The following is a 144,179-nucleotide window of genomic DNA, read 5'->3' as shown; positions in this document are numbered from 1 at the left end:
AGCTCCAGACATGCTGCCATCCTACTTCCCCAGGGTAGAGTCAGGCACAAACCAGCAAATCTACATTCACACTAAGCTCTACCAAGAACTACTTCAATGCGTGTTCAGGGAACAACACTGCAATGCCTTTGAGTTTGTAATTCAGAAAACTTTCATCATTCTAGTAAGAAGCCTGTGTCTCCTCTTCTGAAAAACTTTCCTTCAATCTCTAAGAGTTATTTTGCTGCTCTTCTCCCTGCCTAGGGGATGAAGAGTTTATTAATCTTCTGCTTCACAGAGAAAGGAGGGAAATTCCATAGTGCTTTTTACTCCTATGAATTCACTTCAAAGAAATTTCATCTTCAATGAATTTCCAGCCTTTCTCCTGGGCTGTTAAGGTAAAAATTACCAGCCCAATATAGCCATGTCTTAATAAATCCTAAAAAGATGTGTGTTTTACTTCTCTTTAGAATATGTGGGCACTTTTTACCTCCTTGTTTCAGAGTTGAGATCTCAAATCAAATCCCTAGAAAACTGCAATCGTCTTATATCACATGCTGTCACTGCTGTTTAATATTTTCCTGAATTTCACAATGTCTTGTAATGATGTAATTCTTCCTTATAAAGTCAATGTGGCTTGGTACTTTAGGCATTGCAGCAATACATTGGGCTTAACATTTATGAGGATGGTTTTACTCACAGGACAAGTAAGCCTGGAAATGCCTAGAAACCAGGATTTTTCTAGGGGTGGGGGGGTGGGGACAGACAGATATCAGAAAGGGAGTACCTCAGGCTAAGTTCTCAAAAGCAGATAGTGAAACAAATGATACATTAATAAGATAGCAGGGGACATTATGGCAATGAAATAGATGCCAAGCAAGGTAAGCAATGCTCCTAAGAAGGCAGCTCCAGCCTGATCCCATGGCGACCAGTGGGGTACTAGAATGCAAGTTATCTCCATGGTATCCCATCCAAGCATTATATTACCTGACTCATCAGCTGCTGGTCAGTCTAAGCAGGGATGGATAAAACTCCTAAGCATTTCTAGCTTTCTGTGCCCTAAGGATTTTAGGGGATCTGGTCAAGGCACTAGTTGTGTCCTACTGCTTGGAATACTGCACTGAATGGAAAAATACAAGAAAATTCTTTTTCTGTTCTACTTATTAATTTGTGTTGAATATGGATACGGAAGGAATAAAATAGAAAAGAAACTGGATATAATTTAAGAATGAAAGTATGATAAGCTAATATATTATAATATTGGCAACTGTAAGCACTTTTCATGGAAGTTTCTCTCTGTGAGTTAGTGCCAAACAGGGACAATTACCTACCCACCATGATGAAAGAACATTCTCACATGTCCCCATTGATTCTGATACCCCAAATCTATGTTACTCAAAACCCTAATCAGCTGTAGCTAATAGAAAGAGAATCTCACTACTAACATCACACTAAATAAACTGTAGATGATTTACAATTTGTGGTTTTGAAGGGGCAAAGAGCTAGGAGAGATCACAGAAGGTTGATCAAACAAGAAAATTTTTCATAGTTAAGCCATGAAAAAGATGCAGAGAAAAAGTTGAGGAGAATAAGCCAAATGGAGAAACCAATTTGAATAAAGCCAGGAAAATAAGAAGAGCAAGTAATTATTGGTAAGGTGATGGGAAAGAGGAGAAAAAAACTGGAAACATAGGCCAGAATATTTTATTAATTTTAGAAGTATAAATTCATTTCAGAGGCCAATTAGAGGTTGCTGACCAGGCAAAGAATAAGAGATCAATGCATGTATTTGATTTAGGAGGTAGACTCAAATTTCAATAAAATATCTAGCCATGACTATTTTCTAATCAAACTTATAATATTAATACTATACATGTAAGTAATATCCATTTTACATCTAATTTTATCATATAAAGTAGTAACTTAGCCATCCAGTGCTTAGTATCTGATGACTAAAACTGAGATGGTAATGTCTTTGATGGGAAGAAGAGAGAATATCACATATTAAAAATATATTAAAGTAGGTCAATTTGGTAAAAATAAATTATAAAATTAAGAAAGACATTAACAGAGTTATGAAATCAAATTTACATGCTGTAATAGTAAATATTCAAGTTCAGAATACCCCTCAAAGAAAAATGAGCAAAAGAATATGGTAAAGTGTAAGGATCACTAAGTTAAGATTTAGTAATTTGGGCTCTGCAATTAACTAGCTATGTGACCACTTCTTGGTCCTTCAGTTTCCTTTTGAGCAAAATGAGCATGTAGAATGAACTAATCCTGTAGGTCCTTTCTGGCTCTATCATTCTATATGAAGAAAAGACTTTCACATTATGGAAAGATCAATGGTAAGGAGTATATTTCTTGTAACATCCAGACTAGTTAGAGGTGATTCAACAGCACAAAAGACATATGGCTTATTAGTGATCATAAGTCTGGAAACCACGCAGTCTTTTTTTTTCTTTTTCATCTTTTTGAAAAGTGTTTAATTCTCTTCTTGGGTACTCATATGGGAATAATTTATATTAAGACATTGGCATCATAGTTAATAAACCTAATGCAGTATAACCAGCCTCCAGATTTCTGTTTTGATGTGGATAATTGATTTTATGAAATGTTTAAGCATATGAATGACAAATGTTTAGAAGTCACTCCTTGATCCCATTTTGTATGTCTGTAATGCCTGCAATTTGAAAGCACTTGATGGTGATTTTGCCTATTTATTTTTAATGCAGATGCCTAATAACTTTCCCATCTTTTACTCTAAATACAACATCACTGACTTTCCCAAAGCAACAGGCAAAAATGATTGATAGCATTTCATATTTCTAGAAGAAGCACAGAGGGTGCTTCACAGTTTCTCTCATAATTAATTGAGATTCCAACAAGAACATATGTTTGTGTGGCATTACAATGGGGAAGTGTGAAGGAAAATGGATTTATTCCCACATGTACCCAATGGTGAATGAATGAAACCAGAATCTGCCCTACAATGTCAAGCAAAAGAAGATTAAAAAGTGAATCTATTTCAAATTCAGTCTGTTTGGCAACCCTTAATTCATGATTAACTGGTGCTTCAGGGTAGATTAATTACATAGTACTAACCATGCAATTACAGGTAAATTTATTTATTTTTTATTCCTTAGCATTCTAAGCCAGTGGAGCTCACCATACGTGTTAATTACTTTTGGATCCACTAAATGTAATTTCCATATAAAAGATAGGAACCTGTAATTACTACGTACTTAGTATTTAACAAGTATGTATTTTTCAGACTGAAGAAGCAAGGTACAGCACAGATAGCAGTATTTTAAAGTCAAACCTGTGTTTAAATCTTTGAATCCTATTTTACCACATTATTATGGACTTTTTTCTCATCAGTAAGAGTAGAGTTGTTGTATTGATTAAATATGGCAATCTATTAATTTATCCTCCAGCCTATATAACATGGGAGTAGATGCTAAATGGTTTTTCACCATTCTCAGAACACATCACACTGCTTTGTACTTTCACTATTCTGTTCCTTCTGCCTGATATAATATTTGACCAAAAAAACCACATGGCCCACAAAGCCTAAAGTATTTTTACTCTCTGGTCCTTTTCAGAAAAGCTTTGCCAACCTTTGATATAACTTTAGATAAAGTTATATCCTCTATGATGATCCTCTTTCCTGATCAACAACATGCTTGTTTCTATATTCCTTGTGTTGTAGGTTAACTGTATGTTAACATGAGCACCTAGAAGTGGAGATTGTATTATAGTCTTCCTTTTTTCCCTCCGTCTGCTTAACATAATATTTGACACTCAAATATTTTCGTTTGAATTTAAAAATAAATTATTGAACGTAGAATCTCCTAAAATAAATACAGTCATCTCTCCCTATTGGTGGGTTCCTCACCCATGGATTCAACCAGCAACAAATTAAAAATGTATTATAGTCAGGCCTAGGATGGTAACTTCTATACTGATCACATACAGACTTTTTTCTTGTCATTATTCCCTAAACACTACAGTATAGCAATTATTTACATAACATTTGCATTGTATTGGGTATTATAAGTAATCTAAAGGTGAATTAATGTGTACTGGAGGATGTGTGTAGGTTATATGTAAATATTATATACCATTTTACATAAGGGACTTCGGCATCCTTGGATTTTGGTATCCCTGGGTAGAACCAATTTTTCATGGATACCAAGGGTTGGTAGGCAAATTGGATACCATTATAGGTAGAATAAAAATTAATTTTTATGGGAAAATAGGCACATATGTAGACATGATCCAATTTTGAAAAAGCTCGGAAAGCTATTGTATGCACCTGTTTTTCAGAATAAGGGGGCAGACCTCTGATCATGGGAGAAAGGATCCAACAAGTTTCAATATTGATTCCTTCAGTGGGCTTCATGTCCTCTGTGACCTATTCCAGGTTTGTTACACAGTTGTGCGTATGTGTGTGGTTGTGTATGGCATCTACAGTACAGGATAGTATTTATTTAGTTGGACTAAAATCTGATTCAGAGACAATATTTTCCGGACTAGAATCCTTCCTATTTCATGCTTTCTAGTCTCTTAGCTTAATCTCTCCTGCATAAAAAATGACAGTCTTCACAATATGACTGATGATTAACTCTCTGTTATTATTCTGAATATATATCATATGTATTTAAATTTTTCCTAATCTACAATATTTTTGTTTCTGAGCAGAAAATATGTAAAATTAAATCTAGGGTTATAAAGCTCAAATTACTTAATTTTTTCTCATGTGAAACAACTTCTATTTACCCCATTATAGAAAAGAGTATCTTACCTATTGTTAATTACAAATGCTAAATTATCATGTCGGGTGGAAGACAGATTTCTGACTTGGGGGGATAGGCGGTACATGGGCAACGTATGTGACCTGAACTTTTGTACCCCCATAATAAGCTGAAATTAAAAAAAAAAAATCGCCTTGCTTAAGTACTGGCTGCGTGGTTGTTAGTGTATTTCTGTCCAATAACCAGCATGGTCTGTATAAGGGATGTTCCCAAACCAATTTAACAGTCAGCTTTTGATTCTGTCAGCTTTTACTTTCTTGACTGGGTAATACCAGAGTCAGAAAAATTTTGGAGACATTGAGAGTTTCTTTTAGCTTTAATTTTACTTTTATCTCTAAAATCTGTAAGGGTATTGTGGCTTTGCTCTTTATCTAGGCCTTAAAAATAGTAGCCACCACTGTGTTTTATCTTTTAAGGATTTACAAACTTATTTCAAGTCTGCCCTTCTACATATGTGGACAAATTAGGCCACTATAATTATCATGTTTTTTTTTTTCCATTCCTGAATATCTGCTATAAAAAGTTTATATCTATGAGAGGTTAACATCACAGTTATCCGGGCTTTGGTTCACCTGCTATGGTTTTTGTGCTTTCCCCATATAAAATGTTGCTCTCCCAAGATTCCTGGAACATCATCCTAAGGCCATATTGTATTAATGCCTTAGGACACAGATTACAGCAGAAGTGAATCATGGATGTCCAAATTTAATTGCTATAAAATGGAGATTATGATAGAGAGCATCTATTACATATGCATAGAGGTATAACAATCAGAACAGGGAATTTGTGCAGTTATTAAGGTCCTGAACAGCCACGATCCTTATGTTCACTGCTTAATTACTGGCACCTATTTATAATGCAATGCCATTTCTTAGGTGCTACCCGGCCTATTCCCAAGAGATATGAACTGGTATTAATAAAATATGGATATATAGTTATGTAATTAAAGACTTTTAAGAAAGAGGAAAGGTTGTTAAATCACTTATAATGATTTCACACACATGTGTGTGTATTCATATATTTCTTTACTGACTTATTTTGGCTGTCGAGTATTCACTCTCATTTTAAAAGCACTTTCCAGTCCTGTTTGAAGAACTACCTCTCCATCACTATTCTACTAAACTGTGTGGTTTTTGTCTATCTATCAAAGCATCCCATTTTCTGCTAGTCAAGGGGAGAGCAGATGGTCCAAGCCAGTTTGATTATGCTTTTTCTCTTGAGTTTGGAAACTTGAATGTGAAGTTTACCCATAGATGTTTTTGTTTTAAATACCCCAGAGCTGACTTATCTTCTGAAGAGATACACATTTAGCTCATGCACCTGGATCACCTGGTCTACCCAAAGGTAGCATTTTACTATTTTATTTTAACTCTGTGAGTCACACCATATCCTTCCAATGAATTTTCTTTTAGACATACTCATCCAGAGTAAATTTCTTTCTCTTCAAAACAATGCACTAAATTACATTACAATTGCAAGCTGGTTCTGCAACCTAGAGAACCAGGAAAGTCAGTGATGTTATTCAGTCTGAGCATACAAAGGCCTGAGAAAGGGGGATAGGGGATGGGAGAGGAATGGGAGGGGACAATGGTGCTATAATCCCCAGTCTGGTAGATCTCTGACATCGAAGGTCAGGAGAAGATGAATGTCCCAGTTTGAACAAAGAGAAAATTTGCCCTTCCTCCACCTTTTTCTTCTATTTGGGCCTTCCATTTTATGCTACTATAACAAAATCCTATAAAGGGTGGCTTATAAACAATAGAAATTTATTCCACAGATATGGAGGCCATGATGTTCAAGATGAAGGTACCAGCAAATTTGGTATATGGTGAGGATCCTCTTTCTGATTCACAGGAGATCATCTCTTCATTGTAACCTCACACGGTATAAAGCACTAGGGGCTTCCTCTTGATCTCTTTCATAAGGGCGCTATTCTTGTTTATGATGGCTCTGCCTTCATGACCTGTCAACTACCAAAGGCCCCACCTAATACCATCATTTTGGAAGACAGGCTTTCAACATATGAATTTTAGGGGGACACAAACATTCAGACCATAACAATACTGTTATAAGAACTTTATAGTATAAACCTATTCAGTACCTTTAAACATATCTTATATACTTAAATCCTTAATGGGATATAACATTCCAAAGACAATTGAAAAGAATAAGAAACCAAGAAGGTAAATAGAAAAGCAATCCTTATTAATTCCTGAGCTACAGCCCTGTAGTGGAAGCTAGCTTTTAAATGTTCTATAATGCTTGGTGTGTAAAAAAGAATGCAACAGATTCAAATCATGTCATCATTTTCAAGTAGCCCAGGCATTAATGTTGAAAGGGCTTGAATATTGCTTACTACTTGTACTAGTTTCCTATTGCTACATTAACAAACTGCTACAAACAGTGAATTAAAACAACACAATTTTATTCTCTCATGGTTTTGGAAGTCAGAAGACTAAAAATATTTTCACTGGGCTAAAATCACAATGTTGGCAGGTCTGGTTTCTTCTGGAGGCTTTGCACAGAGAACCCATTTTCTTGCCTATTTCTAGTGGCCACCTATGTTTTTGGTTTCTGGCCTTTCATCTTCAAATTTCATCACTCCAATCATGACTTCCATGATTGCATCACCTTCTCCTCTGACTTTTTTCATATTCCTCTATAAGGATGATTGTGATGACATTGGGCCCACCCAGATAATCCATGAGCATCTCTTTTTTGTCAGAACTTTAATTCAATCACATCTGCAAACTCCCTTATGCAATAAGAGGTTACATTCACAGGTTCCAGAGATTAGGATATGAACATATTTGGAGAACATTTATTCAGCCTACCATACTATTTTAAATTATCTAAACTTGATTCTAAATGTTATCTTGGCCCCCAAAATATTTATCAGTGCCAATATGTTTAAAAAAAATAAAACAGTGTTCCAGTTGCTATGGTCCTGTTTTTCCAAAAGCATTTACTGGAGAAGTCCAATAAACAGCCAACTGTAAATAGATTCAGGTAAAACCTGAGCATATTTTGTCTTTTTATTATTTAATACACAATCAGAAGTATATGTTTTGATACTGTGAACATTTTCACTTTTTAATTGATGAAACAAACCAGTATTTGCAGCAGTAACTTTATAGTAAGTCTATGTCACTTCTTTATGTATAATATCCCAACATGCCACTCTGTGAAATATCTGGATAATAATTAGAGGTTAGTTCTTAATCAATTTAACACATGTCAATTATAGAAAGTGTTACAACTCCATTAAGTTATTCTTTGGTGATATATTTTGGCAATTTTGTTCAGAGCAGACTCTAAAATTTTCTAAAAACTGAAGTACTAAAGTAGGTGAAAACCCTTATGTTACTTTGTTGGTGGGAATGAAAATTAGCACAGCCATTATGGAAAACAGTAGAAAATTTCCTTAAAACATTAAAAAATAAAACTACCATATGATCCAGCAATCCTGCTTCTTGTTATATATCCAAAGGAAATAAAATCACTATCTTGAAGAGATACCATACAGTCTTTTTCCTAAGAATAATATAAAATAGGAAGATTTTTGCAACTGATTTGAAAACTGCTCCACTTCCCTCAAAGGTGGCAATCATTCATGTTCTGTTTTCAGATGCTCTAAAATATTTCTAGGATAGGAAAGAATTGAATAGAGGACCTCTTGTGCTATATAAGATTTTATATGTCCTTTGTGTTATGCTGAATTTCAATTTTGTTTTAGTGATTTGATACTTCTTAATTTAATCTAGGAAAAAAGGACAATAATAATCATGCTAGGATAAACTTCAAAACAAACATAAATGAGGTTAGCTTGCATCACACTTTTAACAAGATAACAATGAATATATTGTTTTTATTTGCTAGAAAACTGATCTACAATATGAGAACATGGCTGTGCGCTCAACTAATTCCAACATGTAGATTCTATTAATCATTATTCAGTGATCTCCATCAAAGCTCAACTTATTAAACCTTCACAATGAAAAGCCCCACCCTAACACTTAATGTCTTCCACTAAAAACTCATACCAAAATCATCACAGCAAGTTTCTTATGAAAAAGAAATGAATTTGAGAAAGAATCCAGACACAAAAGGCCACATATTGGATGGTTTCATTTATGGGGAATATCTGTAAAAGGTAAATCCATAAGGAGAAATAGATTAGCAGTTGTCTTGAGCTGGCAGAGAGAGGGCATTGGGATTAATTGTAAATGGATATGAGTGATCTTATTGGGGTGATGAAAATATTCCCAAACTGGATTATCATGATGATTGTATAGTTAGTAAATTTAGTAAAAAACACTGAATTGTACACATATAGCCAGTGAGTTGTGTGGTATATAAAGTATTCCTCAAAAATGTATAAAAATTTTTAAATATGTTTGAATAGTTAAACTAACAAGCTTTTTCCTAAATTAGAGTCTAGTTTTTTACACATCCAGATGTTGTCACAATGAAAAAAAAAACAGTATTATAAAAGGGTATGTAGTATTTCTGGTAGTTAAGTGATTGACACATTTTGACAATTAAGTTAAAATAAATACTTATGGAAAATACATAAAACCCTCAACTTCTCTTGCTAAAATCAAGAGAGTAGAAATTTTTAAAGAGCACTCTAAACTTAATTTAGGATACTCTTCAAGATATATACAGATATATGAGATGTTCATCAATAATGTTTTCATATACATTGTTTTTTCCCCACAAATTAGAGGTACTGGTTTTCTTTACTTGAGAGAAGCAAGCTGGTATGGAGTGCCTGCTTTTTGCCCCTAGGAATACATACTTAGAATTTCAATTAAATTAATAATGTTAAATTAAAATGCTTACTTTGGTTAACCTGGGTTTGTCAACATCAGCAATATTTTGGCATATTTTGACCTTAATAATTATTTGCTGTGGGGTCTGTCCTATGGAGTACAGGGTGTTTAGTGGTATCTCTAGACTCTACTGGTTAGCTAATTAGAAGGATATATCCAGAAAGATAATCTTAATTTAAAAAAAATTAAAAAGCTAGTGTATATACTGTTTGCAGGTGTGAGTAATTCATAGCGCTTTTAGTATGGGGTTTATATTTCAGAGATAAGGAGAAGAATGAGATATATAAGGACTAAAAGGGAAGCTTTAGCTGTATCAGTAAGATTAGAGCAGAGAATAAAAAAGACATCTAAAACAAATAATAACATAGAATACCAGTGTTTGTAACCCAGGTGGTGCAGAGATTTATTCTGGTAAAATTATTCTCAGTAATTTTCCATGCATTTAAAATAAACTACATATTTGTTAGAGAGAGAGAGGCAGATAGAGAGGGAGAGAGAAAGAGAAATTAATAAACTGAGCTTCATAGTCATAAGACCCTGGGAGGTTTGGGGAGTATTTCTATTCTCCCTCTTTGTTTACAGAATCAGTAAGAGAAACAGACACAAAATAAAAAGACATTCCTAGGAACTGTAAGACTGTATGACAATGCTGCTATTTCACTCCTTTCATCAGCATGGCTTAGATTCTAAATAACAGTAATCATTTACAACAAAATTACAATGCGGGAAAGCTTACAAATACATGCTTAAACCACGACCCATTTTGAAACTCTGGGCACTACCTCTAATTGTTCTTACTGTTGACACAGAATTATATGATAGTCAAGGTTCAAGTAAAGAAATACACAAAATAATTTATAATTATTATCATTGTATAAATATTATTATAAATTATGATACATTAACATTATAAATACATACTATTATAACATACAAATATATTATTAAGTATAATATTCTTAGAATAATTTATAATTATAATAATTATTTGTGTAATAATTATATTTGAGTATATTACACAATATATTCAAATATTATAATTGTTAATAAATGATGACAAATTTTTCAGTTTCTTGGAAAATACAGAAAACTCTTAGCAGATATTATAATGATCCATTCTGGTCCTTATTAGGTAGGTTGAGGTTATAGAAGTTGAGAAAAATATATGTCAAGTCATGTTCCCTCAAACAAAAATAACTCCATATGGTAAAATACTGATAAAAGTAGTTCTATTGAAAGTTAGTCCTGTTCCCAGAAATTAGCACAATAAAGAGTTTATATTAGAATTGAGATAATAGAATCCCAAAACATTCTCCTTTTAATTTTACAGTTGAAAGACCCCTAAGAGGTTGTTTAGCTCTTATGTTGTAGACGTGGAAAACGAGATTCAGAAAGTTCAGATGATTTCCTTCCCCAAGGTCATCTGGTAAATTAGTAGGAGAACTGGGTCTGGAACTCATATCTTCACCTTTCTACACTCTTTCACACTGCCAAAGTGAATCCTTGCCATAATATGTTTCATTTTACCATTCAATACAATGGCTTACTTGATAACTACATGTGTAATGCACGTTTCAGAACACAATAAGAATATTAATGTAATTATTAGGAGAGAAGGCTTTTATTGAAGCTTAAGCTTTATTTTTTCCCCATTTATTGTATAATCTCAGTTCTTTAAGAGAAACAAATAAGCCTCAGTCAGTAAGTTGTAACCAGTGCAAACTCTACAACTATTTCTACGACAGCCTGAAGGCCAAAAGACTAGATCATCTCTACATTAGTTAATTCTCTGCAACTCAATGATGTCAAGCATTGGAAAGGATCAGCTAACCTATCTCCTCACAACACAAGCACTCTGATTTAATGTTCACAACATCTGTGGTCAACAAAGGAAAATAGAGGGAGAAGGTACTCAATTTGTATACTTCCATTCTAAGGCACTCAAGGCACAGACTAGAATAAATAGGCTGTTTGTTCTCTGAATTGATGGCATTTCCTTGTTTGCTTTTTTTTTTTTTCAGCTCATTATGGGGGTACAAAAGTTCAGGTTATATATATTGCCCATGCCTCCCCATCCCCCTGAGTCTGAGTTTCAATTGTGTCCATTCCCTAGACAGTGCACATTGCACTCATCATGTAGGTGTGCACCCATCCCCTCCCCCCACCCCATCCCCACCAGTCAGAACTTCAAGCGTGTCCATTCCCCAGGCAGTGAGCATCGCACTCATCAAGTAGGTATACACCCATCCCTTCCACCCAGCCCCGACCTCTGTCCCATACCCAATTGGTGTTATTCCCAAATGTGCACTCAGGGAAATCAGTTTGCTGGTGAGTACATGTGGTGCTTATTTTTCTATTCTTGGGATACTTCACTTAATAGAATGGGTTCCAGCTCTCTCCAGGAGAACCAAAGAGATGCCATATCGCCATTATTTCTAATAGCTGAGTAATATTCCATGGTATACATATACCACATTTTGCTAATCCATTCATGAATTGATGAGCATTTGGGTTGTTTCCACATCTTTGCAATTGTGAATTGTGCTGTTATAAACATTCGGGTGCAGGTGTCTTTTTTATAGAATGACTTTTGTTCTTCTGGGTAGATGCCCAATAATGGGATTGCTGGATCGAATGGTAGGTCTACTTGAATCTGTTTAAGGTATCTCCACATTGCTTTCCACAGGGGTTGCACTAGTTTACAGTCCCACCAGCAGTGTATGAGTGTAGATCTGGTGTTTCATTTAGCTCAACAATCTAACTTTCTTTTTTATCTCTTTCTTTGAGTTAGCAGAATGAAGTTTGCTAAGGACAGGAAGTTTGCTAGTACTGTCTTTATACATGACATAAATTGTTTTAGCACACGGTGATTTGACTAAACAATTTGCTTACATTCTACCCTCAAGATCCATGCATATATTCCCATTGTTACTACAGAAGGTTGTGATTTGTTTTCATCTATGTCTTGACTTAATGAATTAGGAGGAAAAGCATTAAATTTTGAGCAAGACTGTCTTGGATGTATATCCTAAATCAAGATCACTTACTTCTCTGGGCCTAAATTTGTCATTAAAATAAAGATTATAAAACCAATTATATCAGTTAGAATTATATTTAGCTGCTAGTGACAGAAACCTAAAAAGCAACAGATGCTTAAACAAGATTGAAGTTTATACTTTCTCTCAAATAAAACTCTGAGCAAGCAGATGAGGATTAATGTGGTGGTTAATGCATCAACAAAACAGAGCCCTTCTATGTTTCTGTTCCACAGATTGTGACTTCTACCTCATAATTAAAGAAAGCAGAATTTTGATGTAGAGGTAAGAAAAAAGGAAGGAACAAGCATAGAGTGGTAATGGGGGCACAGATGCTGACTCAAAAAAAAATGGATATATGACACAAAAACTTATGTCTCATTGGCCAGAATTAGTTATGTGGCTATACCTAGCTGCACAGGAGGCTAGAAAACATGGCGTCCATTCTGGATGGACTTATGCCCAACCAAAGGGTCAGGATTCTATCATCATAGAAAAAAGAAGAATATATTGGGAGACAACTAGCATCTCTACCCCATCCACCTTAGAAAATATTGCTAGTTTTCCACAAATATCTGGATTACATGCTCAGGCCCTCCTGCATTTAGATGTTACCATTTGATTATCTTCTCCCCTAGGTCTTCAAGATTATGTGTATTCTCTCTCTAGGTGCACACTGCACTCTCTCTCCAAAGGTGCAGTGTGCACCTTTCCTTTGAGTTTGCTAAAACCTTCAGGCATCTGCCTTTCTGTGCAACTGAGGGCAATAATTTAGGGAATTTCAAAGCCAGACCTGGGACTTATTTTTTTTTTTAAAAGAAAAAAATAATAACTTAGGTATTAGAGTGAGGGGAATAGAAGGAATTGAGTCCCTGCAAGACAATGTGAAGTGAAAATACCTGCTGATCTGATTCACTTATCTAGGCCTAGTATGTTAGAGAGAGAGATAATTCTGTATTTTTTCCAGGTATTATAGCAGTTAAACCTTACTTTGAGCGATATATTTACCTCACAGGAATTTTTCTAGGATCAAATGTAATGTCTATAAAGTACTGACAGTGCCTGCCCATGGCAAGCAAACAAATAAACGTATATACACATATATAACCATTATATAGATATACTAGCTATCTATGTGCATATAACTATTTTATGTATATTTATATAATTGTGTGAATAACTATATAAATATAACCAACTATCTCTTTGAATTGTCATCAGGGTCCTCCAAAGTGAATTTTACATCATCTATCACATGTAAAGCACAGATAATAACGTACAAATATACTTTCCAAATTTGGTGAAAACCTATGTATTATTGTTTCCCTGATCAAATAACCCAAAGTCTTACTTTTTTATATAAACAAAGATGGTGTATGGACCACAACTACCTTAGTTGTGCACGTACAGATCCCTTCCCTTATGAGGACTCCAATAAGGACATAAGATAAGACTAACACAATAATGAAAATGTATTACTGTCATCATGTGGAGTTTAACTTCATTATAAAACTGATGTGCCACTTCTCTCTAACCACAAAATTAATTTTAATATATTTCCAGCCTGCTGCAAAAGTTTATCCAAACCATATTCATCAAATGTCAGAGGCAAAGAAGTGAAATAGACAAAGAGAAAGATATGTGTCCTGATAACAGAGTACACCTGACTCAGGACAACATTCACAGGTCTTACAATCTGCTCCAATGCCGAGAGTTATAACAATAGATGTGTGTTGGTTCTTGTGAGGCATGTTGCCTTGAACTCCAATTTTCTTCCCTTTCGCCCCAGAAAACTGTCACTGCTTCTTGCTCTACGTTCAATACCACAGATCAGCAATTGCTCAGAGGGATACAACAGGTAAAGGTAGGTCTCAGTACAAGTGTTTCCATTCTTTCTGGTATTCTGGCCCCACAACCTGATTTCCTTGGTTGCTTTCTAATTTTATACATGCTAATTTCAAACATGCTTTCTGTATTTTATAAATATTTTTGATGAGTGGAGCAGCCCAATGTTACATACTATGTCATAACAGAAAGAAATATAAGTGAGTCTGGGGTGGTATAGTAGACAGTCTCCAAGATGAATCTCAACAATCTCCATTGACTGATACTCTCATCCCTGTATAGTCCCTTCCCATTATATATTAGGGTTGGTGTGTTAGAATAATAGAATAAAACAGAAATGATGACATATCACTTCCAAGGCTATCTTATAAAGACATGGTAGCTTCTGTCTCATGCTTGAATCTCTTGTTCTAAAGAGAACCAGTGCCGTGCCATGAAGATGGGCAGCCCTGTGAAAAAGCCAAGTAGTGAAAAACTGAGTCCCTCTACCAAGAATCAGTGAGAAACTGAGGCCCCTGGTCCACTGTCACATGAGCAAGTCATTGGGAAAATGGATTCTCTTTTGAAAAGTTTCCTAAGAATAAATAATATTGTAAAGTGGTGGTTCTCACACTTTAGTGAGCACTGGAATTACGTGAAAGGTTTGTTTAGTACATGTGAGGTGGGACCTAAGAATCTGCATTTTGAACAAGCTCCCAGGTGGTGGTGCTGCTTGTATTCCAGGCACAACACTTTGACAACTCATTGGTGCAGGTACCTGCTGTAATTGCAAAGTTAAAAACATCTGTTGTAAGCAATGTAAAATTGGATGAATTCATAAAAATAAGATAATTTTCTTGGAATTGCCAGCCTACTTCTTAGTTTTGACACCCAATCTGTGTAGCATTCTCTCTCATGTTTTCTGTGTGTTTAAAAGCTGCATGTCTGAAGTTCTCTTTCTTTGTTATTACTAAAAACTGACATGAAGGATCCACCCTCTCCTGCAAATCTGGCATGCCAGTTTTCAGGGAGGGTTTGAGTAGTAAACACTTGGCACAATTTATTTCTTTTCAAATTGTGAGACTCAGCATCTCCCCCGAGCCCAGGTTTGAATATTTGCACACTACTTTTATGTCTTTCAAAATCTTGACAGGCATTGGGATTCAGAACATGCCAGCGATGTGTCAAACTGCATCACTCCCTCTGTCTCCAAAAGTGATTGAGACTATCTTTTAGGATGAGTTCCCCAAAAATGATTCACTCAGCTCACTCAAACAAGAATTCTTTTCCTCAGAGTTTAAAATTTGGTGGTAATTGGAACTAGAAATGACTTAGGTCAGCCAATCATTTCTCTTCCTTCCACCTTTCACCTTATAGCTAATATTCTCTATAAAATTGGTCACACTCATAAGTTTTCTCCTAATTAAATACAATGGGAATATAACACAGTAGTTGATAAATAAATTTCTATCAAAAATGTATTCTATATATTCTAATTTCATTTGACTTTATAAATGTTTTATCAACTTGATTATCTAGAATAAATCTTGTCAGAATTTCTAGACTCTGAAGAAAGATTGACTTATTTCAAGTCCTGGCTTTGTCACTTATTAGCTGTGCAATTTTGGTCAAGTTACTTAACTTCTCTGTGCTTTTTGTCCTCATCAGTGAAATAGAGATCATAATGATGCCCATATCATAGGATCATTTAAGAATTAAATGATTTTTTAAAAGTACCTGAGACATAGTAAATACTCGATATGCATTAATTATCATCACTACCGTCAACATCTTTATCATCATCATCATTAACATCAGCTCCCAAGAGTTTAAATTATCTTACTCTTTCTTGTAAACTTGTAATGGTTATCAGTGAATTGGTTTCTTTTCTTTGGTCTTTAAGGTTTTAACCTCCTTCAAGCTGTGCTAAACCAATAACAATTGCTTTTTAATGATAAATGCACAATGGCTGTAAAGTTAGATGAACCCCAAACTCAAAGCAACCACTCAATGAGTTGTAGGTGAGTTCATTACCTTTCATTTGGATTCACTGCATACTAGTTACCATTTATTATTAATAATATAATTCCCATCTAATTAATAATAACCTGCTTTAGATGCCACAAGCAGGGCTCATCAAATACTTATGAAATGAATGAAAATGATTGTATAAGAATATATATGACATATCATAATTTCCATTTAATATTGAGGCACTAGAATTTACAGAACAAATTACGCACCTTAAGTCCAACATTATATATTAGAAAGAGGTATATATATTTTTTTCTATGAATGGTTTGCTAAGCATGGCCCTGTGGTTTATATGTTCTATTCTTTAGAAAGTAATCTTTGCTAGGAGAAGGAGCTCCAGTCTAGTGGCAAAAGGAAATGACATTCAGATGCCTACATCTAGCTCATGCTACCAATTCTTTCAAAGTGGTGGAACTAACCAATCTCCACCTAAGCCATACTCTTCTACTTTTTGTAACGTCTTTTCCATTTGATGTTCATTTTAAACTGACTCCATTCAAAATGAAGGCAAGCACCTGGAACATGAGACATTGTGATTCTTTCTGGTCCATACAATCCCCTTCCAAGGGTAATGCAGGGACTTCAATGAAGAGAGAACATTACCATGGGGAAACCTGAGGGACACGTAGTACAAGCTAAGACAGGACTATGGTTGGAGAGTTTAAGGAATAGCAAGAACTCAGTGTAGCCAAAGAGGAGGAAACAATGGTCCCAAAAGAGGTCAGAAAAGCATCCAGAGACCAAATTACAGAGGGCCATGGAAGTTACGTCAGACAGCTGGATTTTACTCTGAGGTGGGAGGCCACTGGAAGTATCCCAGTAGGGTGAGACATTATCTTTTTGGTATTTTAAGGTCTTTCTGGTCATTGTGTACAGAAGAGACCTGAAGTAACTTGACAGTAGGAGAAGGAAGATTGGAATTTGTGGAGGTTCTATACTCTTCTTTTTGCTTGTTTTATGGTTATTAATACCCATCTCACTACCTATTCTATTTTAAAATAGGGTTGAAGTCAGGGACCATTTCAGAGTCATTTTTGCATCTATTGCAATGCTTACCATGTTCTCTTTCAATTCTCAAAAAATATTTTTTCTTTCCTTTTTTTAAAATACATTCCAGTATTTGGAAGTCTAGTAAAGAGAAGCATCCAGCAAAATACATGCTGAAAGAGCCATAACAAGAAACAAAAGGAAAACCAGAGTGACTGATACCATGGCAACTGAGAGAAGAACCAGGAGGCCCACGGTATCAAATGCTACTGAGGGGTTTGCATTGAATTCAACAACCTCAGGATCACTGGAGCCCTGGAAAAGAGCAGTGGGGTAAGGGAGCCAGAATATGTAGCACAATCAATGTGTTTAGGAGTAGCCACAGCCAGAGAATCAGACCACTCTGATCTCTATCACTACTGAGATTTTTCTTATGAAGAATGCATCGCAGTACTCTGTTTCAAAATTACTAGTTTGGTGCCACGTCCTTAAACATATTTCTTGGAAGAATAGTAATTATGAAAACAATTGAATTCCCATGGTTTTTACTGTACTTTAATAAGGCAAATAGTAATTATCATTTCATTTTTAATTATAATTTTTTGAGTTGTTGAAATGAATAAAGTCTCCCAAATTAGAGATATGACATACCCAAAAGAGTTGGCAAGGCAATGTAGACAATCACCAGTGTACTGCAGTAACATAAAGAGGAATATTTATTAAATGGTCAATTGAACACATGGTTCTATAGAATACTCTTTCACTATCCATGTTTTATCAGCAATATATTTACATCAGACTAAGAGGATTTTGTAAAGCTTCCAATGAACTAAATTTGCATATATGACATGCATATGTTGTTTAAAATCAGCACTGTATTTAAATCGTTACATAATCTTGCTCAATAGGGATAAGTGACAAGAAACACATGCAACCTCTCAACTTTCTTTCCTCTGATCAAAAGTGTGTTTCGTTTCTTTGTAAAAAGGAAGGTGCCCAGCCTCATCTATTATTTCTGAATTGATATGCATAACTTTGACTGATCTTATCTTCTGCTTGTAAATCTCCATCCAAGGAGAGAGGGATACAACACAAGCCTCATGACTGTAAACAGTATTAAGTAACTGGAAGCTACAGACTTCACAGTGCCCTGTAAGGGTAGCACATTGAATACTGGATAAAGTATAAAGAACTTTTTCCATGGGGAAAATTAAACAATTTGGCTTGTTAAAATCATCATATGACCATCTGCTTTTCCTTCTTTTGATTAAGCCTTAACACAACACACACGTAAGTTTTCTCTAAAATTCAGAAATTAAAAAAGAGAAATGAGAAATTAACTAATTGTGTTTTATAATGAAAAGTTCAGTGATTTTCTCAGATTCTAGAATTTATTTTTTTCTGTATCTTTTACAGCACTACAAAATAAAGTATGCATTGATATTCTAGTGTTTGATGATTTTTTTTCTCTTTTTGATGCAAAGTGCTAGAAAACAAATGAAAAAAAAAGCCTGAAAATTAATGATAGCCTTATAAAGAAATTCTAGGAAGTAGGGATATTTACGTGTTCCTTTAAAAGGGCTAAATTCAAATAAATTTAAATAGTTTTAATAACATCTATTTCTCCTCTATTCCTAAACTCATCTTAACTCAATTACATAAATAATAGGAAAACAAATGGGCTTGACATTTTTGTCTGTTGTACTTTTTACATTAAATCCTTGTTGTTATAAGATGAAGTTGCTTATTTAAAAATTATGGGTGCATATTAACTCTCCTCTGTGACCACAATATTTGGAAATCACATTAACTGTTACAGTTACTATTGCAAACCACCCCAAAATAATGGCTTAAAAAACTTAAACAAAAAAAAATTAAGTTTATGCATTTTCTGGGGCTGTAATGCATAGACAGTATAGCAAGGACAACTTGGATCTGCCCCATCATGTCTGAAGCTTCATCTGGAAAGGTATAAAGGCTGGGGTAACTTGAACAAAGGGAGCTAGAATTATATAAAGGTGTTTAGTGATCAATGCTGGCTGGTGACTGGGACTGCAGCTAAGAACTGTCTCACAGCCTCTCTCTGATGCCTGTATTTCCTCAAACTATGGTACCTTCAAGATAGTTTTTACATCATGGCTCAGGACTCCAAAGGTAATTTTTCAGTCTTACAAGCCAGTCATCATATTGCTTTTTATGAGCAGATCTTGGAAGTCATGTTGCATCAGTTATGCCAAACTCAGTTGGTTACAAATTAATCACAAGCCAGCCCAAATTCAAGAAGAAGGTAATTACGTACTCTATCTGAATGGAAGAGTGGTAATGTTCACAAGAGTACATGGGATGTGAGATATTGTATGGCCATATTTGGAAAATGCAATCTACTTCATTTACTTTTACCTTTCATATATCAAGTCAGATGTGTTTAAATGAAGGTCTTAAGCAAGCAACAGTAGTAACCAGAGTGGACAACATGTGTTTGAAATGACATATTATAGTGAGAGTTCTCCTACTTCACGTATGGCTGAACACTCAAATATGGAAACTAAGAATACTTTACACCTATATATTCTGAAGAGATTTGGGAAGCTACCTACAGAAGACTTGCTAAAGAATAAACAAAACCACTTTTACCAGCTTTAGCTCAAAACACACCTCCAAACTATAAAATGAAGAAACAGTGTTCAAAACAAACTGGCTGTTAAAATCATTTTTGTGATCCATTGAACTGAATGGACACCCAGAGTCTATGAGCTTATAGTAGGAGGAATTCAGGGAGAAGATTTACATGCTCTTAAAATGTAAAATGAGGATTCCAGACATTTATAAGTTTCTCAGGCAACTGGATCAATATGTGCTACTAATACCTCCATCCCACAGACTCCTACTTAGTCTAAACCAGTCACAATCCCTCACTTAGTCCACTTTAGGTTCCCTAACTGGTCTCCTCACATCTCTACATGTCTCACTCCAATCCCACCATCACAGCATGCAGAGTAGTTTTGCACAAATATAATCAGCTCATTCTTCTGCTTAAATTCCTTCAATGGCTATCCAATGGAAGGATCCTCAAGTGGGTCCTGCCTCTACCTGGACCCTGGCTTCCTTTCATGCTTTCACCTCCTTCAGTACCACCTATCATATTCCCACCTTTGGAAATCCACTTTCCAGTCAGCCTAAACTCCCATCACTCTTTGAAACTCTATAATTTTTCTCAGGTCTTACAACTTTGGGTGTGTTTTTCCATTTACCTGATACGCCCCCTGACTTTACCACCTCAGTAGAACGGTTGGTACACTCCAACATTGCTTTGAGTTCCCTTCACACTCCCTGTGTCTCTTGCCCTAACATTTACCATACCTTATGAAAATTATTTTTTTAATGTCTGTTTCTTTCTTCAGAAGGTAAGCACCATGAAAATAATGGCAATGTCTATGTTGACTACCATACAGTATCTAAAATAGTATCCATCACAAAATAAGAACTTAACAAATATTTATTGAAATAATAAATTTTTTAAAAAGTGTTTGCCTTATTTTTCAATTTCTTCATAGTGCATTGGCAGAATTTCCAACATGCATATTTATATCATTACATGCTTTTAGAATGTTTTCCTCCTCTTTTTAAAAGCCTTTTATAAGGATAAAAATAAAAATAAAGCACTAGAGCAAACCCTGTTGTACTGAGAGAGTAATTCCACATATATTTGCCCATACCAAGATAAATGTTATCACCTTCCCATGTGTAGTTTTCTTATCTATTCCTGTCCTACAGTCTTATCAGCCTTTTGCTTTAGAAATGTTTCATCTCCATTTTAACTTTCCTTGTTTAGAGCTCTTATGGTTTTAATCTTTAATGTCCTTTTGTAAAGTCATATACAATTATATATTTAGGTTATAGTGCACTCTCATCCTTGCACACTCTCTCTTGCTCTCTGGCTTTTTCTCTTTACTTGCAACCATTAGAACTCTGAGTGTGAGCCTTTTTTTTTTTTAACAGGATTACAAGTGAAATAAGTTAATATTTTAAAATGAAGAGAATTTTATGATGTTTGTCAAGGGCATTAAAAGCTATAGTTTGAAAATTTCTTAGGGCAAAAAGGCAAATGATGGGCACATAAAAAGGACTTAAACATCAAAATATGTAACTTTAAATGCATTGGTGAATGGAATAGTTTCTGGAGTTCAGTAGAAAGTGTGCTTCATTTAGTCTAGTTAACAGCACAATCCTTCCAAAGTTATGATTATGCCACAAGCTCGGCCATTACTTTCATGGAAAGGAATGGCAGGAAGAATATGCACACCAGGACACTTCAGCAGGTGTCTTACAGTGGAAAATCTAGTAGATTTTCCTTTTACTTGAGCGAAACCATTTATAATTTAGAGGATACGAGTACCTCCAAATTCAGAATGCATGAAGAAGAAATTTGACTTTCTCAACTTTTAAGAAAGAAGTTTAATAACAAAAGAATGTCATATGGATTAAGAAGATAGAATCCATCAGTCAAATGTTCTTCTACACACAGAAGAAAATGAAAACAAAAACAAAAACAGCTGTAATCAAGGCATTTAAGATTACCATTTGAAGTAATCAAAACAGTCTCCATTTATTAAGAGATTTCTATTTCTTAATAACATCGCCTTGTGTTGTTGAGTGATTAGTTCTTTTGGGGAGCTAGTTGTTAATAAGCAAGCTTCCATGTTAAGATATTTGTTCATAAATTATGTGAGAAACTCTGGTTAATTCCATTTATTTGTTGTGGAGACCATAGTTAATTTATATTTGGCAAAACAGAATGATGAAATGCTTATATAAACAAGTAATTACTTCTTTATGGCACAAGTTATAAGATTAATTAATTGGGTAGATACAAAAGCACTCCTAATTAAACTTTCCTGTGATTCTTACAATGTACACAGACATAAAGCACAGAAATAGTTTTGGATTTTGTGTGTGTGTGTAGGAGGAGGAAAATGGTTCCTGTTTTCCAACTTGTGAGTATTTTTCTAGGACATTGCTTCAATTAAAAAAATATTTCTACATGTATACACAGAGAATTTTTTACCTGATTAAATTCCTGATATACATCACTCTCCCCAAGATTCTGATTCAAGAAATCTAGTATGCTAGATACATCCCATGATCTATATTTTTAAAATACCTGCTGAGTGATTCTGGAAATCTTTAGGATTGATAATCACTGCTCTATACAATGTAATCTCCTCTTTTATGCCAATCACTTACAAAGTGTTACTATCATCTCTGTGTAGGTCATTTACTCATTGACATTTCCTTAGTCTTGATATCTCAGCAGAAATTCAGGACAGTAGTTCTAACTTCATGTTTGATTTTTCCATGTGGGTGTCCTGCTGAACCCACCAAGTTCATGTTGAACAACAAACCCACAGGAAGGCTTTAAGAGAGACACAGTTTAAAGAGCAGAGGTCTGTGGGAAGTGGATTTCAATATTGTTTTGGCCTTCATTTCACATCAGTTTGTTTCCTTTGATTTTGTGTGGAACGCTAAGACCTTTCATCCCAAGTCTTTCCAGATGACCCACATTTTTTGTTATCTCAAGATGGTTTTAAGTATTCTTATTCTAATTCATGTATTATATTCATAGAGATAGAATCATTTTCCTTCCCTATATTTTCTGGGAGGGCTTTAAGTATTAATATTAGACATTGGAATTTATATTTCTAAAACTGATTTTGATATCATTACTGACAAAATGTCAGTTTCTTAACCATGAAAAGGGGTTTGAAATACTGATAAGTTTGCATGTCCAAAGTCAGTAAGTTTATCAATTGTGACTTCTAAGGAATTCTACCTCCAAACTGTGGGCAAAAATTTTGATTGCAAACTCACACTTTCTCTTAATAATATTTATGTTGGCCATTATGATACATGTGTCATTGTAAGAAAACAAAGCTTTGATGAGGAAGGTCTATAGAAACGTGACAATGTATAAAAGATCTTAACCAATAAAAGTCTTTGTAAAAGTTTATCATTTGAATTTGACACAAATGTAACCTTGCCTACAACCATGAACTCAGCAAATTTTCCAACAATCTTGCAAGCCAAATACGACAACTTCTACCCCAAGAAAACCACAGTACCAAGGTGAGAATTAGAGAGTAGTTCAGTACCTTCTCTCCCTGTCTAGATTGCATTGTTCTCCAAGATTCATTTCAAACACATCTTCTTCATAATATCTCACGATTCCATAATCCAGATATGATTTTTCATTCCTTTGAAGCATACCACACAGAATGTAGTTTTTATGGCACTTATTTTATGGTACTCCATATTGTCATCATGCCATCTTATTTTTCCATCTTAGAAGACATTATTTCTTTCACTATTTAAAGATCTGGTTTGTGCAATAGATACTCAAACACCCAAGTCACAGGTCACTTAATAGATACTCAGATACCGAAGTCACATAATAGGTACTCAAATACCCAAGTTAATTGAACCAGTTTCCCTAGCACTCAATCTGTATCTCTTCCAATCTCTTCAATTTGAAGCACATGAATCTTTGTCACTTTCAGTAGTAGAATCGATCTCATTAGTAAAACAAAAAAGTAGTGAAAGCAATGTTAGATAGAATAGATAGAAGGTGGTCAGGGAGCAATAGCATGGGAAAGTCTTGCCAACGTTGACCCACAAACCACAGATCAAGTTCATGCTTCAACATGCTCCATTTCCTCTATTGCTGCCTTGGCTATTATCATAGCTGCACCAGAAACCCTTTACACCAGTTTCTGACTTCCAGACAAAATTGCCATGTCAAGTATGGAACTGAGTTCTCAGAGATGCTGCCCAATTCCCAGCAAGATCAGGCTTCATGGGAATCTTTGTTAGTCCCAATCAAGAAATAAGGAGAAAGGATAAATTTGACTGATAGAGAAAGGGGTAGAATCAGTTGCTCATTGCACCAATTTCTTCCTTCTTTTTTCTTCCCCAACCCTTCCCCCGTGCCCCCTACCACACTTTCCAATTAGTTTCCTGCTATGAAGACACAGTCTATAAGGACTTACTTACCTTATTTTTATTTGAACTTCAGTCGTTTGGGGTATTCTTCTGTCATAGAATATTATGGAGCCATTTGAGAATAATATAGATTGAGAGGTTTTACTTACAGATTCTGATCTAGAGAATGCAATTAATGAAAAAACAATAATATAACTATCCAATCTAAGGCATTTAGTAGATATTAACTCATTTAATTCTAATATATCCATGTGTTAGATACTAATATTTTCTGCATTTTGTAGATGAGGAAATTAAAACACAGATTAGTTTAGGACTTTGCCCAGTGTTATGCAACTTCCAAGTGAAATGCCCCTAAATAGGATATAGAAGGTCCAAAACCTAAATTATATTTAGAAGCATTTCTTATGGACTGAGAACAATCTGACAATATAATGAGTCACACTATCTGAGAATCATTATTATTTCTCTTACACCCACATTCAATTCGTCAGCAAACTACGTCACTTTTTTAGGGAAGTCTAAAGAGATAAGATTATTTGTTAACTCAATACTGCCCCCACCCAGCTCTGGGCATCCTCCCTCCTGTTTATTTTCTGGCTAGAATGTATTATAATCTAATATGCCATATGACTGCCTTATATATTTTGTTGGTCTGCTCCATCTTCAACTTGGTAGCTCCTTCCACAGTCCTAATAGAACATCAGCTCCATGAACAGCTTTGTTATGGCAGTGGTTTTTTGTTTTTGTTTTTTACTAATTTGTTCAATTGTCTATCTTCAGGCCATGGAACACTGACACATAAGAGATAATACGTATTTGTTGAATTAACAAATTTTTAAATTACTCATATTAGTTAAGCAACAGAATCATCTTTCTTTCAAATTTATGTTTGTATAGAACATTGTTTAGGATAAAAGAAAAAATAAGATAAAGTGCACCAAGAACATTTCTCACATACATTTACAAAATTCTGTCTTTTCCTCCTCTATAATGGCAAAATAATATTGTATTATTCTGGAAATAGGGTAAGAGCATGTCTCAGTTGAAGCAGCTTGTTCTTTTCTTTCATATTGAATCAACCCCACCTTGTGGAATGAAGGGTAAATTTTCTGAAGGCTCAAATATTCTGGCAACATTTTTGCAACTACTGATATATAAAGCACTGCATACCTTTGGCTCATTAAAGTCTCTTTGTTGATTTCTAAATGTGCCACAATTGCAGTGGGTGGAGGTGATGGAGACATAGGCTATTTACAGTCCCAGTTGGGCCACTCCCTATGGTGATGTTTGAACAGCAAACTTAAATGATTCATGCTTTTCAATTTTTTTTTTTTTTAAATATTCCGTTGCCTCAGAGCTGTGCCAGGGCATTGATATTTGTTCTAGTTTGTTTTCCTAGAGGAATGCCTAACTTTCTCACAAAATGTATGCAACTTCTTTGGTGGTATATCTATATAATTATAAGGCAAACCACAGAGTGCTACAACTAACCAAAATGGAAACTTCTGGATTGATTAGGGAAATAGCCTACTATATCCTGGGGCAATTCTGACTGAATAGGAGCTTTTACTAGGAAATGGGATGCTCTGGACTACATTTGACCCTGGGCAATGAAAGTTCCAGTTTAAACTAAAAGTGTTCTAAGACACAGCTATGTGTTTCCCACAGTGCTAACCACCTCGGAAGCCCCAGGAATGATTTCTTTGAGTGATGTACTATGACAGGTGACATATTAAGAATCAAATTTTATATTTAAACCATTAAAACTACTGCATATCATTTACTCAAAATTATATTTTGGCTTGAAACTATTTTGATTTTCTTAGTAGACATAGAAAAGAGGAAACTTATTTACAAAATGTTATTAATTTTTGAAATAAGTATTTCTTCACATTTTAAAATTTTTATTTATAAGTATATTTGTAAGGAAATCAATTTACCAAAAGTTCTAGTACCTTAAAAAATAAATTCTGATTTTCTTGTTACCTCATTTGTGTCATACAAAAGTATTATATATAATTCAATGTTCATACTGTTTACATTTTAGTCTCTTACCTTAATATTTATAGTAAATATGTTTTGGTATTATAAGCAGTCTTCATATCTAAGTAATACTTCATCAATTTTAAATATCATAATATATGTAATAATTGTATTTAAAATAATTTCTAATTTTTCACTACTATAATCAGAATATGAGTTATTACCATTTTTATGACTGCAATTTTCTTTAGAAAAGTTATGAATAAAGTCAAAAGAATAGAGAAAAACACATATAACACTTAAATTCAATGTCCATGTATGAGAACATCTGGGGTACTACAGGTTAGATTTTTCTAACAATCCAGTCACCTTTTCTCCCTATAAGTTCTATGGTAATTCTAAAAGATGGAAAGAATTTTATTTTCCTTATGAATGCTTATGGATCAAATTAAGATTGTAAGGACTGTTACAGCCAAACTATTCTCCCTTTTCCTTCAGGATGTTAAATAGAAGTAATATCCCAATAGTAAGGAATTCAGAGTACATTTCTAACACCCATCAACACCTACCATGGTTGTTGAATGATTAGATCAGGTGGTGTATGGAAAACTCTTCGAACAATGCCTGCCACACACCAAACAATAAATGTTTGCTATTATTATTACATTTTTAAATCTATATCTATTCAAAGGTAGAATTATTCTTTTTGGGTTCTGTATTCATTCTCCAAAGCTCTGTATTCTTGTTATGTGATTCTGGAGCAATAAGAGATTCTGGGAACAATATTTTCTCCAACAAAATCATGCATAGATGGGGCTAAAATTCAATCACAGAAACAATGTTTGTCTTTCCTCTTCCCCACAGTTAATGAAAACCTAAAATGAATTCATTAATCTTAAACTACAATAAGCTCCAAACTGTAGAATCAGCAAGACTACAATTGGATTTTTACATTTCAGGTAAAATTATAAGACTTAATCTTATTGTCTAGAGGACAAAAAAAAATAAAAGGATAAAAAAAAGCTCAATTCAAATGATTGCTTAAATAAATGCAGATTTGAGATTATTATAAGAGTTTCAAAGGAAATGAATTATAAGGTTTAGTCATAAAATGGTATTAGTGTAACATTCAGAATCCATAACTCTTTACATTTTATTTAATAGGGTTGAACATTGTTAATTTCATGGTGATGGCAGACTTTTCTCCCTGTGGTGAGTGAACAAACAAAGATGATAAAAGTCAATCAAGAATCCAGAATCACAACATGGGTTCCACTAATTTACTTTCATAGTACATTTTAGTTATTTTTAAAGCTCTCTTGCATTTGACAATAAGTACACACTATTAGACATCACTCTGGGATGTCAATTGTACAATAACTATGAATTATTTGTAGAAAAAAAGAATGAGTGTTGTGATTTTTTAAAGATGTGATTAACAGGTTCACATCTAGCATATTCCAGGAAGCCTAAGAGAGAGAGAGAGTTCAGGCATGAAAGCACAAATTATGTAATTACTAAATCAGCCCCCTCTTCCCACTCATTGAATAGTAATCCTCATTTCCACATCAGTGTTTGGCATGATTTTAATGACTGAAAAAAAATACTCTTTCATTTTCAGATTGCAATTGAAGTAGCAATGTAATCATTCCAAAGATGTGATAAAAAAAAAAAGTTTCTCTAATGTATTCTTATATGCAGCATGACTATAATATAATGAGATCATTGTGTCCTATATCAGCTTAGAAGTACTCACAAAGCCTCCCCAAAGGCATTCTAGATAGAACAATTTCCTCTAAAATTTTTTTAAAAATCTTGCTAAAAGACAATATAGTGTGATAATTAAGAGCATAGACTTTGGAACCTGATCATAGGAGTTTGTAAATTAGTTCTATCACCCAATTTTGATTGGGCGTGGCCTTTATACCAGGCTGGAAGGGCCTCTGTCCAGGGCTCCATGTTTAGAAGATCCCTCAAACCTCAAACACTGAAATGTAAAGACTTTGTTTTTATTTTTGGCTTCATGAGAACATTTTTTGAAAATTCTGAAATGGAGGAGACACATGGAAAAAAGAGGTGAAAGCCCAAATGGGCTCCATGAAACAGATAATCCCAGGCTGACAAGGAATGTGAGCAAGGGGAGATAAAGGCAAGAAGGAGAAATCAAAATTACTGCCCCTAGGAAATCAGATGAAGTTTTCTTTACCAAGGGAAAACTTTGCTTAAAGATGGATGCTCTACAACTCCTGAAGCAGGGTCTAGGCAGAACAACTTCCTCAGATAACAATACTACTTCCCATTCTCTGCTCATCTGATATAATTTTGAGTGGTAAATATAATGACCTGGAAATCCTAAGCTACAAAACTGAGGGGCTAGAGAGGAGAGCCTGCTCACCAGGAGCTTGGCCCACTCAGTCCCGATCGCAGGTGTAGGTAGGTTCAGTGGCATCCTGGATACAACCTGGGCCAGAACAAAGCTCTGACTCTTATCTTCCCTTATCCCAACAGATCTTTCATGCTACTCAGTCTGTAGAAAGCAAGAATCAAGCTGTGTTTGGCCTCTCAGTTGCAAGACTACACAAGAGTATGAGCCAGGCAGAGGAAGCCACTTTATAAGATTTAAATATTGAGACACTTCTGACATTTCTGTCAACCAATCATATATTAATAAATCCTTTTCCTTGTCTTGATGACTGAGACAGTTTTAACACAACACTTAAAATCACAGGAACTGTTGTTTCCACATAGCTAATCCTCTTTTTTAAAAAGGGTTTATCTAAATATAATTGTAAATTTTATTTTCTATGAATATATATAGTTCATGAAGCACTGCTAGATTTTTCTTTTGTAGACTCAGAATACAAACGCTACCATTTCTATCCTTGCCCTCATCCCCACAAATGTTAGGAGGAGGTCCAGTGTGATCTCAGTCAAGTTACTTAACCTCTCTTTGATTCATTTTCCTCATCTATGAAATGGTATAATCACAATAGAACCTATCAGCATCAACAAAAATAAATAAATGGGACATGATCAAATTAAAAAGCTTCTGCACAGCCAAGAAAACTATCACAATAGCATATAGACAACCTACAGAAAATATTTACATGCTATATATCCCCTAAAATACTGATAACTAGAATCTGTATAGAACTAAGAAAAATCAGCAAGAAAAAGATCAAACAATCCCATTAAAAATTGAACAAAGGACAGGAACAGAAACTTTTTAAAAGAAGATGGATTAATGGCCAATAAACACATGAAAAAATGCTCAACATCTCTAATCATCAGGGAAATGAAAAATCAAAACCACAATGAGATATTACTTAACTCCAGTGAGAATAGTTTTTATCAAAAAGTCCCAAAACATAAAATGTTGGCATAGATGCAGAGAGTTAGGAACACTCATACACTGCTGGTGGAACAGTAAACTAGTATAATCTCTATGGAAAGTTCTATGGAGATACCTCAAAAAACTAAAAGCAGAACTACCATTTGATTCAGCAATCCCACTACTGGGTATCTACCCAAAGGAAAAAAAGACATTCTATAAAAAGGACATCTGCACTTGAATGTTTATGGCAGCACAATTCACAATGGCAAAGATGTGGAAACAACCCAAATGCCCAGCAATGCATGAGTGGATTAACAAAATGTGGTGTACGTATACCACCGAGTACTGGCCAGCCATAAGAAACAAATGATGAACTACCTATCATATTATCCTGGATGGAGCTGGAGCCCATTCTTCTAAGTGAAGTATCACAAGAATGGAGAAACAAAAACCATATGTATTCACCATTAAATCTGTACTAATTGATTAACACTAATGTGCACATATGGGAAGTAACATTCATAGGGTGTCAGGCAAGTGAGGGGGAGGGGGGGTTGCGTAAATCTACACCTGACAGATGCAGTGCACGCTGCCTGGGGGACGTGCACACAGCATATGTAACCAAAGCATTGTTACTCTTCTAATATTCTGAAATTTAAAAGAAGAAAAAAGAATAAACATTGGCTTCAGCTAGACTTCATTTTAAATGTTGGTTTCTTTAGTTTTTAGATTGGCAAAGCATTTGACTTTCTGAGCTTCAGTTTCTTCATTTTTAAAATGAAATTAATAAAGTAATTATAAGGTTATAAAAATTAAATGTGATAATTCATGTAAAGTATTTAAAGCTAAGAAAATTTTAACTAATCATTAACTGGGTACTTGTGAGACTTACCTTTTGCACCTTTTTATGTAATGTTAAAAATAACATTGTGAAGACTAAAGTGACTAAGGATATTAATCATAATTGGCAGTTATTTAGTTCACTTTTTAAAAATTTGTGGCTGTTGGCGTATGGAAGAAGATGATATCTTGTTCATTGTCTGTGTTAAAACATACTGAAAGGAAAAAAGAAAGAAATTCCTAATATGTAGGCATTAACAACTAGTTAGATAAGATAGTGCCTTGGATGTTAAAGCAATTCCTCCTCACAGCAACCAGTTAAATAAGCCAACACTTGGCTTAGATGAGTTATTAATTTCATGTCAATTATGAACGATTATCTATAACTGGCAAAAAAAACTATTTTCCATATTTGCAGCATCAGCTTCACCAACCTGATGCTCATCCCACAAAAGCCAAATGAGTAATGGATATATTGTGAGCAGTTTTCCAAATTTCTTGCAACAAGCTCTGTAATTTGCTTGCAGGTATAATGTGCCACCAATAATTGGATTGGTTTGAATTTTGTAGTGCAGCATCTGCTGATACCATTACTTCCTAATTACAATTATTGGAGCTCCTTTTGACTTTGTCATTTTTGAATTCCAAAGCACTGATTTTTCAAAGCTGTTTGAGAATTTGTGATTGTTCACCAATCATGAATTAATTCTCTCAACAATGAATTGAGAAAGTAATTGAGTGATGCTATTACCTTACCATAAAAACTGAGAGAACTTCAAGATAGAAAGTAAGCGTGTATATGTGTGTACATACCCACACATGTATAATAATATATATGAAACTTAAAAATACTGGATGTATACACATCCATGTATACATATATTTAACTTAATTTAAAAACCTTGACTTGCAATTTCTACATATTACATCAACTTTTTGCTATGAAACAGGGAGAACAGCAACCCAAACATGACAATTTACATTTATTTCTCAAAACAGTATAGTAATTTATCTTATCATTTACATTCATTGTTGAGGGTCTTTTAATTTCTTTGTTCATGTTGTTAGGTGTTTGTTTTGTGGGGAGATTATTTTGTTTTATGATTATTTCTTTTAAGTTAATTAAGCGGTTATTGAAGCAAAAGATTTAATTATTTTGGGCTCAGTCCAGTCAACTTGCTTGTTGCAAAGACACAATCTGGCCTCACACACATGTGCTGAACTCCTGCAATTTGTCTTGATGGACTTATATCAATCATAACGACACTAATTATTGGTAAGAATTAGAATGTGTTAGGAGAATCAATATGTTGAACTTTAAACAAACTTGCTATGTTTCCAGATGATTTTCTCATAATGATCTTATGTGTAGCAGTTTGGTTAACTACTACCTGGGCAGAACTGTCTCATTGGAAGAGCTCTAGTTTAACATTGTGCAGTATAATGAATGTGAGATTTTGAGCCAAAATAAGTCAATCTGAAATCTTTTTCTAACTATGTGATATTGACTTTAACAACCCTGAAACTCAGTCCCCTCTTCTGTAATGTGGAGGTAATAAAACCTCTTTTGTAGAGTTTATGAGGAATAGAGTTGGCACATATTGTGGGCCCAGCAGAGAGTGCTCAGCAGGGAAGGGGTGCTTAGGTGTGTAGTCTTTCAGATGCTGAATTAAGACCTAGAAAACAATATTACATCATTTAGAGAATTAGTTATACAAAGATCCAGAAGTTGGCTTTACTGACTTTATTCATTAAAAATCCCAAAAGTTGAATACATATGTTATATAAAGTATGTTTCACTATATACACCTCCAGTTATCCATCTTTTGGTCTTGTAATCAGCTGTACTTCAGCAACCTCAGTCTCAGCCATAAACTCAAATGATTCACTACTAAAAATCACCAACACTAATTAGTGCTTGATACATACTAAATGTAGTACCTGCAGTAGCTTAGTTATGCCTTATAACAAATCTATGCGGTATTTTTATTACTATAGCCATTATGTAAATAATGTAGTAGAGGCTCAAACAAGTTAAATAACAAGAATACTTTCATAGATTAGTGGAACTATTATTAGAACTCCAAAAATACAAATTTAATATCTCAAGATAGCAAAGAAACAATAGAGGTCAAAGTTGTGATACTATGTACTTGATTGTGAAATATACTCAACATAGGCACAGTGTGGTAGAAAGGACATGGCTTAGACTGAACTTAGAGACCAGCCCATAGAAGGTTCTGATAATAAATTAATAAATAATAAATGAATTAATTAAATAAGTATGTTCTAGAAGCAGTAAATTCCATTTATTTAATATTTAGGATGTGCAAAGGAGTGATGAGTAAATAAAGCTGGAGCTCTAGGTTTGGGTTTGGAACATGGCAGGCCTTACATCACAAATATAGACTGTTTTACACAATTAAAAACAAGTTCATGGTATCTCTGCCATGATTTTCCAATCAAGTAATGAGTGGTTTGTCTGATGTTGAATATAATACAGATGAAAACAGAATTTTCCCTCAATGTAGTCGAGAGCAGTTATCTCAGAATTCTCAAGTTGGTGCCAAAATTAATGACTGAATGAACATATATGCAGCAGTCACCAACCTTTTTGGCACCAGGGACTAGTTTCATGGAAGACAATTTTTTCCACAGAGCTCAAGCAGTGATGTAAGCTATGGGGAGTGGCTGTAAATACAAATGAAGCTTCTCTCACCCACTGCTTACCTCTTGCTGTGTATCCCAGTTCCTAACAGGCCATGGACCAGGCCATGGCTGGAAGTTGGGGACTGCAGCATATACAAATTAACAGCAGGAAGACAGGAAAGATCAGAGAAGCTAGAACCTATAACCAGGTCAACATACCAGAGGAGAGAAGAAATTCACACTAAGCAACAGGAACGATTATACTAAGGCAAGTAGAACACCATAATGACTGAGCAAATTCAAGGTCATAGGATACTACCACCCTTCCCCTTCTATTTCCATAGTAGACATCACTTAGCAATCATGATCCTTGTTTTTCCCATAGAACTTAGAGTGATTTTAATTCCTTTGAAACCAGTGAAATAGGCAGCCACTACTAACTGATATAGGTTGATTTGGATAAAATCTAGTAGCTATCTTGAGTATATAATATTTAATTTAATAAATGTTTACTGATCACTACCATAATGCCAGTTCATTTTTTATTCAAACTCGCCCCAGAAAATAGGTTCCTCTCAGTTTCCAGGGAAACTAAGATAGGATAAAAACAATTATTTGTTGTTAATAATTTACCAGATAAAAAGACAATGTGACAACTTAAAATTTTTTCCAAAAGTAAATTTTATATTAGATTCACACAGCACATACAAACTACTTCTGCAATTAGAGGTAACCAAAAAAAAAAACACCAAAGAAAGAGAAAAAAATAGAGGCAAAAATTATAGGGACAAATCTTGACATTTAAACTTAACGATATTCGATCTCAACAGTGAAGTATGTTTTTTCCCCACTTCTCTTGCTCACTCCCATAGTTTATTCCATTTGGCATAAACAAGAAATATCTATAACCTTGATATATCTTGACATGGTCAGACATTGAAAACTCTGTGTATGTTACTGAGACAATGGCTCAAGTCCTTTCTTTACCAGGTAAAATATGTGGGCTTTGTCTCAGAAATGAGTCAGATACTCAAATGAGAAAACTAGGCCCCAAGGTCAGAGCTGGACTAGCAACTATGTTGCCTTGATTCTAAGGCTCTGAGTATTGACTTTGGGAAATAAAAGACCTGAAAGCCCGAGTCCAAATTCTGAGTATTATTAGCATAACCTTAGAAAAGTTACTTTAGCTTTCTGAACATCAGTTTTTTCATCTGCAAATTACTGTTAGCATACTGACTCTGAAAAATTTGTTAAAGATTAAATAAAAAAGCACATTTAAAATGTTTCACACAATGCTAAGCATATACATGAACCTCAATCAATGCTCGAATCTACTATGAAATTGTATCTCTCATCCACAAATGTCAGGATTGTGCCTAGAATTTGACATGGGAAGAGGAAAGAACTGAGCATCAAGTGGCTCCTTCACTGTTGGGAAATATATATGGAATAAAAGAGACTAAGTATGGACATTTTGATTCAAAAGCCAACTAAAGGTTTATCCATCAAAAAAAATTTTTTTTCTTGGTTTGATTTTGAAACAGCTCAATTCAAAAAGGAAAAGATAAAAACAAATATGGTCATTAATAACTTTACCAGAGTAAGGGACAGTGTGACAAACTTAAGGGTTTTTTCCCCCCTTATAAGAAAATACCCCAGATAAAAATAAAGAAGGTAGTTGCCTTCATTTCTGCAGGAACAAATTCAGCTTTAGTGCAATTTCCTGAACGGACTTCCTCTCAACGATATGCACCAGGAGAAACCCACTGATGGTGTATGAAAGGGCTGTAAGAGGAAAGCCTCCTATGTATGGTTCGGACCTCTTACAGTCATACGTTCTTGCTGCCATTTCTACAGGAATAAGTCTGGGGAAGTTTGTTTGGGAAATATATAAATAAGGGAGGCTGTGAGTTCAGCTGCGGGAAAGTAAAGGCAATACATGAAATTGGCATGTTGCATGTCCTTTCATATGATTTAATGCTTTGAAATGCTGTCGAGAAGAAATGATAATAAAGTACTTCCTTACTGCCATAGAACAGAATATTTAAAAAAAATTCCTTAATCTCTTGGACTAAGTCATAGTGTGTTTTCCTCCCTTTTTGGAAAGCTATGTAGAAATATTTTAAATATATGGATTCTGCAGAATATCATACATACACAGTCATGTCCCCTAAGGATGGGGTGAGTTCTGACAAAAGCATCCTTAGGCATCATTAGTCATTGTGCGAACATCATAGAATCATTTACGCAAACCTAGATGGTATAACCTAATATACACGTAGGCTGTATGGTATGACCTATTGTTCCTAGGCTACAAACCTATACAGTGTAATACTGTACTAAATACTGTAGATAATTACAACAAAATATTAAGTATTTGTGTATCCGAACCTCAACTAAATACAGAAAGCATATAGTAAAATATGGTATTATAATTTTACAGGATCACTGTCATATATGCAGTCCATTGTTAACCAAAACATTGTTATGCAATACATGACTGTACTTGTGTGTGTGTTATGTGATTATATATGTAATGTAGCTTTATAACTATTACAAAATAATTTGGGAACCCTTTCTCATATTGGGTATCAGTCACATAAGAAACAAGCAAGTTTTCAACCAGATAGTCCCTCATTATTGCAATAACCCTAACTGCCTATAGTATGGTTGGTACAGGATATCAGACCATATAAAACACTAACCTTCAACCTTTTAGATTGCACTACCCCAGATTTAAATCTATATAATTATTGTAATCCATTTATACCAGGTCATTATTCTTTCTATTTCTCAAAATATGTTACATAGAAGGAAGCAGAAATGAGCAAACCCTGTCTTGTAGATGGTTAAGAAACTTAGGAAAAAGATTAATTTTTTTTCACAGCAATACTCACTCACATAACTCACATAGTGTTTATTTTTCTCCAATTAGGGATTCTAAAACTGATAAATAGGAATGAACTTCTGGATTATCCATAAACTGCTGTACAATGTATACTAAATTTTCTATATGTATGTAATGCACGTTTTTTTTCCTGGGGAGAAGGTCTATAGCTTATATCATATTCTTAGATATGTCATACCCACTAAAGATAAAAATAAACTGCTATTGCCTTTGAATCTGTTTGCTTTGGGCTATATCTTAAAGTCAAAATGCATTTCAATCAAAAATAAGAATTATGTGAGGCAAAGTAGAATAGGGTATATGGGAGTTGAAACCCTTAATTTTCTACTTCTGATTTTAGTAATGGTAGTGACCAAAAAAAATATGCTCAAACATAAAGACATATTTTCTAGGATTTAGCCAGGAATACCATTTAGGCAAAGAATCCTAAAGAGTTGTTGCAAATACATATATTTTATGCTAATTAAGAAATCAACAATGCAAGAGTATTACCCCTTTGGCTCAAAAATCAACACAGCTATCCCAAATATCATTACCTAATATTATGGATTTTACTTTTACATTTTACACAGAGACCACCTACATTTTAAGTCATGTAATCTTAAACATATCTTTATTTTTTGCTATATTAAGTTTTATGCCATATCTTATCTATAGGTAAATAGAAAGATTAAACTCAGCAAAGAAATTTCCCTGAACATTTCAGGATATTTCCTTTTATCTCTTACAGTGTGATAGCAGTGGGGTGAAAAATTTTGGTGCTTTTCTTTGTTCCCTTTTCTCCCTTTCCTTCATTGGAAGAAGAATGGCTAATCCATTAGTTCCATGTTCCTGGTGGGCAGGGTCCTGTGAAGGTCACTCTTAATGTGTAATTCAGCCTATTGTCTCTGGAGTCACCAGAACTGTCTATATCTGGGCACTCCTCAGGGTTCTTTTTCATCCAGTCTCCAGGGATGTTATACATGGCCTGTCTCTCTCTCTAAACCCAGACCAATCTAGTTCTACCTGTTCTAGAACTCCTCCTTGCAACTGATTGAGTAAATTCACAGAGTTATATATCCCAAGATCTGGATTTGGAGAGAGAGATGCAAATCCTTCCTGTATTCTCCAATCCAGTATAGGCTGTAATCAAGCTCCAGAAAAAAAGACCAATTCCTAACTTTATGAAGCTTACATTCCAGTGGAAATATAAACAATGAACAAGGTACATAAGTAATTATTTAAAGTGGATTAGGTAAGGATATGTGCTAAGAAGAATAAAATAGAGTAAGAATGTTGGTGCTGTTGGGAGTAAAGAGAAGTCCAAATTTTTTATAGTGTAACCAGGAAAAGTATTTTGAATTAGGTTTCTGTCACATATTACCACAAACATTTTATTATAAAGCTCAATATAATATGGGTCCAAATCCTAGTAATTTTATTTATAACCATTTTAATTTTATTCCTTGACATTCCTCTCACATTTTCACTGAATAAGTCTAGAACACAAGACTATAAACATAATGTTATGTTGCAGCATTTATTTCACCTTTTAAATGTTTTCATTTTATTTCACTTTATTTTAAATGTTTTCATTTATTTCATTTTATGTTTTAATTCCATATGTACACTTAAATCATTATAATTTTAGGTTGCTTCAAAAACCCAAATCCATATACTTCATTTGAAACCACAATAACTGGTTTTTAGTCATTTTAAACAATAACCATGGTTGCCTTATTAACTTTTGCTGTCATAATGCTGTATAAAAAACAACCCCAAAATGTCAGTGGCTTACGACAACAAACATTTCATTTCACACTCATGAGCTGGCAAATTTTTGATCTCATGATGGATCACAGGAGCTTGAGAAAGATAAGTGGCAACTCACTTCTTAAAGACATGCTCAGAACTGGCACCAAATTCCATTGGTAAGTGCAAGCCAACAAAGGCAAGCCCAACATAAATTGGACAGAGACGGATATTCCACTTATGGTGAACCATTGCAAGGGTAGAGAGGAAAGGAATAACTTTTAATAAATAATACAACCTACCACAGACAGTAAATGTAATTCTACAAACTGAGCACTGTAATATGAGGGAATGATCTAAATATGGTTATACAATGGAAATTCTAGAAACTTAACCCTATTCAGGTCATATAAAAGACTGCCAGAAGAAAGGCAGGAATTTTAAAATATCTGTGTAAAGGTGATATGTCCATAAATGGAATATGTTCATACAGTTGCCTGAATATGTCATACTATTGTATATTTCCCTGCTTTCTACATGAAATTCTTCACACTTGAGATTCTCCTCTGCAAACCCCTGCAAGGCAATCTCTTCTCTCTGATTTAACAGTCTCGTATATGTGCCCTTTATAACAGAATGTGTATATGATTATAACACATTTATTATAATTTATTAGAAATTTGCTATGATCCAAACGTTTATCAGCACCATGGGGTTCTCCGATGGTGAGCATTGTACATTCACCTCTGTCACTGATACCTAGTTTAGTTCCTGGCTATTGAGATAACCTGTTTAGTCTAAAAGAACTTTACAATTTCTTCCCACCCTAATATTATGCACAAAGCATTGTCCTATTGCAAAGTTTGGAACATTGTTTTAATAAAGTGAAAGTGATTTTCCAGTCATAACAATAATAAAAAAATTTTGACAATCAATAAAGTTATTGTGCTTGCTGAATTTAAATAGCATTTGCTCTAACCTTTAGCTCCCAATTTTGCATTTCTCATCCTCCAGGTCTTCTTTTCATCCAGTGTTTAGTTGTAGTCATTCTTTGGATTGCTGTTCATTCTGCCCATCATTTCACAGCAATGTTTAGGCAGACAAAGCAACTTTCATGCACAGCCAGGTGTTCACCTTGGCACCCTTACCCCTGGAAGGGGTTGATTCAGATGTTTCCCACACCTGTGAATTGGCTGCACAATCTTAGCCAATTCCCATGAATTTAATTATTATGTTTATTTCAAAATTCAAAAGCAAAATGGTTTAAGAGAACCTGCATAAAAATTCAGATGCTGCTGTTTCCTGCCATCCCCTGCCACGTCCTCCCTATAACAAAATACTACTGTAAACAAATTAGTGTCTCTTCATCATCATTTTAGCTTGATTTGTGGGATGTGGAAATGGAATACAACTCATTATGTCTAAAGAGCTGATTAATTTCAATGGCAAAAGATCTCTCTCTGTGTTTGCCCATCAGATTGAGATTAAAGTGATTAACCTATGATCCATGGGCAAGTTAAGGGTCCATGAATGACCTTGAATTTACATGTCTCTTTTTGAAGCACAATGCACTTAGACATGAAAAGGTGGAATTTTATAATAAAATACAATTATACATGAGATCTCAAACACTTTCTCATAACTTTACCTTTTCTAAATCTCAGCCAAAGACTTGCTTTATTTCCTCAAGACAGAATGTGTTTGAATACATCAAAAGTCATTCATTTGCTTGAATTTTTCCAGCTGTTACTTTTTTTTTTCTATTGTACCAACCAATTGATCCATGTTAATACTCTATAACCATGTAATAGGGCCCTGGAGATTGCAATATAATATCTAGGTGATCTGCTGTTTCAAAACACAATACTGTCATTCAACTTTTTTGGTATTTAACCAAGAGAAATAAAAATATATTCCCCTACAAAGACTTATACTCAAATATTCATAGAAATTTTATTTGAAATATCCCCAATTGGAAACAACTAAAATGTTCATCAACTGGTGAATGAGTAAAGAAATTATGAGTTGTCCATACAGTAGAAAACTACGTATCAATAAAAATGAATGAGCTTCCATAATATCCAAACCAGTCTTGAAAAAGAAGAACAAAGTTGGAGTATTCACACTTATCAATTCCATAACTTAATACACAGATACAGTAATCAAGACTATGGGATTGGCATAAGAATAAGCATATAGATCAAAGGACAGAATTGCGATTTCAGAAGTAAACCCATATATTTGTAGTCAATTGATTTTTGACAAGGGTGCCAAGATGATTCAACGGTGAAAGAATAGTCTTTTAAACAAATGGCACTGAGACAGTTGGATATCCACATGCAAGTGAATTAAGTTGCACCTCTGTCTCTAACATATCCATAATTAACCCCAAATGGATCAAAGATCTAAATGTAAGAGACAAAATTTTAAAACTCTTAGAAGAAAACAGGTGTAAATATTTGTGACCAAGGGTTAGGCAATTATGTCATAGATATGAAACTTAAATCACAACCAAAAAATAATAGATACATTGGATTTCATTAAATGTAAAACTTTTTTTGCTTCAAAGAACACTATAAAGAATGAAAGAAGACAACCCATGAAATGGGAGATAATATTACTAAATCATATGTCTGATGAGGGTACAGTATCTATAATATATTAAAAGCTCTTACAGGTCTAAGATGAAAAGACAAACAACCCAATATAAAAATGGTCAAATGATTTGAAAATATATTTCCTCCAAAATGCATACAAATGGCTAAGAAACACATGAAAAGATAATCAAAACCATCAGTCATTTAAAAAAATGCAAGTAAAAATAATAATGACATACCACTTCACACCATTTGGATGGCTATAATAAAAAAAAGAGAAAATGATAAGTTTTGCAAGGATGTACAAAAATCAGAATCCTTATCCACTGCAGGTGGGAATATAAAATGGCACAGCCAGTTTGGAAAACAGTTTGGCAATTCCTCAAAAAAATTAAACAGAGTTACCATATGATCCAGCAATTCTATTTCTAGGTATATACCCCAAGGAAATTGAATATATATTTTTACAAAACCTTGCACAAAGATGTTCATAGCAATATTATTCTTAATAGCTCAAAACTAAAAACAACCCTAATGTTGAAAAGATGGCAGAGTGGTGGTGACCTCCTGGATTCGTGCTCCCGGAGAGGAAGGCATGGATCTCGGCCTGCCACAATGCTAGAGGTTTGCTCCCTGGCAAGAACGGCGGTGTGAATCTACGGAGAATCAGCGTGGGACACAGAGAGCAAGAAAAGACTAAGGGATCTCCCTGAAGTCAGTGCAGAATCACCTTGGGAGACGTGGGGCTCTGTGGAGAGGAGACATTAGCAGGAGGCATTTTGGATGCCTGGACTGCAACTGGCGGGAGAGGCTCTGCGACAAGCTGCCATGACAGGCGCCTAGCAGACGCTGAACTGTCTCCTTTATGCAGGTGGCTGGGCTCCCTCAGTCCCTGGCTCCTCCGGCCCCTGCCAGACCCTGAGCATTCAACCCCAGCACCAGTGATCTGCAGATGGGCGGCTGCCATTGTCAGGGTCCACAGCCCAGCCACTGCGGAGCGATTGGGTACCGGGCAGCTCCCTAGGTGGCTCCATCCCCTAGTCCGTGGACCCCCACTAGGAGCTCCGCCTTTGTGTGAACACTGAGTGCTTCCCCAGTCGCGAGAGAGTGGAGCGTGGACCTTGCGGACATTGGGGCAGGGCGGACCATCGCCCCAGGAGCTGCAGCGGCTGGGGTGCTGGGCAAGCGAGGGCGCTGCCCCCTCCCCCTAGCCATTGTCTTTGGCACAGAGAGGTGGAAACCACCTCGGGAGAGGAAGAGGCAGGGAAAGGGTCGCTTTCCATCTGCATTCAGAACAGCCCAGTGTCTCAACTCTCACACCGGTTTGGGGTTGGGTTAATTCTCTGGGGCTGGACCCAACAGGAGCAGCCCCCCAGTGGAGGTAGCAAAATCCTGAACAACATGTGAAGGGCTTCCCCTAGCAACAGAGGAGGCAGCTAACCTGGTCTGTTACACTGCCTAAGATCAGCGCGCACGGCGTGCCTCTATCCAGACTAAAGCTGAAAGAAGGGATCTTAACGATTCATCCAGATGGGAAGGGCTCAGCAAAAGAACTCTGGGGGTATAAAGAACCAAGCTGAAACTTTGCCCTCAAAGAAGATTACTAGTTCTCCACCAATTGACACAAACCAGATTCTAAATAGCAACATGTCACAGGAAGAAATTCAAACATGGATCATAAATAAGCTGAACATTATGCAAGAAAAAATGGATAGCCAACACAAAGAAACCACAAAGAAGATCCAGGACTTGGAAGAAAAATTCACTAAAGAAATTGAAATATTGAAGAAAAATCAAACTGAATTCCTGGAAATGAAGAATTTATTCAGGGAGCTGCAAAACACAGTGGAAAGTCTCAAGAGCAGGGTAGATCAAACAGAAGAAAGAATCTAAGAGATCAAAGATAACACTTTCCAATTAAATAAGTCAGTCACAGAGATAGAGCAAAGAAACAAGAGAAAAGACCAGAGTCTACAAGAAATGTGGGATTATGTGAAGAAGCCTAACATGAGAGTTATCGGCATTGCTGAGGGTGAAGAAGACAATAAACAAGGGTTGAATAAGCTATTTGAAGATATAATTGAGGAAAATTTCCCAGGTCTTGCCAAATCTCTAGATATAGAGGTTCAAGAAGCTCAAAGAACCCGTGGGAGATTCATACCAAATAGGGAGACACCACGTCAGGCAGTTATCAGACTGACCAAAATATCCACTAAAGAGTCCCTTCTTCGAGCTGTAAGGAGAAAGAAACAAGTAATATACAAAGGAAAGTCCATCCAAATCATGCCAGATTTCTCAACTGAAACCTTACAAGCAAGAAGAGATTAGGGCCCCATTCTCACTCTTCTGAAACAAAATAATGCCCAGCCTAGAATCCTGTACCCAGCTAAGCTCAGTTTTACATATGAAGGTGAAATTAAGACATTCTCAGATAAACAAAAACTCAGAAAATTCACCAAGACAAGACCAGCTCTCCAAGAAGTACTCAAAACAGAGTTACACACGGTCCAGCACAAGAAAGACCCACGAATGTAAAACTACTCAAGAGATAAAGATAAAAACCCAGTTATCACAATGGCTCAAGAGAGAAAACAGATCGATGAAATTCAACCCAACATGAGGAACAGCAATCTTTCTCACTTATCAGTTCTCTCATTAAATGTGAATGGATTGAATTCCCCACTCAAGAGACACAGACTGGCCCAATGGATAAAAAAATATAAGCCAAGTATCTGTGTCTTCAGGAAACTCATCTAACCTGCAAGGATGCATTTAGACTGAAAATAAAAGGGTGGAAATCGATATTTCAAGCAAATGGAAGCCAAAAGAAAGCTGGCGTGGCGGTTTTAATCTCCGATAACTTCGTTTTTATATCAACAAAAGTAATGAAAGACAAAGATGGTTACTATATATACTGGTGAAGGGTACAATTCAACAAGAAGACATAACTATACTTAATATATATGCACCTAACTTAGGTACACCCAGATTCATAAAGCAAACCCTACTTGATCTGAACCAAATGATAGATAACAACACTTTAATAGCCGGAGACTTTAACATGCCGCTGACAGTACAGGACAGATCCTCCAAACAAAAAATAAACAAAGAAATAATGGACTTAAATAGAATGCTAGAACAAATGGGCCTGACTGACATCTACAGGACATTCTACCCAAAAACCACTGAATATACTTTCTTCTCATCAGCTCATGGGACATTCTCCAAGATTGGCCATATCCTAGGACATAAAGCATGTCTTAAAAAATTTAAAAATATAGAAATTATACCATGCATCTTCTCAGATCACAGTGGAATAAAAGTAACAATGAACCCTAACAGAAATCCTCATTTCTACTCAAAGTCATGGAAGCTAAACAACCTTCTCCTGAACGATCATTTTATAAATGAAGAAATCAAGTTGGAAATCAAAAGATTCTTTGAATTAAATGACAAAGGAGACACAACTTATCAAAATCTGTGGGACACAGCTAAAGCAGTCCTGAGAGGAAAATTTATTTCCATAAATGCTTATACCAAAAAGACAGAAAAATTACAAATAGACAATCTAATGAATAGACTCAAAGAGCTGGAGAAGGAAGAACAGACAGACCCCAAACTTAGCAGAAGGAGAGAAATTATTAAGATTAAATCAGAAGTAAATGAAAAGGACAACAATCAAACCATAAGGGAGATTAATAAAACAAAAAGTTGGTTCTTTGAAAAAATAAACAAAATTGACATGCCTCTGGCTAGACTAACCAAGAGCAGAAAAGAAAAAACTCTTACAACCTCCATCAGGAACATGAAAGGAGAAATCACAACTGATGCCACAGAGATACATGATATCATCTATGAATTCTACAAAAATCTTTATGCACACAAATTAGAAAACATGGAGGAAACGGACAAATTTATAGAAACACACAGCCTTCCCAGGCTCAACCAGGAAGAAATAGAATTCCTGAATAGACTGATATCTAGATCTGAAATCGAAACAGCAATAAAAAACCTTCCCAAAAAGAAAAGCCCTAGACCAGATGGGTTCACACCTGAATTTTACCATACCTACGAAGAAGAACTGGTGCCCATCCTACATAAACTATTCTCCAATAACAAGAAGGATGGGATTCTCCCCAACACTTTTTACCAAGCCAACATAATCCTGATACCAAAACCGGGAAAGGATGCAACAAAAAAAGAAAGCTACAGACCAATATCCCTTATGAATATAGATGCAAAAATTCTCAATAAAATCCTAGCAAATCGAATCCAAGTGCTTATCAAAAAAAAAATAATAATCCATCACGACAAAGTGGGCTTCATCCCAGAGATGCAGGGATGATTTAACATACGCAAATCTATAAATGTAATTCACCACATAAATAGAAGCAAAAATAAAGATCATATGATCCTCTCAATAGATGCAGAAAAAGCATTTGACAAAATTCAACACCCTTTTATGATAAGAACGCTTAACAAAATAGGCATAGACAGGGCCAATCTAAAAATGATACAAGCCATATATGACAAACCCACAGCCAACATCATACTGAATGGGAAAAAACTGAAAGCCTTCGCACTTCAAACTGGAACCAGACAAGGCTGCCCACTGGCCCCATTACTTTTCAACATAGTATTGGAAGTCCTTGCGAGAGCTATCAAGCAAGAGAGCAGAATCAAGGGAGTCCAAATAGGGACAGAAGAGATCAAACTCTCACTCTATGCTGATGATATGATGTTATATCTAGAAAACCCCAAGGATTCAACCAAGAGACTCCTGGAATTGATCAATGAATTCAGTAAAGTCTCAGGATACAAAATCAATACACACAAATCAGAGGCATTCATATATGCCGATAACACTCAAATGGAGAATCAAATTAAGGACTCAATACCCTTCAAAATAGCAACAAAGAAAATAAAATTCCTAGGAATATGTTTAACTAAGGAGGTAAAGGACTTCTATAGGGAGAATTATGAAACACTGAGGAAGGAAATCACAGAACATGTAAATAGGTGGAAAACCATACCATGCTCATGGATCGGTAGAATCAACATTGTTAAAATGTCTATACTGCCCAAAGTTATCTACAGATTCAATGCAATCCCTATTAAATTACCAACATCATTTTTCACAGATATAGAAAAAATAATTTTATGCTTTGTATGGAACCAGAGAAGACCCCGTTTAGCAAAAGCAATTTTAAGCAACAAAAACAAAATGGGAGGTATTAATTCGCCAGACTTCAAACTATACTACAAGGCTGTGATTATAAAAACTGCTTGGTATTGGCACAAGTGCAGGGACACAGACCAGTGGAATAGAACAGAAAATCCAAATATAAAACCATCCTCATATAGCCATCTAATCTTTGACAAAGCAGACAAAAACACACTCTGGGGAAAAGATTCCTTATTTAATAAATGGTGCTGGGAAAACTGGATAGCCACATGTAGAAGACTAATACAGGACACACAGCTTTCACCTCTCACAAAAATCAAATCACGGTGGATAACAGACTTAAACCTTAGGTCGGAAACTATTAGAATTCTAGAAGAAAATGTAGGAAAGACTCTTACAGACATTGGCCTAGGCAAAGAATTTATGAACAAGACCCCTAAGGCAATCACAGCAACAACAAAAATAAATAAATGAGACCTGATCAAATTAAAAAGCTTCTGCACAGCCAGAGAAACAGTCACAAGAGTAAACAGACAACCTACAGAATGGGAAAAAATTTTCGCATACTACACATCAGGTAAAGGACTGATAACAAGAATCTATTTAGAACTCAGGAAAATCAGTAAGAAAAAATTGAACAACCCTATCAAAAAGTGGGCAAAGGACATGAATAGAAATTTTTCAAAAGCAGATATAAATATGGCTAACAAACATATGAAAAAATGTTCAACATCTCTAATCATCAGGGAAATGCAAATCAAAACCACAATGAGATATCACTTAACTCCAGTGAGAATGGCCTTTATCAAAAAGTCCCAAAACAATACATGTTGGTGTGGATGCGGAGAGACAGGAACACTCATACACTGCTGGTGGGACTGTAAACTAGTGCAACCCCTGTGGAAAGCAATGTGGAGATACCTTAAACAGATTCAAGTAGACCTACCATTCGATCCAGCAATCCCATTATTGAGCATCTACCCAGAAGAACAAAAGTCATTCTATAAAAAAGACACCTGCACCCGAATGTTTATAGCAGCACAATTCACAATTGCAAAGATGTGGAAACAACCCAAATGTCCATCAATTCATGAATGGATTAGCAAAATGTGGTATATGTATACCATGGAATATTACTCAGCTATTAGAAATAATGGCGATATGGCATCTCTTTGGTTCTCCTGGAGAGAGTTGGAACCCATTCTATTAAGTGAAGTATCCCAAGAATAGAAAAATATGCACCACATGTACTCACCAGCAAACTGATTTCCCTGAGTGCACATTTGGGAATAACACCAATTGGGTATCAGACAGAGGTGGGGGCTGGGGGGAAGGGATGGGTGTATACCTACTTGATGAGTGCGATGCGCACTGCCTGGGGAATGGACACGCTTGAAGTTCTGACGGGGGGGTTGTGGAATGGGGGTGGGGGGAGGGGATGGGTGCATACCTACATGATGAGTGCGATGTGCACTGTCTAGGGAATGGACACACTTGAAGCTCAGACTCGGGGGGATGGGGAGGCATGGGCAATATATATAACCTGAACTTTTGTACCTCCATAATGAGCTGAAATAAAAAAAAAAAAAGTCAAAAAAAAGAAAAGGAAAAAAAATTAAAAAAGAAAAGAAAAGAAAGGAAAAGAAAAAAAGGTAAAAAAAAGAAAAGAAAAAAAAGAAAAGGAAAAAAGAAAAGGAAAAAAAGAAAAGAAAAAAAGAAAAGGAAAGGAAAAAAAGAAAGGAAAAAAAAGAAGAAAAAGAAAAAAAGAAAAGAAAAAAAAAAACAAACCCTAATGCCCATGAATTGATGAACAGATAAACAAAATGTAATATAACCAAATAATTGAATAGTATTCAGCTATCCAAAAGAGTGAAATACTAATGTATGCTATGATGGGGATGAATCTTGAAAACATTATGCTCAGTTAAAGAAGCTACACATAAAGGGCCACATAATGTATGATTCATTTATTATGTCCAGAAGAGACAAATCCATAGAGACAGAATGTAAATTAGTGTTTGTAAGGGGCTGGAGGAAGAGCAAATAAGAGTGACTGCTAATGAGTGTGGGATTTCTTTCTGAGGAGACGGTATTATTTTGGAATATGATAAATATAAATAAATATAAAAACTACTGAATTGTATGCTTTAAAAGAGTGAATTTTATGGTACATGAATTATATCATCCCAATATTATAAAAAATAAATGATCTAATGATACACTAAACAATACTGAGGCATTTCAAAATAATTTATGCTGAGTGAAATAACTTAGAAAAGAGAATATATATAATATGATTTCATTTATGTATTCTAGAAAATTCAGATTGATTTATAGTAGCAGGAGGCATATAGATCAGTGGTTTCCTGATAAGAGGAGTGACAGGAAGGAAGAATTACAAAGGAGTATGAGGAAACTTTTGGAGGTGATGAATATATGTATTATTTTGATAGTGATAACGGCTCTATAGTTGTATACATATACCAATACTTACCACACTGTGAATTTTATATATGTGAAGTTTGTAACATGAGGGGACTTCAAATAGTTCTTGGAAAAATAAAATTAAAATATTAAAACAAAAATGCAAACTTTATTTCTCAAAGTAAGCTCCATCAAGTTCAATAAACTTTTGTAAACGATAATACCAGCCATTTAATCAATTGCTAAAGAACTGAGGGTCCTGGGAATTTAACCATATCAATGCAATCTTTTTTACATTATTAACTGAAGAAAAATAAGTGCCCTTTACAGATTATTTAAGATGGGGCAGGCGGGGGGTAGGGTGGAAGAAGTCAGAGGAGCCAAATCAGGACTGTAACGTGGACGTCTAAAGAATAACCAAAGTAATCTTAAGCAAAAAGAACAAATCTGGAGACATCATATTATCTGACTTCAAATTATACTACAAGGCTATAATAACTAAAACAACATGATACTGGTATAAACATGGAGACAGTGGAGACAATGGAAAAGAATACAGAACCCAGAAAGAAAAACATATAGCTATGACCAACTGATTTTTGACAAAGCAGACAAAAACATACATTGGGGAAAGAACACCCTATGCAATAAATGGTGCTGGGAAAATTGGATAGCCACATGCAGAAGAATGAAACAGGAGCCTTTCTCATACCATATACAAAAATTACCTCAAGATGGATTAAGACCTAAATGTAAGACCTGAAGCCATAGAAATTCTGGAAGGAACCATTTGAAAAACTCTTCTAGAACTGGCCTAGGCAAAGAATTTATGATTAAGACTCCAAAGGGATACAGCGGCAACAAAAATAAATAAATGGGGCTTAAACTAAAAAGTTTTTGCACATCAAAGGAAAGAATCCACAGAATGAAGAGGCAACTTACAGAATGGGAGAAAATGTTCACAAACTATACATCTGACAAAGGGCTAACATCTAGACTCTACAAAAAACTCAAATCAGCAAGAAAAAAACAAATAAGCCTATTAAAAAGCAGGCAAAAGACATGAATAGAATCTTTTCAAAGCAAGATAGACAAATGGCCAACAGACATATGAAAAAATGTTCTACATCACTAATCATCAAGGAAATGCAAATTAAAACCACAATGAGATACCACATTACCCCTGTCAGAATGGCCATTATAAAACAATCAAAAAACAATAGATCCTGGTTTGGATGCAGTGAAAAAGGAACACATAAACTTATTTGTGGGACTGCAAATTAGTACAACCTCTATGGAAAACAGTATGGAGATTCCTCAAAGAAATAAAAGTAGATTTACCATTTGAACTGGCAATCTCACTACTTGTGATCTACCCAAAGGAAGAGAAGTCATTATATCAAAAAGATACCTGTACCCAAATGTTCATTACAGCACAAATCACAATTGCAAAGATATGAAATCAACCGAAGTGCCCTTCAATTGATGAGTGGATAAAGAAAATGTGACACACACACACACACACACACACACACCATGGAGTACTACTCAGCCATTAAAAGGAATGAAATAATGTCATTTCTCGTAATTTGCCTGGAACTGGAGACCATTGTCCTAATGAAGTATCTCAGGAATGCAAAAACAAATGCCACATGTTCTCACAAATATGTGGGAGCTATACGATGGGTACACATGGTCATAAAATGGTATAAGAGAAACTGGAGACTAATAAGGGGCAATTGGAGACAAATGGGAGGGGGTGAGGGATAAAAATTTACCCATGGAATATAATGTACATTATTGTGGTGACCAGCCACAACCAGCTGAAAGCCCTGATTTCAGCTTTATACAATTCATCCGTGTAGCCAGAGCACTTGTATTTCCTAATATTTGGAAATAAAAATTCTAAAAAGCAAACAAACAGGCAAAAATAAAAAGCTAAGCTCCTGTCTCACTTAAAAAAAAAAGAGCCTGTTCCCTTTTGTTGTATAAGCTGACAGGCAGAAGAAGCTCCTAGAAAACTGCTGTTAATATTTTAGCTTATGCAATGTCTATGGTAGATATGGGCTTGAGGAGTAGCAATTTGTTTTTGCATATGAGACTGTCATCTGTAGTACATGAGCCTTAAAGTCAGTTCTTTTTAGTCATAATAAAAAAAAAATCCAGATGCTGACTAGTTTCATCTCCACAAAACTCCACTATTTTTATACAGATGGGATATGGGAGAAAGGCACAACAAAAACTGAATTTCATGAAAACTATTCAGAAGTCTCTGCTTATTGGCCAGCCAAAAGAATTCTTGCTGGAATTGTTTCTGCTCAGGGGGATGAAAAGCAGACATTAATCATTCTGGAAAATTCAAGAAGAGGGTATAACTCAGCTGTTTTAATTTGAAATTCAGAATTATAAAGATAGTATCCCCTTTCTTGGCAATCCAAAAATAAAATAACATGATAATTTCTCAAAGTTAGAAGAACACTTTATTTAGGTAAAGAATTACATTTAAATCTTTATTTATATAAAAATTTATTATCAGCAATCATTCAAGCTTCTGCAGTGGGGAACTGTAAGAATGTTTGGTCCAAAGAGCAATGACAAAAAAAAAAAAACAAGGTCACAAGCATTTGTAAAGCCACTTAAAAAGTGTGAAGCATGTCCTTCCCTGTGTATATACATGCTACCTGGAACAGTACCTAACACAAAGTGGCATTCAATAAATGACCATTATTTTTAATGAATAAAATATTTTAAGCTTCCAATTACAAAATGATCTGTTATTATAACAGTCAAGAACTACTTTATAAAGAGGATAGTTTTTAAGTAGATCCTAGTGTGTATGTCTCTGTGTGTATCTATCTGTGTCTGTGTGTTATTACATGTATACATACATAGTGGACAGAAGAGTCATAAATTTAATTAAGGTCTCAAATGGGTCTGTGACCTAAATATGATGAAAAATTACATGTTTAGATCCAGGAATTAAGTTTTTTATGCTATCCATTTAAGACTGAGGAAAAAAGGACAACTCTTATCTCAGAGCTGACGCCAGTTTGAAGGAGAGATGTTAAGAGGTGGGTTGTTAAAAGGAAATCTTGAGAACCTACCCACCAGGTTCTACCTAAATTATTCTACACAGTCTGTCCTTTGTATTCGAGGGTTCTGCCACCATGGATTCAATCAACCAAGAATGGAAAATATTTTTAAAAACAATAAAAAATAATATTAATACAACAATAAAAATAATACAAATAAGAAAGAACAATATGGTATAACAACTATTTACATAACATTAGCACTGTGTTAAGTATTATAAGTAATCTAGAGATGATTTAAATTATAGGAGCGGATGCATACATGATATATGAAAATAAGACATTTTATAAGATTTGAGCATCAGTAGATTTTGGTATCCACGGGAGGGGGTGAGGTAGCAGAGGGGTGTCCTGGAACCAGTTCCCCTCAGATTCTGTATTTTTTCAGTATAAGATTAAAAAATTTTTTTCTCAGTTTAGGTCCTTTATATCTGGAGTACTTTTTCCTCTGGAACTTTGCATGTCAGGCTCTATCTCATCTTTCAGAGGAATTCCTGATCATTCTTTGTTACTGCCTCTTCCAACCCAAATTACACTATATTGTATCTCTGTGTATTTTCATGACATCTTTTTTTTTTTATTTTTAATTTGCTTTGAATCTGACATCTCCAACTAGAGTTTTAAGTTTCATGAATGGATAAACCTTATCTACCTTATTCTCTGCTAAATGTCCAATACCCAAAACAAAGGCTGGCACACAGCATAACTTTCATAAACATTTATCAATCAATGAATAAATTTAAATATAATGACTTTAAAAGGAAGGCTTGTTGTATTTTTCAAATACTATACAATTTTGGCTGGTCTTGCCTACAAAAATAAGTTAGTATCATATCCAGTTCCTAGTTCAGGAATTATGAAGATACTTTCCCTCTACAATACTGTGACCATTTCATTCCATTCTAACAGTTCAATATTTTTTGAACATCCACTATGGTCTGAATTTTTTTATTAGGCCCTGAAGATAGAAAGATGAAATAAGGCCTTCAATTATTTCCCCTGTTTGCAGGACAAGAAACATGAAATGAGATGAAATTCAAAGAAGATATCTCTAGGTAGTGCTTCCAGTGGGTTTAGTGCAAGAGGAAAGTGATATAAATGATTAAATTTAAGTTTGGGAATAGTCTGTGAATTTTAATTATCTCTCCCATCCCTGTCTCCCACTGCCATGGATAATTGAAAGTTGGCCATATTGCTAGGTAACGCTTCATTCCCTACATAACTTGGCACTTAGAAAACGTTTTGCAAGAGAAGCAATTACAGCAGTTTTTTATCTGGGATGGGTGAGGGTGGATAGAAATTTACTCTTGATGATATTTTTGCTCTTTCAACGTATTTGTAAGATAGATTCTTCAACCTAGTTTTGAAAACCTTCATATATGTGTGTGTTTGTGAGAGTGTGTGTGTGTGTATGTTTAGTTGCTATACCTACCTAGCTGTGTGAGAAAAGAAGGGTTTTGCTAGAGGAACATATCATCTCACAACCACAACTGCTATCATTCTTCTTATAGGTGGGTGGTCTGAGCAATGACCTCTATAACTCCTACTTTCCTCCAACACGTGTCTACCAGAGAAGTTATGTTCAAACTACGATTAATGAAATATTTGAAGACAAAACCAACAAACCACAATGTAGCTTTGGGAGAGTATTTGAGTTCGCGCTGGAGTATTTCTGTTTGCCTTGTGGTGCTTTGGTAGAGAAAATGGGTAGATTCTTCAAAGTGTTTAAGCACCAACTTCCTCCTTTGTTTCTTTCACTGCTTTTCCCCAGCTCTCTCACTTCCTGAGTCAATGTGTTATCACTTTGACACAGTCACTTTACACTTTCTAAGGAATGGCTCTTGAGACAATCATTCTAAAACTTGCATGTGTTGGGTGGACCTGCTGTGTTCTGATTTCCATTCTAGCAGCCATTGCCAAACTGTCTTCCAGGGAAGTAGCTGCATAACCTCTCAAATGCTTCTCTGACCCTCTGTGGCCCAGGCAAAGCAGACATCTTTTTCCAGCAAGACAGAGAAGCAGACAATTTAGTACTGGGCTGAGCAGGATCCATTTGCTGTCATCGATACAACTATCAGTGTTTCCTGATATGTCAGTTGGTAGAAAGATCTCAGTTTTATATAAGGCATGATTCAGGAAGTATATCGAACGCAGGTGTCTGGGTCAGAACAATAAAAATCACTGATACTTGCAAAGCCACCAGGATTAACAATTCAAAATCTTAATATCTTCAGCTATGTTTTTTCATTTGTTTCAGTAACCCTTTTGGGGGGAGGTAGTAGAACCCTCTTTTCAGGGTATATTTTAGAGCTCCTTCAAATTCTTTCACTTCCTTTTAAAAATCTTTTTAAAAGGGGGGATACTTTTGAATTTAAGGTTGCCAAAAGTTACATTGATATTGGTAAAATTTGCATTATCTAATGAGCTACATATTCACATGACATTTCATGATTATTTTGATACAAGAAAACAGATATCTAACATAATTATTGAAATCACTTTGATCAGAAACTCACATAGATCTCCTCACTATACTAGATAATTTGTGTAAATGCTGGTGTTGAACTTTCAGAGAGTACTGGGAACATTCCTGAACCTCCTGATTAGGGTCAGCTCTTCTGCTGTGTGCTCCCGTAGTGTCCTATACATTTCCTTTGCAGAACTTTGGATAATAGCAATTGATTATTTGTGTGGCTTTTGCTGACTAAGCCCTAGATGTGTGTTACTATGCTAATTGCTTTCCAAATGTTATATAATATAATCTTTACAATAACCCTGTGAGCTAAATACTTTCATTAAGTCAATGAAATGAAAAATGTGTCTAAGGTGGTGTTAGGTAGCTTGCTCAAGGTCACATATTTTCTAATTGGCAGCACCATGATTAACTAAGGGTTATGTGATCTCAATGGACATGACCTTAACAACTATGCAAAACGGACTTTTCAGCTGATAAGCAAATGTTCGATTACTTTTTTAAAAGTATTTTTGATTGTTTTTGAAGGGTAGTTAATTGAAGAGTACAAGACAGTTGTACACATCTCAGAATGGACTCCCCAAGACTGATAAAGAGATAACAGCAAAAATGCAAATATGTTCAAGAGAGTTTAAAAGAGCATAGACACAAAAGATAGGAGCAGGTTGCAGAAAGTTTGCTTGGGGTGCGGGTGGTGGATACGCAAACTTAACTGCTGTTTAAGTGTTGTTCAATCTGATTCAAGTATTAGAAAGTCCATCGGCTAGGATTTTGAACCATCAGGAGAGACAGAACATTTGTTTAAGTAGGATCTAGGAAATTCAAGCTGCATTTCAAAGGAAACTAGGAAGCTTGAATCTGCAGCCATTAGTCATTGCTTTAATTCTATAGTAAACATCACTGAAAATTTTGGCATTGAAATGTTATTAATAATATTTTATGTGATAGATGCCACTGATTAGCTGACATTTCCTATATTGTATTATGTCTTTAAATGATTCTTTACTTTTAGTTGCCTCTTAATTTCCTGAGTCCTAATCTAAGGTACAGTTCCTTCCTCATTTTCATGAAATTGTACCTCTTCATCTGAGAAAAAAAAACGAGGGAAGAAACTCTCACTTGGAATGATATGGATAAATCTACTCAGGTAAATAAGGGAGAACCTCCTTTAGTAGGTATTTATTGTTTATGGCTGCCCAGAACCCCTGTTCCATTTAGGGAATGGCACCCCCTCTTTCCCATGTGGATTTGGTGGGATGTCAATTCTAGTGACTGAGCCCCCTGGTCACAGTGGTGGAGAAAAACAAGACCTCTGCTAATCCTAGTACAGTCTATCCCTATTGAAGTAGTGACTCATCAGGGGTACACATTAGACCAAGCAGGACCAGTCAGAATTCTCCAGATTGAAATGGATATGGTGAGGGTGAAGCTTGCTTTCTACTATGGTATCTAAATTGAGAATGTGTTAGCCACTCCAAGAGTCATTTTTCCTCAGTCACATAGAGGATGCTGACTCTAAGATGAAGGTATCACATAGAGAAAAGCAAAGCTGAACCATAAAGAAAGAGTAGAGTCCCAATAGTGTTGTTTGATCAGACAAATTTAGTTTTCCTACAGGTAGACCCACTCTTTTACTTTCCAGATAGGAGGGCTGTTAATTCTCTTTGGAGATTAAGTTAATTCAACTGATTTTTCTGGCACTTTAAAGAAAAAATTCCTGATAAATGCCAACAAAATTTAAATTGAATAATAGGAGAGAAAAGATATTACTACTCCATAATTATTATATTATTGAACCATCATTTCTCAAACTACAGTCTGGGATGTTAATCATTGTCCTGTCCGGAAAATGTCCTATGGTCAAGTAGGTTGGGATTAACTCTATTTGTATTTAAACACACACATACACACCCCACACAAATAAAATATTTGGCTCAAAAGTAAACTGATTTCTTTATTATAAGGCTACAAAGAGATTTAAGATGTTACCATAATTTCTTCTCAAAGTATTTGTTGCAGTTTTTCTTGCCATAATAATATATATATTTAAATACTGAAACTGGTGAAATAAGAGCAAAAATAGTTACTATTTCTACGAAAAATAAGTTTTTGAAAAGTAGGTATAGAAAGACAAGAGGAAAACATGAGGAAAAAATAATGATCTTTTATACAAAGAATTATATATATGTTATATATAAGAAATCCATCAACTATAATTTCTGATGTAGTCAGGTATGTATACATATATACTTTAATTTTATTGTTATTTCTAAATTTATAAATACATATGTTCTAATTTTTTAAAAAGTTATCTGAGGCATAAAGAAGGTATAAAATTACTCTAAATCCTGCCACTGAGAAACAAAAATTGCCAATGTTCAGTACACACTTCATTTAGGATGTTAAGATATATAATATATATATGTATATATATATATGCATACACACACACACACACACACACATACTTTGAGATAGATAGCTTCCTCCATTTTAAAGCATATGGAAACAGAAGGTAGAGCTAGAAACCTAAGTTCACAATAACAAACAAAGCAAAAATGCCAAAATACATTGAAATAAAAATGTCTGCTTTACAGACTGATCATTGATACTAGATTAAGTAAGCTACATATAACCCAAAATCCACATCTTCTCTGATCCAGACTGTTACCTTCTGAATGGACAGGTTTGTTCACATGGCAGGTATCCAGTCAATAGATACAGCCAAGTTGATTATAGCAAGGGGCTTTTTATTACTTGACACAAGTAAGTAGCACACTGGCGATAGTTTGCAAAGAAGTGTGTCCCAAACAAGGGATTTTGGTTAGGTTTATAGTCAGAGGGTAATAAGGCATGATCTGATAGGATCTTTCAATGGGGTGATGCCAGGAAATGTACTCCAGATCCTGCCATGGGGTGATGCCAGGGCTCAATCTGATTGGAGCCTGGATCCTGCCATTCAGTGTCTGCTTCTTAATTCCTTAGTCCCCACTCCTTAGTCCAAGCACTTAGCTTCTGCCTGTGGTTGCAGGCTTGGTTCATCTGGGGATGCTATATGACCTTCAACCTGGGGATCCATGGCAAATGAAAAACAACTCATGATTTTGTTACATAAAAGCTGAGACAGATTGGTCTGATGCAGTCATAAGATGTTGACCAGAAGATTTACGATCTGTTAATTTTCTTTCTTTCATCTGTGGATAAAACTGAACTAATGGTCTATTGATTCTATTGCATGCCCAGCATTTAGAATGGCCTATGACATTGCAGTTGCACCTTCATTATCTGGTATTTTATCTTACAATTGATGACCATTTTGTGACTTTTTGAACAGGAGGTCCTCTTTGACCATGTGTAGATCATTACCAGATCATCTAAGAGTGATTAAGTTTAAAATGAATAAGAATAAATTCTCTTCACTGATACTTCATATATATGTATATATATATATGTACTTTGTTTTTATTTTGTTCATAAGTATTTGAAAGAAAAAGCTTAACATGAACAATAGGATCAGTAGCCAAGAATGAAATCCATATAAAAAGGAAACTGTAGCTAATTTTGAGCATAACTATCTACTCCCAAAGGGTATCTTAGAAAATTATTTTAGCACCAAAAGCTTTCATTAAAGGTTGACAATGTGGCTCTATATCTCAGCTCTGTCAAAAATAATGGTGTAAGGTTTGATGTGTCAATTAATCTCTCTGAACCTCAGTTTCATGACAACTCCTAGATGAAAAGCATATAGGAAAATGTAGCTTCTGGCTGAGCAAGTATACACTCACATAAAACGTATATTATTACTTAAGCAAAGGTGAAAAGAATGGAGATTGGGGTTCAAGTAGCAATGTCTGTCACAAAAAGCCACAAAATAACCTTTTATAATTAAATAAGATGAAACCTATAAATGTAAATATTTTCAGGATATGATGCCTTATCAGTACATATTTTTTTCTTTAGACCTCTTATAAATTTTCAGGCATAAATTAATGGCTTTTTTTGTTACTAGTTCAGAGTAATAATATTCCAGTTGAAAGAAGTTTAGTGAAATACTTGAGTTTTACCAGAATTGTTGCAATGGTTCCATTTAAGCAACTTATGATGCAATTAGAGATACAGGTGAAGGTGTTTAAAATGCATGTTAGTTTTTATTCTACCCCATTGAAATAAAAAGTCTTTTTGTTGAAGTGAGATGATTATCTCTAAGATATTGTTCTTTCATCAAATTTCCCAATTTAACCCACTTCTAAGTTCTTGCAGAGTTTGAGTAAAGAGTATGATAATTGAATTGCTTTAGTTAATGATATCCCCTGATGGGGAGTCAGGAAAGCAGAGCAAAGTTTTGAGCAGCTAAAGGTACAATTTGGCCCAGCATAAATCTCTTTTTTTGCAAGAGATGGACGGGGAGAAAAAACAAAAAACAATAAATTACTTCTTGAACTAATGTGCTTTAAAGATGAAAAAACAATCTCCCTGATGGCAAATTTTCTTGGAATCTATGCCTCCACAGTATGTGGTGCAAGCTTTGACTTTTTTAATATTTTAAGCAAGTTTTGTATTATATTTGAACAAAAAATTCGGGAGAAGTCAACTTTTCAACTACAGATGTACTAATTGATAGTCCCTCCATTTCAGAAAGCAGTGTGTCATGTAGTAAGAAAGTAAATTTTTAATACAGTCAGTTCTTTCATTGGTCCAAATAAAGTTGCTTTTTTTTTTTTTTTAAAGAGTGGCAAGAATCATGGCTATGGCCAACTGAAGAGATTGGAAAATCCTCTCCCCTAAAACAATTATAAAGCCAAGCAAATAGACCAAAACAAAACAAAACAAACATAGAATTTTTGTGCTCCAAACATCAACCAAAGCAAGGCAACAATCTGAAAATCAATAATTGTTTAAAAATTGCTGAACAATGAGTAAAAATAGCGAAATCTGTGACATTTTGGCCTGGGTAGGCTCCCATCTTCTCCCGGACAAGTTTAGCCTGGTTGTTCTGCCAGAATGGATCAGAGCATGAGTACTGACAGATTCTCTGAAGCAGGCAAAAGGAATTTACTTTACTTGGAGTGGCAGGTGACACCCATGCCCAGCAACACTACCAATGGATGTGACTTCTCAGATACAGGTGAGTGGGGAAGGTCAACATATCAAGTTTACAAATTCGAGATTTTGTGATTGAGGAACAAGTATATTCCTGACTAAGCTGAGATTGATTACATATGCAGAAGAGACCATAGAAAGCCAATCTATTCACACACTCCTGGTTGATCCTTAGCTGCAAGCTTGTGCATAGGAGACTTGAAAGGGTCTGATGGAGCAGACTTAAAAGTGGCTGGAACTTTGAACATACTCTTATACCTACTCACAGACCTGTTAGCAGAGACTGGAAGCCTTTCTGGCTCAAGAAATTAGAGCACAACATCAGTCCAATCATTGGCTGATCTCCTGTGGACTATTATTCACTGAGAAGATATTTCTAATTTGTAAATTAGATTATGTCACTCTCATGCTATAAGCTTTAGTAGCTTCTTACAAGTCCCCATGTGATTTGACTCCCCATGTGCTCTCTGGCCTCTTTCCTATCAATTTCCCCTTGGTCACTGAGCCAACCTGACCTTACTTACAATCCCTCTGACCCAGGGAACATATTTCATCTAAAAGAATCTGCCTCTCCTGTTTATTTTACTGGAATATTCTTTGCCCAGATAGTAAAAAAACTTATTTCCTCACTTCACTCAAGACAAATAAACCTCCAAGAGACCTTTCCTGAGTTATATATCTACCACAGCAAACTCTGTCACTCTATGTCCCTTTAACTTACTTTATTTTTACTAATGAAGAATATATATTAATTTTTCTATGTGCTTATAATTTTTTTCTTTTCTAGATTATAAGCAACTTGAAAGCAGGTCATTGGTATCTTTATTTCACTGTTGTTTCCTCAGAATCTACAACAGCATAGGCTCTTAATAAATATTAATATTTTCCTAATAAATAAATGACAGGTAATAGCCGCTCCATATATTTAAATATCAGTATAATTAAATAAGACCCTAGGTAATTTGACTTACCGTTAATTAAAAAACATAGCATTTCAATCAATTTCCTAATCAAAATCAAGTGATGAAATTAAAATCCTTGAATCTCTTAATGGTCATTTAAGAAAAAAAGGCAAAAGAAAAACAAAAAGCATTTCCATTCAAATTAGATAACACGTGCACAGATCATACAAGCATTGCTATGAAAATTAAATGGAAAATAAATTCAATATTTTTCTACATAAATTCATTATTGATTTACTACTGTCTTTCTATTTCTGCTTCAGTATTAAACACAATATAATTTATCTCCCTTAGGGTGCCTCGTGGATATGTAAGACCTCTGCACATAATACTGCTCTCATAAGAGAACAGGAATTTATCTCTATGAACAATTAATCATGGCTTCCTGGACATGCTTTGCAGACCCAGTCTTCCCAGAGCTATTTATCTCCTTCCTTATAAATTGCCTTATTATACAACTTAACTGTTTGCAAACTGAATTCTCTATTACATTTCATATTTATATTGTAACTACAGTAAAACCCTTCCATAAAACAATGTGTGGCCCAAAAAACTGAATCTCATAAAATGCCATGGGATCATGATTGTAAGGTAAGTAAAATGACTAGGGAAACAAGCCCCTGGTTTGTATAGATTCTGATTTTCTGGCTATAGAATTTAAATCTTTCTAAGACCCAGTTGGAGTCATTTAGTGAGGGCTGGTGGCTTAAATACCCATGGTGATAATTCTAGTTTCCATTGTTAGATAGAATCTCTTGGAAAGTTATTGTCTTTTTTATTGGCCCCATCCCAGGAGAATTAGCTGAAAGAATAAAGAGAATTTAGGGCCATATTCTGCCTTTGTCTTCCCCTATAGGTGGGACTATGTCTGTGTTCTCTCCTGGAGTTGCCCTCCCCTCCTCTCTTTTCCCACTCACCTCCACCTGTCCTTAAGAAACTTGTTTAAAGAGTAGGATGAAAGAAAATCACTAATTGAACTGTATCTGAATTTATAATAGGGTTTTGCTTAAATCTTGCTCAATCTAATTAAACTTTTTTGGAGGTGGAATTAGAGTTTGTGGAGAAGTTAAATAAATTAACTTTGCCTCTGTACTTGTCATTTTACCTCCCACTAGCAAGTACTTCTTCACCAAATTGAGATAGAAAGACACTAAATAAAAAGAAAACCTTGCAAAAGTGTAAAAGTGCTCTTTAATAATGGTCTAAATAGAGTATAGGGATATGTCACGTCCCTAGATCACAACTATTCCACATAGAAGAATAAAGTCATGAAGGTCATACAAGAATAACAATATTGTATGCTACAGCACAGAAAAGAAGAAAGATCAAAACAAAACATCAAGAAATAAATCCCCACTTCTCCCATGTGAGTCTGTGTTTCCTTTTTTATAAAGTGTAAAGGATGAACTTGTTCTCGAGGGTTACTTTTTGCTGTAAAATTTACTTATTCAAGGGTGGTACAAAGGCAATTTATGTAACCAAAGCATTTGTACCCCCATGATATTGTGAAATTTTTTTAAAAAGTAATTAAAATAGAAAAAAATAAGATGAAAACATCTGTCACAACCAGATTATCCAGGCTGGACATTATAAGCCCCAAAAATAGATTGTGGGAACATCTTCCTCATCTGTCCAGGAGTTCATGATCACCTATGTGTTTCTGGATGGATATAAATGTTTAGATCTCCATTTCCCTCTCCATATTTTGTATCTCGAGGGAAAGGCTCTGAAATAAGAGAATATGATCCTGACTGATGGCCCACACAGAGAAGTAAGCAAATATTTTGGTTGATGTTTACAAATGGATACACCTTAAAATCTAAATCAACTGTTCTTTTTTTTAAATTAAGTTACCAGAAGTAATTTATAGAAAATGAGGGGCCTGGTACTGAGTGTAACAGTGAGATTACTTTGGTGACAGAATAAGAGGTAATCACAACTGCTTAATGTGGTTTGATCATCTAGCAATGCACCTAGTAGATTTAAAACTATAAGTCCTTATGTAGTATTTGACTTGAAAAGTATGGTTGAAGTTACTAAAGAACCATGTTCACTCATGTATATGTGTTTTCAAAAATTACTGAAGGTTAAATGAAATGATAAGATCGATGTGTCGGCAGGCAGAGAAATATCTATGGCTGTGAAACAGATCCATGACGTAATATCTCATTGGGAGAAAGCTTGGGATCTGGATTCTAACAAACTTGCAACTGGGTCTTGAATTCACTACTTACTTTCTATGTGATATTTTTACAATTTCTTAAACCTCAATCTTTTCATCTGAGGAGGAGATATTACATAATTTACCACAGAGTAATAATTATAAAGAATAAATTAGACAATACAGATTAAGCATAGTATCTTTAATACAACAAGCAAACAGTAAATGATAATTTTATCATCATCATTATCATCCTTATCTTTATCATTATATTCATTAGCACTTTGGTAAATTTACCAAAGCCTAGAGTTTGGCTCTCAAATTCTCAGATTTAGGAACCATATTTTATTACCATACAAAGATTTTTTATGTCTCTTAGGAGTGCATTCAAGTTAACTGAAATCTGTGAAAGACTGATATGTAAGTCTCAATTCCAGTTGGTTGATTTTTCAATAATAACTATGATTCTTATACAAAGAATTGCTAGCACATTCTGTCTCTACAGACATGAAGGCAATGGGAAGTCAGTTTATAATCCTATAGTTGAAGAGTAAACATGATGTCATAAAAAAAAGTGTCAATTCCATAACCCATGTATGTAGTGGCAGTAGGATATGGTGGTATGATGCATCCATCTCTGCAATGAAGATACTGTTTTTTTCATGAAGATTAGTCTGTGGTAAAAGTACTATTTTTATCGTCTGATATTTAACATCAATTGGCAATATTCTAGCTCTTGAAGTTTCCCTTTAAGGGAACAATATTTACATAGCCTTTATCAGGAACATAATATAATTAGCTAATTTTTCACTTCCTATAATGCTTCCTATATTCCTATGTTTCACTTCCTGTATAGAATTTCTAGATTTCTTCAGGCATTTACCCTCAGATCACAATGATTAGAGCATTAAGTGTTCCAAATCTCTTCTCCAAAAATGTCAGATAGTCTTTTGGTTTCCTACAGGAAACTACTAATTCCATCAACTGTGTGAAAATTTCTCTTAGAGAATAATATCATTTCAAATTTCTTGGTAACTATCACCTTACCAAAATATTGCCCTAGTAATTTACCTCAATCAGATTCTAAAAGAAGATATAAAAATATTCAACAAAATTATTGAGTATACATTAATTATTCCACAACTATTTATTATTTTCCATGAATCTGACACTATTTAGGTCCTGAGGATAATATGGAAGATACACCTAATCCTTGCCCTTAAGGAGCTTATTGTTTATAAGGTAAGACTGAAAAGTAATTTAGGAAAGTTTGATTGGACTTATCATAGCAGAGTAATATTAATAATAAGCTAGGAGACTCAATAGTGGCAGGATCTTGACTTGAAGTAATAGTCAACATACATAGGCACTAAGCATACAGAATGGGAGGCTGAGAGCCATAAATAATTGGTTTAGACATCCCAGGTGATACCAGGTAAATAGCAGTCCTAGCTTTGTCTGAAATTCAAGAAAATCCTCCTGGGAAAATGTCTCATAAACAGAATTACACCAGAGGAAAAGATATTTAACAAACGAAAAGCAAAGCAAAGAGTGTTATAAATAGAATAGCATGCTCAAAATTCTAGAAGCCAAGTATAACATAGCTTGCTTGAAAAACCAAAAGGTGTTCCTTATTACTGAAATCAAAGAATGCAAGAGTAGTAGTTGCAAATATAGAGACTAATGAATCAGTCTATATATGCATCATGAAAACCTTATAAATTAGTAAAGAGTTTTAAGTAAAGGATAGTGGATGGAATCAAATTTTTGGAGGAAAGATGATCCATCATTACAGGTTATTGCTAGATGACCAGGAAGGTGGAAGTCAGAATGGAGAAAACTGATAGATATGGGAAATGCACTAGGGTATAAGATGGACAGAATTTAAATTGATTGGATGTGAAGGGTGAGGCAGATTGCTGAGATGCTCATTGATGAAAACAATTTCTACATCTTTGGTGGGGCCATTGCAACATGGAGCACCAGAGGAGGAGCAGCTTTGAATGGGCAGGAAATTAATTCAGCTTTTGAAATAACAAATTTGAGATATTTGCCATCCATCCAAGGGTATTTCTCCAATAGAAAGTTGAATATGTACTTCAGGAACTCAAGATATAATTCAGAGATGAAGTTTAGAGGTGAGGATGGCTAAGCTATATGCTTTCATTCAAGTGGGAATACAAAGATGCAGTCCCAAATTATGTAGTTTATTCACATGTCATAAGTACAAGCTGTGAAATTGACTGCTGCGAGATTTGGATTTTTTGGTGAGAGAAAATCTAGGAAGGATTTCTGTAATATGTGGATAAAACAAAGAGCTGATAAAGAGAATAACACTAATCAGAAAATCATGTATACCAGGTACTATGGAATGATAAATAGAACTCTAGATACAGTTCATTTCTTTTAATTGTACCTTGCCCTCTGAGGAGAACATTATTATCCTTATGTTACAGATGAGAAAATTGAAGCTCAGAGAGGTTAACATGCCCCATGTAATACAGTGAGTACTTTTGAACAAGCCAGACTCTTGGACTATAATTAAAATGCACTTTTACTCATGTTTCTCACTCTCTGAAGAACATTGAGTCAGCAGCAGTAGTTTTTCTCCTGTTACAGGATAAAAACGTGGGCAGGACCTATGAACTCCTCTGTTTACTCAAGGGAAACATAACATCCTATGGTTACTGAAATCACACATTTTTAATTCAATGCATAAGACACATGAATGCTGAGTGAAATGAAAATATTCTCTCTCCAGTGTGAGGAGTAGGAATTCCTAGCTTGAAAACCAAAATTTCCATTTATTTTCTGACACAGGTCCAAGATGAGGCATGTTAGGGAGGACAAGTAAGGGCAAAATCAAATTCTGTTTAAACAGGCACTGCTGTTGAGCAGCTAGAAATCCCTCCACCTGATAGATGTTTGGAGCAGATGCTTTCCGCCCTGATCACCTTCCCATGTTATTCAGAAGCCACATCCCACCCCCACCTTGCCCCAAACAACTGATTGCACATTCCTGGGTATAAAAAAGTATTTTCTTTGGATTGTCACTCATCTTTCAAATCTTGGTTTTTGGCCATTTATTCCATTCAGAATTTCTCTGATGAGGTTCCATCATATCTCCAGGTATTCTCTCGGTAAGTGTTTTAAACGGCTTCAGCCTGGCTCTTTCTCCAAGTCACATCACACACATCCTAGTGAAACATTGCCACTGCCTCATCCTTGACATCACTGTAAGTTTATATAATCTATTGCTTATTGTAAACTTGGATCTCTCTCTCTCTCTCTCTCTCTCTCTCTTCCCCACTCCTTCTTTCTCCTCCTCTCCCTCTTCTGCTCCTACCTCACTACATTGCCTCAAGCTGACATCTACAGCCTTTATATTCCTCAATAAGTGTCCACTGTGCCACTCTCTTACAATTATAGGAAACACACACCAAGCACTCCAAGCAGTCCCATCAAAGCCCCTCTCATTAGAATTAAGAGAGAGAGTAGGAGCCTTCACCCATCTGCTTTGCAATGGGAAAAACTCCACATACGTGCAACTCTCTCTAAAGAGTCTTCACATATCCTCTCTCAGCCTCCTCTTTCTCAATGTGTTTATGTCTATGGGGGCTTAAACAAATCCTGATCTTGTTTTCAAATATTTCCTTTGCAAACTTCATACCACTCAGCTATATCACTTTGGAATTATATGTTTGCTTTGGTTTGGTCTCATTTTAAAATTGGCCTACTATTGTATTCACATCACTGTATTGGGTCTAGGATTTAAACTAAGGACAATCTGACTCGAAAGCTCTTATCTGTTAATATAATATTTGGAGGACAACTTTAAATAACAATATTTTGAAGTTGACTGAAGATGTCCCCAAACATGTCAACTGTCTCCCAACCCCTCCCAATATCCACTGACACCATCTTGCCTTTTTGACTTCTTTGAATGCTCTAACAAAGTGATTGATACTCTTGCCCTGCTCTCTTGGGATACTCTAGAGCAGAATTCTCTGAAGGACAATCTATTTTAGCTCTATTCCAGCTCTTACCTACTAACTTTGAAAAACCTACTAACATTATGTCTCTTCTCTTTCATTTCAGGTTCTGTATCCAGGAAGTTTCCTGGTGGGAACATATCTGTGAGAAAGGATGTTTCCACACACCATCCTGGAGTAGGACAACACATTTTCCTCCTCAGTCAGACTTACATAATCAGCAACTATGTTAGTATCAGAAATGTTCACATGAGCAATCTATATATCACATTTTCTTTCAATAAATAGAACTGGCCACTAAGTAGCATAATTTGTTCTTTTTCCCTTTAAAGTATATTTAATTACAAACCAATAGGTCAGATGGGCCTATATGTACAGATGATTAGATAACTCGGATATTTCTAAATTTATTTGGTTATATTATAAAATGAAAAAGAATGGTAGTTCATTACATGCAAGAAATTTTATCTGGGAAAGAGAAGAATAATACTACCAGCTCAAACACCCACATAGATTGTGGATAAACGTATATAATAGTTGTAAAATGTAAAGGGATTTTAATACTTTTACCAACCTCCACTCTGTTTCATAATGCACAGAAAAGCACTGGTTACATTCATCAAGAAAATGCACATACTCCAAAGATACATAGTTGGAACAACATTTTATTATTAAAAGTTCTGTGTTTATCAGTGTTGAAATTTCTGTTTATAAAGTTAGTGAGAGTACCTTAAGGGGGAACAGTGCTATTATACTGATTCACTAAATTTTTTGTAAACTACAGAATATTCTGAACATTCTTCAATATGTTTTTAGTATATCTGAAACATGACAGGTGTTGAGAAAGCAAAAGATGTAGATATCATCTTTATATTTTACCTTTAATTGTTTGCCAATTTTATCGTGCATTTTCCCATATTTCACTTGGTGCATTCAATTCAAATAACACACAATGAGACTGAACCACAAGAAGTCTATATGCTCCGTCTGTGCCAGCCAGTGAATAGGTTTTCTTTCAACTTCATTTAAATAATAACTCCTGAATCTTAGTACAATGAAAGGAGCCCGAAATACAAAGATTGCTCCTTTTTAAATGAAATGCTCCTCCATACACATCTCAATAAAGGCTGCATCCCTGAATCATTGCTTTGATAATTATTAAATAAAACACAATTATCACTTGCTTGAAAGAGAAATCATATAACTTAAGTGCAAGGTAGGTCAATAATAGATATAATTAAAAATGGACCAGAGGTAGAAATAGCCTTTTTAGGGCAGAGTAGTCATATCTTACAGTAAAGAAATTAAAGGACAAAATATAAACATATAAATAAAGAAAAAAAGAAGACTAAATGAGCTATAGATAGATAAATATGTAATTTAAGATAATTTAAAGTTTAAATATTAAATATTCTTTTAATCTTTTAATGTCTTTATATCTATATATCAATCTCTATCATCTATAACTAGAATGAAAAAATAGAAAGACACTGATCCCTCTTTAGAAAGAGATCAAGGTCTATGCCTATCTATCTATCTATTGGAAGGTCAATAGGCCAACATCTATCAATCTAAAATTAGAGAGAGAGAGAGAGAGAATGGAGAACAAAGGAAAAAAACTAAAAAAATAGAATAAAATCAGAGATATTTGAAAGCTTAAGAGAAGTACAAATTAAAAAATAGAGGATTAATTAAAATATTTTCTTTAAGCTAGAACAATAGGTACTTAAGACTTAGAATAAAATGTAAAACATGCTCTACAACTTCAAGGGAACCAAATTACTGTGTTCTGAAAATTGTGAGATGGATCAGAAAGTGGCCCTTATGTCAACAAATACCTGATGTTGTGGATACAATGGAAGAGTTAAAATTGTTTTATGAATTATGACAATGGAGATCTCAAAGGTTCTGCTACATTTTTCTTTTTTTTAATTTCAGCATATTATGGAGGTACAAATGTTTAGGTTTACATATATTACCTTTGCCTCACCCGAGTCAGAGCTTCAAGCAAGTCCATCCCCCAGACGGTGCACACCACAACCATTAGGTGTGAATATACTCATCCCCTCCTTCCCCCTCCCACCTGCCCGATAATTGATGAATGTTACCACTATATGTGCACATAAGTATTCATCAAATAATATCAATTTGATGGTGAGTACATGTGGTGCTTGTTTTTCCATGCTTGTGATATTTCACTTCATAGAATGGGTTCCAGTGCTATCCAGGATAATATATGAGGTGCTAGATCACCATTGTTTTTTGTCACTGAGTAGTACTCCATGGTACACATACATTTTTCTATTATCATGTAGTTGTAACTTTCATACTTAGGCCTTTAAATAAATGAGTTATTTTGTAACTAGAATAAGATGGTAAGGCAATTGTTCTAAAATCGCTTTAAAGGAGTCATTTTTATAATACCATATGTATAAATAGCTACACATAGAACACATTATAAACCATATATGTTCATATATAAAGTACATATGTGTATATATAATGAAAAAATCAAATTCTAAAAATTATGTATAATTATATAATGTTTCATTAAATTAATTCAAGCTGAGGCTTTTTCACTTGAATCTGAAATAGCCTTGAATACCAGAGGTGTTATGAAATATTTCTTAGCTGATACCATAGTGAAATACATTTTGCCTGTCATTGCTTCACCAGACTAATAAGAAAGAAGAAATCGTGAAGGTAATTAAAAGTCTACAGTATTAGTCTTAAAATTGAGATGAAATAAACTTCATCAAGGACTTGGCTTTTGGCATTGCAATTTCACAGATGAGACAACTGAGGTTCATTAATGCTCAGTAACTTTCTTTGAAATCCCACTTAGTGAGGAGAGTATCTAAGATTTATATTTAGCTCCAGCTACCTACTTCTAAACTCATGTTTCATCCACTAAACCTGGAGTCAGCAGACTTTTTCTTTGAAGGGCCAGATACAAAATATTTTAAGCTTTTCACCCCACATTGTCTGTGTTGCAACTACTCAACTTTGTCATTGTAGGGCAAAAGGAGCCTTAGACAACACAAAGGCATAAGCATGATTATGTTCGATTAAATATTACTAATGGATACAATTTGAATTTCATAACATGTTCAGGTTGTGAAATATTATTCCTCCCTCAATTTTTTCAACAATTTGGAATATAACAAACATTCCTTGCTTGTACACGGTATAAAAGCAGGTGGCGGGCTGGATTTGGTCCATGGGCAATAATTTTTCAACCTCTGCACTAAACTAGGCTAACTTAGGCAGTCGGAAATGGGATGAAGATTTTATTTCAGTAGCAAGATATTAGAATGAGATATTTTACCTTAAGAATATAGACTGAGGTGATTTTATGACATCAAATATAGATACTCTGCAGACAGACTGAAATGCAGAACTGGTTAGTAATGGGTGATGGGCACACTTATAACTTTGACTCAAATTGTATAAAAGCAATTTATGTAACCAAAATGTTTGTACCCCCATAACATTCTGAAATTAAAAAAAGAAAGAAAGAAACCTCACCGTTTTACTCAGAGCAGAGCACTTGGCTCCCCCACGCACCAGGAAGCCCCATTTATGGAAAAAGAAAAAGAAGTTAATAATGCTAAATATTTATTTGAAAGCCATCCCCATGAGCTTTTATCTCAGGCTGAAAGAGTATTTCCCGGATTGGAAATAGCCAGAGCTTTGTGGTGGAAGAAGAGAAAGGAGCAAGAGACAGTGAAATGTACATGGGATTGTCAGTGAAAAAGACAGAATTAAAATAAACAACTTCATAGGAGATAGTTTCATGAAAGAAAAGAAGCAGTGCTAACAACAAATCCAGGATAACAAAGAAAAATCTATTGCTCCATTTTAGCAGCTAAGTAGATCAACAATGACCTTTGAAAGAATCGTCACTGTAGAAAGTTTAGTATAATACCGAAAAGAACAAAAGACATTCTATAAAAAAGACATCTGCACTCGAATGTTTATAGCAGCACAATTCACAATTGCAAAGATGTGGAAACAACCCAAGTGCCCATCAATACGTGAATGGATTAGTAAAATGTGGTATATGTATACCATGGAGTACTACTCAGCTATAAGAAACAATGGTGATATAGCACCTCTTGTATTTTCCTGGATGGAGCTGGAACCTATTCTACTAAGTGAAGTATCCCAAGAATGGAAAAATAAGCACCACATGTAGTCACCATCAAATTGGTTTCACTGATCATCACCTAAGAACACATTTAGGAATAACATTAATCAGGTGTCGGGCAGATGTGGCATGGGGAGCGGATGGGTATATACATACATAATGAGTACAATGTGCACCGTCTAGGGGATGAACACGCTTGAAGCTCTGATTTGGGGGTGGAGGGGCAAGGGCAATATACGTAACCTAAACTTTTGTACCCCCATAATATGCTGAAATAAATAAAAAAAAAGAAAAAGTTTAGTGTGAGAGGCAGGTTATAGGTGTTTAAGCAGGAGGCAGAAGTAGAAGAATTAGAAACAAACTTTTGGAAGGTAGACACCATATTTGAGTTATATAAAAATTTGGTGCTTAATAAGTACTTACTTCACTGAAAACTTTATATGTCAACATAAGTGTTGACAACAATAAATAACTGAAAGAGAGATAATGGTGTTTATACACAGACATAAAATCTCTCCAAAGATTTAGAAACTGCTAAAGATTGGGTTGTGATATTTTGGGGTTTCCATGAGATTTACCTATTTGTTAGATTTTTTTCTCATGTAATTGTAACATTCATTTTAGTGTATTTTAATATATGTGGCATATCTATAATTTGGAGCCTGTGGTGAATCTACAACTCTTTCAACTTTAAATGACTTGCTGATTCAAATTCTGGTCTTTATAATTTTTTATATAAGAATTGCAAGTGGGCAAAAAGTAGCACTGATGTATCTTCAAGGAAAGAGAAGTTAGAGAAATTGAAAACAAGGAATGTGGAAATATACCCCTCTAGAGTGGAGAAAGTTCTTCAACAGGAAATATAATCTATAAATGTAGGGGGAAATTGTTTCTGATTTAGGGTCCCAGAAAGAAACATAAAGCACACATTGAAAAGACATTAATTTAAGGAATATTATTGGAGGCGTGGAAAGGATTAAGAGAACATACAAGGCATGGTTAGCAATAGCAAGAAGCTGCTATTATACTTTATATTTGAAGGGGCAAGTGTAAGAAATAGTTTTCAGAGTTCAGTGAAATCTTAGGCTATATAGGAGGTTCAAGGAAGCTTCAATCATAGAGGGATGTAGCTACTACTGAAGATTCAGCCTTTTAGAAAAAGTGCTTTTAACTTTAGAAGATTTACCAGTTCTTAGGCATTTAACAAAAACAAGATCTTTACTTATAGAAAACTGACTGATAATGCATTTTCAGATAGCTGAAAATATGTTAACCCAATGCTTGACTTTACCTTATCAGAGTTTATTTCAACATATTGTGATAAATGTGCATTCAGTTTGCTATTTTCTACATTATTAATAATAGTTAATACATCCTGGATTTACTATTTCATATAATATTCACTGTTTTCTATAACTAAAGTTCTCTGCCAGCTCTATCACATATCTATAGCCAATTTTAATACCTTAATTGATTCAATTTAAAAATATTAACCTCAACATTTTGACCAATTGTTTGGAAAGAAGAATAAAATTGCACTTAATTAAACTAGTTTATATTTGTTTTTCTTCTTATATATTGTCGCCATTTAACTACCTTGGATAAGATTAATTAATCAAACCACTAAATGCCTTTCTATATGTATATGATGTTTTCCTAGCCACCATCGAGGATATAAATTAGAAGAAGACAACATTCTTGGCATACAATGCCTATAATAAGTTTATAAAGAATAAAGTCATCTCCTCAAAAATATATTAATACTCAGAAAAGTGAAAGACTGAAGGAAAAGAGATAAAGTGACAGCTTCGTGAAAGATGTGACATCTCAGCTCAGTGTTTATGAATATAAGACTTCGGAAATTCAGAGTGACAGGGAGCAGAGAGGATTCCTCCTCTCCACTATGATAAGTGGAAATAAGCCATCCCTAGGTACAACTAACACCACTGTAAATGAAAATAAACCAGCAATGTTGCAGTCCTCAGGATTAATTGCTCTCTGGGGAAATACCATTCCATCTACCAGATTCTATAATAATGGGTGAAGTAACAATATCAAACTTTTAATAATGCTGAGCAAGCACTTCACCGTAATATGCTGTAACCATAGAATTTACAGCAAATCATAAAACACACTGTGTAATCATCTCCCAATAAATCCCCTCTAAATCTTTTGAATTCAACACATTTTCATCCAGTTTGGAACAGCAACAGTATGTTTTATTTTCCTGAAGTCTTAAGAGAAATGGAATGAGAGAATTTATATAAAAAATGAAAATGCAAGTTCTTCTAAACAGCTACAAACCTAGGCATCACTAGCTAGTTCTTACATTACAAAAAGGAGGTCTGATGTCTGAAAAAAAGAATAAAGAATAAAATAGAAGTTTGAGAAAGATATACATCGCCAACTTGGTTAAATGATGCTTATTTCTTGATTGCCAACTTATATTATCACCAATGCAGAAGTAAAGGCTTTTAAAAATGCTTACAAATGTCTACTTGGTATTAATTAGCTCTAATTTGAATTACCTTATTTTTTATTTATTATTCTTACAACTTCATTAATTTTTTTGGCAACAACATGGACCTAGTATGATGTGGTATCTATTGCAGGCAGGTTCTGACTATCTGTTTCAGCTCGGGGGCTCCCCACGCAATTGACTGAGGCCTCCATTGCAGATTTATCACAGTTCAGTTTATGTCTTTGCCTAGACCTGCTTCTCTACCCTTGAAAACTTGTTATTTTCAAGAACACTCTTGACTAATCTTCAAAGGTGCAGATATCAGACTCTCAGAGCCTACATTACAGAAAACCAACCTAAGACAGATGTCCATTCTCTCCAAGTTAATCTCTAGATTCAATGTGATCCTAATAAAATCCAAATTGATCTTTTGTTGAAACTGACAAGTCAATTCTGCAAATTTGTATGCAAAATGCATAGGATCTAGAATAGTCAGGTTTGGGGAAAAAATTTGGAGAACTTATACTCCTTGATTTCAATTGTTACTCCATAAGTCATAGTAATAAAGATTAGATGGTATTGGTATAAGGCTAAACACACAGATCAACAGAATAGAATTAAGAGACTAGAAAAAGAACCATACATAGAGTGAATTAATTGTTGACTAAAGCAATTCAAAAATACAAAGAAAGTCTTTTCAACAAAGGGAGCCTATATCCACAGAGGATACTAGATTCGTAGAAACCATGAAGTACAAATTCTCCAAACAAATCACTGGAGTGAAGACAAGTGGAGCTACTATTACTTTCACCTCTTGGTTGCAGAACTCATGTATTCTACTTATTTTGGAAACATCACCATACAATGGCAATTGAATTAGGTTATATACTGCATACTGGTTGGATAGAGTGCCATTCTTGTAACATAAGATCCCCGAGTGGGAACTTAACCTGTGTTTTTGAAAAGACCGTTTCATCAGTCTATCAGTATGGATCTATACTTCTGTGGAGTATTACAAGTGACAGCGCCAGTGGGTCCCATGATAGGTGCCCACTGCCTAACTATCTTGACTCTTACGAAGGCCAGTCTCCAAGATAATGCCCACTTATTTTTTTTTTTTCAAAATATTAAGGGGGTACAAATGTTTTAGGTTACATGGATCATTTTTGCCATGCTTGAGTCCTGGCTATAGATGTGCCCATCACCTGAACAGTGTTCATAGTACCCCTTAGGTTGGTTTATTCCCCTCCTCTCCTCCCTGCTCCCCGGTGGTTGCTTTCCACTGAGTTTTACTTCTCTCTGTGCACTTGTGCGCTCATTGGTTAGTTCCAATTTAATAGTGAGTACATGTGGTGTTTTTTTTTTTTTCCATTTTTGTGGTATTTCACTTAGGAGAATGGTTTCCAGTTCCATCCAGATTGTTGCAAAAGGTGTTAATTCATTTTTTTATGGCTGAGTAGTATTCCATGGTGTGTATATATATATATATACCACATTGTGTTAATCCACTCATGAACTGATGGGCACTTGGGTTGATTCCCCATCTTTGCAATTGTGAATTATGCTGCAATAAACATTCAAGTGCAGGTGTCTTTTTGATAAAATTACTTCTTTTCCTTTGGGTACATACTAAGTAGTGGAATTGGTGGATTGAATAGTAGGTCTACTTTTAGTTCTTTGAGAAATCTCCACACTGTTTTCCATAGGAGTTGTACTAATCTGCAGTCCCACCAACAGTGTGTAAGTGTTCCTTTCTCCCTGCATCTATGCCAGCATCTATTGCTTTTGAAATTTTTAATAAAGCTGTTCTGACTGGAGCAAGGTGTGGTTTTAATTTCCTTTGCCTGATGATTAGTGATGTTGAGCATTTTTCAAATGTTTCTTGGCCATTTGTCTTTTTTCTTTTGAAAAGCTTCTGTTCGTGTCTTTTGTCCACTTTTTAATAGGGTTGTTTGTTTTTTACTTTCTGATTTGCCTGAGTTCTTTGTAACTTCTGGTTATTAGTCCTTTATCAGATGTGTAGCTTGTGAATATTTTTTCCCATTCTGTAGTTGTCTATTTGCTCTATTGTTTCCTTAACTGTGCAGAAGCTTTTTAGCTTAATCAAATCCCATTTATTAATTTTTGTTGTTGCCATGATTGCCTTTGGGGTCTTTTTCATAAATTCTTTGCCGAGGCCAATATCTAGAAGAATTTTTCCTACATTTTCCCCTAGAATTCTTATGGTTTATTTCCATCTATTCATGCTCTTCTGCAGTCTCCTCTCACACTGAATGGGACTAACCTATATTTCTTGTAGGAAATTATGGAGATGATAGTGTGTGACTTCCAGAGCTAGTCCATACAACATGCTTCTTTCACCTTTCTCCTATCAGATCATTTGGTCTGAAGGAACCCAGTCACCATGTCCTAAAGAAGCCCAAGCAGGCCTATACCCAGTCCATGTGGCAAGGAATTGAGATCCTTACAATCAGCACATACTTGCCAGGTATATTTGTTAGCTATCTTGGAAATACATCCTCCAGATGCTACCAATCCTTGGAATGACTACAGACCTTGATAACTTGTTAAACATAACCTCAGCTGGCAGAACTATCTAGCTAAGCCACTCTCAGACTCCTGATCCAATGTAACTATATAAGGAAAAAAAATGTTTATTAGTTAAAGCCACTAAGTTTGGAGGCACTCTTATGCAGCAATAGATAACTAATACAGTTATTAAGTGGATACCTTAGTTAATGTAATTTTACATGTAATCCACATGTGAATTAAACCCTCTGTAAATCCTCAGAAAATGGTGCTGGATAAGACCCTGTAAGAAGGAAAGAAAACACCAATCTCAGTATATGTGTTGATTCCAATCAAGATGAATCACTCTCCTTTCCCCATAGCAATCAAATGACCCTTCCCTTAAAGAATGGTGCATTATTGGGAATGCTGTAGAGGTTTCTGTTGCTGGCAGCTGGACATTCGGCTGTGGTAATAGCTAAATAAGCTTTGGAGCCCATGCTACTGGTACTATGTGTAGCATTCATTCCTGCTATCACAGCTACTCCTTTCATGTGCCCATTGTGCCAGCACTGAGTTGACCAGTGAAAGAAGCTAGTTAATGTTAACTGGTCAGGTCATCATGCTTACTTGTGCCATCATGCTTAATGATCATGTTCTCTGGAGTGTACATGCAATACAAAAATATTCACTCTTTCTGCCACTCCCATAGATCCAGCAACATGCCTATCTCCCTTATCTCCTTGTACCTTATTTTCCAATCGTATCCTTTACAATCAGCTCAACTCTGCAATTCTACATGAGTATATATTCCAATCTCAGGCCACTGCTTTTCAAACAGAATGTATAATGAAGTCCATTACCTGAAGCTCTGCCCATTGGGAGAATTTCCCCACCACCACCACCATCTTTCAGGGTCACCCCTGAGTGGGGCTACAATGTGGCAGCAGCCCATTTTTACTTGAATTTATGGAGCAAATCTTCAGAAGAGCAAAACTCAACTTTTGTTTCTTCTTCCTCCATTAGGTGATTTTAAAAGACTCTCCCTTGTGGCTACAGATGTGAGCTAAGAGAATGGTGGTAATACAAGATTGGTAAACAGCATGGGTATCTGGCTCACTGGATCATGCAACTTACTTGTGGCCTCTGGCTCTACTCATGCTGGATCCTACATGCCTCACTCACATCTCACAATTCAGTGTTGCTTGGCCTGCCCAACATGATAAATTGATGGTATGATGGAACCAAAGACATGATTAGCCACTCCAGCCACATTGTCACTTGATATCAGGGGCTCTTTCTCTACTAACTCAATAGCATACCAATAGTTGATTCTAGCTGGTGTATCTACTGTGAGTTGTATGGCCTAATTCCAGTATTCTAGGTGTCTAGTGGTCTCTACTGTTATTTTTGTATAACATTTAGGTTTGCCATAAATCCATTTAAGAACTTTTCCCAACACAGATACCTTAGATATCATGATAGTTCAGGTGAAAGGGGTGATTGTATTGCAGCCTCAGCCTCCTACAGAAGTACTTCCTGTTCTGGGCCCCAGTCGAAGCTGGTAGGCTTTCCTGTTACTCAGTATGGAGTATTCCCAAGAGTGGGCTATGATATCTCTATGATCTCAATAAATATTGTAGTTTTTGTACTTTCTTTTTCATGAGAAAGAGAAAGATATACCTTTACTTTAAAGGAAATGTCCCAGCATGTCCAATACCACTGGACCCCTAAAAAAATGCACTGATGTGGTAAGCCCTGGAATCTTCATAAGATTTGTCTTCTATTCTAAGAATTGCATATGTCTTACCAAGACCTCTAGCACCTTTGCGACTTTTTGTACATTCAATAAATTTGACTTGATATATTTATATAGCAGACTAGTGTGATGTTCATGGAAACATCCAGGCAAACCAGATACCTTTGGGCTATATTTTCACTCATGTTATGGCCCAGTATATGGTCCACCCAGGTACACATTACAGGTGCACTTGAAAGGAGCATGCATTTTTATGACTGTTAGGTTTAATGTAATTTAAGAAAATTTTAATCAAGTTATGTGATTTCATGTTCAATTCTTCTGCATTACTATTGGCCTTTCTTTGTTGTTTCATGTTTAGGTGTTCTATTTACTGAAAACAAGGTGATAATATCTATAACTATTAATATGGATTTGTCTGTTTTTGTATTTAGTTTTGTCAGTGTTTTCTTAATGTATCTTGTAGCTCTGTTATTAGGCTCATTGACATTTTGAATTTACGTTTTTTTTTTTTTTGAGACAGAGTCTCACTCTGTTGTCTGGGCTAGAGTGCCATGGCGTCAACCTAACTCACAGCAACCTCAAACTCCTGAGCTCAAGCAGTCCTTCTGCCTCAGCCTCTCGAGTAGCTGGGACTACAGGCATGTGCCACCATGTCTGGCTAATATTTTTTCTATATATGTTTTTAGTTGTCCAGCTACTTTCTTTCTATTTTTAGTAGAGACAGGGTCTCACTGTTGCTCAGGCTGGTCTCAAACTCTTGAGTTCAAATGATCCTCCCACCTCAGCCTCCCAGAGTGCTAGGATTATAGGCATGAGCCACCGCGCCCGGCCCAGAACTTCTTGAAGATTAACCATTTTATAATTCTGAAAGGTTCCTATTTATCTCTTATAATACATTTTACCTTTAAGTCAACTTTGGTATTAATATTAGCATATCATATTTCTTATACTTGGTGTTTGCTTCGTATATATTTCTATCCTTTTACATTCAATTTAGTTGTGTCTTTCTATTTAAAATGCTGACTCTTTAAATAGAGACCACAAAATGGTTGGATCTTGCTTTTTTATCCAGCCTGACCATTTCTACCCTTTAATTAGAATGTTTAGTAAACTTATATTTAATGTCATTATATACAGTTTGGTTGAAGTCAACTATTTTGTACTGTGTTGTTTAATGGTACTGTTTTCAGTTTTCTCTTTTTCCTTTCTTGGCTTTTTTGGCATTAAATATATTTCATTATTCTCTCTTCTTTATAGACATTTTTAGCTGTATCTCTTTATATTATTAATACTAGCTTTCTTAGGGGTGATGATATGCATCTTAACTTATCAAGATTTCCTAGATTAGTATAGTACAATTATAAGTAAAATATTAGAACAATGGTAAAATTCCATTTATCCTTTATCCTTGGTGCTATCATTTTCAGATATTTTATAATTGCTTATAAAATAAATTCTACAACATAATTTTATACTTTTTGCTTTAAATAGTCACTTGATTTTTTAAAAATTGAAAGACAATTTTTCTTAAATTTACTCAACGTATCTATCATTTCCTGTGCTCTTCATTCCTTCTGGTAAATCTAAGTTTCCATCTGCTGTCATTTCTCTTCATCTCAAAAACTGCTTCAACATTTCCTGAAATGTGAGTGAGCTAGTGACAATTTTTCTCAGCTGTAATTTATCTGAAATGTCTTTAATTTTCTCCTATTTTTAAAGATTTTGCATTGCTTACAGAAGTTGAGGTTGACAGTTGTTTTACATTTGGCACTTTAATGATGTTGGTCCATTGTCTTTTGCCTTCCTGTTTCTGATGAGAACTCAGCAATCCTTCTTAAAATTGATCATCTATATTTAATACATCTTTATCACTGTCTGCTTCTAATATTTTCTCCATATTTTCAGTTTTCAGCAGTTTATCTATGCTGAATCATATCATAGTGGTGTGATTTTCTTTGCACTTACCCTTCTTGAGATTAGGAATCAATGAATATTTGTATATAAGTTGATGAATTTTTTTGAATTTAGAAAATTTCAGTGATTATATTCTCAAATATTTTCATTGAACATTACCTCTCTCATCTCTTTCTGGGACTTAAATTACACTGTTACGTTGTTTGAGCTGAACCACAAGTCACTGAGGCTCTCTTCAAATATTTGCTGTTTTGTTTTGTTTTGTTCCCGAACATTTTTCCTGGTATTCATCAGATTGGATAATTTCTATTTAATCTGTCACAAGTTTAATATCCCTTTCTTTTCCTAACTGTGGTTCTAACAAATTCATCATGTTACTTTTTCACATATGGTATTTTTTGACTCTAGAATTTCTATTTGGTTCTATGTACAGTTTTGGAGATTTTGTTCATTCTTTACAACCAATCACTATTTTTCCTTTAGGTCTTTAAACATATTAATAACTGCTTTAAAGTCTTTGTATGCTAATTCCAACATTCATTTTTATTACCTTTTTCAAAATTGAGTAATGGATCACATGTTCCTACTTCTTTGGTTATCTATTAATTAAAAAAAATTATGATTCACATTGTGTTATATATTGAAAGGAGCCTAATTTAAGCCATCTTTTAAAAAATATTTTGACTCTTTTGGCAGGTAGTTAAATTGCTGGCAGGTCTTTTTGCTCCTGCCAGGCTTGGTTTCATTCTTCATTAGGGCAGATTTATTTCAGTTTAGAACTTAGCCTTAGACTTACTGAAAGATCCTCACTGCAAATGTGTGTCTTTTCTAGGGCCTACAGTGAATGCCTAAAGTCCTCAGTAATGTCTTTCCATACTGGTTGGGATAGAACACCAATGTCTCTCAGAACTACACAAACTTAGGTCCTGGCAATGCACAACCTCTGCTATCACATTTGATTTTCAGCCTCACAGTGGTGGGCCAGGGGGAATCTCTGCTGGCTTTAGGTAATCTCACTTTGTGCATGTGCAACCTAGCCCTTGGCCAAAGAGCCACAACAAATGACCATATGGACTTCTAAACTGCTCCCTCTGTACAGTTCTCTGTTTTTTAATGTATGCCCTGCACATTTCATCTCCTTAAGCAGCCTATAACTCTAATTTTTTATTCTCTACTTGGGAGAATAGGGTTGCTTAGCCTTCACCTCACTAGTCTATAGCAGGAGAATGCTCCTAGTTGATTCTCTGGTTTTGTAAAATCAACATATCCTCCAAAGCTTGTTTTGAATGCTAGAAAACATTTTCTTATCCCTACTATCAAGGCTTACCAACACACAGCCATATATATTCTCTTTATACAAATCTCAGTAACCTTGAGCTAGGACCTGGCCTTGTATGTAAGTGTGTTCTTGTTTAATATCCTTTGTTTAGATTAAGGTCCTTGAAGGCAGGTACTATGTGTGATTGTGAAAAGGAAGGAGCATGGGATTCAATTTGGGAGCTCACAGAATTTAGTGTTAGAAATGGCACTACAATTTTCTTGTTCTAACCTTCATTCTTTTAGAAATTTATCTAACCTCACTAAGCACCAAATCTTAATTAAGAAAAGGTATTTAAGACCAACTACTTTTTTCATAAATATGGAACCAGAGAAGACCCCATTTAGCAAAAGCAATTTTAGGCAATAAGAACAAAATGGGAGGTATTAATTTACCAGACTTCAAACTATACTACAAGGCTTTGGTTATTAAATCAGCCTGATATTGGCACAAGAACAGAGACACAAACCAGTGGAACAGAACTGAGAATCCAGATATAAAACCATCCTCATATAGCCATCTAATCTTTGACAAAGCAAACAAAACCATACACTGGGGAAAAGATTCCTTATTCAACATATGGTGCTGGGAAAACTAGATAGACACATATAGAAGAATGAAACAAGACCCACACCTTTCACCTCTCACAAAAATCAAATCACGGTGGATAACAGACTTAAACCTAAGGTGTGAAACTATCAGAATTCTAGAGGAAAATGTGGGAAAAACTCTTACAGACATTGGCCTAGGCAAAGAATTAATGAAGAAGACTGCAAAAGCAATCACAGCAACAACAAAAATAAATAAATGGGACCTAATTAAATTAAAAGCTTCTGCACAGCCAAAGAAACTGTCATGAGAGCAAACAACCAACCTACAGAATGGGAAAAAAATTCTCTCATGCTACACATCCGATAAAGGGCTGATAACTAGAATCTATTTAGAATTCAGGAAAATCAGCAAGAAAAAAATCAAACAAGCCTATCAAAAAGTGGACAAAAGACATGAACAGAAATTTTTCAAAAGAAGACAGAAGTATGGCCAACAAACATATGAAAAAATGCTCAACATCTCTAATCATCAGGGAAATGCAAATCAAAACCACAATGAGATATCACTTATCTCCAATGAGAATTGCCTTTATCAAAAAGTCCCAAAACAATAAATGTTGGCATGGATGCGGACAGATAGGAACACTCATACACTGCTGGAGGGACTGCAAACTAGTGCAACCTCTGTGAAAAGCAATATGGAGATACCTTAAACAGATACAGGTAGACCTACCATTTGATCCAGCAATCCCATTTTTGGGCATCCACCCAAAAGAACAAAAGACATTCTATAAAAAAGACATCTGCACTAGAATGTTTATAGCAGCACAATTCACAATTGCAAAGATGTGGTAACAACCCAAGTGCCCATCAATACCTGAGTGGATTAATAAAATGTGGTATATGTATACCATGGAGTACTACTCAGCTATAAGAAATAATGGTGATATAGAACCTCTTGTATTTCCCTGCATAGAGCTGGAACCCATTCTACTAAGTGAAGTATGCCAAGAATGGAACAATAAGCACCAAATGTAGTCACCATCAAATTGGTTTCACTGAACATCACCCAAGAGCACATTTAAGAATAACATTAATCGGGTGTCAGGCAGATGTGGGGGGGGGGGTGTATGCATACATAATGAGTGCGATGCGCACCGTCTAGGGGATGGACACACTTGAAGCTCTTATTCAGGGGGGGGGCAAGGGCAAGGGCAATATACATAATCTAAACTTTGTACACCCATAATGTGCTGAAATAAAAAAAAAATATTTATAAACTTAAAAGTTGTCATGAGGATAAAGTGGGATAATATATAGGAGTGAAATTTTAACTTAATAAAGGATCAATAAAAGTATCAGTTATAATATTATGGATCAACATCATCTTCATAATCATTATCCTAATGCCTCATAAGGTAATGGTGGTAATAAAATATCTGTCTTTGGAATATTTAAATAAAAACAAAATTCATGGTATTTAATGGTAATGATTATTACTAAATTTTATTTTGCTTTTTACATTTTAAAAAATTTAACCTTGAAGAAAATTAAAAAAACAAAATGTTGAATAGCTTAATGTCCTTGAATTAGTAAAGAATCAGAGATATCAACTGAAAAAAAGGCCACATTTCACATTTCTATAGTGCTGCTCATATACAAGAGCAATAAATGATAGTAAATGACATTTTATTTTGAATTTCTGTCATGAAACAGATTTTTTGTTGTTGGTAATATAATTCCTTCCTCCACAACCTTCGGTGTTAATACTACTACACTATAGCATGATTATAGTGTCTGGGGGCTCACAGCAATGTAATCCCAGTGAAATTAGAAAACTTTTAACCAGCCAAAGTGAGGAAAGGGAATGATACTTGGTGTCATAAGCAAATTTAATCCTATCCTTTATTAATGTACTAGAGACAAGGGTACTTCTTCAATTCCTTAGCAGAGGGATTTTTAGAGGGTTTGCTTCACATGGTAAAAAAGAAAAAAGCACTCGAAAAGTTCATATATTTTATAAATACTTTCAATAGTAGCTCTTAAATGGCTAGATTTATATAATGAATTTTCATCATAACAGAATAACAAGAGAGCATAGCTTCACTGAAAAAGAAAACTGGAAGCAATTGAATGTTATGTGGCAAAACATTTTATAAAATTAAACATAGGATGTCTAACAGGTTTATTAAGCACACTGAACTTGGTAAGATACAGGCAGAAAACAATTTTGTTTTTCTACCATTTGGGCCTTCAAATATGCTCTGTGAGATCTCCACTCCCTTTCCCTATGTGATATCTTCGACAGATAAATGGCTTTTCTATAAGTTCTGGGTATTAGAAGAGTGTCATTCTTCAGGATTAAGAAGTCCAGCATACTCCAAATCAACACTGATCTGTCATACAATTCAAACACTCTCCTCCTACTCCAGTTTAAGATTGACTAAATGCTTGGAAACCAGCAAAAGGAAAGAAGAATTTTAGCATGATCTCTCTCCAGTCAATAGACTTTGTGAGGGATGGGAGAGGAAAGAAAGGGAGGAGAAAGAAATTAGCAACATCTTTTTACTTGATGTTAGTCAGAATCCCCTGGTGACTGCTGAGTCAGAGATCCAAATATCAGGGCTTTATGGATGTATATTGGAGGATTCTTGGAGACTACTCACAAGAGCCTTCACTCTCCACCATTCCGACGTGGATGATGTACTATATGGCTGACCTCATTCAAATGCCATCTCCTCTTCCCCCAAGTTGCCTTCATCTCAATGCCTAGGATCCTTTTAGTATGACTCAACCCCATCTAGTAAGCCTGCAGGAGAAACACATATGTATGTACACACACACACACACACACACACACCTTGTCCCTCCAAAATCTCAAAGAATAGACATTTCCACTGTTGCCTTCTACTGTTCCTTTGCCATCATGACATGTGTCAATTAACTGTAATTTCTTTAGGCTTTTCAGGATGAAGTATTCTTAGGTATGCCCTCAAAAATTGTCTTACACTTAGCTGTAGTGGAAGCAATCTGAGTAATTTCTTCAGCTCAGAAAGTGCCTAGTCGTAGTCTGAGTTACTAGTCTCTCTGTCGTAAGTAGCCCTATCTTTATGAGTGTTTTGTTTTGGCCCTAATAACTTAGTCTGAGATAATAAAAAGCACATCCCCTCACTGATAGTAAGGGGAGAGAAGTGCACAAAGCCCCTGTCTTTTGTGTTTTATCTTCCAGAAAATCTTTTGGTAACATTCCTCCAGTTTACTCTTATATTATAGGTAAAAGATGGATGTTTTCCATGGACTGAATTTAGCCTCCTCTTCGTTAGTCCTTCAGAAATGTCCCTAGCCACTCTTGTTTTTTTTTTTTTTCTATGACCATAAATTTATTATTTTTAACTTCATGTATTATTAGGTTAATTTAGTCTTGAGCATTTCAGCTTTAAAGTTTAATTTTAATTTTCTTTCTGAACCTTTGAAATCGGGATAAGTGCAGAATTCATTCTAATTCTCCCTCTCTACTGATAGAAACAACATGCTGATTTTTCTTGCCACAAGAATGTTGTTGTGATGAGGTTCTACAAAAAACAACTTGGCAAATTGAAATAAAATAAAAATTTTCTTCTGCTCTTGTGGTAAGACTATATCCTATTTCATAGTTTAACAATACTTCTTTTCACTGGGCTTTTCAAATTTGTTTGCTTGATCTGTGTCCAAAGGTAAATACATACATGAGCAAACCTATTCTTAGTTATGAATTTCTGGAAATCTAAAAAAGAAATCATTTTCCCTAGCCACTCTTGTTAAAATGTGAAAATATTGTCAATAATTTACTCAATTTCTCATTCTATTGTATTATACATATATACATATGCATGCATACATATATATATATATATATATATATATGCGCTACTATTTTTGTTTGTAGTTTGCTATATAGAATCAAAGACAGATTTACCATAAAGTTAATGATGCTGGAACTTCAGGTTTCTTTGCTTGCATAACCCCCCTTTTCCAAGGCACCATACCTAATTGTGTATTTGTAATTTGTGATCTGTTTCTGAAAGACATCCTTCAAATTGTACAAAACTGATATCTACAAAGCCTTGCTTTACATTTGTTTATAGGGATATATTTGTAAAGTGTTACAGCGAAGTCTAAAATTACTTTGTTTGCTTAAGTGTTGATTCCAGCCTTTATCTCTTATCAGCCCCCTCCCAAAACCTCTAGCCATATGTGCATGCTTAACTCTTTCTGGACTCTATGGTATGATCTAGTGTAATTACCATTGTAGGAACTGAATTAAACACACACTAATTTACTATGATACAGATTTAAGTAGCTGTACCAATATATATATCTAAGATCTCGGTGACTTCAGAGGTTTAATGTGGCATCTCAAACAGGAAACTATCCCCACTGAATAATTTAATGCAGATATAAACTGAATTTGGAGGTCTAGAAGGAAAAGTTGGCATGGCAGGTGTTTTATTGACCTATCAAATATCAGATGTATTCAATAAAGTTGTTAACTAAATTAGGTAACATATAGGAGAATCATTGGGAAATTGATCACAATGTATCAAAACAAGAAGATGTAGATATTATTCTGTGGATTTTAAATGTCTGCATACTCTTTTGACACTGAGGAAATTATGAATGTGGACCTATTGCTGCCTGACCTCAGCCACCGCTGCAGGCCCTGCATTCCTGCACAGCTTTGTGGTTCAGATATAGCAAAGAAGTTTAACTTTGCCAACAATGTTTGGTAGGGAGTTCCTGGGCATTGTGTTAAGAAGGCATTCTTCCACTCCAGCTGCCTCTGGATTCAGTCTAAAAACAAGTCATGGTCAATTAGCGATGCTGCCATAGGTGCTAGAATGAAAAGTGATGACACTTATGCTATCTATCTGCCATTCATGTATGAGGATAAGCAGATGTGCTGCCTGGTAAGCATTCTCATCATTATATTGTCCTACATCAGTGTATCAAGATATACCCTACAGTCTATCTTGGCATTTTTATGAATACATTTTGTACAATCATCTAAAAGAAATACAAAATCCCCACATTTTGTGTATTCATTTTAAAACATATGCAATACTCAGCAGCACATCGTAGGAAGCAATGATTGGAATGGAAATAACTGAATAGAGCTTTGTTCCCCCCATTTCTAATTCCTCTGCCTCAGTGTATAAGATGTAATATGATGCATTATTTATCAATGGCAGTGCAGTGCTGCCGTGCAAATGTCACTCAGTGAGATTACCACACATATTTGGCTGTACATCAAACTCTTTTTATGTGGTTTGTGATTATCCAACATTATGGAAATGTGAGTAACAAGAGTTAAGGCAAATAAGAAACCTTCAATCCAATGGTGGAAAGGAAGGAGAAATTTTCCACATAACAAAGGTGTTGGAAAGAGCCCAGGTGAGGAGAAAAGACTTCTTGCTGCCACACCTGAGCTGAGAGAGACTGGCAGTCAAGGCTAGCAGGTGTGTATCACAATCAAACTCCGCAGATGCCACTGCCTCTTTTCCCAACATCAGCACAGTGGTGCAGAGCTTCATGGTGTCAAAGTCGGGGGCATGACCAAATCATAAGATATCTCCTGAGACCAGAGAGAAATTGGTGTTCTATCTCTTCCAGTTAAGAGAAATTTTCTTTGCCTTGATTTAATATTTTAGTGTCTAAAGCACTTGACAGGGATAAAAGAAATTAATATATTTAAGATACACAGGTGGTCCCCAGGTTACAGACGAGATACATTCCTGAGAATGTCTTCAGGTTGGGTTTCTATGTAACTCGATCCCTGATGAAAAGCGCATATACAGTAATAATGATAATAATAGCAACAATATTATAATGGCTTATATAAATTTCTCCCAACACTTAATTATATCTACTTTTGTTTCCATTATAATCACCATTCTCTTCACTGAAGGCTCACCTGGACTTGCAGTGGACTTTTGCTTTGGAGGCATGGTCATAAGGGTAGACACAGACTCGCAAAATTGAATAAAAAAGTTAAGACAAAAGTGATGCTGCGTGTAAGCGCCCTTATAAACAATGAGACTAGCCACTAGCATAAAGATGCGGCATCAGTGAACCTCTTATGCCATGAGGGTTTCTTTCCACGTGCAGAAGAAACTAGTTCCTGAATTATTAATTTAATTATTTAATTATAAGTTGTCCTCATGGGGATCCTTGGGAACCTGTTCATAGTTTGGAACACTGTTAAGTCGAGTTGCCCATAACCTGGAGACTGTCTGTCTATAATATGTTTCAGGAACTGAGCTCAGTGCTTTATACATATGAATTCATTTAATCATACATCTACTCACTGAATTCATTTATATATGTTTATAGACAAAAAAAAAATCACAGATTAGAAAGCTGAAGTAATTTACCTGAGGTTACTCAGAATTTGCACCTAGAGCTATCTAGCTTCAATTTGTGATTTTCTATTATGCTATTCTACCTCATGATGTATAATTTCATTTTTCTCAATTATCTGGTATACTTAATTTTATTTCCCTGAATTCCCTTGACTATTTCCTATCATCTCCTAGAAGATGAAACCATTTTCTCACCATGTCTTAGAAATCGGATCTACTTTTTAAAGATATGTAAATTAAATAATTTTCTATAATTGGGCCATATTTCACATTAAAGACTTTCCAAATATTTTTCTTTTTATGTTTCTTTATTTTAATAGACAGCGTCTCACTATAGTTCCCTGGGCTGGCCTTGAACTCCTGGACTCAAGTGATCCTCCTGCCTCAGCCTCTCCTGTAACTGGGACTAAGGCATGCACCACCACACCTGGCTCTCTTTATGATTTTAGGATTATTAGGAGTAACTGGACACATTTGTGAAGATGGCAGACCAGACACCAACAGCCAGAGCATCTCTGTTAAGAAGGAGAAGTTTTAGATGAAAGAGAAAAAACAGACAGACAAACACAGAGGGGAAGAGGGTCTGAAGGAAGGCTGCCTGAATCTACAGGAGATTCCTTGGGAAAAGGTTGCAAAGCAGAACTGGAAGGAGAAAGGTATAGGTGGAGATTAAGCCCCAAGAGGCTTGGAGACCAGCAAGAAGGGTAGGTGGAGCAGTTAACATCTCAAACTGTTCGTGGTCTCCTGAGCTGCTGGAGAGACACTCTGCTGACGCCAGCCTAGAGACTGATGCTGCCAGTGAGTGGAGAGCTTCTTGCGGAAAGGGCACCAGACTCCCGGCCCCCCCAGGGCACCTTCTGCCCAACAACCCCAAGCCAGATAGCAGGCGCCATATTGCTTCTCTACCCACTGGGTGTCTTTGTCCTCCCCAGGGGGCCTCAACCCCTCAGGTTCCATCTAGCTCATCCCCACACAGACATTTCCCAACTCTGACTGCAGGAGCCACAGGGGTCCAGTGGGTCCTGGGAGAACGGCGTGACTCCAGAGCCTGGTCATTCTGGGCAGACTACCTCCCAGACAGAGGGTCAGAGATGACCAACCAGAGTGCTGACTTTCCTCCACCTAGACTCTTCCCCTCCCCTTCCTCTCCCCGACTGGTGGCTGGCGAGAGAGACAATTGAGCCACCACACAGAGGCTTCCACAGGGAACCGGGCTCAGACCTTTCCATTTGGGGTCATGTAGTGGATTGAGGGATGCTCAGAGTGTGAGCTCCCTGCCTGCCAGCCCTCCCTGGTGCTGCATATCCAGCAACTCTAGCAGAGCGGGGCAAACCCCGAGGCAGAGGGACATTGAGCCAGCTTGGGCACCCTGTGGGTGACTTGGGACCAGCATTCTTCTCCCTGTCGTGGTGAGGAATTTATCTCCAGGACCCAAGGGATGGGCCTGCAGGCTAGATCCCACACACCTAGGTCTCGAATGCATTGCCGGGGGGCACAGAGGGGATATTTGTAAATTAGTCTCACGAGGCATGGGTACCTGCAGGGGCAGATCAGGGGTGAGAGTGCAGTGTCTTTCCTAGCTGTGGCATGCTTGCAGGTTACCCCTCCACCCACGGGAAGGCCACGCTCCCAGCTTGGGCCTGGATCTTAGGCAGGGAATCTCCCTGTCTGCATCACAGTCTTGGGGGAGTTCAGCTGGCTTGAGGTCCTGCCTGCTGGCACAAGCCCAGGAGAAACCGCAGAATAGGGGAGAGTGGAAAGGAGCCAGGCCTGCTCCAGAGGGCCTCCACACACAGACTTTCTGGTTGAGTGGGGCCACTTCAGGCCCTCCCTGGCAGCTTTGCCGAGAGGTGGGGAACAGCCATTTGACCCCTGCTAAAAGCACATGTGGAGCTTGAGGGCAGGCTCACCCAACCCAGCCATGCCCACCCTCACTCCCCCACCCGCCCCACTGATGTGGAGAATAAGGACACACCTGGAAGTTCCAGGGCCCCACCCATCACCTGGGGCATTAGAGTGCCTCTCCTGAGGAGAAATGGTGCTGGGACAATTGGATAGCCACATGTAGGAAGACTGAAACAGGATCTGCACCTCTCACCTCTTTAAAAAAATCAACTCACGATGGATAACAGACTTAAACCTAAGACATGAAACCATAAGAATTCTAGAAGGAAATGTTGGAGAAACCCTTATAGACATCAGCCTAGGCAAAGAATTTATGAAAACGACCCCAAAAGCAATCACAGCAACAACAAAAATAAATAAATGGGACCTGATCAAATTAAAAACCTTCTATACAGCCAAAGAAACTATCATTAGAACAAATAGACAATTGACAGAATGGGGGAAAATATTTGCATACCATGCATTTGATAAAGGGCTGATAATCAGAATCTATAAAGAACTCAGGCAAATCAGCAAGAAAAAAAAACAAACAACCCCATTAAGAACTGGGCAAAGGACATGAACAGAAAATTTTCAAAAGAAGATAAACTAATGGCCAAGAAAAATATGAAAAAATCCTCAACATCTCTAATCATCAGGGAAATACAAATCAAAACCACAATGAGATATCACTTAACTCCAGTGAGAATGGCTTTTATCAAAAAGTCCCAAAATAACAAAAGTTGGCGTGGATGTGGAGAGATAGGAACACTCATACACTGCTGGTGGGACTGCAAACTATTAATAGTACAACTTCTATGGAAAGTAATATGGAGATACCACAAAGATCTAAAAGTAGAACTACCACTTGATCTAGGAATCCCACTACTGGGTATCTACCCAAAGGAAAAGAAAGATATTGTATAAAAGAGACATCCGCACTCAAATGTTTATGGCAGCATAATTCAAAATTGCAAAGATGTGGAAACAACCCAAGTGTCCATTAATATATGAGTGGATTAATAAAATGTGGTATATGTATACCATGGGGTACTACTCAGCCATAAAAAAAAAAAATGATGAACTACCTCTTGCATTATCCTGGATGGAGCTAGAATCCATTCTTCTAAGTGAAGTATCACAAGAATGGAAAAACAAACACCACATGTACTCACCATTAAATTAGAACTAATTGAACAACACTTATGTGCACATATAGAAATAACATTCATTGGAAATCAATCAGGTGGGGAGGGAGGGGGAGGGTAAATTCACACCTAGCGGGTACGATGCACACTATCTGGGTGACAGGAACGCTTATAACTTTGACTCAAATGGTACAAAGCAATCTATGTAACCAAAACATTTGTACCCCTGTAATACTCTGAAATTAAAAAATAAATAAATAAATAAATAAAATGAAATTAAAAAATTAGTTTCCCCCAAAAAAAGAAAGAAAAAAATGACCTTTAGAGATCATGTGACCTATCTGCTCACCTTAAGCTTTATTCTTTATGTTCTAGAAGGGCAGCAAGGCAGAATCTTTCTCTCTAATTATCTGACGAATATTAACCCTAGAAACTCCCAATCCCCTTGTATAAGTTTAATATCAACAAAACCTTTTATTATGTTTAGCATGTCCCTCTACTCAAAGATCTTCTTCCTCCACTTGTTTTCCATTTCCAGGGCCTGACCTACACACACTCTCTGGTTCTGACCAGTCTTGATCCTTACAAATCCTTCCTGGTCTCCACTTCCCACCTCTTGCTCAGTGAATTACTATTTCACAAAGAGGAAATTATATATCATTAGACTCCAATGTGACACCATGTATCTAAATCCTTTGGAATGGAGGTTGCAAATACACTACTTTAATAAAAATAGCCTGTATCTATTGGGTACTTACCATGTGCCAATCATTACTTTAAGGTTCCTGCATGGATTGCTATCATTTAATCCTCAAAACAACACTGTAATATAGGTATTACAATTACCTGCATTTCACAAAGTCAAGGTTATGTAGCTTTTAAGGTTACCACATGCAAGATTACACAGCTTGATCATGGTCTCACATTTTAGGAAATAGGGCTACGATTTGAATTTAGTCATTCTGGTCATAACCTTGCATTACATCATGTGCCATGTATTGCATAGCAGCTATTTTATCTGAATTATCTAATAAACCCTCTCATTTTCTGTAAGTACAGTTACTGGCTCTACTACATCTGTATCATACAGATGAAGATGTAGAGGCTCCGCCTTTCCTAAGTTTACAGTTATTGAGTAACAAAAAAAAATTCTGTTTCACTTCTGATCTTACACTTTCTACCTAACACCCTAGCAAGCTAATTCCCTAACAGAGTGTGCTGTGCATTGTATAATATGTAAAGGTCTCTCCCAGAAGATGAGCACTCACAGGAAAAACTGCTCACCACCATTACAGTTAATAAGTATTTTGAATCGACCCACAGTTCTAGGGTGTTAAACAGCTTGTTTTAAAGATATATCTTCTAAATTTAAAAAACAGAACAAAACAACAGCAGAAAAAAAAAGCAACTGGATAGTGCTTTCTAATTGTTTAACATTTAAAAAGAACAAAAAAGAAAAAGTACTTTTAACTTGACGAAATATTTGGTTAAATTTATGGGTGTTCATATTTTTCATAGGAAAACAAAACAAAGCAAAAATTTCAGTGGGAATAAGATGGAAACCAGGAATTTTTTTTTTCTAGATCTCTAAATTGTCTTCATATACTTGTTAAATGTTTTATTTTTATTTTTAGGCTTTTTATATAATCAGAGACTTCATAGTATAAAATGTTCTTTATTGGCTAAGATTCTTATCAGACCATTTCTACATACGCTGAGGTTTGTCCACTCTCGCTCACCCAAATAACCTTGAATTATTGATTTTAGTGCATCATCTTCTATGTGATACAAGGATTTTTTCCTATGTGCTAAGGTAGCAGTGAAAATGGAATTTGGTGTCATAAAGACATGTGCTTTTATCATCTAGTGAGGTTTGGTCTTAGGCAAATTATACATTTTCAATCACAATTTCCTCAGCACTAAAATGTGAGTCATAAAGCCTGTATTTCATGGCTATTTTAGGGTTAAATGAAGTACTTAGCAATTATTTATCAGTTTCCTCCTCTTCTTCCTACCTCAGTATTTTAGTCAAGGTTATTTTGTTTCAAAGCACAGAAACTCACTTCAAACAAGTTTAAGCACAAAAGGAAAGTTATTGGAACATTCAAGTAAAAGATAATCAACCAAGTCTCAAGACAGTCAGGGAAGAACAACCAGCAAGCTATCAAGATGCTAAGCAGATATTTAAAAATTCTCTCTACTGCCAAGAGAGTTCTCAACCTGCATCTCTCTATTGGTCTACTTCATTTTTCTTTTATCTGTTGATCTGATTTATCTCCTTTGCTGTGTATGTGGCTGGCTCAAATTTTATAATCAATTCCCCCCCACCCCCAGAATCCATACATTGAATCCAATTCCAGATTTTAGAGGAGAGAAACTGATTTGTTTCAGTTAGACCAGTTGCCTGGCACTGATCCAACTGTCCTCTGGGGGAACATAATTTCATGTAAGTGTTGGAGGTACCAGGAGTCTACCCCCATTTGTCAAGACAAAATAATGAGTTTAAAGCAGGAACTGTATTTGATATTAGGTTTTATTAATGTTTGCCATCTTTTATTTTTATATTCTCTACTTCACCTAGTATACTGCAGAACTATGCACGTTAACATTTTTCTAATCCTATTATTCAGAATTAGAAGTCAATCAATCTTTATTAAGGACCTACTAGATAATTCACACACTGTCATTTAATTCATAGACAATACCCATGAGACAAGTGTTACCATATTAATATTTTTGTGGATTTATATGCTGGGTCCCCAAAAGGCTAGCTACATGTCTTGCCCATAGTCAAGGCACACCAGAAGTAGAAAATAGAGGAGCCCCCTATGTCTTACCCCCATACCACATGCAATCATCTCCCACTGTTAACCACTGCCCACACCACCAGTAACCCATGAAGGGACCTTGAGGAAGATGAGAGTGGATTTAATGAATCCTATGATTTCCTTTGGCTCCATATTTAGAGTACTAGCTAAGTGGGTGGCAACTATAGTATTATTGACTATGGGATTTTGGACTGGTGAGATAACCTGTGTTTCAGTTTCCTCATCTGTATAAAGGAAATAAAAATACTTTCTACTTTATAGGGAGAATTCAATAACATAATCAAGTGTCTGGCACTAGTAATATTAACATGGAATACTAATTATGGAACATCTGCTCTGTGACAGGTGTGTTTTAACTGCTTTTCTTGGTTAACACTCTTAACACTCACAATGATTTTATGTTACCCATTTTACACATAAGGAAAATAAAACAGAGAGAAGATTACTGCTTAATTTCACATGGCTTGAAGGTGATAGGGGCAAGATTCAAACCCAAGCAATGTGGCTCCCCCAAAACCAGGGCTCTTGATTATGGCACCATACTGCCGACCATCAGACAATAACAAGGCCTCAATAACATTGGCTGGTCTGCTGATGCATTCTATGAGGGTTCATATCATGTAACCCACACCTTTAACGATCTTTCACTAAGTACAGTCACATGCCGCATAATGACATTTTGGCCAAAAACAAACCACATATAGGACAGTGGTCTCATAAGATTAAAATACCATATTTTATTATATCTTTTCTATGTCTAGGTGTGATTAGATACATAAACACTTATCACTGTGTCCACTATTGCCTATAGTATTCAGTACAGCAACATGATGTACAGGTTTGTGGCCTACGAGCAACACACTATACCATATAGCCTAGGTGTGTAATAAGCTATACCACCTACATGTGTGTAAGTTCACTCTCTCATGTTTTCACGACAAAATCACCTAATTACACATTTCACATATCCTCGTTATGAAGCAACACATGACTATAGTTGTATAATTTGGTACTATAATGTGGACTGATAATTTACAAATATTCCTTGTAAAGTGTTCATCAGAATCACTTTTGCATTTGTTTTTTAAACACAGATGTTTATACCCACTGGGTCTTATGATCCTCCAAGGGTAGGTCCAAAAGAGGCATAATTTTTAGTAAGCATCTTGGTTAATTTCACATTTATGAATCAATAAATCAGTTTTTGGTGCAGTGTTCACTGCAGAGGGGCTCACTTACTATCTATGAAATGCAACTTAAGTGCCTGGGAATTGGAATGTTCAGGGGTAGGGTCTGGGAAATTTAACAAATTCCTCAGAATAATTTTGTATGCAACAAAATTTGAGACTCATTGTCCTAAAGTTAAGATTTAATTGGTGAGAAAAATTTCTTTCCCAATGCAGCAACAGAAAAGTCAGGGAACAGAGATACTGATAAAATCTTCCAATTCACTAACCATTATGAGGTGGATATCTGGCCTTCATCTTACCCACATAGCAAATCAGTTGCTTTGGAACCTTTCAGGTTAGGTGAAAGGCACCTAAGCACAATAAATTACTCCACATTTGGCTTGTCTTTAGGCATGACAGCCCCTTCCGTGTTTTCACAATCAACTAATACTTAGAAAACTTAGACTAGGGGCTATTAAAGAATGCTTCTGTGTCAGCCACAAGGTTTGCAGATTTAATTTGATGTGATTTATAAATTGCTGTTGTTATTGATTCTGTTGTTGCTGGCAAACCCTGCTGCTATATAAAGCAGCTGCCTTCTGCAGTTGAGGTGTGCCTGCATCCATTAATGGATGTCTTGGGCACAGACACAATTTCATAACAGATGTCATTTACCTAGACTGACACCACATATGGAAATCCCTGCTGTTTCCCCTTTGCACACCAGTGAGAGGAAGCTGTTTCCTTGCTGCATTCAAAGTTGTATTGCTGTCAGCTAATGATTCAGAACGCAATAGCTACCTTTTTAAAAAATTCCACCAGGAGACATTTCTCAGTATGGCAAAAATAACCATCTTTGCATCACATTTCTTGTGAAGCAGACAAGGAAACTTGCTATAACAACAAGAAGGGAAAAAGTGATTGAACACAAATAGTTATACATCTGAAGTCCTAATCCTGCGCAGGTTTACCATTTCATGAGAATCATTGTGGTGAAAACTCTTTCATTTTTTTTGATATTATACTCATTTATTCAACTCACATATTTTTCATAATTCTAGAACACCAAAATTTTTAGGATTCAACAATCATTTAACAGTAACAAAATTTTTCAGCAACAAAATTTTTAAATGAAAAAATGCTTTATCATACTTATATAGATATAATTTATTATAAAATACAACACAGATTTAGAAATACCAAAATGTTAAAATTAAAAAGTGCCTTAAATCAAGTAAAATGTTACATGTATTAGGATATTGGTGAGGCCTTTCTACAAGCTTTGTTCTCAGATGCTATGAATCAATTTATTAATTGTGTTAATAGGCTGGGATAACACTTCCAATTAGAAATGAAATTTGATCTGCCCAGGTTCCAATTTGATATGCTGTGTGTAATATGTTGTATTAATATTATATTTTTCCTCTGTAAGGAAAAAAATCCCAAAACCATGTGAGAAAATAGGGCTGCTATTACTATCATTAATAGCTAACATTTGCTATGTGATTGGTACTTTCTAAGCATGATCTCATTAAATGCACACAAAAAACCCTATGGAATAGATACTATCATTATCCCCTGGGGTAGTAATTAGTACTATTCAGCAAATGTTGCTTACTATCCACCTCCTGGGAAATTGGTATGATTACACCCCCTAATTCCCTGCCCCATTTGAAATTAGGCATGTATGTCAGTCTGAATCCTGAGTGACTGCAATGAGCAGTGCACCCTGTCAATAGGCCTTAGACAAAGATAAACCAACTTTTGTTGTATTAAGCCACTGAGATAAGGGGGTTGTGTTATCAGCACATAGCCTAGCACATTTTGACTCACATATCCTCATTTTCTATGAAGAAAACAGAGGTTTAAGAGGGTAAGAGCCAGTAAACTTAGAGTGATTTCTTCACTCCCATTATAGAGATCTATCGTTCATTTCCTCCCCAAACCACAGTTCTTAACTGCTCTCTGTTTCCAAAATTTATTAAAATTCCTGCTCACCTCCTTAATTTCATGGCATAATTTTCTCAGCTCTTCTAACTACTTCCTTTGCATTTCTCTAAAGTCTTTGATGTTGTATGGAAATCATCACCCCAAAATGGGGACGGAGTGGAAAGGAGTTAAAAGTTTCATAGAAAATCTGTTCTACCACCCATCTACCAGAGAGATTAATAACAGGGACTAATTTCAGGGTTAGTCTTCTAAGAAATCATGTGAGGCCTCTTCATTTTACTCCTTGCTTGGGAAACTTGAGTATGCTCCCTGCCCTCAAACATTATAGTCAATTTTTATTGTTTAATAAGTTTTTAACTCTAAGTAACCACTTTAAACGTTCTTAAAGGACTCCTTAACTAACTCAGTCATTATGATCATTGAGGGCTAAAAGAGAATTAAGGAAGCTGACCCCAGAGTTTGCTTAGATTTAAAAATCTAGACACCCATTCTGTTGCTTCTTGACTTTGGGCAATTTACATAATCACTGCATATCAGTTTCTTCATATGTGAAATGAGGATTAAAATGGAACATATCTTTTAAGATCCTGTAAATATTAAATGACTTAATACAACTAAAAGGTTTAGGACAGTTCCTAAGTACATCCCACATGCACAACAAAAGTTATTATCACTAATTGCCCAAAATGTGGCAGACTATGTAGAAGCTCCTAGATAAATAGAGCATAGTCTTTGCTCTCAGGATGCTCACAGGGGAGGAAGATTGCACAGATTATTGCAATGCAGTGTGCTAATTTTTATGATGTCTCTAGAAAGAAAGTACGTGAGCATAAAGGAAGAGAATTGAATCTTGGCTGGGGCACACAGAGGAGACAAGACTTAAGCAGCAACTGGAAAATAAGTTTAATCGGTGGACAAGGAAATTCCTGGCAAGGGTAACAGCAAGAGCATAGAGATATGAGCATGGGCTTAAAGTATTAGGGAAGGGGAACCTGGGAAGAAGCTAGAAAATTAACCAACAGTAGTTTGACATTTTTGTGCATGCATGCGTTTTGTGTTTGTGCTTCAGCTGTTTCTGTCTTGTATTTTGGTTTTTATCATAAGCCACTGCAAATCCTTTTTGCAAGGATGTGACGTATAAAAACATATACTTTTAGACAACAATGCTTAACCCTTAACACCTTTATGGGAGTTGACAGCCAGCTGAGATGCCTTAAGGTAAGGTGGGCTTAGCAATAGTGGAGGGACGTGAGAAAAGAGAACAGAATTAGAATAAGGGCCTTTTTCATCTTGCAGTTATTTCTTTTAACACCACCACATTTTTTTACAACATCCCTGTGCTATTTCTATAAATATTAACTTATGCATTTTCTTTAAGTGTCTTTTATATTCCCTCTCATCTTAAGTAATAAAGTCAGTGAACTTGAAAGGCATGTGCTGGTTGTCATTTTCTAATACATATTAAGATAAATATAAAAATACATTTAAAAATAACTACATTGCCACTAAAATCATATTATTTATCCCACATGGTATATGTACCACATTTTAGAGAAAAATGTTCTTCACCAATCATGTGAAAAGATCCTACTTTGAAGATACCTATGTGTATCAGCCCAGCTATTTCCACTTTTAAAGCTTTTCAGGATGTCTGAAAAATAGTTAAGCACACTGAGAAAATCATAAGAAAGGGAGAAATCAAGCATTAATAGGAATGAGAATAAAAAGAAAAATCTAATTGGTGTGTATTGCCATGTATTGTGTCAAAACCTATAGTTAGTGCTGTGAGGAATTAGGTGGTTTACTCACAACCTCAGGTGGAATGAAGTAGGGAGGTGAGTTTGCACCTATGAATAGGCACTCAGTCTTATTAGAAAGAAGGTGGATGTGTGTTGCAATAGAAGTTCAAAGAGAATGCTGTATGGGATCAGAAAGGGATAAAATCACTTTTGGTTGGGGGTGTCAAAGAGCCAGTACCATAAAGAAGCTGCCAGTTCAGCTGGAGATTAAAGAGCAGTGTGGATTTTAAAAGAGTAGAACAAGGAAAGGAATAGAAAGTTTCCATTTTCCACTGCATCAAGCTAAGTATTTGGTAGTATATGCAAGAAATGTCCTTGGCACTAGGAAACCAAGAAGAGAGTTACCTGGCTTTCAGATACACCCACGGATCCATGTTCTACCCTGCTATACCGACTCTGTGCCGTGTCTTGGTAGGGTGGCCCGCATGGCTACACCAACAGGCTCTCTTGCCCTTTGATACACAGTTGGGTTTGGCCAATTGTAGACACTGTCAAGCGATTAGAAGTTAAGAGGAGGTTAATTCCTGATTCTTTCCCTGTCTGGCTATATCTTTCTACAGGAGATCTGGGCTCATGACAGGCAGCCTTCTCCATGTAGTTGCCTTCTCCATGTAGTTACCTTCTCTTGGGAACTGCTTCTTTTTTTTTTTTTTTTTTTTTTTTGAGACAGAGTCTCACTCTGTTGCCCAGGCTAGAGTGAGTGCCGTGGCGTCAGCCTAGCTCACAGCAACCTCAAACTCCTGGGCTCAAGCGATCCTCCTGTCTCAGCCTCCCGAGTAGCTGGGACTACAGGCATGTGCCACCATGCCCGGCTAATTTTTTTTTTTCTATATATATTTTTTTAGCTGTCCATATAATTTCTTTCTATTTTTAGTAGAGATAGGGTCTCGCTCTTGCTCAGGCTGGTCTCGAACTCCTGAGCTCAAACGATCCGCCCACCTCAGCCTCCCAGAGTGCTAGGATTACAGGCGTGAGCCACCGCGCCCGGCCGGGAACTGCTTCTTTTTCTTTCCCTTGCACCTTCAGATAGATGTGGTAGCTGTTGATATACTCAAGATTTTCCCAAAATCCTTCAGTTCATTTTGTAAGCTCTATTCATTGACCCTGTTGAAGAATAGCATCTGTTTTCTTCTGGGACTGTGACCATACAAGGCACATTCACAAACTGGATATTCTATATTTATATAAAGTCCTTTTCAATGGCCTTCTACAGTGACTGGGGGAGAGAAGGAAATACGTATTTGATTTTGCTCACCCAGAGCATCTGAGTTCATGTAATGGAGCCAATTTATTTCAGATCTCTACACACCTGAGAGGCACTATGACATAGAAATTAAGACCATCAAATCTAGCAGTTACTAGTTGAATACTGCCTGTATTCAAATTCTCTTTCTACTTCTTACTAATTATATGATTTGGGAAAAATTCCTTATATTCTTTGTGCCTCAGTTTTCCCATTTTTAAATTGAGGATAATTACAGCAGTTTTTCATGAAGATTAAATTAGTTGATGATTGCAAAGTGTTTGAAATGATGCCAAATAAGTGCTATATAAATGTTAGTTAACATTATCATTATTAGATAAAAATAGTATCTTAATGAATTCTTTAATTTGAGGATGTTGAAGCCTACAAGGGATTTTTAAAACCTACTCAAGTGACTTAATAAAATGAAACCAAATATAAAATTTTGTCTATATATGAATAGACCACAAATTAATATACAATGCAATGGGGTTTAGATATAGTCTTGCAGTTAGGATAGTGAAGGTAAAACTTCTGTTTTCTTTGAGATCCTCTTCTTCCAGGTGCTAATCCTCTCCTGTTTCCTATACCAGGATGATCCTAAACCTATACATGGATGATAGTCCTATACCATTCTTGTTCAATGGTTTCAGTGCTGGGTTTGGTCACTTTCTTACTTCAGAGCGATATTATATTTGCAGAAAATGTAATAGTCACACTTGCACTGACTCAAAGTTAACTTTAGGTGCCACTTTAATTAATTTATTTCAGATGTCTACAATGTTTTCTGTCTCCTTCATTCTGTAACTTAAGAATGATTATTAGTTATTTCTTATAATACTTCCATATTTTTTGCAATGTTTCTGTGCCATGTTTAGTTTGTTTGGACTTAAGGTTCTTGACAATATTTACACTTTTTCTCAAGCCCCACTTTTCAACACCAACATTCTTTGATACTTGGAACATTTTAATCCATCCTCTTTTTGCAGCACATTCATTTTACTTTAGGGGCTCAACACCATTACTCAAAAAAAAAAAAAAAAAAGAAAAAAGAAAAGAAAAGAAAAAGATATGACATTGAACAAAAGCCCAGAAGCCATTACAATGCTTGAGTAATACAACTAAACCTACTCTTTAGCTGCTACCTATAATGTTTCCATTTATTCTTTTCATGTCTTATGTGACTGCACTGTGAGAACTTCCTACCTTTCAACTTTGTTTCCTTTCATCACATGAAATGTGGCTTAATATGAAGATTCTGGTCCACAGTTTCAGTGACAGATCATCACCCACAATCACCATGAGAGTTTTCAGAAGGCACTCAAATCATGTCTTAAAGAGTTTCAGAGGATACTTTCTCCATTGATGCTATAGTGTGAATGTTTATATCCCCTCAAAATTCATATGTTAAAATCCTAACTCCCAAGGTGATGGTATCAGGAGATGGAGCCTTTGGGCTGTCATTAGGTCATGGGGGTAGAGCCCTCATGAATAAGATTAATGCCCTAATAAAAGAGGTCCAAGCAAGACTCCTTACCCCTCCCTTCATGTAAAGACACAGCAAGAAGGTGCCCTCTACGAACCAGAAGTGAGCCCTCACCAGACAAGGAATCTTCTGGTACCTTGATCTTGGACTTCTCAGTCTCCAGGACTATGAAAAATAAATTTCTGTTGTTTATTGGCTACCCAGTTTATGGTATTTTGTTACAGCATTCCAAAAGTACTAAGACAATTGAGTACCCCATAGATAAGTATCCACACTAGAAATGAAGTGTGGTCCCTTGTAAGTACAAGAATGAACTTTTACTAACATGTTTGAAGAGTATGTAGAGAATGTCAAAGAAACAAGATCAATCCAAAAGTAACAGGACCAACATGTAATTGTTGGCCAATATAGATCATTTCTTGAATTAAGAACAACTTTGCCGACCTTGGAGGAATTACATAGTAAAAATTAGTCAAGAGTCCTCATTCCAAGAATTGTAAAAGTAATTACCCACTTTAAGCCTCTTGTGATGTTTTGCTCTGGGTCACCTGCCAGGCTGATTTTTGGCATTAACTTCTGTATCTCTGGCTTCAGAGAGTCAGGTAGGATAAATCTCTTCCCACCAAAATGGAGAATATATTTTTAATTCAATAAGAATAAAGTATTTATTGAGGAAAAAATGAATTACTAATTACTTCTTAAGGAAAGACCTGGAAATATATTATTGTATCTTTTCAAAATGAATGTGTTTCTCTATTATTGTTTTTTTTTTTTAACTCAACGAGAAATTTCACACTATACTTCTAACAGTTGACACATTCTTCTCAATTTTTTCAACCATCCTTCTGTCACCTTCTAAGGTCCACATCAAAACAGCTCTCATTTCTATTTCTGCTCTTTATCTGTCCTCTCCTTTGCTCTGCGGCAGACTCAATGACTGACAATTTTGATGATGTTTTCACCTCACAGAAATGCCTTTGTACCACTGTTTTCAATGGCTCAACCCATCTGCTCTTTTTCCCCTTTTTCCTGTTATGTAAAACATTTTTGAAATACAGTGAAGAAAAGAACTGCAATCACAAACTGCTATCCTGTGTTGTGCCGCGCATTAGTTTTCAAGCTGCTTTGCTCTGCAGCATTCATTTCTCGAGTAAAATGGCAAAGCGTTGATGCCTTGAGGGCCTGACTTTGCTTTTTTCTTAATCATAAGTAATTAGAGAAACTGCCACATGTTGTTTTGGATAGTGCTTAAGTTCAGAAATGCTTTGAAAAGGGTATATATACAGCAAGATTAAAGATATCTGAAGGCAAATTAGTATCTTCAAAAGCTCAAATGAGTTGATTTGTTACTTCAACACACTCTGCAACACCTGGCTCTGCATAAAATTGAAGACTCAGCTTAAGGAAAAAATATGCAATGAGGCACCAAAAGGAAATCATGGTTTAGTCTCATTCTTTGTTGTACAATTAACCTTCTAGTCGGGAAGATAGCTACACGTGGGATGAGGTGTAACATTAAGGTCCCTCCATAAAATCTTTCTCCCTATTTCACAGAACCCTAAGTGATTCTGTAGAAATTATTCCCTAGGGTCTTGAACGCATCTTAGTCACTGAAAATTCACTTTTAAATTATAAATATCTTCCTTAGATGATATTTCTGCAAGAATAATTTCATTTAATCGTCTAAATGTCTACCAGCCAGGAGGAAAACTGCGTTGAAAAATAGGCTTAAATAGGTTTCAAGGTTGGGGGAGCAGAGGCAACAACATAAAGGAAAGGAGAGCTGAAGGGTTAATAGTGAGTCACTAAAATTTCAAGAAAGACTCAAGATCTCAATGAGGAATAAAAATTAAAGATGATCTAATAACCACTTATATTCCTTATCCACGCAACAGGTAGCTACCTAGCTTACAGTTTTGGCTAATGTGATTAATTACAAGGAACCTATTGAGAGCAGCTTTTTTTTTTCTTACCCAGTGATAACCACTATTAAATTTGATATGTCTAACAAAAAGCCTTTTTAAGATTTCCATGGAATGAAGAATGCCTCCACTACTCCCCATTAAGCACAAGAATGCTCCTGAGGAGTTCTAGCCATTATCTCATCTGGGCAACATGGTTAAAGGAAGGAGAACCAATGAATGAAAAGGAGGCTGAAGCAATAGCCAGCAAAATCAGGACTATCCCTGATTGTATTAACCTCTCCTATACATTCCTGACTTGAATCAAGACAGGCTCCCGTAGTTGCATTACCAGGATTATAGAAGTTGCTAGTTCATGGATTATTTCTGGGTAAGCAAACTGCAAATCTTTCTGATCTTTAAGGAGAGGATTCAACATGCTTATAAAGCTACACAATGGCGTAATTTGACATTCACCTTGGATATAAATAGATTATTATCCAGTACTTCATTCTAAAAAAAATTATTAAAATCCAACTGTTTCCTCAACTATACAATGCCAACCTCTGGATCTTAAATGAAATTGTTAACAATTAAATGCCAAGACATTTCATGACTCTGAAAGCACACACACAACTTCCATCACCACAAATGATAATAACAATGACAATAAATATAGTAATGATCAAAAATCTATAGACACTGCAACAGACAACCAGTAGCTTGCTAACCTCCTAGCCTGTGAACTTTGCTTCCCTAAGGAAATGGTAATTTCAAGAAAAACTGAGAATATTTCCACAGAAAGCAGATCATTAAGGTGTGAGGTAAACCCAAAGAAAATGTCTTGAAGCAGTTTCTAGCTACCAATGTATAGCTGAGGGCTGTGGAACAAAAAGCTCAGGAATGAACTGTTGTATGTTCTTGCTCAAATTATTGACGAACTTTAACCCACAGTTCCTTCAGCTGTGAAATATGGGATTGGACTCAACAAAAAGCTTTTAAATCTTGTCTGTGGAGACCTCTGTTTTTGTGAAGTCACCTCAAGAGACACTACAGGGTTGTCAGGAGAGAACAATTGGATGAGGCTCCAGTCATTAACGCCACTCTCTCTTCTACTCCCCTGCCCTTACCAGAAAAAAGAGCCTCTTCAGACGTTAGAACAATCTCCCCAAAGCATAGGTTTCAGTATCAGTATCCCTTTCAAAATGGACTTACATTGTCTTACAATAAAGTGGAACTTTTTAAGTCTGTAATATTGTAGCCTCAATTTATTTTCCCGAATTTCTCATATTTTTAAGCTTCTGCCTTTGCTTATACTACTCTCATGCCTGGAATCACTTCTCTTGTGATTTCTGCTTTTGAAATATATTTTCCATCCCTCAAACTCCAGGTCAAGAAATATATATTCCTAGAAAACATTCCCTTTCACAAAACCTTTTCTTTTCCTACTCTTTCTCACTCTTGCCCTTCTACCCATTACATCCCTTCCTTCTATTTATAAATTTGTGAAGCACTCTGGGGTGTGCATGTGTGAGAAAAAGAAAGAGAGAGAGAGAGAGAGAGAGAGCGCGCGCGCGCGCGCACTCGAGAGTGCCTTTATTTAAAAGAATCATTTCTGAGATAAGCATTACATTTTACTGTTTATTTTGCACATGTGTATGTGCACAATAAATGTATGTTGAATAGTAAAGCATGTTTAGTGAAAACTTTTTCCATCTAAATATGTATGAAAATCACCTGGATTGGATGATCTAAAGTTTTTTTCTATTTTTTAAGCTGGAGTTCATGCAAAATGTTAGCTCCATATGAACTTGTGCATATACGCCGATGTGCCTGTAACAATACACCAGAATGCAATGTTCCCCTCGTAGGGAGGGACTACCTAACATGACACTTGTTGGTGATGATTTTTGATGCTGATGTGTGGGTAAAACGAGCAACAGAAAATCAGTTCTTATCAGTGGAGGTGACTTCAGGAGAGCCATACAGCTAGAAGGGCATCACAAATTGTACTGCCTCGGTTATGGCCCTCATCTTCTCACCCAATATACACCTGACTGCAAACATATTCTCTGCTCTAAAATATTTCCTTTAGTCCTCAGGGGATATCACAGATGTGGTCATGATGAATCTATGCCATCTTGGTACTATATTGCTTTACTAGGTCTCCACTGGAAATCTGCTGTGCCCACTGGGCACTTCAGGGCTCATTGAATAGCTTTGGTTTTCTACCAGGGTTCTGCTGAGTTGGCTACCCCAGATAATTGCCTAGGAAAATAATGTTCTGCCAGAGGTGATAATTCCTGGTGCTTCCCAGGGCACTAAAACAGCAGTGTTTCTTCCAGTTCTCACAAAGTCCTTTATGAGACCAATTTCTTCAGTTTCTACCTTTACTCTTCTTGAAAGGACTAAACATTAGACTCCTGGGGCCAGGTATGGAGAACAAGATGTGTCTTTTCATCACCCACCTAGTCTCTAAAACAAACAGACAAGCAAAAAACAATAAAAACCTCTTCCCTTGTTCAAAAAAAAATCAACTACACAGTAACAACAGCCTGACCACAACGAAGCTGAAATAGATAACCAAAAGGAAAAAAAAAATGCTTACCTACCCATGTTAATAGATACCAGATACTCAAAAAGTTAACAATTTAGCAGAAAATCCAACTTCTTAGTTCTAGGTTTGACTCAGCAGGGATTCCAATCTATAAAATCTACACCCATCACCAAAGAACTCTTCATTTTCTACACATCTTCAAGTCATGGTTGGGTTTGTTTCTTTCACTGTCATTTGCTGAACAATCATTTTGTTCCAGACACCATCATATAACAGCCAAAACAACTCTGTGATGTTTGAAATATTATCCTTAATACCTTTCAAAGTTGGCTCTGAGAGTAGTGTTAGTTTGATTTTGCCTATTTCAGTTGCAAACTAGAAGTATATTTCCAATGTGGAAATGCAGGAGTCAGATATTTCCACATAAAATTTTTTTCATGTGTTCTTAGACTGTCGCTGCACTGTAACCTACAAATCCAAAATAAGAAGAATGAAGTCATACATTTTTACTTTTTTCCACATCTGTTTATTTTACTCGACTGATTTTGACTTTGGCAAAAGGAAAAGAGCATTATTTGTGTGTGTGATGAATAATGTAAGTAATACAAACAGAATTAGAAATGGAGTGACTGATTAAACTATTGATTACTTCCACTGCTTAAACTAGCTCATCAGACAGTAGAAACTACAACAGATAATTAAGTAGAGTATCTCATCTACACCTAGAGGGACACAAAAGTACAAAGACAGTAGTAGAATCCACTGTGGTAAGCTGCACAGAGAAGGGTACTGAATCTGGTAAAATTCTCCTTGGAGCTAGCTGAAGAACAAGGGCACAAACAAGACTGAGTGCATTGGTATTATGAGCATTTTTTTTTTCTGAATTAATTCCTCAGTTTATATGCGTATGTTTTATCAGAATAAATTATGAGCTAGATGAGTTCTATTAAAACCACTTCAGGAACTAGAGTTGCCAAACCTAGGTCAGAGAAGAGAAAATTAAAAAAAAAAACAAAAACTGATTCCATCCAACAGAAAAGTAATATAGACAGTATCTGCTGAAGACAGAAGCATCAGCTGACATGAAAAATAAAGCAGTCTTAACTGTGGAATAGAGTAGAGCCCGAAAGGGAAAAGAGGATTATGAGAGGAAAGAAGATATGACTGAATCAAATTGACCAGGGTGTGTGACTGCCAAGTTTGGAATTTTTTTCTAGATAAAGAAATTCTAGTTTTTAGATCCAGTTCCTTTTGCATTCTTTGCTGTCCAATTCTTCCCCCAATGTCCCCTGCATTTATCACACTGCTAATTAGTTTATTTCTTTAAAACAATACTTTTACCTTTTCCTCTATTCTTCAGAAATTCACCAAGTAGCCCTAACCTCCTCTCCTCATCTCTCCTGTGAGTTCTCTGTTGGTAAATTCCCTTTTCAAAGTTAAATGTCAAATCAAATAGCTTCTGAGATCTCTTATTCTTTCTTGGTTCTAACTAATAAATATAAAAGATCCCATCTGACTCTGGCCGCCATTTAGATAGCTCCCCTCTCAGGCATAATCTTGAAAATAAATCCATATCTCATTCCCTATTTATCAATGAAGCAGAAAAAATTTTCTTCAGTTGGCTAATTAAATTTGTTCCAATATCTATAGTTTGAAAGTAAGCAAAATAGAAGCATAACCAGCAGTTTTGATATCTCCTCTATTTTTGACAATTTCTCCTCACTCTACTTCAGTTTATTACAAAAAGGGAAGATGTAATGGACTCCATCTTTCCTCAGAAGTCTTCATTCCTCACGGTACATCTTAAATAGAACAAATTCTTCCAAATTGTCTTATTCTCTTACATTCAAATCAACAAATTCCAATGCAAATATTACTTACTCAAAACACTTTATATTATTATGATTGAGTATCATTCAATCATCTAAAAAAGATTCATGGAGTATCTACTAAGCATCAGGCATTATTCTGCAGTGCCCAAATCAAAGACATTTCCATAAACAAACTAAAATTCTTCCATTACAATTGGGATGACTAAAGAATGAGGTCCAGAAAAGTAAGTGACCCTCACAAAGTTTGAAAATCAAGAGCAAAACAACTTTGGATAGTCTAGAAGTCAATGTAATATCTTTAATAAACATCAAGAGGTGAAGTTTATAACATTAATTTATTTACATTCTCTTCTGATTTTTTTTCTTCCACAAATCCTTTTGTAAGAAAGAGCTGGACAATATATGAATGTGTTTACTTCAAAAGTGCTGTGTTTGTCTATATGCCTAAAACAACCCAGACTAGGCAGACTACAGTCCCACCATTGGTGGTTGTCATAACAGCAGTACCACTTGTCTTTATTTGCTGTGGTCTGAATATTTGGGTTTCTCTCCACATTCATAGGTTAAAATGTGATGGTATTAGAAGGTGGGGCTTTTGGGAGGTTAAGTAGGTCACGAAAGCTCTGCCCACATGAATGGGATTAGCGCCCTTATGAAAGAGGCCTGAGAGAGCTTGGTGGCCCCTTTCACAATGTGAGTATGCAGCAAGAATGCATTCTCGACAAGCTAGAAAGTAGGTCCTCACCAGACACTGAATCTGCATTGATCTGGGACTTCCCACTTCCAGAACTGTGAAAAATAAATTTGTGTTGTTTACAAACCAAACTATCCAATCTATGGTATTTTTTTTGTAGCCACAAGAATGGACTAAGACATTATTATTCCAGTCATGGACAGAAAGGTATTTACTAGATAATGAAGTTAAATGGAAACAAGAAAAATACTAAGAGTGTTAGTCATCCTGGATTGTGTTTTTAGGCACAGTTTACTGTGAAAAGTTGTTTATTAGATAATTATGGACAATATGAACATGAAATTGTAGAACTCTGAATATGATACCCTCACTACCACTCAGCCACTACATCCTTCTGCCATCAAACAACCTCACCTAAAAAAAGAACCAAATTCACATTTTCGTCTACTCTGCCCCACCCCCTTGCTTCCTCCTAGTATGGTAGAAACGCTGTCTCCTCACATTTGTGAAGAGGGACACAAGCTTTCAGAGCTCTTCAACGCACATCATCTTGCTCCTTCTCCTCTTCTATTTCTATTTCTACTTGTTCCTCTGGGCTCCAAATTCCTCATTTAAGTCTTATTGCTTCTAATACCTACGTGCTGCTGGGATTTGTTCTTTAATTTTCATCATCATTGCCACCTCCATGATTCAAGTTTTCTCACTTTCTCTGTTGAATTATTACAAGTGTTTCACAAACAGTGTCCACAATGTCTCAATTCATCACCTACCCTGGAGCCAGAATGGTCTCTTTTAAATAATAAAATCAGTTTTGTCACTCTCACCACTTAAAATCCTTGAGATTCGTATGATAAAGTCTGAAGACCTTAATACAAAATATAAAATTGACCATCATGTGTCTGTGGCCTACCTCTCAAAGCTTGTCTTTTTTCATATATATTAAATATAAAGTCAGCATTAGAGATGTCAAAGCATTTGCAAGTCATCAAAATCACCACTCCTTCTTGCCTCTAGATCTTTGCACATTTGAGCTCTCTACGTGGAATTCTAGCTCTTCTTCCAGTCACCTTAGGCAGGTATGGTGAATGAACATATCGAATCTCATATAAAATGTAAATCTATCTTTGAAGTTTCTTGTATTAGTCAGCTTAGGCTATGCATTCCTCTAACACCAAATAACCCCGAATCATAGAGGTTTGCAACAAAACATTATTTTGTACTCGATTGTATCTATTACAGATCAGTTGTGGATGAGTGATGGATCAGATTCAGTATCTAAGACTAACACTGAAGAGGCACCCCTTATATGGTTCATCCAGTCTCATAAGAGTGAGAACAGACATGGTAGAACTATATGATAGCTAGTAAGCTTCTGCTATGAAGGGAAATGCACCACTTCCACCCATATTTCTCAGTATAAAACCAGCTACATGGCCAAGCATGACAACATGGAAAGTATAATCCCCCTGCAGGGAGGGACAAACCTGGTAAGAAGAAAGAGAAAACATTTATCCAATTATCTGTGATACCTCCCTATGGAATGGTACTTGTCTCTAAATCATGTTTTTTTATAGAATGTTTTATATGTGTCTTAGCACAAAGACTATCACACAGCTGTATGTATTTATACATCAACTATAGAGAATAGAGGTAGTGATGCCCCTGCATCTAGATTGTTTGTTGTACAAATGAAGAAATGAGGATCAGGGATTAGAATTGCCATTTTATAAAACAGGTGTTCAATGTATGCTTCTTGAATTGATCTAAAGCTAAAGAACCTGAGATTTAGAGATATCTAGTGACTTGCTACAGGGTATGGAGATTGATACATTCAGGGTCCAGGATTAGAATTCAAATTTTTTACCATCTAGTCCATTGCTCTGTGTATGGGATGGAAAAAAAATCATTAAAAAAAAAAAAGACTTAGCAGAAAGGTGGTATAACTCCAAAGGCTGGCATTATACTATTAGAAATTTGAAAGGTTATTACAAAGTTTAATATTATGTAATAGTAAAATTATATAACTTAAAATAGTAAACTATTATTTTATAGTAAATAGCAAAACATGCATACATTCACATATATTTGAGAAATAGCTTATGTTATCTGAGCGTTTGTATCTATTGTGCTTCCTTGGTTTTATTAGTCAAAAGTAAAACCTAATCTTTCTAAGAACAAAGAATGTTTCTCCTGTATCTTCAGTGTCTAGAATAATATCTACAATGGGTGTTAAATATTGTTCATTAAATGAACAAATCAATTACATAGGCAGGAGAATGATTTGTGATATTACTGATTATTTTATACCTCAGCTCCAGAAAAGAGTGGTAAAGGATTCTTGCTAATGAAATCATGAAAATATGTTGTATATTCGAACAAGTTTGTAAAACAGTATATAAATCCTTCCTCTTACAATATTTGCAATACAAATTTGAATTTTAAGGGATTTTTTTAAGTCCTGCAATGCGAAAATCTATTTAAATTTCTGTGATACAGCATTTCTCAAGCTTCTGTAACTGTAGAATTCCTCACTCATAGATAATGCCTGGTAATAGCGCCTTTAAACATTTTTAAATGGAATACTGTTTAAGAAACACTGCTGATGGTCCAAATCTGGTTTGTTCAAAAGATGAACTTTTAAAAATGGTTCTTGTACTATTAAAACTCTCAAGTAGGCAGTGTTTTTGTGTCTTGATACTCATCAGGCTTTCTAGGTAACTACAATGAGAGGAAATTTCTCTTAGTGTCTTTCTTCTACTCTTAATCTGTCATAATCTATACTGTCATTGGTAGACCCAGACAGGAATTTTGAACTGATTGGTACCATCATATTTTGTGTATTTATTTACACAAATATTTATTTGACAAATACTAAACATGTACTATACACCAGGCATTGTCTTATATGCTGTGAATACAAGAGTTAAAGAAAAAAAAAAAAAGAGAGAGAAGGCAAAAATACCTGACTCATGAAATATCAATTCTAATAGAAGGGAGAACAACAATTTAAACAACTTAAAATATAATGTGTGTCAGATAGTGAATTGATGGAAGCACAATAAGGAAAATAAAAACACAGTTAGGAGATAGAGTGATGTGGTAAAGGGACTGTAATTTTAAATGTAGTATTAAGGAAATGCTTCACTGATATGAAGATATCTGAGCAAAGACCTCAAGGAAGTGAGAGATAAAACCCTAGGACTATCTGGGGAAAAAGCATTTCAAGCTGAGGGATAGCAGGTGCAAAGGACCTGAGATATAAACCTACTTGCCTATTTGAAGATCATCAGGGATGCCCGTGTGGCTGCAGTGAACCATCCAGCAGAAGTGTGGAACAAGAGGAGGTCAGAGATGCAGCACAGGTCCAGGTCATGTAGGTTCCAAGAGGCTATGTAAGAACTATGTTTATTTACTGAATGATAAAAGAAACCAGAAGTTTTGAGCACAGAGATGAAATGAACTGGCCTGCATTTTACAAATATTATCCTGGCTTCTGCGTTGACTGGAAAAGGGAAGTGGCAGAATTAGGAAAAGCAGTTGTAGCTATTGCATTTATCCAGCTGAGATGGTGGTGGCAGAGATAAGAATACTAGTGGTGGAAAAGGTAAGGGAGATATTCGTATTGTGGGTATTAAGGTAGACACATGGGACTGGCTTTGAGAATTCATGTGGCATATAAGAGAAAGATATTTCAAATGCTACTTCAACACATTTGGCCTGAGAAACTAGATAGTTGGCATTACCATTTACTGAGATGGGTGGGATATCAAGAATCAAAAATTTTGTTTTGAACATATAATGCGTGAGATGGCAATTCGCTACTAAATGGAGCCATTGACTGGAAATTTAATTATTCTAATATGGATTTTAGTTTGATGTTCAAACTGAAAACAGATGATGTTTAAAGCTATAAGATGGTAAGAAATAGAACAATCAAATACTGAGAACACAGAATCATGATGAAGACTCAGCAATGGAAAGTAGAAGTGTGGTCAGTGAGGAGGAAGGAAAGCAAGGGATCAGGACAGCTCTGAATCTGTGTGAAGAAGCTGTGTCAAGGATAAGGAGGGAACAATCAGCTGTGTCAAATGCCGCTGATAGATCTGGGGAGGGATCATTGGATTTAGTAATTGAGAATTCAGTGAGTATATTAACAAGAACAGTTTTCAAGAAAATTGTAGTGGTAAATAGCCGATTAGAGTGGGTTCAAGAGAGAAAAAAGAGGATAGAAATTGGGAAAAATAACTATGTTCAACTCTACGCTGTTTTGTTCTAAAAAAGAACAGAGAAGTGGGGTGGTAGCTGGAAGACAATATATAGTCAAGGTATTTGGGATTTTGGTCTTAGTTTTGTTTGGGGATGCATATATATATATATATATATATACATATATACGTATGCAGCAGAACTCACAATTTGTTTAGAAACTATAATCCTTATTTTCCAGTTTAAAGAGAAAAATTAATCACATGAGAAACAGATTTTTTTCTACAGCCTTGAATAGTTGAGAGGGGGTAGGGACAGGAGTCCACGTGAAGAAACTGCCTTAGGAGTACAGAGTCCATTCCTAGTAATAAGCAAGCAGGCAAGGATTTCGGGAACAGATGCAGAAAGGTGCATAGATGTGTGACAGTGAAAGCCAAGGAACGTCTTTTTTTGTTGCTTTTTTATTTCCTTGAAATACAAGGAAAAATCATAAGTCTAGAGAGAGGAAAATTTGGAGGTTTGAAAGGTAGCAGAAAGCATGAAGGAGTACCTAAGATAACTGCAGAGTGAATAATGCAAGAAAATATAACAGAATTGTGTGACTGCACTAAGGAACCATTTCTAGTTAGTATTATAAATTTAGAATGAAACCTGCCAGCACGTTTGTGAGCTTTTCCTCTGCAACAATCAGCTGTCTGAGTACAGGTGCTCATAAGTAGAGATTTTCATTAGAGTTGGAATTTTCCAGGTAAGTGTGATGAATGATAAGATAGTCAAGGGTGTGATGATGATGATGGACCACAGGGTCTAAGCTGGTTTAGAAACAAGACTGTTATAGGGAAGAAAAAGTGAAATATTGATAGCAATAATGGATTGCAAATAACACATCAGTTAAAGAAATGTTGGAATTAGAATTCTTCAGGGAGTGAGATGGAGAGATAGGAAATGGTGGTTTCATATGAGGTGTTTGCAATTGAGATTGAAATTGAGATTGTAGAGAAATTAAAGTTTTGTTAATGATAATTGAATGGCTGAAGTAGGGTTTGCACAAGACAATCAAAGGAAAGGGAGTTAAGGAACTGGTAAGCCAAGGTATTGGAAGGATCATCTACAAGGATATTGAAAATACTTGAATTATACTGGAATACTATTGGAGAAGATGACAGCAAGTCTGGACCCCAAATCTCTAAGGATGAAGACGAGTAATCCGAAACTCTAAAGGTGACTGTAGCATGGAGGTAGTTGTAAAAAACATCAGAAGATACAAGATTTGAGATTCAGAAGAGCCCCCTCGGCTCTTAACTCCACACAGATATGATCTTTATATACTAATACATGTATGTAATAGCCTTACATTTTGGGGGTTTTTTAAAGCAACAATCAATTGCATTTTTCATATTTTTTCCCTCATTTTCTTCTATTTTTCAAAGAATAAATTCCAGTTTCATAATCTGGCACTAAGATTTTGACATGTGACTCTAGAATATTTTTCCTTTTGTATTCATGTTTCAAGTTCTTGCACTTTCATGTGAAGATGCATTTCATCATTTCACACAATTACCTATTTTTGGAATGCAAAGAACAGTTACTCATCAGATAGTAGTTATATGTTTCCTTTGTAATTCTTTTTTCATTTTTCTTTTGTTTTAAAGCAGTGGAGTGTGGTGGCTAAAAACATGTTCTTGGAATAGAGACAGGCCTAAATTTGAGTCCAGGCTGGGACATGCAACATCTCTGTGACCTTGGCCCAGTTATGCAACTATTCTCTGCTTTAGTTGTCTAATTTGTAAAATGGGGACATTGTTAAAGCTAAATGAGGCAATGACTATAAAGCACCAAGATAGTACCTGGTACATACGAAAGCATAATAAATATCTGATGTATAATAAGTACAGCTAAATTTTAGCATTTGTTATTACCATGATGACTAATCATTATTAAAATGTATGGCATCTTCAATAGAAATGAACTAATAAAATCAAATCTTCCTTAAAAATTAAAAGTTGTTAAAAGAGCTATCAATTCAGTGCAACTGTATAAGATGATATCTTCCAAAATATCAAGAGTGTAAATCACCACAAGATAGAGGATCTTGCTCCATTTCTGCAGCAAGAAAGATGCATGATTTTATGAACAAGGTTAAAATTAAAATGTAAGCCCTAGAACAGTGACCTTCCTTTGATAGGCATGCAAAATGTATAAAAAATTATTTTAATGTAGTATTCTTTCAACATCATAACCTTAACAAAATCAGTATTTAGAAAGTAGCATTTTGTTGAATTTCTGAAATCACAAACACACAAAAATAGAATGTCCTGGGAAATGAATGTAAGGGACGAGGAACTATTCTACCGATCAAATACAAAATCTCATCTAGTATTTATTGACACATCTTCTATAAAATATACAAAAACACTTGATCTGAGCTTGCACATTCCCATTTTCATTTAGAGCTTTAAAACTCTTCTATACCTTAATCCTTTCTTAACTTCCAGCCACACAATTTGGTTGCCACCCCTACACTATTGTTCCTTTATATATTGTGCTGCTGTCATGAGATGTATTTGATTAAATGACACAAAGGTTTGGTCTTCTGTGAAATGATGCTAATTAGCAGAGACTCTCCATCAGGGCTCTGAAGGCAGGTAGAAACTTTCCACATGAAAATGATCTTCACCTCATTGAATATGCTTTTTTAATTAATGTTCCATTAACTGGCTGACAATAACTCATGAGCTAAGTGAACAGAACTGAATGCAATTAAATATTTATTAAGTGGTCTGCATTCCTATTACAATTATGGCCTATCTCCCCTTCACATAGGTTGGGGCAAGACAGGGAGGAGAAAGAATGCAAAGGCACCTCCATCACCCACCACTCATTTACCTCAAATGGGGCTTACTTCCATTAACAGAGTTAAAATAATGCAGTAAAAGCCAGCTTATTGGATTTTTAAAGCACAAGGTCCAGAGCCTATTTGTTCATTATAATGGCACTTATTAAACTGCCTTAACTACTTTCACTTTTGGTAGCAAAGACTCAGCAGCAGACTGATTTAGGCATGGCACTGGTGAACCAAGGAGCAGCTCTACATATCAGCGCTGCCGGTCAGGGAAATCAACCTGATTGCAGTTTCCTATTAAGATGATTCAGTTTTTTTTTAATTACATTGTTTAAACCAACAGAAAGTCTCCTCAGTTTTCACTTTACCAAATTATTGAACTGTGGCATTATCTGATGGTATAGGCAACAGAGGGATCTGGAGTTTGAAGCACTGCACTATTATGAATATTTTAATAATTAAAATAAAAGGTATTGTATTCAACTATATGGAAGCAGATGCATTTTTTCCCCAGATATTAGTGTTTCTATTCTGGTACAAACCTTCAATTTCTGATTCCTTATTCTTTCTTTTTTATTTCTTTTGGGGAGGGCTGCTAAAAGTGTCAAATATAGTTACACGTAACTATGGAGTTCCACATTTTGTCTCCTACACCGAGAATATGGTTTACACTAAAAATGATGAAATTCAAAGTCATGCATTCTGAAATCGCACTATTTCTAGGCTTATGAGCATATTCTATTTCTTAGAAAACTGCCCTACCATCTGATTAAATGAACTTTGGCAGTTTTCACTAATGAGGATCTGAATATAAAGAGGTACAGAACACACAGTCATGCACCACATAACGATGGACTGCGTATACAACAGTAGTCGTATGAGATTATAATGACACTGAAAAATGCCTACTGCCTGGTAATGCTGAAGTCATGGCAATGACACATTACTCACGTGTCTGCAGTGATGCTGGTGTAAACACACCTATTGTGCTGCCAGTTGTATAGATGTATATAACATACAATTGTATACCGTACATAATATTTGATAATGATAAATGTTACTGGCTTATGTATTTACTACATATACTTTTTATTTTAGAGTGTACTCCTTCTACTTATTAAAAAAAAAAGTTAACTGTAAGACAGCCTCAGGCAGGTCCTTCAGGAGGTCTTCCAGAAGAAGGCATTGTTGCCACAGGAGATGACAGCTTCATGTGTGTTATTGCCCCTGAAGACCTTCCAGTGGGACGAGTTGTGGAGGTAGAAGACAGCGATATAGATGATCCTGACCCTGTGTAGGCCTAGGCTAATGTGCACGTTTGTGTCTTAGTTTTTGACAAAAAAGTTGAAAAGTAAAAAATAAAAAATTTACAAAAGAAAAAAGCTTATAGAATAAGGATATAAAGTGTTTTTGTGTGGCCATACAATATGTTTTAAACTAAATGTTATTACAAAAAAGTCAAAAGCTAAAAAAATTAAGTTTATAAAATAAAAAATTATAGTAAGCTAAGATTAATTTATTATTGAAGAAGGAAAAAAGAAATAAAAATATGTTTTAAATAAATTTAGTATAGCCTAAGTATACAGTGTTTATAAAATCTATAGCAGTGTGCAGTAATGGCTGGGCCTTCACATTTACTCACCATTCACTCATTGACTCATTCATTGCAACTTCTAGTCCTGCATGGTAAGTGCCCTACACAGGTGTACCAGTGTACCATTTTTTCTCCTTTATTCCACATTTTTACCGTACCTTTTCTGTGTTTAGGTATGTTTGGATACACAAATACCATTGTGTTACAATTGATTATAGTATTCTGTCCAGTAATATGCTGTGCAGGTTTGTAGCATAGGAGCAATAGGCTATACCATATAGCCTACATGTGCAGCAGGATATACTATACATTGTGTAAGTGCACGCTGATGCTCACACACAACTAAATCCCCCATGCCAGTGTGAGATGAACGACAGTATCTTCTTTTGAGTCCTTTTCAGTATCATTATATTAAGTTTCCTTTTATTTATTTTCACAAATTAAGTCATTAATTGAATTCTTGTTAACATGGCTGTTTATATTTATGATTAGTCTGCTCTCCAAAAAAGCTCTAAATTTTGAAAGATATGTTTACATAAATTTTGAATATCTATTTACAAGAAAAAAATCATATGAAATGATAACTCAAGAGCTGTTAGAAAAATCTTAACAAGAGGATTACAGACAAGATGGCTGACCAGAGACACCAGCTGACAGACCATCTCAGAAAGAAAGAAAAGTTTTAGATGAAGGAAAAGTTTTTGTTCCCTCCAGGAGAACAAAAGGGATTCTATATCACCATTATTTCTTATAGCTGAGTAATACTCCATGGTATACATATACCACAATTTACTAATCCATTCATGAATTGATGGGCATTTGGGTTGTTTTCACATCTTTGCAATTGTGAATTGTGCTGCTATAAACATTCGGGTACCGGTGTCTTTGGCAAACGACATGAATAGAAATTTTTCAAAAGAAGATATAAGAATGGCTAACATATGAAAAAATGCTCAACATCCCTAATCATCAGGGAAATGCAAATCAAAACCATAATGAGATATCACTTGACTCCAGTGAGAATGGCCTTTATCAAAAAGTCCCAAAACAACACATGTTGGCGTGAATGCGGAGAGACAGGAACACTCATACACTGCTGGTGGGACTGCAAACTAGTGCAACCCCTGTGGAAAGCATTATGGAGATACCTTAAACAGATTCAAGTAGACCTACCATTCAATCCAGCAATCCCATTATTGGGCATCTACCCAAAGGAACAAAAGTCAATCTAGTGCTTTTTGATGGCTGGAAATCATGACAGTAACTGGAAAAAAATGCAGGTAGAGGCTGGAAAGTTTTTGTTACCCGTTACCTACTGAAGTGAAGGAGTGGCTCATTTATATAGTGAATTATTGTTTCTTAGATATTAAGCTACTTTTACTTTTAAACAGAGAGGAACTCCCCAATTCTCAGATTTCTAGAGAAAGGTATCTTGGTCTGTCAGGTCCATATGAGAATGTTGCTAAAAATTATTTGACCACACTGATGAGACCATCAGGAAACAAGAGAGAGTGGAGTCTTCCCAGAATTTCTATTACAGCAGTCCACCATTCATTAGTGAATACCTGGAGTGATTATGTTAATTGGAAGGGATTAAAGACCCAGTTGTACCATTTATTACCTGTGTTAGGTTGTACAAGAAACCACCCAAACTCAATGAGCCCTAACCTAACAAATTTGCTACACAGCACTGAATGACTATGCTATGCACATGGCAATGTCTTGTTAAACTATGTAAAACTCTTAAAAAGGATCATGTTTTGTTCCATTTGTTTCTTTATTTCTTCCTTTTTAATAAATTTGTGCTTAATGGGAACATTATGCCCAATTGTTTATAATTACCAAATACTTTCATATACGTTGTATCTCTAGATTTATTTTCAAACAACACTGACAAGAGAATAAGACAAACGTTTTATACACATTGTATGGAAGAGAAAGCAAAGGCTTTCTAAAATGCAAAGAGATCTCTCAAAGATTACTCTCAGGCATCTACAACTGAGAGTATATTGTGAATATATGTTTTACTTCTATCAATACTAAATCTTCATAAAATGAAAATAAAGAGTTATAAAAGACAATAAATTAATCTATCTATTAGCAATACTAAGAATTGGAGAAAGGATTTCAGGAGACCAAAGATTTTGAAATTTTCCTAAAAGACATAGAGTATAACATGGAGGAATTTTAGCCTTTGTTGTAACAAAGGAAAACTTTTTATTGGACTTGGGAGCCATTCATTTTAGAGATAAAATATGGGAGTCTCTAAACACAAAGCTATCAGGCTTACAGAATAGGAATAGTGGTTGTGCAGAAATCAAGAGAAATAATTGATTTTTTTTAAAAAACAGGACAGCTGCTTAAATTACCCTCCTATCTCTTCTGAATTTTGAGTCAGCAGAGTGTTTATCCTCAGGCCAAAACATGAGACCTGTTCCCTAAAGAAATGAAGAAAAAAAAAATCTGTCTTGGAGTAGACAGTAGAGCTGATGGTGTGAATCTTGTCATAAAATAATGCTCTTCTTAACTATAGTGTGAGTGTCATTAATAGTAATCTGATTTCCAGATTTCTAGTTATATACCATCAGGGAAGTATAGCCATTACATTCCAAAGGTCTATTGGAGAAACAGGTTTGAACCGGCAGTAACCTCTGATGGCCACCTATATTAAGCATGTTATTTTTAAGGACAAATCTGACTTTTGAAAATAACAATGAAACAAAAATTAAGGATGAGGACAAAAAAATTGTGCACATAAAAATCTATAAATTTGGAGATCATAAGGAAACAAAATTAGTATTTTTAAGAAATAATTTTAAAAAATTAGATACATTTTATGTAAATAGGTTCCTTATATAATTCTGCTTCTGGGAACAAAGGAATAATTGGTGGAGAGTTGACCTTTCAACATAAATAAGTAGAAACTGAATAAAACATATGAAATGACACTTTTCAGACTTTTGGATACCAGGAAGAGCAGAACTGTCATCCCTACAAAAAGAAAAACAAATGGAGGTGTAAGCTTGTTTGAGCTTTCTGCCTGGAAATAATTTCTTGACCAAGACATAGATAGGCCATCCAAGCAGAGTATGGTGGGCTCACTGAGTTGTAGAGACATAGAATAAAGTTCAGGATGGATGAGTTGGCTAGAGATTGAAGAAAGGAGTAGTGAAAAGAGAGAGAGAGAGAGAGAGAGAGAGAGAGAGAAAGAACTCCATAAATCTACACAGGAATCACATTGAATCTTTATCTGAATACTCACCTATGTTTCCCAGGGAGAAACTCTATAAGGCAAAGGAAAGAAAATGATCCAGGAGCTGTAATCTGAACAAATCCCACACAAGTCTAAGAAATGTTTGAAATCTGACCAAAAAATGTGGTCAGAATTAAGACATAAACACTAAGATGGATTATAGAGACCCCAGAAGTGAGGAGCATTTATAGTAGGGTTAAACCTGTCCTAGAGTAAAGACTACACTAGACCTGCCCTAACTAAGCTTAAAAAATAAACCTTGCAAGAATCAACCTCATCCACTATTAACTAAATTCCAGCTGTCAAAAACTTATTTTAAAAGAAAAAAAAAAGAATACAAACATTCAAAAATGTAACATTCAAAGCATGGTGTGTACAACCAAAATTTAGTAGATTTGTGAAAAAGTGATACAAAGTAATATATACTTAGGAAAAAAATAAGTTAATAGAAAACAAAAGCACCATAAACGACAGACAAGATGGAAATGGTAGACAAGCACTTCATAAAGCAATTATATATATGATCGAGAATTTAAATAAATACATAAAGATGGGGACATAGACATGGAAAATACAAATAAAGTAACAAATTAAACTTCTATAGCTGAAAAATAAAATATCTGAAGTAAAGCATTTAATGGATATAATCAAAAACTAATTAGACACCAACAAAGAAAATATTAGTGAGCTTTTAGATTGCAATAGAGCTTATCCAAAATGAAGCCCAAAGAGAAAAATGTTTTAAATATTAACAGAGAATTGGTGAGGTATAGGACAATATCATGAGATCTAACATATGGGAACAGAAAAATATTTGAAGAAATAATGGCTAAACTTGTTCCAAATATAATTTTAAAAATCATAAATGCAATTATACAAGAATGCCAACCCAAAACAGAAAAGCATGAAGAAAGTTACCCCCAAAAACACAGAAATAAGTTGCTTAAAAATAGTAATAAAGAAAAAAATCATCAAACTAACAGGAAAAAAAAAGAAAGACATTGCAAATTCAGAGGAAAAATGATAACAATGAAAGCAGACCTCTCATCATAAAAATATAAACCAAAAGGCATTAGAATAAAACTTTTACCCAGTAAAAAATTCTACAGAAAAGAAGGTGAGGTAAAAAGAAGCATTTAGAAAAACAAAAACTTAGAGACCGTATCACCAACAGACCTACAGTTTAATAAATGTTAAGGAAAATTTTCAAGCATAAGAAAATTGATACCAGTTGGAAATACGCATTTTTAGAAAAGAATAAGTAATGTCAGAAATTATAAATACATAGATAAATATTAAGTTTACACTTTTTAAATTTTTTTTAAAAATTGTTTAAAGTGAAAACAATAACAATGTAGTTAGGTGTTTAATATATTTATAGAAATAAATTTATAACATAAAAAGACAAAAGTTGGGAGGAAGGAAATTGAAATAATTATTGCAAACCTCTTACACTATACATGAAGTGGTAGAATAGTCACTGAAATTAGATTGTGATAAGTTATAGATGCATAAAGTAAATCATAGAACACCCAGTTAAAAAGTAATATAAACATACAAACAACCACTTCCAGAAACAGAATAAACATACTTTTTTCCTATTCTTTCCACTCAGTATAGCCAAAAACCCTTGGCATTTTAGATAAAACAAATATAAGAAAACTGGTAAAAGTGAAGAGAAGGCAGATCAGTCCACAACTTGGGGAATAGCATGGTGGTGAGGTCCCTGGGTTTTCGCAAAGCCTGGAAATTAGAGAAGCTGGCAACCCAGAAACACCAACGGACACAGACAAAAAAAAAAAAAAAAAAAAAAACAGGGAGAGGTCAAAAAAATTCTCCTTTTCTTGGCCAAAGGATCAGAAAAGGGGAAGCCAACACAGACAGAAAACCTTTAGATAATAACCTCTCTTATCCACAGAATAAAATAAACTGTGACCCTATCCTAATACTCACCAGCAAAGGGCAAGTGGAGAGCACAGATTCCACCTTTCCCAGGCATTCATGAAATGTTCCAAAGCCTCACCAGAGTAACGTCAGAGAAGGATGAGTGAAAAGCTAGAATGTGCAACCCTGTTGGGCAGTGGCAAAGCTTCCTCACCCCATGATTTCAGTGGAGACCACTTGGAGAGTTTGGACTTCCACTCCTACTCAGTGGGAACCAGGTATACCTCCCCTTCCTTCTGGGGTGGTATCAGCAAAGTTTTAGTGGACAGCCTGAAATCCTACCCCCCAAAACAGTAATAAATCTCCCCTTAATGTCCTAGTTATGGTAGTATCCATGAAGATCAGCTAAGGAACCTAGATTTCCACCCCATCTGGTAATAATAAGGAGATGCCCCCCCCTTTCTCTGATATCAGAGAACTATTATAGCTGGTCATCTATAAAGTGTGAAGAGTAGTCCACAAGACCACCCTCTCTTCTGACAACAAATGCAAAGTTTAGGAGTCCCAAAGACCACCCTCACTTCTGACACCAGTTGCAAGCTTAGAGATACTCAATACCATCCTCTCATCTAACACCGATTCCAAGTTCAAAGGTCCACAAAACCACACTCAGGTTCAATAATTTACTAGAAAGACTAACAAAAGTCACTGAAAACTATTATACTCTTGATTAGAGTCTATTACAGATAGATAACAAACTATATACATAAATATTATAGATTTTATTATTGAAATCAACCAAGGGAAGAGATGCATGGAGTAGTGTCCAGGAAAATGCTGAGTTATGCTTCCAGTTACCTTCTCCCAGTAGAGTTGAGGACAGCACTAACTATTCCCAGGAATGATGTGTGACTGTATGCACAGAGTATTGTCAACCAAGGAAGCTCACCTGTGCTTTAATGTCCAGAATTTTTACTGGGACTGAGTCACATGGACATTGTTGACACCCACATGGCTGATCTTAGTTTCCAGCTCTTTCTGTCATTGAGCTGATACTGCATGACCCAAAGTCCTGACTATAAACATGAAAAGCTCCAAATTTTTGAAAACAATATATTTCCAGATGACTCATGGGTAAAAAAGAAATTAAAAGTGAAAACAGGAAATATTTTATCTGAATTAAAAGGAAAAGAAAGCATATCAAGAATCGTGGGATACAACCAAGGTAGAATGAAGCTGAGGTACACACACACACATATGCATATATACATTCATATGAAGTATCTAGGAGTTCTTGCCAATAATCAGAAGGCATGTTTATATGTATATACTATGATTTTCTACACTGTCTTATGTATATTCTTCATCATGTAGCACAATCTAATGGCATCAGGTTATACTGCCTCTTGTATGAATCCAACCATCCTACAGTATTATGTCTTAAATATTAACAATATTGCACAATCAAATATATACTGGAAACTAACTTTTAAAATCAAAATTTAGAAAAGGCATAAATACTCTTTTTAATGTTTGTATTTCATGATGTTAATGCTTTAAACTTTGAATTTTGTGGGAGCTGAAGATTGAATGGTAGAAGATGGTGAATGAAAGGTGGCAGGAAATGGGTGAGCAAGAATAAATGCTTCTCTATTTGTGAAAATCATTAAAGCATTTGATGTAAGAAACTAAATGAAAAATCAAATGTGGGTATTTGGCATATATAGAAAAAAACAGATGGGCTGTTTAAGCTAAATTTGCTTTCTCTCAAATAAGTCAACACATATTAAATAAAGAGATAAATGAATAAAGCTATAAAAATATTACCTAGAGTTATGGAAGTACCTAGAGAACGAACAGTTGTTTATAATATTTACCTCTTGGGAGTGGACCTGGATTTGAGGTAGAGGAAGAAAATCCTTTCTCTTTTCTTTTATGCTTTTATACCCATGTGGAAAAAATTCTGAATCTCTCTATATACCTATATCTGTCAGATAATAGCCTGGTAGTTTAACAGCAGCTACTTTTTAGAATCAGGTAACATTTTTCATTTATTTAAACTATACAAACATATTATCTGTATCTAATAGTATTAAAACAAAAAAGAAAAGAAAACAAGAAAAGAAAAGAAAAAATAACAGAAAAGAAAAACTTGCTATTGGATATGCATCTCAAGCTTTTTTTTATTTTTTCATACTGCTTTTTTCCTTTTATTTAATTGACAAGCTATGTGACTGAATTTTATATGGGAAATCAATATTAACTAACTACTTCCAAATGGCAGATAAAAATACCAAAAGCTCTATACAAGCCTTATTTGTGTGTCAAAAGAAGCAGCCTTCATATTACAAGACATTTCTACAGATAGAGGTATGTGTATGTGTGGGGACATATGTATTTGTGTAGTTCTATAAGCAGTCTTTTTATACATTTAGAAACTCCAGGCTTGAATTTAATCTTCAGTACTCAATTCAGTTATTAGAGATGCCAATTTAACTTAAGAGTACAAAAACGTAATAGATGCTATCCTACACTCAAATACCCTGGTGTTGCAGAGAAGAAAAATATTCCTATGGTTTGTGGCATATTTCACTTTTCTAACAGTTGGTTTTGGACTGTGTAACCAAAGTCTTACATTTAGGTTTGGTAATCAATGAAATTCAGATAAATTCCAGCAGGGCTCGTTTTGTATTAATACATTCAATTTTCTTTTTTCCATTTTATTTTATAGTTGGACATTTTTCCTGAGTCCTATCCCCACCAGCTATAGTGTCAATGAGACTCTTAATATTACAGTAACCTAAGAAAGAGAAATCAAGCAGAAGAGTGGGAAGCAGGAACACATAAACTGTTATTAAACTCTTCCATTGTTCAATTTAAAGACAGCATTTTTGGAGTAAATAACATGATGTCCTTTGTTTCTATTACTGTGCATTGGAGAGTGATTGATGACTTAACAAGTTGTTTTGTGTTCAGCAGCCCATAGAGTGAATGCTTGTGCACTGCAGTGATTGGTCTAGGGGTATGGAATTCATCTCACTTGATAATAGTTTGTGACCAGTTGTCCAGTCAGTTTTCTTCATGGCACTTCTTGTCTAATTTCTTATCTCTTAACTGCTTTATATCTCGTTTTTCGCAGGCATATTCAGCCATGCTGTTTCCTAAGGCTGCTGTAACAAAGTTTCACTAACGAGGATAACTAACACTGACAGAAATCTATTCTTTCACAATTCTAGAGGTCACAGGTCCAAAAACAAGGTGTCAGCAGGATCATATTCTCTCTGAAGGGTCTAGGGGAGAATTTTTGTTTCATGTCTGTCTCTTAGCTTCTGGTGTTACCAGCAATCCTTGAAAATCACTGTCTTGCAGGTGCTTCACTCCAATAATCTCTGCCTCTCTCATTACATGGCCATCTTCTCCATTTATCCCTCTGTCTTTGTGTCTCTTTTACTCTTTTTATAAGGGAACCAGTCATATTGGATTAAGGGCCCACTCTACTCCTATATTGCCTCATTATAACCAATTACATTTACACCTACCCCGTTTCCAAATATGATCACATTCTCAACTACCAGGAGATAGGATTTTAGTACGTCTTTTGGAGGGACAAAATTCAGCCCATAACACATGCCTAGCAGGAACATATCTGAGAACATTCTACCAAAACCGCTATATCAAAATTCATACCTGTTTATATTTTCCTTAAACTCATACAGATAACATAGACTTTATATATCCACTGACCCATACCAGGAATGTATATCCCATGAATGTTTAAGGGATTATCACTGATCCTTCTTTTTTACATTTATTACTTGTTCTACATTTGATATTATTCTCATTCTTGGCTCTATGTCTCATTTATATAAACTAGGTCATGCTATTTTGTAGTTATAATAAGGTTAGAGACATTATTGTCTAGACAGTGTTTGCTATTTCCCTCACCTTTCCTATCTTATGCCACCTCCACTCCAAGTCTCTCCAGTTACAAGTAGAGGATCCTCAAGATGTTTTAAACATGCTTAGCTGCCTCTTCAAAGCCATCTGCATGCAAGCAATTTGGGGAGGTATCTTTTTACTGCCATCATTGCTGGTGCCTTTCATAAGAAGGTTGCTTTTCTCCATGCTGCCATTGTTCCTGCAGCACTGATTGGCACAGCAATTCTACAACAGTAGTTATGCTGAGATTTCTGGGCAAAACCTGCACAATGGCCTATGTAAAAGTGAGAAGTTTGTACTCTTTCTCTAACCGCAATCATTATTATATCATCGGTTGCCCCATAGTAAACACTTTTAGTATTTCTGCTCAATCCACAATAGTTCTACTTCCTTTATGAAGACACTCTTATTATGTAGGCATATTCTTTTAGAAATCATGTTTATTTAACATGATCATGACCTTAGCTGTGACACCATTCCTGGATTCTACGTGAGACTGTATATCCATGTAATAAAACTTCTCTTCACTTAAACTTACTGAAATTTCTTTCTATTACAGCTTACATAAAATACATTAAATGGTACTACTTATATCTCAAGCCTCACAAATCTTTCATGAAAAGTCTTTCATCATCTAGATCTACCACCCTTCTTTACAGGGAACTAAACCAGTCCAGGTGACCAGGCTGACAGATGCCATCAGCTCTATTTTCCCATAACTTTCTTTATTTTCTCCCTAACATATACAAATGTATTTTTCTCATTTGACCACAAATAAAACCCACATGCATATTAACCCAATAAATAAATAAATATTCTATGAAAAGGGGAATGGTAGGTATCAGCAAGATGGCAGAACAGAAAACCAAAAATTGTCTTCCCCCAAGGAGACACCAGCTAAACAGTATACAGACCAATTCCCTTTATGAGAAAAACATAAACCAGTTAAGAGGCTTCTGAATTCCAGGTAAATGTAAAACCAGCCACAACAAAGCCAATAGAAAATATTATGGTACTCACATATCATAGTCCTTTCCCACAGCACAGCATAGCATGATTAGGAGAAAACTCACAGCTCCCAGCTTTTCCCTGGGGAGAGAAAGAGAAAACTGAAACTTATGTCTAATATTGAGACTTTTGGGGAGCTGCCCAAGGGACTAGTTTCTTCCTTGTGTGAATAGATACACTGACAGGAAAGGGTGTTAGGTTGGGGGCTACTGAGAACAAAAGCAACAGTTTGACCTAACACACACTCACTTTCCATAGTCCCTCCTCTCCACTCAATGTGGAATAAGCAAAATACCACCCCCAATGCCCAGATTCTCCCTGGGGAAGAAAAGAGTTGGATCATGCATACATCATTGTGGTTTTTTGGAGGGCTTCCCAAGGAACTAGTTTTTGTCTGGCATATCTGACCTATCTGTGAATACTGATGGAATCTTATATACTAAGAAACCATGGGGCTGGTGAGAACAAAAGAGAGCTGGGCAGTGTGTGGCAGCTCCACAGAACCTGCAGTAATATAGGTAGACACAAGAGAAAGCAAGAAATCACAAGCTCATGGAAAAAAAAAAAACTGACAAATCTCTGAGAACTGGCATGCACAAGTGCAGAAAAGATACATCCACAGTGAGAGTTTGAGAGGTACCAAACTCTCTAGCCAAATTGATTGGTGAAGGTCTTTCCCTTTAAAAAGCCAGTCCATAAAGACTGGGATAGGCAATTGCTTTTTCAAATGTGGGGATCTCAACAGAAAGAACTAAGGTACACTAAGAAACAGGGAAATATAACCCAATCAAAAGAACAAAATAAATATTCAGAAACGGACCATAAAGAAGAAGAGGTATATGAATTACCTGGCAAAGAATTCAAGATAATTATCATAAAAATGCCCAGCAAGCCTAAAAAATGGTGCAAGAATAAAATGAGAATATCAAAAACAGAAATATAAAATGCAAAAAAGAATAAAAATAAATTTTGGAAATGAAGAATTCAATAACTGAATTAAAAAATTCACAAGACTTTCAGCACACTTGATCAACCATAACAAAGAATCATGCAAACTTGAAGACAGCTCATTTGAAATATCTAATAAGAAGAGAAAAAAAAGAATGAAAAAGAGTTAAGACATATTTAGGGACTTATGATACACCATGAAGCAGACCAAAATAAAAATTATAGGAGTCCCAGAAGGAAAATAGAAAATAGGGAAGAAAATTTATTTGAAGAATTGAAGGCTGAAAATTTTCAAAATTTAGGGAAGAAAATAGACATCTAAAGGCAAGACGCCCAAACAAAAGACTTCATCTAACAGCAGCAGAATACACATTCTTATCAAGCATACATTCTCCAAGATATATGCTTGAACATTCAAGAACATTCTCCAAGATATATCACATTAGATCACAAAAAAAGTCTTAATAAATTTAAGGTAATTACAATTATACCATGTATCATTACAAACTACAGTGGAATAAAATTAGAAATTAATAGAAGAAAAGAGGGAAAATTTATAAATATGTGAGAATTAAACAACACATTCTTGAATAACTAATAGGTCAAAGAAGAAATCAAAGAGGAACATTAGAAAATATATTGAGACAAACTAAAATGAAAATACAACATACCAAATTAAATAGAGCACCCTATCTAGGCCTTGAGAAGCTGCTGCTGCATATTTTTTTTTTTTTTTTTTTTTGAGACATGGACTCATTCTGTTACCTGGGCTAGAGTACAATGGTATCATTATAGCTCACAGCAACCTCAAACTCCTGAGCTCAAGCAATTCTCCCACCTCGGCCTCCCAGAGTGCTAGGATTACAAGTGTGAGCCACTGCACCCAGCCTCTCTGACCTTCTCTTGGCCCTTTTCCCCAGAAACAGGCCATAAAACCTGACCACACTCTGACTTCCTCCCTCACTTCACCCCTGAAGATCTTCGTGTGGCAGGCATCTTTCTCTATACCCAGAGGGAAGGAATGTCACATAGAGGCACCAAGAAAAAACTGAAAAAACAGATCTTGCTAAGCAGCCCCCTCCCCAGTTTATTACCATTAGATCACACCTTTTTGTCCTCCAATCACACTTCCTCACAACTGTCCATACAAATACACAGATCTCCCCATTTCTTTGTCTTTATTTCTGAAGGCTCCTGTGTCACATAAAACTGATATCAAACTTCTTATGTTTTTCTCTTGTTGTCTTTTGATATAAAGATCTCAGCCATAGGCCTTGCCATGGGTAAGAAAAATACATTACTTTTTCTCCCTTACACAATGTTTTTCACAATAGCAAGAGGTGAAAATAACCTAAATGTTCATTGATAGAATGAATAAAGAAAAATATAAAATATGCATATAACAAAATATTATTCAGTTTTTAAAAGAAGAAAATCATGCTATGATGTGGAGAAAACTGGAGGACATTATCTCAGTGAAATAAGTCAGTTACAGAAGGACAAATACTGTCTAATTCCACCTATACAAGGTAGCTGAACAAGTCTGATGGTTGCCAGGGCCTCAGGGAAGAGAAAAATTACAGTCACTCTTCAATGCGTATAGAATTTCCATCATTTGAAATGAAAAATTTCTAGAGATCTGGTGCACAACAATGTACACAGAGTCAATAATTCTGTATTATATACCTCAAAATTTGTTAAGAGGCTATATTTTATGTTGTTTTTTTCCACAATAAAAGCAAACATATCCCACTCAAGCAACACCAGTGCCATATACAAATGTTGATCTAATATCAGCCAACATACCTTAAAATATTTATGAGTCTTCTGTTCTTTTTACATTGATGTTCACATCTGGTTTTTATTGTTTGAGACTCTCATCGCTACCTCAAGAATTCTGGCTCAAGTCTACCACTTACAAAACCCCATTAAATAATTACCTTAGCAATCACACAGAATCCCACACAATCCCTTAGCACATTTGACTTGAATCCTGGCCATGTTCACCATGAGAGAAATATTTAGTCACCACTCTTATGCCTTTATAAATTGAGGTCTATCCATAATTACCAAATCACTAATTTTGACCAAACAATACATTAGTCAAGGGAAATATTTAATATAAGAAATATGCATCCTTTCTTAAAGCAAATTACCTTCTAGTCAAGGCTGACAACAATCAGTCTCAAGAAATAATTGCATGGTTATAAGATAGCAAAAAGAGAGGAGGTGGAGGGTTGAGCAGTGTTCACATCAGGAAGCATTTGATTTCAAGTAACGAAATCTCATTCAAGCCACCTCAAAAGAAAGTTTTATTATAGATATGAAATTCAAGATGAAGCTGGACAAATAGGCTTTAGAAAAAGCAATAAGGGGGGTCATCCCAGAGTCTTTAGCAGAAGTTTCTAGGCCTGTACTTTGTTACTCTGCTACAATGTGACTCAGCTGGATGCTTCTAGGTTGAATTCTTTACCCACTTTTCTCGGTGTTTTCATTACAAAACCTGGAGTACAAATGGATTGGCTCAGCTTGAGTTCTGTGTCTACCCCTAGTACAAATTATTTGCCACTCGAGCTAACATATGAGGTCCTTTATGTTATGGCTTCTTGGGCGGTAAATTCAGGGCAATCCATGCAAGAGTGTTCACAGATTAGAAAGGAAACTTACCTAGTATGTACTACAAAGTATGTCTCTGTCATGGTTGTAAAGCTTTAACATTTTCTATCTGTTTGCATTGTCCATCATTTATTTATTAACTCATGCATTGGCTTGAGTACCTCCTTCATGTCCACCAATAAATTAGATGTTTTGAGGGATAAATGCATTTAAAAACTTATCATTTATTGGAAAACACACATTTATAAAGTGAAGCCAAATGCACATGGTAGTTTTAAAATAAAATGCTCTTGGAATACAAAAGTTTAAAAAAATACTAAGATGGGAGGGAGATGCCAGGGAAATAACAGTATTTGAACTAATTTATGAAGGCACATAAGGACTTCTTTAAGCATAGAAAGAGACTGGCAGAACGGGCATGCTAAGCAGAGAATGAGCAATGCTCCAAAAGCAAAGATAAGGATGGTTTAGGCAACTTCTAGTGGTGTTCTGTTACCACCGCAATTTGAGTGTAAGTTCTAAAGGTCAATGACAGTGAAGAAACAGATTGGAGCCAAAGTCAAAGAATCTGAATTTTATACCAGGACAATGTCAGTGGGAAAAAGAATGAAGGACACATTGAAGAAAGTACATTTTTAGAGGAAAGTCTACAGAATTCAATTGGTAACAAATTTCACGTGAGAAATACAGAAAAATCAAATCTGATTTGAATACTTGAAGGAATCTTAGAACTGGAAGGAAACTCAGAGACTTAGATTAGGTTCCTCATTTTGTAAACAAATATTTTGATATTCCTGAAGAATGAGGTCTAACTAAAGTGCCCACAAATAGTTAATAGTAGATCTGAATTACAACCAGGTATCTAAACTCTCTATTTCCAAGCTTCATAAAAATTAAGCCCAAATGTCTAAAATACAATGTAAAGTAATTTATCATTCCACCCTAAGCTCTCTTTGCAGCCTTTCTCCCACATTCTTTTTCATGTGCTCTGAGGCCTAGCCAAACTGGACTACTTGTATATCCCTATGTGTACAATGATTTTCTCTTTCTATGCCCTTGTTTATAATATTAATACCCTCATCAGTAGCTCTGTGCCTTTGCATTACTGCTTGTCTGCAGTATTCAAAGACCAGCCCTAATATTGCCTTTTCTGAATCCACTTAAATTTTCCTCACCACTCTACTCTATCCCAGTCAGAAGTAATTCTTTTTCTGAATTCCCACAGGACTCTGTGACTCCCTTGACATTTATTATATTACATATTATATTAAAGTTGTAGAAGTATAATCTATCAGGTAATAATCTATAAGACTCTTAAGTGCAGCAAACATAGTATATTCACATTCAGTATTTCCCATAACATCAGCCCCAAACTTGTCAAATAGGTAGATGCTAAATAAATATCTCCCAAATACATAAATAAATACTTTAGCTTAAAGTGGGGGAAAAAGAACACTTTTTTCTTTTTGTCATGTGAATATTTGTTTAGTTTGAGTATAATTAACATTTAAATAACTCAATTTTCTCTACTCTGCTATTTTAATCAAAGTGGTAGTTTTCATAGCTAGCATAACCATCCCTTTTGGGATGCAATTCCTCATTTCAAAAAGACATTGCAAAGGTAGATTTATCATAAAAGGTTTACTACATCACTCCTCATCCTTTTCAAATTTTTATTGCTAAGCAATTTCTTTTCTTGACATACCTACAGAGGAAGTTATAATATATCTCCAAGGCAACCAGCCATTTACATAGCTGAGATTATTAAAATAAACCTAGGGTTCACCCTATTTGTAAAAAATTAGGTTTAAATCACCCTACAGATCAATATAATCTCATGGATAGAGGATAGGTCTTTATTTCTATAATGATTGTATACACCTGCCTGTTCTGGCCTGAAATTCTTGGGGTTGAGAGTCTATTTCTTTGGCAACTGAAAATGAAGCTAAAAATACTCAACTACTCATCTCTCTTACATTTATCAAAATGAATTCAGAGTTTATCCTATGTATAAAAAATAGTTTTAAATTATCACTCAATCAACGGAATATCATACATACCATATAGGCTTCTATTCCTATAGTGATTTTGGTCTACTTGCTTACTCTTGCTTCAGATCTTTTTAGGTTAAGACAGGGGTTGAGAATTTTATTATACAGTCATAAATGAGGCTGATAATGCTTCATTGACTTAAATTCACAGTATGGTATAAGTGATTTGTTTTAGATACTTTCTTCCAGCAGATTTTGAGAAAGAAAAGCTTCTTGAGTGAGACAGAAGAACAAAAATAGGTCCTGTAAGTGAGGGAGGGTAAGGAGGACACTTCCAGTGGTTCTTCCTGCTTTCATCAAGAACCCTTGAGACCAAAAATAAAAATAGCTGCCTCATTATCAGTGTTGTGAGATTCATCTAAGGATTTGAATTATTCAGGTAATTGCTCCTCAGATATAAAGGTTGGGTCTGGATGCACAAAGTTAAAATTAAACATTCAAAATTGAAATGATAATTTTTCCTTTAAACTGTGTTTCTCTTCTATTTCCTTTTCTCAGGGAATACCAGCACCATTAATCCAGTTGCACAGCCAAAAATCCAGGTGGCATTGTTAACATTGCACTCTTCCTTGCCACCTATATTCAACTGACCACCAAATGCTGTCTACTATGTTATAAATATCTCTTAAAAACATGTACTTCCTTCCCTCCACAACCATCATCGCCCATGTCCAAGCTAACATCATGCATCAATAACTTCCCACTCTGGAATCCCACCAATCTACTTCATTCTTCATACTTCATTCACTCACTGACTCTTTCATTCATTCATTCATTCAAGTACGTATAGACATGCCTCATTTTATTGCACTTGCCTTATTGTGATTCACACATACTGCTTTTTACAGATCGAAGGTTTGCAGCACCCCTGCATGAGCAACTCTTTTGGTACCATTTTTCCAACAGCATGTGCTGTCTCTGTGTCTCATGTTTCTGTGTCTCATATTTTGGTAATTCTCACAATATTTTAAATCTTTTCATTATTATATCTGTTATGGTGATTGGTGATCAGTGATCTTTAATGTTACTATTGTAGTTGTTTTGGGGCACCATGAACCACACCTGTAGAAAATGACAAACTTAATTGATAAATGTTCTATGTGTTCTGACTTCTCCACCTGTAGGCCATTTCCCCATCTCTTTCCCTCTTCTCAGGCATCCCTAGTCCCTAAGACACAACAATATTGAAATAGGCCAATTAATAACCCTACCATGGCCTCCAAGTATTAAAGCGAAAGTAAGAGTTTCACATCTTTCACTTTAAATCAAAAGCTAGAAATGATTAGGCTTAGGGAGGAAGGCATGTTGAAAGCTCAGAGAGGCTAAAAGCTGGGCCTCTTACTACAAACAGTTAGCCAGGTTGTGAATGCAAAGGAAAAGTTTCTGAAAGAAATTAAAAATGCTACTCTAGTAAACACAAAATAAGAAAGCAAAACAACCTTATTGCTGATATGGAGAACATTTTAATGGTCTGGTTAGAAGATCAAACCAGCCATAACATTCCCTTAAGCCAAAGCCAAATCAAGAGCAAGGCCCCAAACTCTCTTCAATTTTATGAATGCTGAGAGAGGTGAGGAAGCTGCAGCAGAGCGAGTGGAATGTGCCCATACTCCCAGCTGCTTGGGAGGCGGAGGTGAGAAGAGGCCTGCTTGAGGCTGAGGTGGCCTGCTTGAGGCCAGGACTTCAAATCTAGCCCGGGTAACATAGTGACACCCAAATTCTAAAGAAAAACAAAAGAAAGGAAAACAGAAGGAAAAGAAAATTTTGAAACTAGCAGAGGTTGTTTCATGAGGTTTAAGTAAAGAAGCCACCTGCATAACATAAAAATGCAAAATAAAGCAGCAAATACTGATATAAAAGCTGCAGCAGGGTATCTGGAAGATTCAGCTAAGACAATTGATGAAGGTGGACACATCAAACAACAAATTTTCAATGTAGATGAAACAGCTTTCTATTGGAAGAAAATGTCATCTAGGACTTTCACAGCTAGAGAAAAGTCAATGCCTGGCTTCGAATCTTCAAAGGGCAGGCTGACTCTCTTATTAGGGGCTAATGTAGGTAGTGACTTTAAGTTGAAGCCAATGTTCATTTTCCATTTACAAAAATCCTAGCAACCTTAAGAATTATGTTATCTATTCTTCCTGTGCTCTATAAATAGAACAACAAAACCTAGATGATAGCACATCTGGTTATAGCATAGTTTAGTGAATATTTTAAGCCCACTGTTGAGACCTACTGCTCAGGAAAAAAACAAAAAAAGATTTCTTCCAAAATAATACTGCTCACTGATAACACACATGAACACCCAAGAGCACTGATGGAGATATACAGGAGATTAATGTTGTCTTCATGCCTGCTAAGACAACATCCATCCTGCAGCCCATGGATCAAGGAGCAGTTTTGACTTCCAAGTCTTATTATTTTAGAAATACATTTCATAAAGCTATAGCTGCCATAGATAGTAATTCCACTGATGGATCTGAGAAAGTAAATCAAAAATTTCTGGAAAGGATTCACCATTCTAGATGCCACTAAGAACATTTGTGATTCACAGCAGGAGCACAAAATATCAACATTAACAGGATTTTGGAAGAAGTTGATTCCAATCCTCTGGATGACTTTAAGGGGGTTCAAGACTTCAGTGGAGCAAGTCACTGCAGATGTGGTAGAAACAGCAAAAGAACTAGAATTAGAAGTAAACTCTTAAGATGTGACTGAATCACTATAATCTCATGACAAAACTTTAATGGATGATGAATGCTTCTTATAGATGAGCAAAGAAACTGGTTTCTTGGAATGAAAGCTAATCCTGATGAAGATGCTGCGGACATCATTAATATAACAACAAAAGATTTATAATATTACATAAACTTAGTTAATAAAGCAGTGGCAGGTTTTGAGATTACATCCAATTTTGAAAGAAGTTCTACTGTTGGCAAATGCTATCAAACAGCATCACATGCTGTATATAAATCTTTCTTAAAAGGAAGAGTCAACTGACGTGGCAAACTTCATTAATACCTTAATTTAAGGAATTTCCACAGCTAACCCAGACTTCAACAACCACCACCCTGATTAGTCAGCAACTATCAACATAGAGGCAAGACCCTTCACCAGCAAAAAGGATTATGACTCGCTAAAGGTTCAGATAATCAGTATTTTTAACATCAAAATATTTTTAATTATGTACTTTTTAAAAGAAATAATGGTGTTACACACTTAACAGATATATTGTTAAACATAACTTTTATATGCACTAGGAAACTAAACAATTTTTGTGAATTGCTTTATTGCAATATTCATTTTATTGTAGTGATCAGGAACTGAACCTGCAATATCCCTACAGTATGCTGGCATTGAGCACCTACTCAGGGCCAGGCATTATTCTAGACAGTGGAAAAATATCAATGAATAAAGCAAAGTTCCTGCACTTATGGAGCTAATGTTTTAGTTGTGGGAGATGAGCCACAAACAAAGAGTTATACAGAGTTATATAAACAAAGTGTTATGTAAACAAAGGTCCAGAGTGGTAAATCCTATGAAAAAAATAATTCAGGGTAAGAAATAGATTATATGGGGGAAAACTTATTTAGTACAATACTCAAGAAAAGCTTCTCTAATAAGGTGATATTTGAGCCAAGACCTAAAGAAAAAGAATAAAACATATAGATACCAGGGGAAAGAACATTCCAGGGAGAAGGAGGAGCAAATGTGAAAGCCCTGGATATACTTATTATACTGAGGAACAGCAAGGAAGTAGTATGGCTGGAATGTCATGAGTGATGGAGAGCAGTAAGGCATTAAGTCAAATAGGTATGGTGGCAGGGGAGCAAAAGACAGAGGATTTTATAGACCATGTTAAGGTCTTAGAAATGTATATCAAGTCAGATGGGAATCCATTAAAGGAAATCTAGCAGAAAAGTTACTGAACCACTTTAAATTTTGGGAAAGCCTCTTTGGCTGCTGTGAGGAGTAGACTCTATAGGGAATGCTAAGGGTGAAAAAAGAGAAACAAGTTATGGGTCTATTAAAATAGTCCAGATAAATGATACTTCAAGGTTCGACTACGCTGGTCATGGTAGAGAGGTCATACAGGACAGATCTCCAGGACTTTGCATCTATCTTGAAGGTGGATCAGACAGAATGGGTTGATACATGGCATGTACATTGTGAGGGAAATAGGTGTATCAGAAATGACCACAAAGTATTCAGTCTCAGTCACTGGGAGGGTGACACTACCAATCATTGGGACAGTATAAAACTGGAAGAGAATCAGAGTTGTTTTTCTGCATTTTCGTTGCTATTATTGGTTTTATTTGGGGTAGTACATGGAGGAGGGAAAATTAAGAGATCTGTCTTAGTATACGCAAATTTTAAATGTTAATTATTCTGCTACAGGGAGTGTTCAAGTGACCAACTGGATGTATAAGTCTGAAGTTTGAAGGAGTCTTTGCAACTGAAAATACACGCATTGCCAGTTTGCAGGTCATATTTATCATCAGGAGACTGGAGAGGATTCCCTCAAGAATAAGTGTATACACAGAAGAACAGAGATCTGAGGTCTGAGCTCTAGGGCACTACAATATTTAGAGGTCAAATCAATGAGAAGGAACTAACAAAGAGAACCAAGGAGGAGCAGTTAATGAGGTAGGAGGAGAATCAAGAGAGCTATGATCTCTACTAAATTGAAATGTGATCACAGTACCTTTTTGCCCAATTGTGTTCATTGGCTTCAGTTTTACATTCTCTTTTCTATAGGTTTTGTACCATCAGGGCTAAAGGCCTGCAAACTACATACCAGACTACCAAGCCATCTGAGTTTTTGTTGGATTCTTCTAATGAGAGGCACTGAAAGAATAGAAGGGGACAGAAAAGGAAGAGCAAGTCTAGTCTGATTCTAAAGGAAATTAAAGCAGAATCTGCAGCATCAGTGGGGAAATTGCATACATTGGCACAGCATAGCAACTCCAGCTATGCAAATCCAGCTGTGTCAGTGGAAGTTTCAGGAAGTTCAGCTCTAGGACAAACATTATATCCAGTGCCTGGGACTTAACAGGTGCTAAATACTGAATTCTTAAATAAGTGAATGGATACAAAGAAAGACCAACTCTTTCCTCTTCACTGCCCCTTATATCCAATTGGGGCTTGTCAAGCCCTATCAGTATGAGATGTTATTTCTATCACATGTGTCTTCTCTCCATCACCACTGTCATCACTCATGTTCTTGCAGCCCACATGATTATAATGGCTTAAATGCTCTCTGCTGCATGTAACTCACTGTGTCCCTACAGCCCAAAGACCTCCAAGAGTGATTACGAATCAGTTAAATATAATGTTTTATTTCCTGAAATTACCTCTGTGCTGCATATTTTACTTTACCAGTAAAATTGGTCAATATTCTGATGTCAGGAATACCCAGGAACTACTCTTGACTAGAGAAAATTATCTAAAGCATATACAATTAGAATCTATAGTGTTATGATACTTACATTGGTTTTCATCCACGATTCCTGGCTCATCACTCCCATAGTCCTTGTTATAATGTTGGGGAACTTTAGGCCTCAGGAGACAGAAGCTCTCTCTCTGACCTTATCCTGTCCTCCTTTCCTAAGGCAGGACGCTAATCTAAGGTAGGTCAAAAGACCCTCATTCCAGAGAGGCTCGTGCCCCAAACCCTGGAGGAAGGAATGCTGCACAGAGAGGCCAAGAAGAATCTGAACAGGCAGGCCTCACTGGGTTCAGACCATGTGCTTTTAGTCTCATCACATTTCTGCACAGTTGTAATGTGCCTATGTATGTAATGAAGCCTCCATAAAAACCCAAAAGGACAGGGTTCCAGGAGCTTTCAGATAGCTGAACACATGGAGGTTCCTGGAGGGGTTGTGTATGTCCAAGGAGGTCATGGAAGTTTCACCCTCCTTCCCCCATACCTCACCCTACACACCTATTCATCTGTATCCTTTGTAATGTCCTTTATAATAAACCAGCAAACATGTTTCCTTGAGTTCCGTGAATCACTCCAGCAAATTAATCAAACCCAAAGATGGGGTTGTGAAAACCCCAACATGAAGCCAGCTGGTCAGAAGTTCTGGAGGCCCAGACTTGCAAAAGGTGCGAAGGAGAGAGTAGTCCTGGGGACTGAGCCCTCACCCTGTGGGACCTGACGCTATTTCCAAGTAAATAGTGTCAGAACTGAATTGGAGGACACCCAGCTGGTGTCCACTGCAGACATGATTGCTTGCTTGCTGGTGGGGAGAAATCTCTACATATTTCAGGGTCACAGAAGGCTTCTGTGTTGATTTTTGTGGTGTAAGAGCAGAGGAAAAAACACAGTTTTAGTGTTTCCCACAAAACAGAATCTGAAGCAAAATTGTCTGCAGAACCCACCAGGCCTTACTTGACATTTATAAAAAATTTGCATTTTCATTCCTCTGCTCAGAATGCAGTTGTCTTTCTCATGCAATGGAAATAAAGTGCTGTTCAATATTTCCCTGAGGTGGATTAACCTAAACCAATGCAGAGCAAACTTTTTCTTCATGAAGGCTTACATTACTTCTTAATCGCTTGATTCCTCAGAGAGGCTGGTGATTTTTCTCTCCCAAATAAATAGCTCTCTTCAGTTAGCCTCTGTGGTAGGTACTGCAGGCTTGAATGCTAAAGACAAAATGAGCTGAAAGAGTCAGACTTGAGGACATGCAGATCGCCTCCCCAGCATTCCCCAATGCAGTGAAATGATTTCATTGCTTTGTTAGTTATGCTAGCAGAGTGTATTTCTAATGCCTCTTCTCTTCATTCTTGAGTGTTTAAACATTTTAATGAATATGTTATTTACTGTAATAAAGTCAGAGTCTGCTATTAAATTAATAGAGCAGTGTAACCAAGAATCCCATAACAGCAATTTATTCCTGCTCAGTATTACTGAGTTCTAAACACAGGATTCCTGGCCATTTGAATTCTCTGTTAGCTAGAGATAGTGCATAAATACTCTTTAGCTGCAAATGCTTATCAAATTCAAGTTAATATGTATATATGTGTGTCCATGTTTGTGTACATTATGCTTCAGTATGGTCATTAAAATCCATGAGTCCTAAAGACAAAAAGCCTAGCTTCAAATCCTGGCTGTAGTAGCTAGGTATCTTTAGGCAGGTTACATTCTCCTTAAGTTACAGTTTTCTCATCTTTCAAATTGGGATAATAAGTGTTATATAAGGTTGTTATCTAAACAACCTTACTGGGTTGTTCAGATAAAATAAATGAGACTTTATGTACGAAGCATAATGACTGACACATATTAAATATTAGTTATGAATATTATCAAATGTAAGAGCTGATCGGGATCATCAATAGCCCATAGGAGATTTTTGAAAATTAGAAAAGCCACCCCTTCTTGCAGGGGAAGCAATTCTGTGCCAAAGTACAGAACTTCATGAGTGAAATAGGAACTATGTGTAAGCCAGCAGCCAGCGTCTTAGCTGAGCATGTTTGTACAGAGTAAAACTTGTCCAACCAAATGCACTGGTCTTGGAGTTGATCTTGCTTTATTCCTCTCTACCTCAATCACACTTTTTCCTTTCTTTTTTCCTTCCTTCGACACTTTTAAGATTTTGGAATGAGTTGGGCTTCATGTGATCGATTGAAAATTATCTCAAGAAGACAAGGATTTCTATTTCAAGCAGTTGGCCTCCCAAAGTAAGGATTTTGTGTTTTAGTTTGATTCTTGAGCACTGAGCCATGTACTTATCCTATAACAGAAACTCAGTACATGATTGTTAAATGAATGAATTGGTGAATTAATTTAAAAAGTACATGCCACTTTAGTGACTTAAAATTCAAGCTAGGCTTGAACTGATGAATCCTGACAAGTGGAATTCACTGTAAACATTTCTAGTACCGTTACAAAACAAATATTTAAAATAGATCCATGGAGTCAAGTTGTATCATAAGAATAATCACACATAAGCACATATAATTGCACACATAACTGGGGAGGAAAAACCAAATGACATGGAAGATTAAATTCTTAACTAGACATTGACCTCACATGGGAATTAATTCTAACTTAGGGAAGAATATCCAGTTTAAGATATTCTTCAGAATAGACTTGCTGTTTCTCAATCAGATCTGAATTTTATGATTACACAGTCAATCTAGAATAATAAAAGATACTAAAATATTGAAACAACTGACTTCCTGCTGCTGTTATTTTACTGAATTAGCTAATTTGTTGAGATCTGATTGTCTTGTTACTCAGGTAAACCACTGGGTACAACAAGAAAACTTTTTTTCCACCATGCCATAAAAAACATGTTTCTAAACTATCTCACATTCAAACAGTGTGGCAAGAACCAAACACAAACACAGAACCATAACACTCACTCAGTCAATGAAACAGCAGTATAGGACCCAACAGGATGCTTAATGTCTGTGAAACAATGCTCACAATTACAATCACACTTATATACAATCTTGATATGACAACAGAATTTGTCTGTTAAGGTCAGAAAAATGTATTTTCATTGGTTCAGTGTCACAGCCTGAAGAAGATTCAAATATCTGTATCAAAGTGATCTTTATAAATATAATTTAATAAATAAGGCCTAACCTTACTGCTGTATTTAAAATTGCAGGTTATCGCCACATCTCACACCTAACATCCATCACTTTCTGATATACCATAAAATTTCATTATTTATCATGCCTACTGTCTGTGGTCTGTCTCCACCTCCCATATAAAAACTGGATATAAGCTAGTGTCCAGCACAGGGGAGAATGTGTGTGTGTTTCATTTCACTAATGTATGTCAAAGACCTAAGACAGTTCTAGGCACATATTAAGGTTCTCAATAAATATTTTTTGAATGAATAAATTTGTCACTCCTTTGATTAAAATATTTTATCAGTTTTTGTTACACATTAATTAAAATCTATATTTTGACCAAGGCCTACAATAACTGTATACCCTAACTCTTTCTCTCTCTCCATTTCATTTTATACCTTTCTCCTCTTGCCTTTCTCATTGCAAATCTAATGGACTCCCTTTAAATTATGAATATGCTAAGTCAAGTTCTTTTCTATATCAGGGCCTTCTCACATGCTGTTCCCTTTGCCTGAAGTATTCTCCTACCTCCCTCCCTCCTCTGCCAGATCCTTGGTCTTTCAATAGTAAACTTCTTAATCTTTGACTATCTGTCAAGGGATTATTGTTTTAGAGGTGTTTTCCCTAATCAACCTAAGTAAGTATTCCCCCTCCCACATGTGCACCTTATTTCACCTTATTTTTTCTCCACCTAGTACTAAACAAAATTTATAACTGCGTATTTGTTTATTTGTTTTTTTCTCTATTCCTCCATTTGACTCTGTGTTTCATGAGGATAAGGACTTCAAATTTCACAGGTGTTTTTCTAGGCCTAGCACATAATAGACACTCAATAAAGGGCAGATCCTTTATAGAAAACATTATGGAGATTTCTCAAAGAACTAAAAATAGAACTACCAGTTGCTCCAGCAATCCCATTACTGAGTAACTACCCCAACAAAAAGAAATCATTATATCAAAAAGATACCTGCACTCAGATGTTTATTGCAGCACTATTCACAGTATCAAAGATATGGAATCAACCTAAGTGCCCATCAATGGATTATTTGATAAAGAAAATGTGGTACATATACACAAATACACAGATACAGAAAGACAAACACTATATGTTCTCACTTATAAGTGGGGGGCTAAATAATGTGTACACATGGACATGAAGAGTGCAATGACAGACAATGGAGATTTGGAAGGGTGGGGAGTGGGTGGGAGGGTGGATGATGAGAAATTACTAAATGGGTACAAGGTACATTATTCATGTGGTGGATACACTAAAAGCCCAGATTTCAGCATGACACAATATATCCATGTAACAAAATTAAACTTGTACCCCTTAAATTTATACAAATATAAAAAATATTTCATTAATAAATGAGTAGACAACTCAATTATCTTAGAACAAAGCTCTTAATTCCCATGTGTAGGAGATTTTTTTAAAAGAATACAAAATAAATATCCCTCAGTGGGTTTTACTCTATATTTCCAGGATTTAGACTTCTGACTCTAACTCAAAGTCAAAATTAATAAATATGTTCATTCTTCATTAAGTTGAACATGACCAGGCCATGCTACATCTGCCGCTGTTTAGGAGTGATGTCTAGTATCATGACTGAAACTGACAAGATGTTTGGGCATCTTTTGAATATATTCTTTGTGAGTTTATGTTTTGAAAGAGAAGATTCATTGAAAATGATTTACATGAGTTAGTTAATTAGTGATATGTCCATACTCATGCCTTTTACTAACATTTGAATCAATATGCAATGCAGATTGACCCTAAATCCTCTCCACTTTTATTTTATATAAGTTTATTTGCTACTCACTCAGTGCTGTAATGTTTAATTAAAGTCAGTGGCTGCATCTTGATTACTCTAATTACTTGACACATAGCTTATGAACATTTATAATGATAAATACTGAGCAGGAATCAGTTTCTCCCATTTTATTCTATTAAACTTTTTTTCTGATCACCAATTATAGAAAAGACATTTTGCTGGATACTGAAGAGAGGGTCACCTACTGTCACCTCTTCAGTTAGTGATGTAATGAGATAGGCCTCAAGCCTTAGTTGTTTTTGTTAATGTTGTTATTTTATTTATCTGTTTGTCTCAGGGAACTTAAAATATCTTCACCAATATGTAGCAGTTATTATTGATAAGTGTGTACAATAAGATTGTGCATGTTTATTTAAAAATAATGACAGCACCAGCCCATCATACTCCAATCCCTGTATGATACTCATGTCACCTGCTAATCTGGACTGTCTCCCCACGTCATTTTCTCTTAAAGACATTTCTTACATCTCACCTCTATCAGAAGATGACCCTGATTCCCACAGATTCCTACATCTCAATTCTTTGGCAACATACAGAATTTACACATCACTGCATCATTTTTGTTTATTTATATATTGCCTAACAATATCATGAAATCTTTATTACATCTTCATGACAAGGACTATATCATATAATTGTCTTCCCCACAATGACTGTTATACTGATAGGGGAAAAAAAAGATTTTCTTTATATCTGAAAAATAACAAATAACAAGACAAAAATCATTTTACTACTTAAAATTTATTTAAAATAAAGTATTAAAGTTACTTGTAATCTCACACCCAACCCTGCTGTCACCCTCACCTCCAACGTGGCTATTACGAAATGTTTGGTGCCAGGATTTCTTTACTTTTTTCCCCCACTTTGAAAGTTTTTAACACCTTCAGCACTGAATAAATTTTACATGTAATCCTCAAAGTGGAGAACAAAGACGCACATCAGGAAGTCTACTCATGGTGATTCCTTTGGTGTTTTTAGAAGGACCCCTTTTCCTCAACTTAGAATCTAACATAGCAGCCATTTGTCTAAAGATCACATTCATCAATCACAAAAGATGTCACATATAGACTTCCAGATTTGTTTCATATTAAGATATCTAGCTATCTGTCATCTATAATGTCTATATATGTGTGTATATATCTACCTAATCAATCATCTATTTATGTGTATATGTGTGTGTGTCCATGTAGTTGCAGAAATACTTAGACACAGAAAGGGAGAGGTGAAGCTACAGAAGAGAGGAGTGATCTTGAGGTTTCTGGTTCACTGGAAGGGCCCTCCTAAAAAGATAAAAGAATCTCTTAATTTCATTGTCTTCACAGGTTTCCCTGTCTAGTCTCTAACTCTAAAAAGGTTAAAGAATTAAAATAGCAATAAAATCCTCACCTGAAGTTCATGCTTATAAAGTTTACCCATCTGGTACATTAAATATTTTAAGTTATATTTTTTATGTGTATAATTTTCCATTTCCCCAGTAGGAACTCCTTTAGGTGAAGTTTTTAATAGCTGGTTCCTTAAAAAGAGTTCTTAAGAGGATATCTATTAATATATTTCACCAAGAGGAGAGAGCATGTTGGGCTATTTCATAAATCTCCTCCAGACACAAGGGAACATCCTGCAGAGAGAAGTGTGAGCAAGTGTTCTATTTTCACTGTGGACAGAGTAGAGGAATTCTTCCAGGGGGTCTCAAGGAATCCGAGGTAAAACGGCAGACTGAGTATACTCGTTTAACTTCCTTCCTCCTGAATCCTTCTTAAACATACATGAAAGGGAATTTTTGAAAAAGACACAGAACTGGAAAAAAAAAGAAAAAAATCTTTTTCTATTTTATTTCTTTTTGATTGACAATATCAATCAAATCTGGAAGCTGGAAAGTGGATGGATACGTGGTAATTTGTTTTTCACCCTGAGTCAAAC

This window comes from Eulemur rufifrons, chromosome 6, assembly GCF_041146395.1.
Source record: "Eulemur rufifrons isolate Redbay chromosome 6, OSU_ERuf_1, whole genome shotgun sequence".
Classification (NCBI taxonomy): domain Eukaryota; kingdom Metazoa; phylum Chordata; class Mammalia; order Primates; family Lemuridae; genus Eulemur; species Eulemur rufifrons.
This window is presented reverse-complemented; position numbering follows the sequence as displayed.